This window comes from Cornus florida, unplaced genomic scaffold (assembly GCF_030987335.1).
Source record: "Cornus florida cultivar Cherokee Brave unplaced genomic scaffold, ASM3098733v1 CherokeeBrave_3.0.0_Hap2_Chr02, whole genome shotgun sequence".
Taxonomy (NCBI): domain Eukaryota; kingdom Viridiplantae; phylum Streptophyta; class Magnoliopsida; order Cornales; family Cornaceae; genus Cornus; species Cornus florida.
In genome coordinates, this window is record NW_026775572.1 from 97,172,971 (window position 1) to 97,317,149 (window position 144,179).

The 144,179-nt window shown below is 34.8% G+C and overlaps 11 non-coding genes and 18 pseudogenes across 11 annotated transcripts; all 29 read right to left on the minus strand.

The window, feature by feature from the left end:
- Positions 1-35,498: 35,498 nt before the first annotated feature.
- LOC132297464 (5S ribosomal RNA) lies at positions 35,499-35,617 on the minus strand (annotated as a pseudogene).
- A 147-nt stretch (positions 35,618-35,764) lies between these two features.
- On the minus strand, positions 35,765-35,883 carry LOC132297338 (5S ribosomal RNA). Its single transcript, XR_009479198.1, has one exon. It is a non-coding gene; the product is annotated as a 5S ribosomal RNA (ribosomal RNA).
- Positions 35,884-45,115: 9,232 nt separating this feature from the next.
- Positions 45,116-45,234, minus strand: LOC132297423 (5S ribosomal RNA; annotated as a pseudogene).
- A 147-nt stretch (positions 45,235-45,381) lies between these two features.
- On the minus strand, positions 45,382-45,500 carry LOC132297364 (5S ribosomal RNA). Its single transcript, XR_009479221.1, has one exon. It is a non-coding gene; the product is annotated as a 5S ribosomal RNA (ribosomal RNA).
- Positions 45,501-45,647: 147 nt separating this feature from the next.
- On the minus strand, positions 45,648-45,766 carry LOC132297339 (5S ribosomal RNA). Its single transcript, XR_009479199.1, has one exon. It is a non-coding gene; the product is annotated as a 5S ribosomal RNA (ribosomal RNA).
- Positions 45,767-45,917: 151 nt separating this feature from the next.
- LOC132297434 (5S ribosomal RNA) lies at positions 45,918-46,036 on the minus strand (annotated as a pseudogene).
- A 149-nt stretch (positions 46,037-46,185) lies between these two features.
- Positions 46,186-46,304, minus strand: LOC132297326 (5S ribosomal RNA). Its single transcript, XR_009479186.1, has one exon. It is a non-coding gene; the product is annotated as a 5S ribosomal RNA (ribosomal RNA).
- Positions 46,305-46,451: 147 nt separating this feature from the next.
- On the minus strand, positions 46,452-46,570 carry LOC132297311 (5S ribosomal RNA). The gene has a single exon (XR_009479172.1). It is a non-coding gene; the product is annotated as a 5S ribosomal RNA (ribosomal RNA).
- Positions 46,571-46,717: 147 nt separating this feature from the next.
- Positions 46,718-46,836, minus strand: LOC132297281 (5S ribosomal RNA). Its single transcript, XR_009479144.1, has one exon. It is a non-coding gene; the product is annotated as a 5S ribosomal RNA (ribosomal RNA).
- A 147-nt stretch (positions 46,837-46,983) lies between these two features.
- On the minus strand, positions 46,984-47,102 carry LOC132297375 (5S ribosomal RNA; annotated as a pseudogene).
- Positions 47,103-47,249: 147 nt separating this feature from the next.
- Positions 47,250-47,368, minus strand: LOC132297363 (5S ribosomal RNA). The gene has a single exon (XR_009479220.1). It is a non-coding gene; the product is annotated as a 5S ribosomal RNA (ribosomal RNA).
- Positions 47,369-47,515: 147 nt separating this feature from the next.
- On the minus strand, positions 47,516-47,634 carry LOC132297505 (5S ribosomal RNA; annotated as a pseudogene).
- Positions 47,635-47,781: 147 nt separating this feature from the next.
- On the minus strand, positions 47,782-47,900 carry LOC132297351 (5S ribosomal RNA). The gene has a single exon (XR_009479209.1). It is a non-coding gene; the product is annotated as a 5S ribosomal RNA (ribosomal RNA).
- Positions 47,901-48,047: 147 nt separating this feature from the next.
- Positions 48,048-48,166, minus strand: LOC132297504 (5S ribosomal RNA; annotated as a pseudogene).
- Positions 48,167-48,313: 147 nt separating this feature from the next.
- LOC132297398 (5S ribosomal RNA) lies at positions 48,314-48,432 on the minus strand (annotated as a pseudogene).
- Positions 48,433-48,578: 146 nt separating this feature from the next.
- On the minus strand, positions 48,579-48,697 carry LOC132297388 (5S ribosomal RNA; annotated as a pseudogene).
- A 146-nt stretch (positions 48,698-48,843) lies between these two features.
- LOC132297420 (5S ribosomal RNA) lies at positions 48,844-48,962 on the minus strand (annotated as a pseudogene).
- Positions 48,963-49,109: 147 nt separating this feature from the next.
- On the minus strand, positions 49,110-49,228 carry LOC132297390 (5S ribosomal RNA; annotated as a pseudogene).
- A 147-nt stretch (positions 49,229-49,375) lies between these two features.
- LOC132297396 (5S ribosomal RNA) lies at positions 49,376-49,494 on the minus strand (annotated as a pseudogene).
- A 147-nt stretch (positions 49,495-49,641) lies between these two features.
- LOC132297327 (5S ribosomal RNA) lies at positions 49,642-49,760 on the minus strand. Its single transcript, XR_009479187.1, has one exon. It is a non-coding gene; the product is annotated as a 5S ribosomal RNA (ribosomal RNA).
- Positions 49,761-49,907: 147 nt separating this feature from the next.
- Positions 49,908-50,026, minus strand: LOC132297501 (5S ribosomal RNA; annotated as a pseudogene).
- A 147-nt stretch (positions 50,027-50,173) lies between these two features.
- On the minus strand, positions 50,174-50,292 carry LOC132297466 (5S ribosomal RNA; annotated as a pseudogene).
- A 5,625-nt stretch (positions 50,293-55,917) lies between these two features.
- On the minus strand, positions 55,918-56,036 carry LOC132297419 (5S ribosomal RNA; annotated as a pseudogene).
- Positions 56,037-56,184: 148 nt separating this feature from the next.
- LOC132297374 (5S ribosomal RNA) lies at positions 56,185-56,303 on the minus strand (annotated as a pseudogene).
- A 147-nt stretch (positions 56,304-56,450) lies between these two features.
- LOC132297445 (5S ribosomal RNA) lies at positions 56,451-56,569 on the minus strand (annotated as a pseudogene).
- A 147-nt stretch (positions 56,570-56,716) lies between these two features.
- LOC132297289 (5S ribosomal RNA) lies at positions 56,717-56,835 on the minus strand. Its single transcript, XR_009479152.1, has one exon. It is a non-coding gene; the product is annotated as a 5S ribosomal RNA (ribosomal RNA).
- Positions 56,836-56,982: 147 nt separating this feature from the next.
- LOC132297372 (5S ribosomal RNA) lies at positions 56,983-57,101 on the minus strand (annotated as a pseudogene).
- A 147-nt stretch (positions 57,102-57,248) lies between these two features.
- Positions 57,249-57,367, minus strand: LOC132297345 (5S ribosomal RNA). The gene has a single exon (XR_009479204.1). It is a non-coding gene; the product is annotated as a 5S ribosomal RNA (ribosomal RNA).
- A 147-nt stretch (positions 57,368-57,514) lies between these two features.
- On the minus strand, positions 57,515-57,633 carry LOC132297402 (5S ribosomal RNA; annotated as a pseudogene).
- Positions 57,634-144,179: the final 86,546 nt, after the last annotated feature.

Sequence of the window (144,179 nt, forward strand, 5' to 3'; positions counted from 1 at the left end):
TGCTTGATATTCCTGCACCCTTTCACTCTCTTTCTTGGGCAACATCAAATGTATCTCTTTCTTGGGAGCTTGTATCTCCTCCCATTCCCTCACTTGAGTTATCTCAAGCTGTTGAGCCCAAACCGCCGGATAAGTGTGAGGAGGATGTTGAAAGTTTGAAGGATAATTTTTCGAGCATTCTCGTGCTCAATATGACCTTTCACAAGTCTTTCCTTAATGTGCCCTCACTTGATCCACCTTCCCATCATCCAAAACAGCCCCTAAATAATCCAAAGTTCTTCATTGAGGAAGAAGAGTAGGTTGAGGTCTTTTCGTTACCTCTTTTCAACTTTTGTCTTCCACCTCTTTTTCCTCCACTTTTAAAATAACTTTCTTATTTAGGGAAGTATAACTCTCTAGAGAGACTTGGTGTAGGGTAAACCCTACTTTGAGATTCATCTAGCTATCGACATTAAATTTAGCACTCTTGGGAAGCAATTCTTTCAATTTCCAAGCTTCCCTCCTTTAAGTTGCCTTGGCCAAGAATTTTTCAGAAATTAGCTAAGTATAACAAAAATGTGACCTTTTTCAGAATTTTCTTGATTTGCGTTCCAAAAGTGACATTCGATTTTCTTAGTCATTTTAAGATCTCGATACCCTTTTTGAAATTTCTCAAGGTTATTCCGATAATTTTCTCGGCATATCCAAAAATTATGGGAAATTCGGGCCTCTAAGATATCACTTTTTCCATTGAGCTCTGATTCTCATTTTGAAGGTTCTCCAAGGTGTCTCGGGTCTAAAAGAGCTTAAGTTTCCAATTTGAGAATTTTTTGACCCCGCTTCGGCCTTCGTTAGGCCAAAAATCACCTCAAAAAGAAGGTCTTTACCTAGAACTTGCGAGCGCCTGCCAATTCCTTACGGGCGCCAGCCCAAATGGGTAGTAAGTTTGGAATTTCGCGTGGCCCCGCCGCGCCTCACGGGCCCCAGCCATGAGTCTTCCTCTGCGCTGCAAGGGCGCCCGCCCCTCATTCGAGTTTATTAAAACCCACCCCCTTCTTAGCCCATTTCAAACATTTTAACTCTCCCTCCTCTCCCTCTTTCAACCCAACCTACCCATTTCCCCTATCTTCCTCACTTCAAACCTTCTACCATCTCTTCTTCTCCCATCACCATCATTTTTCTATCACACCTACCTCTCTCACCCTCATCACTCCATCCATCTTCCACCAATCAAGAGGAATTTTGTGGGTTTTTCCATCAAATTGGGTAAGCTTTATCTTCTCTCCTTTTCTTTCAATTTTTGGATCAATGAAGGATAGGATTGATCGAGTTGAAGTATAGTTTGTGTTTGGGGCTTGTATTTCTTGATTGCAGGGCAAAATTTTTTGAGATTTCTCATCTCTAATCATTATTTGGCCCTTTTCCTTTTTGTCTTGCACACCAGGTGTTTGACGAATTGCCTAAACCAGCTTCATCTCTCTAAATGGCACCACTTTTGGCATTATTTTGTTATCCGTTTTAAACTTGTGACTGAATTTCTTTTTATGTGTGCGGATTTGTGTTTTGTGTGGATTTTTATCTTTCAATAAAATTCATGTTTGTGTTATTAATTCTGTTTTAGTTTTTCTTAAGAGACCTATGCTTTTACAAATGTATATTAGTTGTGTTTTGATAGATCTTCATGTCCAAGTTTGGGGGAAACATTTGCACATTCACATAGCTGGCACTCTTTGCCTTTGTCACTCCACTTGGTATTATTATTCTTTTACCCTCTTTGTTCTTATTTTGATTTACTTGTCTTCACACATTGAGGACAATGCGACATTCAAGTTTAGGGGTATATTTTCGATATGCATTTTTTATTTTTTGCATTTTTGTTTGCTTGTGCTAATTGTTCATGTATTTCAATAAAAAAATAATAATAAATAATATTTTTGGGAAGCAATGATTCTATAATCTTGGAACTTGTTGGAGATTGAAGCATATATTTAATACTTTGTGTATAGAGGTAAATGATAGTTTTGAAAATAAAGAAAAATCTGAAATGATCATGTTGATTCAAATTGGTTTGTATAAATGCTTCAATTAGACTCTCGTCGGTTTTCATACTCTTCTGTGCTTCACATTTCATAGATGCACATTGGAAACTCAATTGTGAGGCATGTAACCCGATTTACCTTGACCATGACTTAGTTGATTTGAATTAATGACCCTAATGAATGGATATCTTTAGCATTGAATCAAAATAATAATAATAATAATAATAATAATAAAGATAATGACTAGTTTAAGTTCGTAGCCTTGCTAATTCGAGTTATTAAGCCTTTGGAGTATCCTTACACTTAGCACCCTAAAGACGTCCGGTTTGGGAGTTGCTGGCCCAACACTTGTTACATAGGTTAGTTAGAAAGCTCAAGGGACTTAGGCATTATACGGTCATTCATAAAAATAAAAAATTAATAAATATAGTTCGTTGGAGTTCGTAGCTTTGCCAACTTGAGTTATTAAGCCCTTAGAGTGTTTTTACACTTAGCACCCTAAAGCCGTCTGGTTTGGGAGTTGATGGCCTAACACTTGCTACATGGGTCGGTTAAAAAGCTTAAGGGACTTCAACATTGCACGACCATAATATGTATCATATATATAAATAAAATAAATAAATAAAAATGAGCAACAAAAGTTGTTTTCTGAATAAATTCATGCCTTAGAGACCGCATTCAAAAGGTAAATTCAATAATTTGAAGCTTGTGTTTTGAAATTGGAAAAAGAAGGTAAAAGCCACATATTGGGAATCTTGTTCACTTTCATTGAAGTTAGAGTTGATTTCTATTAAAGAGATGACAATTGAAGTATTTATATAGACTATGATGTTGATGCATGAGAATTGAAATGTGTTTAGCCATTGTGTTATATCAAGGTTTCATATACACAAGGTAGTCTTCATAATGATTCCATCTCCAATGTTCTCTATGTTCCAGGTTATCAAATGAGCTTTGTGCATCTTCATGCACCATGTTTGATGTTTGTGGCTAACATTTCTGCTAAACCCTCACGAGACTTCACTCATCCTCTAGAGATGCCTAGGGGTTTTAAAAGGCTTGTTGCATATGCAAAATGCAACCGTCACTCCCACGAAAGAGGAGATTTGTTGTCATTTCATTAAGTGTCTTCATTTTGGTTTTACTATGGGACTAGCAAAATGTAACTCTGAGGGTATGATAAGCGTCGAATATTGCATATTCAAGTGCCCTTATTTGTATTAGTTAAGTCCATTAGTTGATCATATTGTACATATTAGCTTCATTTACGTGTTTTTGTTTACTTTCAGGTTGGTTCCCCAAAGATAGTTAAAAGTGTGGCTTTATTGAGTTTGTGAAGAATCAAAGCATGCCGTTGTCGGGAACCTTCATTTTTGCCTAAGCCAGTGTCACATTAAACTCCTGGTTATCCCTACAAAAAGCGCTAGCCGCAATCAACGCGTCAACGGACTGAGCCAAAAGTAGCTTGGCAGCAGTGAAGTTTAACTTTGTTCTTCATTTTTGACCCACTACACTTGAGAATTGGACTCCTATTAAAACATCATGTACTTAGATCTTTGAGTTAGCTTTCCAAATTATCAAATGGTTTATCATTCGGAGTTCGGAGCAGAGAGTTATGGCCTTTTTACCAAAAGCAGCTTGGCAGCAGTGAATTTCATCTTTGTTCTTCATTTTCTACTCACCACACTTGAGAATTAGACTACCAATAAAACATAATGTACTTAGATCTTTAAGTTATCTTTCCAAATCATCAGACAGTTTGTCATTTGGAGTTTGGAGCAGAGAGTTATAGTCTTTTTACCAAAGGTGCGCAGAGTTGAGGACAACCTGTGAACCCCCACAAGAAAGCTGTGGGTGCCTGCCAAAATAGGCAGTGGGCTAGTGAAGTTGCGGGCGCCTACCAATTTATAGAGATCTACTCACCCACTCCATGATTTTGCTCAAAGTTGTCCTCTTTGACTGAGTGAATGGCTAGGCTTCCTTCTAGGGATTTTTGAGCCATGAATTGAGGGAGATAGATAAGATTTTTAGGATATATTTGGTGGCTTGTATCATGTATAAGGATATATCACATTTTTGTATGGTTCTAGAGAAAGAAATATTGTGAGCTTGAGGGTTTGTGTGTCTTGGAGCTCCTAGGTACGAAAATGGAGGTGAAGGCCACTTCTTCTCCTTCTTCCTTTGCATCCATGGGTAACTAACTCCCTTTCTAGGGAGGTGATGAAGCCCTTCTTTATAAGCATGCCTTAGTTTTGGTTTATTTTGGGTGAATGATATAAATATTTAGTCTTTCCATAATCTAAAGCTATACACATGTTGTAATGGATATTAATATTTATAAATGATCATTTTGAGTTTATTATCTTGTCTTAGATTGTTTTCTCTCATGATCATATGGCTTGCATTTTTATAGTGACAATGGAAATGAGATTGTGGAATGGTTTAATGGCATGTTGTTTAGGAAATTTGATAGTCCATAGCTTAGGCCTTCCTTTGATAGACTATACTTGGTTTTTAACTTCATGTGCTCTTATCTTTTGATTACAGGTTTGATAATCTCTAGCTTAGTAAGCATATCTAAGGCTACAACCTAGTTTAGGTAGTTCAAGCATGTACAACTTTGATAGGTTATTCTTGCCATTGATTTCATGAATTTCTTGAAGGTAATGTCACAATTTGGTGTTGTTGCATTCCATGGTCACATATATATATTGTTTCCCCAAGTCAATCATAATCTAGCATGTTTATAGGGTAGGTAGTGGATTCACTTCTCTAGTCCTCTCTACATTATTTTTATCCCCTTAATTTCCTTACAATTATTGTTTTGTGCAATCTTCAATTCTAGTTTCAAAGTGACAAACAAAACCAACTCTTATACCCCCTTTCATCAAACTAAAAGTGATTTTACAATCTTGGTTGCCATAAACTAGCAATCCCAGTGGTTCGACTTACACGTCCAATAGGCTTATTTTTCAATGATTTGTGCTATTGCAAAGGGTTAATTATTATTATGATAGTCGACGAGACCGATGATCGGTTGGTCAATTAAACATCAACCTTCGCAATAGCACGAATCATTGTAAAATAGGGCTATTGGTCGGGTAAGTCGAACCACTGGGACTGCGCTAATCTATGGCAACCTAAGTGTCTAGAGTCATTTTAGAGTGATAAGGGGTGTTCATAGAGGGTTTGTTTTGTTTGTCACTAAACTACAAATTCAGAATGCATAAAACAATAATTTGAAGGAGATTAAAAGAGAAGATTTAGAGAAGGAAGTCTAGGGAAGTGAGTCCACTCCAAACCTCTACACAAGCTAATTATATGATTGATTTGGGGAATTAATGTAGAAATGACCTTGATATATAATAATACATGACTACTATAATATCTTCAAGAAATTCAATTAATTAAAGAGTAAGAACAACCTATCAAAGCTTCACATGGTTGAGTTACCTAAACTAAGATGCAACCCTAGACATGCTCACTAAGCTAGAGATTGTCAAACAATTAATCAATTGGTGGAAGCACATGATATCAAGTCACAAGATTAACTTATCAAAAGAAATTCTTAAGCTATGGATTAACAAACTATTCAAAACCATGCCATTAAAACCGTTCCATAATCTTAGTTCCATTGTCACTATGAAACTATAAGCCATACAACTATGAGATTAAATAATCTAAGACAAGAGTATGTAAATCAACATAGTCATTCAAACATTCAAAATCTTCATTACAATTTGTAACCTGCTCTAGACCATGGAACTAGCCAAATATACATTTCATTCCCCAAAATAAATCAAAAACTAGACATGCTTACAAGGTAGAGCTTAATCACCTCCCTAAATGGAGGTTTAGTTACCCATTGATGCACTAGAGGAAGGAGGAAGCAAAGCCTTGACCTCCATTTTCGAGCTCCCCTCTTCTAGCTCCAAGAACACACCTTTCTTGCTCTCTTCTCTCTCCTCTATCTTGCAAAAATTCAAGCATCTGAAATGTGTGGCCTTTGGTTGCCTTTTGTCCTCCAACAAAACCCTCTTTCTCCTCCAAGGAACACCTCCAACCACTTCATAAAGAAGGAAGATGGCATTGAGGAAACCAATGTGCAAGTGGCTGAAATTGAGCCATTTCCGAGTGCAATCTGCCTGATTTTCGAGCACTCGAAGAGTGGTCTCGAGCACTCTAAATTAGTGTAATGTGCAACATGCTCTTCTTGCTCAGCACTGACCTACTTTGGTAAAACTGCTATAACTTTGTACCCTGAACTCCGAATGATGATCTGTTTGAAGATTTGGAGAGCTGATTCAGTGCTTTAAAAACATCATGTTTTGATGAAGATCCAATTGTCAAGTATGGTTGGTCGAAAATGGGGAGAAAGGCAGTACTTCAGTGCTGCCAGGCGGTTCTATGCACCTCTGTTAAGAAGATCATAACTCTCTACTCCGAACTCCGAATGACAAACCGCTTGAAGATTTGGAAAGCTGATTCAGAGCTATAAATCTTTCATGTTATGATGGAAGTCCAATTCTTGAGTTTGCTAGGTCGAAAATGGCGACAAAATTCAGGTTCTACTGCTGCCAGAAATTCAGAATTGGCACCCTTTTTGTTCAAAATTCCACAAGGCATCATTTTTGCTTCCTTCTTGCACTTTAACCTGAAAATGCACAAAAACATGCAAATGGAGTTAATCTACATAAAATAATCAATTAATGGACTTTGTTAATGTAATTTAGGGTGCTTGAATATACAGTATTCAGCGCTTATCACACCTCCAAACTTACATTTTGCTAGTCCCTTAGCAAAACCAAAATGCAAAGCTCAATGGAATGAAAAACATGGGAATGCTATTACAAAAATATCCACCATGGCAAAAATAAACCTAAACATAGCTCAAATACAACTTGAAACAGATGAAGAGCTGGAGACGGGATCATTGGGAAGACTACCTTGCATATATGAAGCATTGATACAAAAATTGGCAAAAACTATTTCAACATGCATGCATCAACATCATAGTCCATATAAATAATTCAATTGTCATCTCTTAAATGGAAATAACTCAAACTCCAGTGAAAGTGAATTGAATTCTCAACATGCGGCTTTTACTTTCTTTTCCAATTCCAAGGCACAGTGTTTTCAAATCAATGAATTCCCCTTGACATGAAGTCCCTAAGGCATGATTTTATTTTCAAGGGAACTTTTGTTGCTTGTTGACAATTTATTGTAACTCGTTAGCGAAACATAGAATGGTTGTGCAATGCTAAAGTCCATTAAGCTTTCTAACCAACCCATGTAGCAAGCGTTAGGCCAACAACTCCCAAACCAGATGGCTTTAGGGTGTTAAGTGTAGAGATACTCCAAAGGGCTTAATAGCTCAAGTTGGAAAGGCTACGAACTCTAGCGAACCATGTTTATTACAAATTTTTTTTGAATGACCGTGCAATGTTTAAGTCCTTTAAGCTTTCTAACCAACCCATGTAGCAAGCGTTAGGCCAACAATTCCCAAACCAGATGGCTTTAGGGTGTTAAGTGTAGAGACACTCCATAGGACTTAATAGCTCGAGTTGGAAAGGCTACGAACTTCAACTGGTCATTATATTCTCTTTTTTTTTTTTTTTTTTTTTTTTTTTTTAATCATGCCAAAGATATTCATCTATCAGGTTCATCAAATCAGATTAACTAAGCCAAGGTCAAGGTTGATCAAGTTGCATGCCTCACAGTTAAGTTTCCAATGTGCATCTGTGCATTTTGAAGCTTATAAGAGTGTAAATCCAACAAGAATCTAATTGGGGCATTTATACAGACTACATTGTATTTGCATGATCATTTCAAATTCAAATTTCTTTATTTTCAAAAATTTCTCAATTGCTTCTATACACAAGGTATTAAACATATGCTTTGTCTCCGACAAGTTCCAAGTTACACTGTCATTACTTAGCAAAAATGTGAAACCAAAAATGACCAAAAATGTCCTATTGCACCCCCAAACTTGAATGTCACATTGTCCTCAATGTGGGACATGGATGTAAGTTAGAGACAAAAATGACAAAGAGTATAAAAAGGAACAAAAATACCCAGGGGGAGGAAACAGCATGGTGAAACAAAAACACCCAAACTTGAATTGGACTGCGCAATATGGAGAGCATCATGAAGAACAAAAAGAAACAACCACAAACAGCATTAATAGCACAAGCATAAATACAGAAAAAGAATGTACCTAAAGTTAACAGAAAAGAAAGAATTTGCATTTCAAAAAGAGTTTACATGATTACAAAAAGAGCTGTACAGGGATCATGTCTACTAGAGCAACCTATACATAGGAAATTCTTACAGTTCAAAAGGAAAACAAAAGATACAAGAGAAATAGTTACATATGAAACAAAAAGATAAGGTTCAACACTCGCAATAAGCTACGGTCCAGAGGGTAAACGGGCGAGGATGGAATGGAGGAGAGATTGAGTCTTACGCCGTTCAGTGGAAGCCAAACAACGTTCCTCAGCTACGACACGGCGGTCTTCAGCAACAAGACGACGATCTTCTTCGGCACGTGAAGAAGTCTCACACAGAGTCCGAGTGTACGCGGACAAAGAATTCTCAAAACGATCCAGCCGCTCATGAATACCGGTAATGCTAGCCCGGATGAAAGCCTGGTCCTGGTGAGAGTCGACCGGAGGCTCTACCCTTGCAACGGCTGCTACGGTGGAAGCATCCTCAGAAGGAGGAGGAGGTGGAGCTTGGATCAACAGGGGGGCAGCAGGCTGAGGGGTACTAGAATGGCTAAGAACATTGATCCACCGGCGCTTGGTAAAAATTTTAATCTTTTCGCCTTTTGGTTCATGGGGAGGAACAACGAAACCCTTTTGCTGAAGGAGCCGAGTGATGAAAAACGGCAAAGGCAATTTCCGATTTTCAACTCGCGGAACCCGTGCATTATGACCGTCATGCCAAAACCTCATAAATGTGGTCCAAATGAGCTCTGGGATGGAGAACCATTGGCCTTGGTCCATGGCATATAAGGCTTGCAAAAGGAGGCCCCTACGCTCGGTGCTATGCACCAAAGGGCAGACACTGTGCTTGAAGACAGTGTCAATGAACCAGAGGCGTTCCGGAAGATTGGTTTTGTGGATAAAAGACCGGGGCCTGTTAGGATCGTCAATAGTGCAAATGGCAGTGGCAATCTGCTCCACAGTTAATGTATCCGGCTCCTCATATAAAGGGAGATTCTCACGATTCACAATGTCATCGGGGCACTCAATGGGGCAACCAGAAACCTGAATGATGTCAGTCATAGTGAAAGCATAGGTGGTGCCATCAATGGATGTAGTGAGAGAAATGGGTGGCTCTTCAAGGCATTGGAGATTCTGGTAGAAGAGGTGCACTACACGAGGGTAGGCAACCCTGGCAAGGGGCGCGCAAATGTGCTACAGACGCTGGTTAGTCAATTCAGCTACAGCCCACGAAGTTGTGGGTAGAATATCAAAGGCATCCATGAGCGGAAAAGAAAGCTCGTAGTTGAGTTGTTTGCGATCCCAAGGATCACGTGGTCGCTCACGATTGACAACACGGGCACCCGCAGAGGGTCTAGGAGGGCGAGAAGGACCGGCATGAGACATTTAGAGAGGTGGACTTGGTTGAGGAATTTCGACGAACACCTGGCGTGCACCACAAAAAGGAGAAGGTGAAAGTGAGTGGGGTGGATGATGAAGCCCAAAAATTTTGTGCACAAACAAGGCTCTAGCATAGAGCAACATCAACAACAAGCAACACAGAACCAAACTCCAACATTACAAGGCCATCCTCCTTGTAAAACACCATGAATGAACAAAGGAAAAGAAAAACAAATGACAAGGACACAGACCTGAATTTTAGTGTATCCGAAAGCAAGAAGGAAGGCAGGAAGAGGTTAAAGGCATGCATGGGTGTGCATGGGTTTATGGGTTTATAGGTTGCTTCATGGTGCATGGTTTATGTATTACATTGAGAGTGGGTTGATGGAGGGATGAAGAAGATGAGGGAAAGGTGTGAGATGGGTGTGTTGGAGCCGAGAAGGGTGAGTGAGAGAGGCTTGGTTTTAAAAGAGAGAAGAAAGCTTGGTTCGAGCACTCGAAGGGTGTCTCCGAGTGCTCGAAATTGGGGTAGTGGGCTCGGTTGTGAGGATGATGTATTGTGCTCCACACTTCGAGTGCTCGAAGTCTTGGCAGTGTGTGAGGGAAAGGTTGGAGGGGTGTAGATTGGTGATGGTGGGTTGTGGAATGAGAGAGAGTTGATGAGGGATGGTGGTGGCTTGCATGGTGTGAATGCATGGAGGAGGGAAATGAGGGTGGTATGGTGTTGGAGTTGGCTAGTGAGAGAGATAACTGAGATGGTTGATGGGGTTGAGGGATGATAGAGAGGGGTGTTGAGGTGAGAGATGAGATGGTTTGAGGTTGCATGCATGCATAGAGGTTGTGGGTTGAAACCGAAAGGTGGTAGTGTTGCATGGTGTTGGATGGTGGGTTTGTGGAGGCATGTATGGGCATGCATGGTGGCTGAGAGTGGAGGTGGTGATTGGGGTTGAAAGAAGGAGAAGGAAGGTTGGTGGAGGGAAGTTGGTATTGTGTGAGGTGGTTTAGGAAGTTGGTGGTTTTGAGGTGAGAGATGAGCTCGGTTGGATTGCATGGTTGGTGGCATAGAAGTGGGTTGATGAGGTTGAAGCCGAGAAAGAGAAGGTGAGGCTTGTGGGTAGGATGCAGGCAAGGCTGCATGGTGTGTGGGTGGGTTTTGGGTACATGTCGAGAGGTTCATGCATGGATTGCATGATGTGTGGGATGTGTGTGTGAGGTTGATGTGTGAGATGTGAGCCACCATGTGTGTGATGTTGATGTCGAGGGTGATGGTTTGATGGAGAGAGAGGCTGGTTTGGTTGGTGTTGCTGGAGAGTGCTCGAGCACTCTCCAGGTGGTTGCATGGGAAGGGTTTGATGCTGAAGTTGCATGCATGCATAGAGCTTGCATGCATGCATGCATAGGTGTTTGGAGTTGAGGATGGTGTGAAGAGTGGTGGTTTGTATGGTGGTGAAGCTTCGAGCATGGTGGTGTTGGGTTATGGGTTGAGGTGGAGGATGGTGTTGGGTTTGGTTGATGGGGCTTGAAGTTGCCGAGAGAGAGAGGTTTGGAGGTGGTTGAAGGTGCATGTAGGGTGGAGTTCGAGCACTCTAAATAGGCTCGGCGAGTGCTCGAACTGAGAGCAGTGAGTTGGGTGTTGGGTGTAAGCAATGTCGAGCACTCTAAATGGTATTACGAGTGCTCGAATTGAGAGCAGTAGGTTCAGTGGTTTAATGCATGGACCGCGAGCACTCCAAATTGGAGCTTAGATTGCTCGAAATGAAGCCAGAGAGGTCGAGAGAAAATGCAAGGAAGCTCGAGCACTCCAAATTGGAGTTTGAGTGCTCGAAAGTGGGTCAGTAGGCTAAGAATGTTGTGGTTTAAAAGAGGTTGTGCTTGAGCTTGATCTTGAAACCATGGAACCATCGATGAGCTTGCAGGGATGGAAGATGAATGCATGGAATGGCATGGCTGGTGCAATGCCTGTGAGTTGCAGCCAAATTGAATGCAAGGAACTTGCATGAGGATTTAAGCAACATTGACTGAGCTTGTGCACTCCAAAAATGAGGATTTAAGCAACATGGACATCTATGCATGCAATGCAGCAAGTTGTGAAGGCATGCAAGGATGCTGATGGATTGTGCCACGGTTTCAAAATGGTTCTATGCATGCAAATGTAGTGCCATACAATATTGAAGTTGGATCACGTGATGAAAGTTGAATGCATGAACTCATGAAAGAATGCATGAATGCAATACAGGCATGCATGCATGCAACATTGTAACCTATAGATTGATCATTCTTATACATGCATGATAAAATAAATAATTATAATAATAAATAAATAAATAAAATAAAATAAAATAAAATAAACATAAAAATAAAAATAATAACAAAATAAAGAAAGATAAAATAAAATTAAATTAAATACTTCAATGAATGAAACCCCCCACCCTTTTTTTTTTTTTTTTTTTTTTTTTTTTTTAACTTTGCAATTTCTAATGCATGGAAAAATTGTCAACTTTCAGAACATCACACAAAGCATGATTGAAATTTCCGAAGAAAATTTTAAACTTGCAAATTCATTCCATTCCAATGCATGGGAAATTTTGAAAGTTTTGTTTTGAAACCTTGCAATTTTTCAACTTTTTAATCATCTCAAATGCATGAAGAATTTTGAGAAAATTTTCAAACTTTTCATTAAAAATGAGAAACATGCACATGAGTCGCATTTGAAAAATCTAATGAAATTGCTAGAAAGCGATGGAGACTTCCGGGAATGAAAATTAGAGGTGAGAAGGTCTAAGAAAAATCAAACTTTTGGCTTTTCTAAACCGTTTCCCAGAAAATTTGCAAGGCACGAGCAATTTCAAAGAGAAGGAAGCTTGGAAATTAAAAGAATTGCTTCCCTTGAGTTGCTAAATTTAATGTCAATAGCTAGACAAAGCTAGAACAGGCACTAATCCTCATAAATTGGATCCGTCAAGAGGACTTCCTCAACTTTTTGGGTTAGGATTGTGTCGTCAATGCAAGGCTTAAGCCGTTGGCCATTTACCTTGAAGAGTGATCCGCTAGCAGGATCATGAAGTTCGATTGCTCCATGAGGAAAGACGGTAGTGACAATGTATGGACCATCCCATCTTGATCGGAGTTTACCGGGAAAGAGTTTCAAGCGGGAATTGAAAAGCCAAACCTTTTGTCCCGGGGCAAAAGACTTCTTGACGATGTGTTTGTCATGAAAAGCTTTAGTCTTTGCCTTGTAGATTTTTGCGCTTTCATACGCGTCATTACGCAATTCCTCAAGTTCATTTAATTGTAACGCACGATTAGAGCCGGCTTGTTTGAGATCAAAATTGAACCTTTTTATGGCCCAATAAGCACGGTGCTCTAATTCTACCGGGAGATGACATGCTTTGCCAAAGACAAGTTAATATGGTGACATGCCAATGGGTGTCTTATAAGCTGTCCGGTAAGCCCAAAGCGCATCGTTTAGCCTTAATGACCAATCTTTGCGGTCCGGTCTAACCGTTTTTTCCAAAATGTGCTTAATCTCCCGGTTAGAAATCTCTACTTGACCACTCGTTTGAGGGTGGTAAGGTGTAGCAACCTTATGAATGACTGAATACTTAGTAAGGACGGATTTGAGATAACGATTTCGGAAATGAGATCCGCCATCACTAATGATTGCTCGGGGCGTACCAAAACAGCTAAAGATGTAAGACTGAATGAAATGGATCACGACTTTATGATCATCGGTTTTGGTAGCCTCGGCTTCAACCCATTTAGACACATAATCCACCGCTACAAGGATGTACTCATAGCCATAAGAAGATGGAAATGGTCCCATGAAGTCAATCCCTCACACATCAAAAATTTCAACAATTAAAATGTTGGTGAGGGGCATCATGTCTCTTCGGGACATGGATCCAAGTTTTTGACATCGTTCACACGATTTGCAAAAATTGTATGCATCCCGAAACAAGGTAGGCCAAAAGAATCCGCTTTGAAGAACTTTGTTAGCGGTCTTTTTGGCACTAAAATGGCCTCCACAAGCAAGAGTATGGCAAAAATTTAGAATGCTTGTGGCCTCGGTTTCAGGAATGCATCGCCGGATGATTTGGTCCGGGCAATACTTGAATAGTCTGGATCTTCGCAAAAGAAATGCTTGACTTGGGAGAAAAACCGATCCCTCTCTTGTTTGGACCAATGAGCTGGAATTTTGCCAACCGCAAGATAATTGACAATATCCGCAAACCATGGAAGAGTAGAATGTGAAACTTGAAGAAGTTGCTCATCCGGAAAGGAATCACGGATGGCTGCGAATTCTGAAGATTTCTCAATAAGTAAGCGAGAGAGATGATCGGTGACAACATTGTCGGTCCCTTTTTTGTCCCGGATTTCAATGTCAAACTCTTGAAGTAAGAGGATCCATCGAATTAAACGGGGTTTTGTCTCTTTTTTCGCTAACAAATGCCTAAGAGCGGCATGATCCGAAAAGACGATGACCTTGGAGCCAAGAAGATAAGAGTGAGATTTATCCAAGGCGTGCACCACAGCTAGCAATTCTTTTTCAGTGGTGGTGTAGTTCAATTGGGCATCGCAGAGAGTTTTGCTAGCATAATAAATGACATGCAGAAGTTTATCCACACGTTGGCCCAAAACCGCCCCTAATGCATAGTCGGATGCATCACACATGATCTCAAAGGGAAAAGACCAATTAGGGGGTTTCATGATTGGGGCGGATGAGAGGAGAGTGCGAAGTTTGATGAAAGCTTCCATGCAAGCGTCATCAAAATTGAACGGAACATCCTTGGCTAAGAGATTACACAAGGGCCGTGAGATTTTGCTAAAATCTTTGATGAAGCGATGATAGAATCCGGCATGGCCAAGAAAAGAATGAATTTGACGGACTGAATTTGGAGGAGGAAGATTAGAGATTAACTCAACTTTCGCCTTGTCTACCTCGATTCCCCGCTTAGAAATGACATGTCCTAAAACAGTGCCTTCTTGGACCATGAAGTGGCTTTTCTCCCAACTTAGAATGAGATTCGTCTCTTTGCATCTTTGGAGCACAAGAGATAAATTTTTGAGACACGAGTCAAAGGAGGAGCCAAATACGGAAAAATCGTCCATGAAAGCTTCCAAGAACTTTTCAACCATATCGGAGAATATGGACATCATGCACCTTTGGAACGTTGCCGGTGCATTGCATAGACCAAAAGGCATGTGTCGATAGGCAAAAGTACCAAAGGGACATGTGAATGTTGTTTTATCTTGATCTTGGAGGGCGATTGCCACTTGGTTATAGCCGGAATAACCATCAAGAAAACAATAGAAGCTTTGGCTGGCTAACCTTTCTAGGATTTGATCAATAAATGGGAGTGGGAAATGATCCTTCCTAGTTGATGAATTGAGTTTCCGGTAGTCAATGCACACACGCCACCCGGTGGTGGTTCGTTGTGGCACGAGCTCACCAGCTGAATTTTCAACAATGGTGAGACCGGATTTCTTGGGGACAACTTGTGTGGGGCTCACCCACTTGCTATCAGAGATAGGGTAGATGATTCCCGCATCTAGCAATTTGATCACTTCTTTCATGACCACTTCCTTCATATTTGGATTTAACCGGCGCTGGACCTCTCTAGTAGGCTTTGCGTCATCCTCCATATGAATGCGGTGTATACAAATGGAGGGGTCAATTCCTTTCAAATCTGCCACTGTCCAACCAATAGCTTCTTTATGCTCTTGGAGCACCGCTAAAAGGTTGGTCTCTTGGTCTTTTTGAAGGTCCGAGGCAATAATGACCGGAAGGGTTTGCTTTGGACCAAGGAACACATACTTGAGATGGGCCGGGAGCAACTTAAGCTCAAGTAGTGGTGGAGATAACAATGATGGGACCGGAGGAGTGGTGGAAAGTTGGGGAAGTGGTTCTTTTGGAATTTTCCAAGGAGGTACATCCATGATAGCATTAATATCAAGCAAGGAATTAACTTCTTGAATGGCTTGATCAACATCAAAGTTTGAGAAGTCAAAATGGGACGTGCAAGTTTCAAGAGGATCTTTGCTTAGAATAAAGGGGAGAGATTCTTCGACCACTTCATCAATGACATCCACAAGAAAACAATCATTCTCATTGGAGGGATGTTGAGTTGCATGAAAGATGTGGAGTTTGACTTGCATGTTTCCAAAAGCAATGTTGATAAGCGCCGAATATTGCATATTCAAGCGCCCTTAATTGCATTATTTAAGTCCATTGTTTGTTTAATTATGTAGATTACCTTCATATGCACGTTTTTGCGTATTTTCAGGTTCATTGGCCAAAAAGAAGCAAGAAGGATGCTTTGTGGAGTTTTGAACATCAAAGGTCACAATGCTGAATTTCTGGCAGCAGTGGAACCTGGACTTTGCTCGCCATTTTGACCTTGAAAACTCGAGATCTGGACTTCTATTATAAACTGGCATATTTAGAGCTCTGAATTAGCTTTCTAAATATTCAAACGGTTTGTCATTCGGAGCTCGGAGCAGAGAGTTATGGCCTTTTTACCAGAGGTGCGCAGAACTGCCTGGCAGCAATGAAATTCTTCCTTGATCTTTATTTTCGACCAATCATCCTTGAGATTTGGATCTCCATCAAAACATGAAGTTTTTAGAGCTCTGAATCATCTTTCCAAATCTTCAAACGGTTCATCATTCGGAGTTCGGAGTACAAAGTTATGGCAATTTTACCAAAGTAGGTCCGGGCGGAGCAAAACAAGCATAGGGCATTCTGCCCAATTTTCGAGTGCTCGAGGCCCTATTTCGAGCACTCGAAATTAGGGCAGAATTCTACACGACTCAGCCCACTTGTGCTCAGATTTTACCTACTTTGGAAGCTCTCCTTTATGAGTTGGTTGGGGATGTTTCTTGGAGGAGAGAGAGGGCTTTTTGGGTGGATTTCTTATCTAGATAAAGAGGGGAGAGCCACACATTTTGAGGAAGCTTCATTTTTACAAGAGAGAGGAGAGAGAAGAGAGCAAGAAAGGTGTGTTCTTGGAGCTAGAAGAGGGGAGCTCGAAAATGGAGGTCAAGGCTTTGATTCCTCCTTCCTCTAGTGCATCAATGGGTAACTAAACCTCCATCTAGGGAGGTGATGAAGCTCTACCTTGTAAGCATGTCTAGTTTTTGATTTATTTTGGGGAATGAAATGTATATTTGGCTAGTTCCATGGTCTAGAGCATGTTACAAATTGTAATGAAGATTTTGAATGTTTGAATGACTATGTTGATTTACATACTCTTGTCTTAGATTATTTAATCTCATAGTTGTATGGCTTATAGTTTCATAGTGACAATGGAACTAAGATTATGGAACGGTTTTAATGGCATGGTTTTGAGTAGCTTGTTAATCCATAGCTTAAGAATTTCTTTTGATGAGTTAATCTTGTGACTTGATACCATGTGCTTCCACCAATTGATTAATTGTTTGACAATCTCTAGCTTAGTGAGCATGTCTAGGGTTGCATCTTAGTTTAGGTAACTCAACCATGTGAAGCTTTGATAGGTTGTTCTTACTCTTTAATTAATTGAATTTCTTGAAGATATTATAGTAGTCATGTATTATTATATATCAAGGTCATTTCTACATTAATTCCCCAAATTAATCATATAATTAGCTTGTGTAGAGGTTTGGAGTGGACTCACTTCCCTAGACTTCCTTCTCTAAATCTTCTCTTTTAATCCCCTTCAATTTATTGTTTTATGCACTTCAATTACTAGCTTAGTGACAAACCAATCAAACAAACCCTTATTACCCCTTATCATTCTAAGAACAATTCTAGACTCTTAGGTTGCCATAGACTAGCGCAGTCCCAGTGGTTCGACTTACCCGACCAATAGCCCTATTTTACAATGATTCGTGCTATTACGAAGGTTGATGTTAATTGACCAACTGATCAATTTTTGGCGCCGTTGCCGGGGACTGCAAACGGTTTAGCAACCGAAGTTTCTAGGGTTAAATTTAGTTTGATTGTGAATACTGTTTTTTGTGAATATTTCTTGTGTGGTTTAACCATTTTTGTGTTGTAAGTGAGATTCTAGGAACTCGAAGCTCGCCGTGGGGAATGCTAGCAAATTATAAGTCTAGAGGACCCCCGGTAAGTCTCTTGACCTTCTAGTTTCAAATTGTGAATATCGTGCATGTGTTAAGCTTAGAAATAGATAAATTGCAAGCCCTTGTCGAGGCTATTTCAATTGTGTATTTTCAATTCCAAGCATCGGTCCTTGTCGTGGCCATTTTAATTTTTGTCTTGATAATTGAGGAGAAAGGGAATATCATTGTATGTGGAGTTGATGATAAAGAATTGTTGTGTTGATTATGTTGTGTGTTGTTGATGTTTAACTCCTAGATGGAGAATAATTATCTCCCAACTCAATTCTACACACCACATGCATTTTGTGCTTTTTGCTCTAGTAATTCACATCATACAAGAGATTGTCTTCCAACGAGACAATTCTCGGATTTTTATCTAGAGCAACCAAATGCAAATTTCTCTGAACCGGGTAGTAATCCATACTTCAATGGTTATGACTCGGTTAGGGGAGACCACTAAAATTTCTTATGGCATGACATGGAAAATTCAGCCCCACAATCTCATGGGCAACCTTTTCAAGCCAATTTTCAACCCAATGATCATTATTTCCAGCCCTCTTCTCCTTTTCCACCGTCTCCATTGGATGAGCTAATTGTTTCTAACAAACAAATGATGGAGTCTATGCACAAGCAAATGATGGACTCCAACAATCAACTATTGGCCTCCCTTGCTAGCATGCAATCCACAGTAGAGTCTATCAATCAAGTGGTACCATATCACCAGTCCCAAGTTAGTGCAATGATAGATGACCAAATATCTCAAATTCAACAAAGGATTAATGCTAAAAATCATGAAGAGGAGGAAACATTTTCATTTGAATTTATGGCCAATCCAAAAGAAAATTCTATGAATGATGAGATTACTCCTAGTAACTTTCATCATGAGAATGATCAAGTGGTTATTACATGTGAAAATGATGAAATGGTGGTTGAAGATCAAATTGTTGCCCCACATCAAAATGAAGCAATTGTGGCTCAAAATGGGAAAAATAATGATGTAGAGATCGTCTACCCTACTCCAAAACAGCCCCTACAGAATCCTTTGCTTGATGCACCTCCTTTAATGGAGGATCCTCTAAAAGCTTGCTTAGCTCATTTCAATTATGAGGATTTTGATGTTGACAATTCTATTTTGGAGGTAAATTCTTTGTTTGATATTCTTCCACCTATTCTCTCTCTTCCTTGGGCAACATCAAATGTATCCCTCTCTTGGGAGCTTGCACTTCCTCCCATTCCGTCACTTGAGTTGTCTCAAGCTGTTGAGCCCGAACCGCCGAATAAGTGTGAGGAGGATGTTGAAAGTCTGAAGGATAACTTGTCGAGCATTCCCGTGCTCAATATGACACTTCATCAGTCTTTGCTTGGTGCACCCTCACCTAATCCATCTTCCCATAATCCAAATAAGCCCCATAATCCAAAGTTCTTCGTTGAGGATGAAGAGTGGGTTGAGGTCTTTCCGTTACCTTTTTTCCACTTTTGTCTTCAAGCTCTTCCTCCTCCGCTTTTAAAAGAATTATCCTATTTGGGGAAACTTGACTCTCTAGAGAGACATGGTATAGGGTGATAAGGACTAACCTGATCTCGGTGCGTCTAGCTATCGACGTTAAATTTAGCACCCATGGGGAGCAATTCTTTCTACTTCAATGCCTCCCTAATGTTCAATTGTCTGAGCCATGAAATTTTCTGGGAAATGGTTAAGAAATGCCAAAATTTAACTTTCTCTGGAACTATCTTAAGTTGTGTTCCACATTTTTAGACTGGCTTCTTAGACCTTCTCAACTCTGATTTTCATTTCCGGAAATTTCCATCGCTTCCTAGCAATTTCACCGGATCTTGGGAATGCTACTCATGTGCATAATGTCTCATTCGTAATACATTCTTGAAAATTTTCGCAAAATTATCCATGCATTGAAATTCTTGCACTGTTTAAAATTTTTCCATGCATTTGCAATGTTTGAAATTTTTTCAAAATTCCCCATGCATTGTCCCATGCAAAATTTCAATTTCTTTCCATGCATGCAAAGCTTCAAAAATCCATCCATGCATTAGATTGGAATAATGTGCAAAGTTTTAAAATTTTCCATGCATGGCTTGAATTGAAGCTGCTGCTTGCAATGATTTTTCAATGCATGGGAATGACATGAAAAATTTTCGATGCATGGAATGGCATGCAAAGTTTTCAAATATTTTTCCAACTGCCATGCAAAGCTTTAAAAATCTTTCCATGCATGGGAATGGCATGCAAAGTTTTCAAAATTTTCCTAAAAATCTATCCATGCATTGGATTGGAATAGCATGCAAAGTTGCCAATGATTTTCCAATACAAAGTCTCCATTTCTTCCCATGCATGCCAAGCTTGAAAATTTCATTTTTGAGAAATTCATCCATTTTGCATCATGTTGCAATGTATCAAGCTTGGAAAATTTTCCATTGGCATAATGTTGCAATTGTTCAAAAATCCTTCCCAGTGATTTCATCCGCCTAGCATGCTCACTGCCTCCAGTTCGAGGGCTCTAGCACCCATTCCGAGTGCTTAGCATTTCATCTCATAAGCATCTTCATTTTCCCGAGCTTACTGATCCAATTTCGAGCACTCGAATTGGCATTTCGAGTGCTCGACATCCCTCCACATCTTGGCCATTCTCTCTGCCCCAAGCTCGAGCACTCCAGCTTCCTCTTTGGAGTGCTCGAATTTTGCTCCATCCCATACTAACCTCTCTCAATCTCATTGCCCAATTTCCGAGCACCTCTAGCACCCATTTGGATTGCTCGACAATGCCCAACTCCAAACCTTCTCTCTCTCGGCAACAACCCACTTCCAGCAATCACCTTCCATCTGCAACCCTCCCCAAATGCATGAGCCACCATGCAAGAAACAACTCACCCTTCTTACCAACCTACACCAACTTCTCTCACACCATCTCTCGGCCACTATGCCATCAACATATCAATACACACCATGCACCATACCAACCCCCACATCCAAACCCACCATCTCTCTCTCTCTCTAAACGACCATGCAACCACCACACCAACTCACAACCTCCACAGCTTTGCACAGCATCTCAACCTTTACCCCACTTCGGCACTAACCAAACCAACTCCACGACCTGCTATCCAAAACCTCAACCCAAACCATCAACTTCCCTTCCCATGCAGCCCCTCCTGCATGCCCATCTTGCATGCAAACCCAACCCAACCCCTTGCATGCACTAATACACACCTCCTCTGCATCTCACAACCCACCCACTTCCTCACCTCATGCATGCCCATCAACCTTGCATGCCCATGCCTGCAACTCATCCACACTCCAAACCATCACCTACCCTCGGCACACCACCTTGCACACACTAAACTAACCCACCACCCAGCCACCACCCACAACTCCACATACCAACCCACCTTACAAACCATGCTCGAACTCCACCAACCTATACACCTCTCACTCTCGGCATCCACCCATAAACCATGCCAACCCAATCCTCACAGCAAACAATCCCCTCTCGGCATCTTTGCATACCACCACATCAACCAAACCAACTCCCAAGCCCCATGCATGCATGCCCCTCACCATGCACCAACCATATCAACCAAACCAACCTCACCTTCTCCATCTCCCTCACCTACAAACCACCAACTCAACCTCAACCCCACACACCACCCTCCTTCCTCTCGGCTAGCACCAACCTCACTTCACCACCCTCATCTCATCCCGCCATGCATGCAACCCACAACTCACCACCATCAACCCCCCAACCTTCCTCATCTCTCTCGGCAAACCTCAACCCATCAAACCCACCCTCACCACCCGAGCACTCAACCTCTCTCAACCACTCGGCATCTCTCCATCCAGGCCAACCCAAGCATGCAACCACCCTACATGCCAACTAACCACCACCCTGCCACCAACCTACCCACACCAAGCAACCCAACCCCATCACTCCTCTCGGTTTGCACCAATCAACCCAACCCCATGCAAACCCAACCACTATCAACACCAACTCCACGACCTGCATCACCCTCTCTCTCAACCTCACACCCCACCTCTACATTCAACCAACCCAACTCACAAACTCAACCTCATCTCCTTTAACCACAACCACCTCACCACCCCCTTGCATGCACACCACCCTCTCAACCAAACCAACCTCTCATGCGACTAACCCCTCATGCACATCTTTAAAAAAAAAAAAATATATATATATATATATATACATATATATTTATATATATATAGATATAATACTAATAATAATAATACTAAATAAATAAATAAATCAATTTTTTTGGCATTATTTTGTTTTTCATCTTGCACTAAACTTCAGGTTAGAGTTTTTATTTCTGTTTTGGTTTTTCTTATGAGCCCTATGCTTTTCCATGTATATTTTAGTTGTGTTTTGATAGGTCTTCATGTCCAAGTTTGGGGGACGCGTTTGCGCATTTACATCGATGGATATTTTTGCATTCGTCACTCTACTTGGTAATATTGTTCTTTTACCTTCTTTGCTCTTATTTTTGTTTCACTTATCTTCACATATTGAGGACAATGTGACATTCAAGTTTGGGGGTGCAATAGGACATTTTTGGTTTCACATTTTTGCTAAGCAATGATAGTATGATTTAAACTTGTTGGGGATGAAGCATATGTTTAATACCTTGTGTATAGAAGCAATTGACATTTTTGAAAATAAAGAAAAATTTGAGTTGAAATGATCATGTGGATTCAAATCAGTCTATATAAATGTCTCAATTAGATTCTCGCTGGATTTGACACTCTTTTAAGCTTCACAATGCACAGATGCACATTAGAAACTTAACTGTGAGGCATGCAACTTGATCGACCTTGACCTTGGCCTAGTTAATTTGATTTGATGAATCTGATAGATGAATATCTTTGGCATGATTTAAGTTGTCTAAAAAAAAAAAAAAACTGAGAAAGATAGAAAAAAATGACCAGTTGACGTTCGTAGCCTTTCCAACTCGAGCTATTAAGCCCTAGGAGTGTCTCTACACTTAGCACCCTAAAGCCGTCTGGTTTGGGAGTTGTTGGCCTAACGCTTGCTACAAGGGTTGGTTAGAAAGCTTAAAGGACTTAAATATTGCACGGTCATTCAAAAAAATTGTAATAAGCATGGTTCGCTGGAGTTCGGAACCTTTCCAACTCGAGCTATTAAGCCCTATGGAGTGTATCTACACTTAGCACCCTAAAGCCGTCTGGTTTGGGAGTTGTTGGCCTAACGCTTGCTACATGGGTTGGTTAGAAAGCTTAAGGGACTTCAGCATTGCACAACCATTCTATGTTTCCCTTATGAGTTACAATAAATTGTCAACAAGCAACAAAAGTTGTCTTGTAAATAAAATCATGCCTTAGGGACGTCATTTAAAGGGGAATTCAATGATTTGAAAACTTGTACCATGGAATTGGAAAAGAAAGTAAAAGCCGCATGTTGAGAATCCAATTCACTTTCACTGAAGTAAAGTTGATTTCCATTTAAGAGATGACAATTGAGTTATTTATATGGACGATGATGTTGATGCATGCATGTTGAAATGGTTTTTGTAAATTTTTGTATCAAAGCTTCATATATGCATGGTAGTTTTCCTAATGACCCCGTCTCCAGCTCTTTGTCTATTTCAAGTTGTATTTGAGCTATGTATATATTTATTTTTGCTATGGTTGATATTTTTGTTTTAGCATTCCCATGTTTTTCATTCCATCAAGTTTTTCATTTTGGTTTTGCTAAGGGACTAGCAAAATGTAAGTTTGGGGGTGTGATAAGCGCCGAATATTGCATATTCAAGCGCCCTTAATTGCATTATTTAAGTCCATTGTTTGTTTAATTATGTAGATTACCTTCATATGCACGTTTTTGCATATTTTCAGGTTCATTGGCCAAAAAGAAGCAAGAAGGATGCTTTGTGGAGTTTTGAACATCAAAGGTCACAATGCTGAATTTCTGGCAGCAGTGGAACCTGGACTTTGCTCGCCATTTTGACCTTGAAAACTCGAGATCTGGACTTCTATTATAAACTGGCATATTTAGAGCTCTGAATTAGCTTTCTAAATATTCAAACGGTTTGTCATTCGGAGCTCGGAGCAGAGAGTTATGGCCTTTTTACCAGAGGTGCGCAGAACTGCCTGGCAGCAATGAAATTCTTCCTTGATCTTTATTTTCGACCAATCATCCTTGAGATTTGGATCTCCATCAAAACATGAAGTTTTTAGAGCTCTGAATCATCTTTCCAAATCTTCAAACGGTTCATCATTCGGAGTTCGGAGTACAAAGTTATGGCAATTTTACCAAAGTAGGTCCGGGCGGAGCAAAACAAGCATAGGGCATTCTGCCCAATTTTCGAGTGCTCGAGGCCCTATTTTGAGCACTCGAAATTAGGGCAGAATTCTACACGACTCAGCCCACTTGTGCTCAGATTTTACCTACTTTGGAAGCTCTCCTTTATGAGTTGGTTGGGGATGTTTCTTGGAGGAGAGAGAGGGCTTTTTGGGTGGATTTCTTATCTAGATAAAGAGGGGAGAGCCACACATTTTGAGGAAGCTTCATTTTTACAAGAGAGAGGAGAGAGAAGAGAGCAAGAAAGGTGTGTTCTTGGAGCTAGAAGAGGGGAGCTCGAAAATGGAGGTCAAGGCTTTGATTCCTCCTTCCTCTAGTGCATCAATGGGTAACTAAACCTCCATCTAGGGAGGTGATGAAGCTCTACCTTGTAAGCATGTCTAGTTTTTGATTTATTTTGGGGAATGAAATGTATATTTGGCTAGTTCCATGGTCTAGAGCATGTTACAAATTGTAATGAAGATTTTGAATGTTTGAATGACTATGTTGATTTACATACTCTTGTCTTAGATTATTTAATCTCATAGTTGTATGGCTTATAGTTTCATAGTGACAATGGAACTAAGATTATGGAACGGTTTTAATGGCATGGTTTTGAGTAGCTTGTTAATCCATAGCTTAAGAATTTCTTTTGATGAGTTAATCTTGTGACTTGATACCATGTGCTTCCACCAATTGATTAATTGTTTGACAATCTCTAGCTTAGTGAGCATGTCTAGGGTTGCATCTTAGTTTAGGTAACTCAACCATGTGAAGCTTTGATAGGTTGTTCTTACTCTTTAATTAATTGAATTTCTTGAAGATATTATAGTAGTCATGTATTATTATATATCAAGGTCATTTCTACATTAATTCCCCAAATTAATCATATAATTAGCTTGTGTAGAGGTTTGGAGTGGACTCACTTCCCTAGACTTCCTTCTCTAAATCTTCTCTTTTAATCCCCTTCAATTTATTGTTTTATGCACTTCAATTACTAGCTTAGTGACAAACCAATCAAACAAACCCTTATTACCCCTTATCATTCTAAGAACAATTCTAGACTCTTAGGTTGCCATAGATTAGCGCAGTCCCAGTGGTTCGACTTACCCGACCAATAGCCCTATTTTACAATGATTCGTGCTATTGCGAAGGTTGATGTTAATTGACCAACCGATCAAATGTCCATCACCCCGGTTCGGCAATTAATTGATGCATTAGCCGTGGCTAAAAATGGCCTACCAAGGATCACGGGAATGTGCTTTTTTGGGTCATGGACCGGTTCCGTATCAAGAACCACAAAATCTACCGGGAAGTAGAATTTGTCCACTTTGATGATAACGTCCTCGAGAATACCTCGTGGATACTTGACCGATCTATCGGTAAGTTGCAAAACCACGGAAGTTGGCTTAAGATCTCCCAAACCAAGTTGTAGGTAGACTGAATATGGAATTAAATTTACACTAGCTCCTAAGTCAAGGAGGGCCCTCTCGATTTTACTGTCACCAATGACGCAAGAGATTGTGGGGGCACCCGGATCCTTATACTTCGGAGGAGTGCTGTGCTGAATGATAGCACTAACATTTTCAGTCAACCTCACTTTTTTTGGCAAATGATTTTTAGAAGTGCGCTTTTGAGTGCACAAATCTTTAAGAAATTTTGCATAGGGAGGGATTTGCTTGATAGCATCCAAGAGGGGCAAGTTAATCTTTACTTGCTTGAAAACTTCCCACATGTCTTGAATTTTACAATTCTTGTTCCCAAAATGTGTCGACTCTTGAAGACGTTGAGGAAACGGAGCTTTTGGCTCATAAGTAGTTTCCACATTTGGGGTGACATGTGTGGGATTTCCGTGAATGGTATTTGGACAAGAATTTGGATTAGAAGAGCTTGAATTTGGATTTGAAGAGCTTGGATTTGGATTTTTCAAAAAAGGGTTTTTCTCACTTATGTCTCCATCAACCTCGTTGTCAACCACTCTACCACTCCGAAGGGTGGTGATAGCTTGAACTTGTTCATGAGTCTGCCCACTCGGAGGAGGGGTTTCATCAATCACATGCATTCCTCTAGGATTTTCAAAAGGTTGAGAGGGAAGCTTGCCCTTGTCCTTTTGAAGTAATTGATTCACTGAGTTAGCTATTTGGCCCACTTGATTTTCGAGATTAGCTATGGATTGAGTATGAGAGTGAACCATTTGGAGTAGGCTGCAAGGATGTCAAGAGTTGCTTGTTGGCATCTATTATTTGCTTATTTAATGATTCCATCATTTGCTTGTTTGCAGCTACTATCTCGTCAGTTGGACACACAGGAGGTTGATTGGAGACATTTGGATTGTAAGGAGGACGGTAGCTTGAAGAGGCTTGGAAAGGTCTACCTTGATATTGAGAAGAGGGCTGATTTTGCCATCCTTGGTTTTAGAATTGGGAATTTTGTGGGGCTTGTTGCCGCCATGAGAAATTCGGATGATCTCGCCAACCCGGATTGTAGGTGTTGGAATATGGATTGTTCCCGGGCCGCGAGAACATGGCATTAGCTTGCTCTTGGTTGGGATTGGGAAATTGCTCCGGTGTGGGGCAATCTTCCGAGAGATGGAATGGAGTAGTACATGAAGTACAAACTAAACTTGCCGAATTTTGAGACAATGAAGGAGGAAGATGTGGTGCCATCAATTGGTAGAATTTATGAGCGATGGCATCCACTTGAGATGATTCCTCCCTTATTGATTTTGGTTGACAAGGGTTGGTGTTATTTGGAGTGGTTGAGGTCAGAGCCCTACGAGAATTGTGTTGAAGTGAATTTTCACTCAAATTCTCACGTAAGGTCCAAGCCTCATCCGCATTCTTGGACATGAACATCCCACCACACGAAGAGTCAACCATGAATCTATGGGTGTCGGTCAAGCCGGCATAGAAAGCTTGCACTAATTGCCATTTTGGGATCAAATGATGAGGACACTTCCGAAGAAGATCTTGTAACCTTTCCCAAGTCTCGTGGAGTTGTTCTCCATCAACTTGAGAAAAGCTTAGAATGGAACGCCTCATTTGGTTGGTTTTACTCACCGGATAGTACTTCTTAAGAAATTCTTGTTGCAATTGAGCCCAAGAAGTAATAGAGTTGGGAGCGAGGGAGTTCAACCAATATTTTGCCCTATCCTTTAGGGAGAATGGGAAAAGATGTAAGTGGAGTGCATTTTCAGGAAATCCTCTCAACCGGATGGTCGAACAGATTTCAAAGAACTCATCGAGATGCTTATATGGATCTTCATTATCAAAACCATGAAAAGATGGAAGCATTTGGATGGTGCTTAATTTGATCTCATATTGAGCTGCATCGATGTTTGGCATTACTATGCAAGTAGGAGAAGCATAGGTGGTAGGAATGAAATGATCTCTAAGAGTCATTGGTTTTACATTAGGAATTTCAGCCCTTTCATTCCCCGGATTTCCTACGTTATCCCCCATTGTATTGAATTCAGTTTCAAGATCCCTTGTAAGAGTGGGTTCCCTAAGGTTCCGTCTAAGAGTTCTTTCAAGTGAATTTATATCAATAGGCGAGTCAAGTATGGGTAAAGAGAGTGACCTACGGCCAAACATCAACAATTCATAACAACATCATCACAACAAATCTTTATCATCAACTCCACATACGATGTCCCTTTCTCCTCAATTATCAAGACAGAAAATAAATGGCCACGACAAGGACCGATGCTTGTACACGAAATTAAACAAGATAAAAGCCTTTGCAAGGGTTTCACAACTAAATTAACTACTTCTAAAATTAACACATGTACTGTATCTACAAGTTGAAACTAGAAGTCAAGAGACTTACCTGGGGTCCTCTAGACTTACAATTTGCTAGCGTTCCCACGGCGCTTCAAGTCTCTAGAATCTTACAACACTTAAAACACAAAGATAGTCAAAACACACAAGGAATATTCACAAGACACAATATTCACAATCAAACTAAAATTAACCCTAAACTTTGGTTGCTAAACCGTATGCGAATCCCCGGCAACGGCGCCAAAAATTGATCGGTTGGTTAATTAAACATCAACCTTCGCAATAGCATGAATCATTGTAAAATAGGGCTATTGGTCAGGTAAGTTGAACCACTGGGACTGCGCTAATCTATGGCAACCTAAGTGTCTAGAGTCATTTTAGAGTGATAAGGGGTGTTCATAGAGGGTTTGTTTTGTTTGTCACTAAACTACAAATTCAGAATGCATAAAACAATAATTTGAAGGAGATTAAAAGAGAAGATTTAGAGAAGGAAGTCTAGGGAAGTGAGTCCACTCCAAACCTCTACACAAGCTAATTATATGATTGATTTGGGGAATTAATGTAGAAATGACCTTGATATATAATAATACATGACTACTATAATATCTTCAAGAAATTCAATTAATTAAAGAGTAAGAACAACCTATCAAAGCTTCACATGGTTGAGTTACCTAAACTAAGATGCAACCCTAGACATGCTCACTAAGCTAGAGATTGTCAAACAATTAATCAATTGGTGGAAGCACATGATATCAAGTCACAAGACTAACTCATCAAAAGAAATTCTTAAGCTATGGATTAACAAACTACTCAAAACCATGCCATTAAAACCGTTCCATAATCTTAGTTCCATTGTCACTATGAAACTATAAGCCATACAACTATGAGATTAAATAATCTAGGACAAGAGTATGTAAATCAACATAGTCATTCAAACATTCAAAATCTTCATTACAATTTGTAACCTGCTCTAGACCATGGAACTAGCCAAATATACATTTCATTCCCCAAAATAAATCAAAAGCTAGACATGCTTACAAGGTAGAGCTTCATCACCTCCCTAGATGGAGGTTTAGTTACCCATTGATGCACTAGAGGAAAGAGGAAGCAAGGCCTTGACCTCCATTTTCGAGCTCCCCTCTTCTAGCTCCAAGAACACACCTTTCTTGCTCTCTTCTCTCTCCTCTATCTTGCAAAAATTCAAGCATCTGAAATGTGTGGCCTTTGGTTGCCTTTTGTCCTCCAACAAAACCCTCTCTCTCCTCCAAGGAACACCTCCAACAACTTCATAAAGAAGGAAGATGGCATTGAGGAAACCAATGTGCAAGTGGCTGAAATTGAGCCATTTCCGAGTGCAATCTGCCTGATTTTCGAGCACTCGAAGAGTGGTCTCGAGCACTCTAAATTAGTGTAATGTGCAACATGCTCTTCTTGCTTAGCACTGACCTACTTTGGTAAAACTACTATAACTTTGTGCCCCGAACTCCGAATGATAATCTGTTTGAATATTTGGAGAGCTGATTCAGCGCTTTAAAAACTTCATGTTTTGATGAAGACCCAATTCTCAAGTCTGGTTGGTCGAAAATGGGGAGAAAGGCAGTACTTCAGTGCTGCCAGGCAGTTCTGTGCACCTCTTTTAAGAAGATCATAACTCTCTGCTCCGAACTCCGAATGATGAACTGCTTGAAGATTTAGAAAGCTTATTCAGAGATCTAAATCTTTGATGTTATGATAGAAGTCCAGTTCTTGAGTTTTCTAGGTCAAAAATGGCGACAAAAGTCAGATTCTACTGCTGCCAGAAATTCAGAATTGGCACCCTTTTTGTTCAAAATTCCACAAGGCATCATTTTTGCTTCCTTCTTGCACTTTAACCTGAAAATGCACAAAAACATGCAAATGGAGTTAATCTACATAAAATAATCAATTAATGGACTTTGTTAATGTAATTTAGGGCGCTTGAATATACAGTATTTAGTGCTTATCAACCGATCAGCAGATTCCCGAAGGTTTCTTCTAAGAGTCCTTTCAAGCGAATTTATGTCAATGGGAGATTCAAGAGGCTGTAAAGATAATGACCTACAGCCAAACATCAACAACACATTTCTCAACCAACATAACAATTCATCACCGTAACCTCCACATACGATGTTCCCTTTCTTCTCAATTATCAATAAGACATAAAATAAATGGCCACGATAAGGACTGATGCTTTGCAAAACAATAAAACGGAAATAGCCTCGACAAGGGCTTCAGAAGCAAATATTCCTAATTTAACCACATGCAAGATATTCACAATTTTGAAACTAGAACTTCGAAAAGCTTACCTGAAGTCCTCTAGACTTATGATATTTTCAGTTTTCCACGGCAAGCCTTGAGTACCTAGAATCTCACTAGAATACTTAAAACACAACAATAGTCAAAATCAAACAAGAAAATATTCACAAGAAACAATATTAACAATCAACCAAAGTTAATCCTTCAACCTCAGTTACAAAACCATTTGCAATCCCCAGCAACGGTGCCAAAAATTGATCGGTCTTGTCGACTATCAATAATAATCAACCCTTTGCAATAGCACAAATCATTCTAAAATAGGGCTATTGGACAGGTAAGTCGAACCACTAGGATTGCTAGTTTATGGTAGCCAAGATTGTAAAATCACTTTTAGTTTGATGAAAGGGGGGTATAAGAGTTGGTTTTGTTTGTCACTTTAAAATAGGGATTAAAGAATGCATAAAACAATAATTGCAAGGAAATTAAAGGAGAAAAATTTAGGTAGAGAGAACTAGGGAAGTGAATCAATTACCTACCTTATTAATATGCTAGATGGTGATTAACATGAGGAAACAACATATATAATGGTCATGATATGTAGCAACACATGGTTGCTACATTATCTTCAACAAATTCGTTAAATCAAAAGGCAAGAGTAACCTATCAAAGTTTCACATGCTTGAACTACCTAAACTAGGGTGTAGCCTTAGACATGCTCACTAAGCTAGAGATTATCAAGCCCTTAACGAAATGATAAAAGCACATGAAGCTAGAAATCAAGCATAGACCATCAAAGGAAGGACCTAAGCCATGGATTATCAAGGTTCTCCAATAACATGCCATTAAAACCATTCCACAATCTCATTTTCATTGTCACTATGAAAATACAAGCAATATGATCAAGAGAGGAAACAATCTAAGACAAGAGAATCAACTCAAAATGATCATTTATAAACATTAAAATCCATTACAACAAGTAAGGTGCTCTAGATCATGAAACTACCATATATACATTCCATTCCCCAAATTAAAATCAAAACTACAGCATGCTTACGAAGTAGGGCTATATCACCTCTCTAGAAAGGGAGTTAGTTACCCATGGATGCAAAGGAAGAAGGAGAAGAGAGGATGAAGCCTTCTATTTTTGCACCTAAAGGTCAAGAACAACCTACACACTCAAGAACTCAATATTTCTCTCTCTAGAACCTTACAAAATGTGAGATCCTCCTATACAAAGCACAAGCCTTCTATTTAACACAAAATGACCTCTCAACCATTCCAAATTCGTGGCCCAAAATCCTTGAGAGAGTGCAGACCTATCCCCTCAAACAAAGGGATAACTTTGGGAGAAACAAATGAACCCATAAGCTATTGTCTATAGAACGGCGGGCGCCCGCAGGCGCAAGGCGGGTGCCCGCGCATATACAAACTTGCTGGCTATTTTGCCAGGTGCCCACGAGTTCTTGGCGGGTGCCAGCGGCTTCGCGAGGGCACTGCCCTTTTTGGCAGATGCCCGCGGGTTCTTAGCGTGCACCCACGGCTTGTTGCAGAGGCATGCGAGGCTTGGCTGGCGGCATTAGGCGGGGGCCCGCAATGATAGGTGGGCGCCCACACCTTTGCAGCTTTGCATCTTTACTTTGCTTCTTAGAATGATCTCTGTTTGGCCTGATGGCGTGACCATCATTCTTAGTGCTTTGCAAGGACAACCAAAAGTTCGTTGGGTTACTGGCTTGGCCAAAACAAAGGTTCCCGGCAACAGCATACTTTGATCTTCAAAAACTCATCAAAGCGTCACTTTTAACTCTCTTTGGGGAACCAACCTGAAAATAGACAAAAACATGCAAATAAAGCTAATATATACAGTATAATCAACTAATAGACTTGACTAATACAAATAGGGGCGCTTGAATATGCAATATTCGGCGCTTATCAGATAGCTGCCATGTAAGAGGAACTTAATCAATTTCACAAGAATGATACCTAGACACTCGTTCCAAGATCTAAAGACAAGAATGTGATAGGTTCAAAGTGGATTTATAGAAACAAGATGAATGAGAAGGGGTCAGTAATAAGAAATAAGGCAAGATTGGTGTGAAAGGCTATACTTAGCAAGCTGGAATTGATTATGATGAAAATTTTGCTCCAGTTGCTAGAATGGAATCCATTAGAATGCTTTTGTCCTTTGCTTGTCACAAATAAGTCAAAGTATATCAAATGGTTGTTAAGTCAACCTTCCTAAATGGAGACCTAAATGAAGAAGTTTACTTAGAACAGCTTGAAGGTTTCGAAGATTCAAAGTATCCCTCTCATATGTTTAAACTAAGTAAGGCCTTGTATGGTCTCAAACAAGCCCCTAGAGCCTGGCATGAGAAGCTGCATCAGTTCTTAGTTGAACAAGGATTTCACAGAGGTAAGGTTGATAATACTCTTTATGTAAAAACTCATCAAGAACAGTTTCTAACTCTGCAAATCTATGTTGATGATATCATGTTTTGTGGCTCGGACACCTCATTAGCTTCAGAATTTGCTAATCTCATGATGACAAAGTTTGAAATGTCACTCTTGGGGACTCTCAGATACTTTCTTGGCCTTCAAATTACACAAACATCCTCTGGAATCTTCATCTCTCAGTAAAAGTATGCCTCAGAGCTATTTAAAAAGTTAAAAATGGATAATTGTAAGTTGTCTCAACACCACTTTGTCCTAATACCAAACTCTCACTGGAGGGCACCACTGTAGCTATTCCTTCAACACTTTATAGGTCAATCATTGGTAGTTTGTTGTATCTTACTGCTTTAAGGCCTGATATAATATATTCAGTGGGTTTAGTGGCTAGATTTCAAAGTAATCCAAATGCTTCTCATCTTCAAGCTGCCAAAAGAATCCTGAGATATGTCAAGTGCACCATCTCCTATGGTCTATTCTATATTTACTCACCCTAAATGTCCATTACAGCCTTCTCATATGCTAATTGGGGTGGATCTTTACCAGACCGAAAAACTACCTCTGGTTATTGCTACATTCGTGGTTCAAATGTGGTTTCTTGGCTGAGCAAAAAGTAGGACACTGTCTCTCTTTTAACCTCTGAAGCTGAGTATATAGCTACCTCACAAGCTGGGTTACAATTACTTTGGATGAAGACTACTCTCTCAGATCTTGGCATGGACCTCCCAAGCTTTTCTGTGATAATCAAAGTGTTATTGCTATCAGTAAGAATCCCACACTGCATTAAAAGAGCAAACACATTGACATCAGGTATCACTTCCTCACAGATAAAGTTTAGCAAGGTCTGATTAATATTACTTATTTGCCTACTGAAGATCAACTTGCAAACATCATGACCAAACCTCTTCTTCCTCAGAGATTCTTAACCCTTCGAGCTTTTCTCAAGGTTGTTCCTCTTCCCTCCTGAACTTATATTGTTGGTCCTATTCACCTTTTGACCTTCAATGTCAAAAAGGGGGACAAATGGATTGAAAAAAGGATAGCTTCAAGCTATTCCTTCTGCATTTGGGTTATCTCAAGGTTATTTGGTTTTTGTCAATAAAGGCAAAAAGGGAAGATTGTTGGTCCTAAGTTGCCTTGAGGAATGTTTGCCTGTTAATCTCAAAAAGTATTACTTCAGCCTCAGCCTCGGACAGAGATGCTTTAGTAGCTACAGGTGCTCAGCCTCAGACAATGAAGGTTTAGCACTCCAGTTTTAGCTATAGCCTAGGCTCTGTCATAGTGCTGAGTAGAGGGCAGTATGGTCTTTTCTAGCTTTGCTCAAGAATGTGATGATGCATCTCAGTGGTCCTAAAGAAGAATGTGACACGTCTCAGTGGTCCTAGAGAAGAATATGACACGTATCAGGGGTCTTAGAGAGCTGGTTTATGCAAGAATATTCCATTCTTGGAGGCTAAGTTTGGACAGAAATGAAATTTAGTACTTAAACTTGTAACCTGCTGTAACTGGAAGAATAGTGATGAAATTAGCTGAGGTGGCAAACCTGCATTGGTCCATTTCTCTTAAAATATCTGAATTGTGCTCTCCCAATCATTAATGAAAGGTGACAGGTGTATATCCGTGGTGTGTGAGGCCTTGTGAAATTAAGAGTCTCTATAAATATGCTGCCATAATGCTCCTTGGGGTTTAAGCCTCTAAAATTTACATTGCACATTGAGCTGCTTGTAAGAACCCTCAAGTATACTATGTCAAGCAAGTTTTTCTCTGCTATTTGATGATGATCTATGCAAGAAAAACTCATTGAATCAACTCTGAGGCATGCTCTGTTTGCTAAGATGAGGCCGTTGTCAAATTTGTTGATGCAAGGGTTGTATTGAAGAGTGACTTGGTGTTTCAAGCTTCTGTGGTTGATTCTGAAGGTTGACACAGGTATAATTCATCTTCTCACACTTGTTCAGAGTGTGTTTGTGTTGAGATTATGCTGAAAATGAATTCAGATAGTGTAGTCAGTAATTAAGCTTGTTTTTCTGAAGAAATCTTGGATTCAAGTGCTATTTGATTATGCATAGCTATGTCATGATGATATATGTTGTTAGCTAGTATATTTCAATGAATTGAGATTGTCAAAGTTGAGTTAGTAGCAAAAATATGGTATGCTTTGTTTTGAGTATTTTGTGCTGAAGATATTCTATGCCAAGGCTATTTGTGCCGAAGTTTTTTGTGCCGAAGCTGTTATATTCTGAACCAAGGACTTTGATTAAACTTATGATATACTCATGTTGTGTTTGATTATACAAAGCTATGAACATGAGTACAACAGTGAAAGAAGACTGTATGAGGTGCTGGTGAATCAATCTCAAAAAGAATTTCCTATTTTACCCCTCGGACACTTAATGCAGCAGATTGTAGTTCTGAGGCAGTAAATTGGAATTCTGTGTTGTCCAGCTTATTTGAATTGTATTTGATGTGTTGACACTTATTGTAAATGGCAATGAGGCATGATCCCTCACCTCATTGTTGAGTAGTAGTGAGGCTTTACATCCTCACCCCATTATTGAGTGAGAGCTTATTGGGTCCAAGCGTGGTTGCTTCGGACAAGGGGAGTGCATGGATGCACTACGGTGTCTTAGTGTGTGTGTATTGGTTGTGAAAGCTAGTGTCTATTCTAGTGCATGGGTGTGTGCAGAGAGTGAGACAACTGAGTGTGTAACAAGATACATACAAGTAGAGATTGAATTGCTTATTGACCGAGGCCAAGAACCAAGGTTTTCCCTATTTAAGAGGGTTTCCTTATAAATCTAGTGTTATCTATTCTTTGAATGCTTGCTTAGTTGTGTGAGAAAGTTTTTGAGAACAAAGATTTAACTAAATCACCCCCCTATTGGTTCAACAAAAATATACACACACATTAATAAAATTAAAAATCCGAAACCGGACAAAAACGAGATGCAACACGAGGACTTCCCAAGGGGTCACCCATCCTATTACTACTCTCGCCCAAGCACGTTTGACTGCGGAGTTCTAATGGGATTCGATGCATTAGTGCTTTTATTATGGCACCTGACAAACTCTTGCCCCCATTTTCCTTTAAACCCATTCCCACCCCGTTCTATTGCCCTTGCCGACGCATTCGCTCACCATAATTAAATAAACTAATAAAAATATATACATACATTAATAAAATTAAAAATTTGAAACCGAACAAAAAAGGGGTTCAACACGAGGACTTCCCAAGGGGTCACCCATCCTAGTACTACTTTTGCCCAAGCACGCTTGACTTCAGAGTTCTAATAGGATCCGGTGCATTAGTGCTGGTATGATTGCACCCGACAAACTTTCGCCTCCATTTCCTTTTAAATCCATTCCCACCTCGTTCTATTGCCCTTGCCGATGCGTTCGCTCGCCATAAATAAGTAAACTAATATAAATATACACACACATTAATAAAATTAAAAATCTAAAACAAGACAAAAAAGGGGTGCAACATGAGGACTTCCCAGGGGGTCACCCATCCTAGTACTATGACAACCCTGGTTCTTTAAGCCAGTGCGTCCTGTGATGAACCGAAGATTGACTCGATAGCGGATGAAGCTGCGAAAGCAATAAACAAGACAATGATCTCCCAAGGTACAACACACCTCTAAGACACTTCGATGACCTTCCTTGAGGTCGTGGAACTCATTGAGAACTGACGCGGAAACAAAATATAGGAAAAATAACAATTTACCCCTAGGGGCAAAATAGTCATTTTACATAGAAATGACATCCCTACAATGTATATCATTCCCAAGATATATCCATAACTTCTTATGAAGTCACGGAACTCAAAAAAAGTAGCAGATTCAGAAAATAAGAAAAACTGAGTAAAATAGCCCCAAGGGCAAAATAGTTATTTTTAAAACTATGGATTCGGGTGCCACCGAGCACACTGCTGGAAAGACAACAAAAAACTAATCAAGATGGACTCAAGAATCGCATGATTCAGAGTCCAAACGAAGGAGAAACGAGTGAAAACAAAAGTCGACGTCACGACGTCGAGACGAGCACCCCACGAGCACCATGACATGCTAGAGGAAGAAAAGTTCCTGCCAGAACTGAGAGCCGAAACGAGGTCTGAAATGACTTTTTCTGGAAAAACATGTAGAAGAAACCCCCCCAAAAATCGAGTTTTCTACCCGACTACACAAAGGAAAATGAAAAAGCTCACTGTGAAATATCCAAAATGCCCCTACATCAGAAGAGGTCAAGAGGGTCAAAAAGCTGCTACGGGATCTATCCACAACTGAGAGCAAAAACGGGCCACCAAATGAATTTTTCTGGAACAACACGAAGGATAAACCCCCCCCCCCCCCAAATCAAGTTTTCTACCCCGCAACGTGGACGAAAACAAAGAAAATGCATTGTAAAATGCCTAAAATACCCCAAGAAAATCAGGTCAAGAAATTTAAAGTCTTTCCGAGCTGTTGCCAAAGGAAAGGAAATGGGGATTCGGGAGGTTTTAAATTGCCTAAATTAAAAATGTAATCTTTAAATACACCTACAAGACCCCCGGAAGTTTCGGATTAGTAGACACATTTTTCAAAAAAAAGTCGATGAATAGTACCAAGTACTAAAATCTCAAGTTTTAAAAACATATTTGTGAACTTTAGAATTATTGGCCCTTGCCCTCATGTTATACATACAAAATAAGTATCCAAAAAGTGTACTTAGGTACACATTACATATGTAGAATCAAGGACACAAGTTTTGATATATAAAACTACAAAACGACATTTCATACTAACATTTACATGAAATGTAAACTTAAAAGCAATAAGTCATCCAAGGAATGATGCGCACCTCGAACCAAGGTATCCATACCTGAAAATAACCCAGTAACTTCGGGGTGAGTAAACAAGTTTACTCGTAGGGCATGAGCATGCATCGACCTAGCATTTTACAAACTTATCACCTTAAGGTGAAACATGTCAAAGGGGCTCATGCCACCTAACGTCTATGTTAAAGTGGGACTCAGGGATCATCTTAAGCTACTTAAGCAATGGAAATGAACTACGGCATACAAGTATACATGCTCAAGCACCTTAAATCATGTTAAACAAGATAAGCAATATCTAACATACATACACAGGTATCCGATACATGTAGTGTACTCATAGATCAAGTATGCAAGTACAAGTATACTAAGCTAAACGAAATACACATAAGACAAGTATACACGGCACAAGTATACTAAGCTAAATGAAATACACATAAGACAAGTATACATGGCACAAGTATACTAAATGAAATTTAAACTCACGGAGTAAGTATACAAATTCAAGTATACTAATTAGGATTCAAATACCCAGAGTAAGCATCAATTCTTATGTTACAAGTAATAAATGATTAACAACTTGAAATTAAATACGAAATCAAATGGTGGAAAGACTAGGACATGCGGTCGCTAGACCAAGCAATTATTTTCGGGTAATTACGACCCACAAGGTACCACCTAGTGTGCACTTATGACTTAGAAGACTCTTGTCTCCGTACTAGAGCCAAACCCTAGCCATCACCTGTATTTTATCCTTACAAGTTTTCCAAAATCAATAAGTTCAAAACTTATACAAAAATCAAATGCAAGTTACCACATTCCATGCGCAAGTAAGGTTGAATCCACACAAACCATGTCCTAGAATTCAAGTCTAAATAGCATATGACATGTCATTTCCTCAATATGCAATTTATACACTAAGCAAGAATGTTTTACAACAATTGAGTCACATTTCCATTTTAAGCTACAAGTACCAAATAAGCTTCAATTTAGTAACTAGCTTTTTAGATAAACAATTATGATATTCTAACAAGCTATATACCTACGCAAGATATATTTAAACAAGTCATGCAAGACAATGATATCCTATATCATGCGAAGTCCAATTCCTAGATTTAAACATAGAAACAATTTCAAAGACATAGTTAAATCCATGGAATAAGTAGATAAAATTTAATTAACTAACATAATTAAATTCTCTAGATTTCAAATCAATCCCAGATAATCTCAAATTAATATATGTTAAGGGACATAGCATAGTCTTCACATATATCACATCAAATATAAAATCAAGGGATTAAAACACTTAAAATAAAATTAATTAAACTAATTAATTAATTTACTCTACATTTCCAAATTACTCCAAATGTCCTCAATTTTACATAAGTTGAAGAACATACCAAGGCCTATTTTAATATCACATTACAAGTTGATTTCATGCTTGTTACAACTATGTGAATTAATCTTTCACAAAAGATAAATATTAAATCAAATTTGCACTTCTTATTCAAATGCTCCCAATTTAATATATGTTGGTATACACACCAAGGCCTAATTTACTAGCATGCCACAATTTAATTCTAATGTACACACCTTCATGAGAATTAAATTTTAAACATAGAAAATAATTAAATTAAATTCTAAAACTTGAACAAAGGCATGCTTACAAGTTGTATATGCTTATATAAAAATCAATACAACATTAATATAAACCTAAGACATCCCTTACCTCAATTTGAGATGAAAATCTCAAAAGCCACCAAAATGAAATGGTTCCGAATCTGACAATACTTTGGGGTTTTGTCGAGGACAACACGGTGAACATTAAACTCCAAAGAGGACCTACCAAAATCCTAACTTGACCTCAAATCTGAAGTCAAAAATTGGCTAAAACCGGGTTCTAATAAGGGGAAAAGGTGCGCGTAATCAGGACAAACATAAAACGCAAAGGCACTATGACTTTTTAACAAAGGGAAGGAGGTTTAATTGAGAGAAGAAGGGTGGCATCCCCCTTAGCTTGCCATGGAAGCTGCTGGTCATGCATGAAGAGTGGAGAAGGTCAAAAATGAAATGTCTCACCCCCCTTTTATAGGAAAACTCTAAAAGTGCACCGAAAGGCCCCGCCGGGTCCAGAAAAGTGGAATTCGAGCAAACGCACTTAAATGACAAAACTCTATGGATGAAAGAGAACCAAAATGAGAAAATATGAACAAAAAAAAGAAATAGTATCAAAAATCGAGTTCCGAGCAGAGAGATATACCCCGAACAAGTTTGGCGGCAACCGGGGCCAGAAACCCTAAAACTGGGGGAAAACGACCAGAAGGCAATTCTAAGGGTACGTGACTTGACGAAAAGTGAAAATGAATCCCGTACGAGGATCCAGGCTCAAAATGAGTCATTTTTGCAATAACTTTCATTAATTGCACAATGGCCCCTAAAAAAAGTGAAAATTGCACTAATGACCCAGAATGAAAATATCTTCAAAAAATATTTTCTTAAAAACCCCTGAAATAAAATATCTCAAAAGATATTTACGAAAAACAACCCAAGAAACAAAAATATTTTTGAAGAACTTTGCATCCATGCCCGTATGGACACCAGGAGCAACTAGAGTATTTTCCTACAAAAGTAAATATACGTATTTTCGTGGAAACCACTTAGAATGAAGATACATGAAATCAAAAACTAACTCTGAAAACAAAAAGTGAGGTTATGCAAACAAAGTGACAAACGGGGAACAGACAAAATCGGGAAAAGGACGAAAAGTGAATAGTGTCGAAAAACGAAAAAATATGGAAATGACTCAATCCTTAAAGGAAGTTATCAATCCAAAGGAAAGAGTCTCAGAAACCATTTTCGAGCACTCGAGATGACACTAAATGATGAGAAATTGAAATCAAAAAAGAAATTTCAACGAAAAAAAAAAATCATTTGCAAAATTCTGAGGAAAAAAGAAAGGAAGGAAATGATTGGGTCATTACAACCTACCCTCCTTAAAAAGATTTCGTCTCCGAAATTAGGAACACTTCTAGAAGCAACATGGCAGCACGAATACTGACTAGAACCCACCCACAACGTACCCAAGGTGCTGTAACATCGACAGCATCAAACGCCCGCCCACACTTACATTACTAGCTAGGTAATGCAAAGTAGCATCGACAACAACTAGCACTCGCCAACCACACATAACTTGTACGGTACTATGACAGTATAAAGCCCTAATTCGTTACCCCCCCCCCCCCCAACAAGCTTACTCGTGAAACCTATCGATACAAATGACATCAATGTCAAACAATCATTACCAGAAGTACCACAGAAACTGTGAGAGTTGCGATATGGTCCAAAATATCCGGCCGGACCATTCTGGCCAATCCAAAACTCTGACAACAATGTCATAGGCACCACTATGCTTAAGGCCTTAAATCCTCAATACTGGAAAATCTGATGACCCATAGTCTCAAAACACCGTTGTCAACCACACCAATCACGAATCCAAAGCCTGGCAAGTCTATACCTTCAAGCCAATGGATCGGACCTTACAAAATCAAACAATATCACCATCGCCCTAGTCATAACGACTCCCAACAAGACGATGCACCCAAGAACCTCCACATCATCTTAAAGCTGACCTATTACAAGGCTATGCTTAGGAATCGAGACATTAGATTAATCTCACATACAATCCCCACAACCAAGGTTATACAACCCCCAATATAGTACAGGAATGATAAAAAGGAATGAACTAATAAGGCAATTAGTCATGAAACATATATACATATACAAGTATACATTCACAAGTATATTAAGGAATATCGAAACAGAAACGCAAAATTTGTATGTGTACAAGTATACATCCATAAGTATCCTAAGCAGCACTAAATCCACCGTAGACAAGTATACAGGCTCAAGTATACTAAACCAAAACGAATTGAAAAAAACAATGTGCAAGCATACTTGGTACAAGTATACTAAACGTAAACGAAAATCCATGCACCAAACAACTAAACACATAGTGTACAAAGACAATCAAATATGCTACTTATCATATAAAGGTCAAGCATCAGAGACACGCTACACATCACCTATGACGCTAGTATGATAAAAAAATATTGTAAATAAAAAACACCTCATCTATATCATCACATAGCTACCAAATAGTCATATCCCCTCTAAGGCATGCTCCAAACAACAAGGCTTATAAACATGTAGGAATGACTATGTAAATAAAAATCCCACAAAAACAAAAGCAATAAGGGATGAAATGCCTCTCAAAAGGACAACTCACCAAAAGTGAATCCCAAAAACCCGAATGAGTCCAATCCCTCACTGCGAGGAAATGAATTATCTCCTAGAGTGAACACTAAGGTTCCCGAAACAAATGGCCTACAAGTCTTTCCCAAGACTGACTCAAACCCAAGGTTAAGTCCTAACACAACATAAGACAAAACCACCACTTTAAGAAGAAAAGGCATAAGAACCTCACCATTGAGGCCTACAAAGACAAAACTCCCAATCCTCAAGGAAGGACTCGAGTTAATCTGACTTATCGTCCCATGACACTAGAAACAAGACCCCAATGACGTCATCACATCAAGGTCACCACGAAACCCCAAGTGACGATACCAACACCCCAGACACTCCCCGACCATGCTGTGAAGCCACAAAGGGAAAAGGAAATAAAATAGTGCCTCCTTGGCCCATGTCTCATTCCACCAGACAAGGACTACGACTCTGTGCTCACATGACCCTTACTCGCATCAACCGCTAGACTAAAGTCTCGGAACACCCAAACCATCAAAACAGACAAGAAGGTTCCCCGACATGGGGTCCTTACAGAATGAGTTTCTCCTACCCAAGGAGGAAACTTCACAAGACATTGATGTATCCAAGAGATACGGCGAACTCCAAGAGATAATGCCCTAGCATCAATCTCAACCAACCATGCTGGGATAACCCACAATGCCTAAACAAGACACAAAATAAGCAGTTAACACGTAACACAGCAATGGACTACGTACTCACACAAGTAGTAAAGGATCACATAGGGCATGTCAATGTATGTATTATACTATCATGCTAAGAATAACAAACACATGTAATATGCCAAAGCAAATAAGCATAACCCACATGCTAAGTAGACAAGCGTAAATCAACATGCTAAAATGGACAAGCATATATAATGGAAGCATATACTACATGCTAAGACAAGCAAACACATACAATACGTTAATGCAAATAGACATATACAATGTACTCCGACAGACAAGCATATACAACATGCTAAGACCCACAAGTATAAACAATGTACAAAGTAAACAAGTACATATATCATGCTGAAGCAGTTAAAGTAAACTTCTAAACATACGTCCACATAAGCACGTAAACATTTTATCAAGAAGCAATTAAACACATAGAGTATAGCAACACAAGCATGATATGCACCCAAAACCCGTCGTCCTAAGGTTTTCGAACCTAGGAGCTCTGATACCACCTGTGACGACCTTGGTTCTTCATAGTATAATCTCAAATTAATATATGTTAAGGGAGATAGCATAGTCTTCACATATATCACATCAAATATCGAATCATGGGATTAAAACACTTAAAATAAAATTAATTAAACTCATTAATTAATTTTCTCTAGATTTCCAAATAACTCCAAATGTCCTCAATTTTACATAGGTTGAAGAACATACCAAGGCCTATTTTAATGTTACATTACAAGTTGATTTCATGCTTGTACAACTATGCGAATTAATCTTTCACAAACGATAAATATTAAATAAAATTCGCATTTTTGATTCAAATGCTCCCAATTTAATATATGTTGATATACATACCAAGGCCTAATTTACTAGCATGCCATAATTTAATTCTAAGGTACACACCTTCATGAGAATTAAATCTTAAACATAGAAGATAATTAAATTAAATTCTAAAACTTGAACAAAGGCATGCTTAAAAGTTGTATATGCTTATATAACAATCAATACAACATTAATATAAACCTAAGACATCCCCTACCTCAATTTAAGATGAAAATCTTAAAAGCCACCAAAATGAAACGGTTCTGAATCTGACAATACTTCAGGGTTCTGTTAGGGACAACACGGTGAACATTAAACTCCAAAGAGGACCTACCAAAATCTTAACTTGACCTCAAATCCGAACTCAAAATTTGGCCAAAAATAGGTTCTAATAAGGGAGAAAGATGCGCGTCATCAAGACAAACATAAAACACAAAGGCACTATGACTTTTTAACAAAGGGAAGGATGTTTAATTGAGAGAAGAAGGGTGGCAGCCCCCCTTGGGTTGCCATGGTAGCTGCTGGTCATGCGTGGAAAGAGGAGAAGGTCAAAAATGAAATGTCTCACGCCCCTTTTATAGGAAAACTCTAAAAGTGTCCTGTAAGGGTCCCGCTGGGTCTGAAAAAGTGAAATTTGAGAAGAAGCGCACAAATGACAAATTTCTGTGAACAAAAAAGAACCAAAATTAGAAAATATGAACAACAAAAGAAATGATGTCAAAAATTGAATCTCGAGCAGAGAGATATGCCTCGAACTAGTTTGGTGGCAACTAGGGCCAGAAACCCTGAAACTGGGGGAAAACGACCAGAAGGCAATTCTAAGAGTACACGACTCGACAAAAAGTGAAAATGAATTCCGTACAAGGATCCAGGCTCAAAACGAGGTATTTTTGCAATAACTTTCATTAATTGCACAATGGCCCCTCCAAAAAGTGAAAACTACACAAATGACCCAGAATGAAAATATCTTCCAAAAATATTTTCTTAAAAACTCCTAAAATAAAATCTCTCCAAAAGATAATTATGAAAAACACCACAAGAAACAAAAATGTTTTTGAAGAACTTTGCATCCATGGCCCTATGGACACCGGGAGCAACCAGAGTACTTTCCTCCAAAAGTAAAGATACGTATTTCGTGCAAACCACTTAGAATGAAGATACATGAAGTCAAAAACCAACTCTGAATACAAAAAGTGAGGCTATGCCAACAAAGTGACAAACAGGTAAAAAACAAAATAGGGAAAAGGACGAAAAGTGAATAGTGTCGAAAAATGAAAAATGTGGGAATGACTCGATCCTTAAAGGAAGTTATCAATCCAAAGGAAAGAGTCTCAGAAACCATTTTTGAGCACTCGATACGACACTAAATGATGAGAAACCGAACTCAGAAAAGAAATTTCAACGAAAAAAAAAAACAATCCGCAAAATTATGAGGAAAAAGAAAACAGAGAAAATAGCCGGGTCATTACAAGTACTACTCTCACCCAAGTACGTTTCACAGTGGAATTCTGATGGGATCCGGTGCATTAGTGCTGGTATGATCGCACCCGACAAACTCTCGCCTTTATTTCCCTTTAAACCCATTTCCACCCCGTTCTATTGCCCATACCGATGCGTTCGCTCGCCATAAATAAATAAACTAATAAAATATACAAACACATTAATAAAATTAAACATCCGAAATTGGACAAAAAAGGGGTGCAACATGAGCACTTCCCAGGGGGTCACCCATCCTAGTTCTACATTCGCGTTCTGATGGGATCCAGTGCATGAGTGCGGGCATGATCGCACCCGAAAAACTCTTGCCTCCATTTCCCTTTAAACCCATTCCTACCCCATTCTATTGCCCTTGCCGACGCGTTCGCTCGCCATAAATAAATATACTATTAAATATAAACACACACATTAATAAAATTAAAAATCTAAAACCAGACAAAATAGGGGTGCTACACGAGGACTTCCCAGGGGTTCACCCATCCTAGTACTACTCTAGCCCAGGCATGCTTAACTGTAGAATTTTGATGGGATCCAGTGCATTAGTGCTGGTATGATCGCACTCGACAAACTCTCGCCTTAATTTCCCTTTAAACCCATTCCCACTTTGTTCCATTGACCTTACCGACTCGTTCGCTCGCCATAAATAAATAAACTAATAAAAATATACTTACACATTAACAAAATTAAAAATCCGAAACCGGACAAAGAATGGGTGCAACACGAGGACTTTCCCGGGGGTCACCCATCCTAGTACTACTCTCGCCCAAGCATGCTTAACTGCGGAGTTCTGATGGGATTGGGTGCATTAGTACTGGTCTGATCGCACCCGACAAACTCGCGCCTCCATTTGCCTTTAAACCCATTCCCACCCCGTTATATTGCCCATGCCGAAGCGTTCGGTCGCCATAAATAAATAAACAAATAAAAATATACACACACAATAATGAAATTAAAAATTAAAAACTGGACAAAAAAGGACTGCAACACGAGGACTTCCTAGGGGGTCACCAATCCTAGTACTACTCTCGCCCAAACACACTTAACTGCAGAGTTCTGATGGGATTTGGTGCATTAGTGCTGGTATGATCGCACCCGATAAACTCTCGCCTCCATTTCCCTTTAAATCCATTCCTACCCTGTTTTATTGCCCTTGCCGACGTGTTCGCTTGCCATAAATAAATAAACTAATAAAAATATACACACACACACATTAATGAAATTAAATATCTGAAATCGGACAAAAAAAGGGTGCAAGGCGAGGACTTCCCAGGGGGTCACCCATCCAAGTACTTCTCTTGCCCAAACACACATAACTGCAGAGTTCTGATGGGATTCGGTGCATTAGTACTAGTATGATCGCACTCGACAAACACTCGCCTCCATTTCTCTTTAAACCCATTCTCACCACGTTCTATTGCCCTTGCCGAAGCGTTCACTCACCATAAATAAATAAACTAATAAAAATATACACACACACATTAGTGAAATTAAAAATCTGAAACCGGACAAAAAAGGGGTGTAGCGCGAGGACTTCCCAGGGGGTCACCCATCCTAGTACTACTCTCGCCCAAGCACACTTAACTGCGGAGTTCTGATGGGATCCGATGCATTAGTACTGGTAAGATCGCACTCGACAAACTTTTGCCTCCATTTGCCTTTAAACCCATTGCCACCCCGTTCTATTGTCCTTGCCGATGCGTTCTCTCGCCATAAATAAATAAACTAATAAAAATATTGACATACATTAACGAATTTAAAAATCTGAAACCGGACAAAAAAGAGATGCAATACGGGGACTTCCCAGGGGGTCACCCATCCTAGTACAACTCTCGCCCAAGCACGCTTAACTGCGGAGTTGTAATGGGATCCGGTGCATTAGTGCTAGTATGATCGCACCGGACAAACTCTTACCTCCATTTCCCTTTAAAGCGATTCCCACCCTATTCTATTGCCCTCGCCGACACGTACGCTCGCCATAAATAAATAAACTAATAAAAATAAACACACATATTATTGAAATTAAAAATCCGAAAACAGACAAAAAAGGGGTGCAACACGAGGACTTCCTAGGTGGTCAACCGTCCAAGTTCTATTCTCGCCCAAGCACGCTTAACTGCGGAGTTCTAATGGGATCCGGTGCATTAGTGCTGGTATGGTCGCACCCAACAAACACACACCTGCATTTCCCTTTAAAACCATTCCCACACCGTTCTATTGCACTTGCCGATGCTTTTGCACGCCATAAATAAATAAACTAATAAAAATATATGCGCACATTAATGAAATTTAAAATCCAAACCCGGACAAAAAAGGGGTGCAACACGAGGACTTCCCAGGGAGACATCCATCATACTACTACTCTCGCCCACGCACGCTTAACTACAGAGTTTTGATGGGATTTGGTGCATTAGTACTGGTATGATCGCACCCGACAAACGCTTGCCTCCATTTTCCTTTAAACCCATTCCCACCCCATTCTATTGCCATTGCTGAAGCGTTCGCTCGCTATAAATAAATAAACTAATAAAAATATATACACACATTAATGAAATTAAAAATCCGAAACCGAACAAAAAAGGGGAGCAACATGAGGACTTCCCAGGGGGTCACCCATCCTAGTACTACTCTCACCCAAGCATGCTTAACTGTGGAGTTCTGATGGGATCTGGTGCACTAGTGTTGGTATGATCGAACCCGACAAAATCTTGCCTCCATTTCCCTTTAAACCAGTTCCCACCCCATTCTGTTGCCCTTGCTAACACGTTCACTCTCCATAAATAAATAAACTTATAAAAATATACACACACATTATAAAAATTAAAAATCAAAAACCGGACAAAAAAGAGGTGCAACGCAAGGACTTCCAAGGTGGTCACCCATCCAATTTCTACTCTCGTCCAAGCGTGCTTAACTGCGGAGTTCTAATGCAATCTAGTGCATTAGTGCTGGTATGATCGCACTCGAAAAACTCTCGCCTCCATTTCCCTTTAAACCCATTCCTACCCCGTTCTATTACCCTTGCCGTCGCGTTCGCTCGCCATAAATAAAAAAACTAATAAAAATATACACACACATTAATAAAATTAAAAATCCAAAATCGGACAAAAAAGGGGTGCAACACGTGAACTTTCTAAGGAGCCACCCATCCTAGTACTACTCTCGCCCAAGCACACTTAACTACGGAATTCTAATGGGATCCAATGCATTAGTGCTAGTATGATCGCACCCAACAAACTCTCGCCTCCATTTCGCTTTAAACTCACTCCCACCCCATTCTATTGTCCTTGCCGACACGTTCACTCGCCACAAATAAATAAACTTATAAAAATATACACACACATTAATGAAATTAAAAATCCAAAACCGGATAAAAAAGGTGTGCAACACGTAGACTTCCTTGGGGTTCACGTATCCTAGTACTACTCTTGCCCAAGCAGGTTTAACTGTGTAGTTCTAATGGGATCCGGTGCATTAGTGCTGGTGTGATCGCACCCGACAAACACTCAACTCCATTTCCCTTTAAACCCATTACCACCTCATTCTATTGCCCTTGCCGACGCGTTCGCTCGCCATAAATAAATAAACTAATAAAAATATACACACACCTTAATGAAATTAAAAATCTGAAACCGGACGAAAAAGGGGTGCAACACAAAGACTTCCCAAGGGGTCACCTATCCCGATACTACTCTCGCCCAAGTGCGCTTAACTGCAGAGTTATGATGTGATCTGGTGCATTAGCGCTGGTATGATTGCTCCCGACAAACGTTCACTTTCATTTCCCTTTAACCTATTCCCACCCCGTTCTATTGCCCTTACCGACGCATTCTTTTGCTATAAATAAATAAACTTATAAAAATATACACACACATTAATGAAATTAAAAATCCGAAATCGGATTAAAAAGGGGTGCAACACGAGGACTTCCCAGGGGGTCACCCATCCCGATACTACTTTCGCACAAGTGCGCTTAACTGCGGAGTTATGATGGGATCCGGTGCATTAGTGCTGGTATGATCGCTCCCGACAAATGCTCTCCTCCATTTTCCTTTAACCCATTCCCACCTCGTTCTATTACCCTTGCTGACGCGTTCTCTTGCCATAAATAAATAAACTTATAAAAATATACACACACATTACTGAAATTAAAAATCCGAAACTGGACAAAAAAGGGGTGCAACACGAGGACTTCCCAGGGGGTCACCCATCTTGGTACTACACTCCCCCAAGTGCGCTTAACTGCGGAGTTATGATAGGATCCGGTGCATTAGTGCTGGTATGATCGCTTCCGACAAACGCTTACCTCCATTTCCCTTTAACCCATTCCCACCCCGTTCTATTACCCTTCCCAACGCATTCTCTTGGCATAAATAAATAAACTTACAAAAATATACACACACATTAATGAAATTAAAAATCCGAAACCTGGACAAAAAAGGGGTATAACACGAGGACTTCCAAGGGAGTCACCCATCCCAGTGCTACTCTCGCCCAAGCACGCTTTACTGTAGAGTTCTGATGGGATCCGGTGCATAAGTGCTGGTATGATCGCACTCGATAAACTCTCGCCTCCATTTCCCTTTAATTCCATTCCCACCCCGTTCTATTGCCATTTCCGACGCGTTCGCTCGACATAAATAAATAAACTAAAAAATATATACACACACATTAATGAAATTAATAATCCGAAGCCGAAATAAAAAGGGGTGCCATATGAGGACTTCCCAGGGGGTTACACATCCTAGTACTACTCTCACCCAAGTACGCTTAACTGTAGAGTTCTGATGCGATCCGGTGTATTACTGCTGGTATGATTGCACCCGACAAACTCTTTCCTCCATTTCCCTTTAAACCCATTCCCACCTCGTTCTATTGCCCTTGCCGACGTGTTCGCTCACCATAAATAAATAAACTAATAAAAATACACATACACATTAATGAAATTAGAAATCCGAAACCAAACACAAAAAGGGTGTAACACGAGGACTTCCCAATGGGTCACCCATCCTAGTACTACTCTCGCCCAAGCACGCTTCACTATGGAGTTCTGAAGGGATCCGGTGCATTAGTGCTGGTATGATCGCCCTCGACAAACTCTCTCCTCCATTTCCCTTTAAACCCATTCCCACCCCGTTCTATTGCCCTTGCCGATGCGTTCGCTGGCCATAAATAAATAAACTAATAAAAAAACACACACACATTAACGAAATTAAAAATCCGTAACTGGATAAAAAAAGGGTGCAACACGAGGACTTCGCAGGGGGTCACCCATCCTACTACTACTCTCACCCAAGCACGCTTCACTACGAAGTTTTGATAAGATCCGTTGCATTAGTGTTGGTATGATCGTACCTGACAAACTCTCGCCTCTATTTCCCTTTACACCCAATCCCACCCTATTCTATTGCCCTTGCCGATGCATTCGCTCGCTATAAGTAAATAAACTAGTAAAAATATACACACACTTTAATGAAATTAAAAATCCAAAATCAGACTAAAAAGGTGTGCAACACGAGGACTTACGAGGAGGTCATGCATCCTAGTACTACTCTTGCCCAAACAGGCTAAACTGTGGAGTTCTGATGGGATCCGGTGCATTAGTGCTGGTATGATCGCACCCGACAAACTCTCACTTCCATTTCTCTTTAAATTCATTGCCGCCCCATTCTATTGCCCTGACCGACGCGTTATGTGACGACCTTGGTTTTTAGGCCAGCGTATCCTGTGATGAACCGAAGGTTGACCCGATAATGGATCCGATAAGCGAAAGCGAACATAGAAAACAAGACTCTAAGAAGTCAAAGTGATCTTCCATGAGGTCGTGGAACTCAATCAGAACTGATGCGGAAGCAAAAGGTCAAAAATATGACAAATAAGCCCCCAGGGGCAAAATAGTTATTTTTGAAAAATGTGGATTCGGGTGCCACCGAGCACACCGCTAGAAAGACAGCAAAAAATTAACAAATCTAGACTCAAGAATCACCTGATTCAGAGTCCGGATGAAGAAGATATAAAACTCCAAAGTTTCATAAAAACCAACTTTCGGGTTTCAAAACAGTGTGGCAAGGGTAATTGACAAGGGGTAAAATGGTCTTTTTAGACAAAATTGGATGCAACTGAGCATACCGATAGATAGACTAGAAAAAACTAATAAACTTAGACTCAAAAATCACTTGATTTGGAGTCGGGACGAAGAAGATATGAAGCCTCAAAGTTTCAAAAAATTAGACTTATTTTCCGGGTAAGAAATCTGGGCAGGAATAGTGTTTTAATAGCAAGCACCAATTAAATTTTTTTTTTCCAGAACCGAGGCTAAAAACGGACCCTTAAACGAGTTTTTCTGGAAAAATACGAAAAAGAAACCCCCCTTAAAATCACGTTTTCTACCCAACTATGCCCCTTGAACAGCCCTAAAATACGATGTAAAAAAAATACGATGTAAAGTCCCTAAAATGCCCCTTGAACAGCCTAGGTCAAAATGGACCCAAAAAGCTGCTATAAGCATTTTTTTCCATAAATAGCCAGAACAGAGAGTAAAAACGGGATAGTAGATGAATTTTTCTGGAAAAACACAAAGAAGAAAACCCCCTCAAAATTGAATTTTCTACGTGACTCGTAAGAGAAATAAAATAAAACACAATGTAGAATTCCCGAAATGCCCCTTCATGAAATATGGTCATGGAGGTCCAAAAAGCTGCTAAAAAAAAAATAGAAAGCTGAATTTTACGATCGATTTCCGGCACCAAGACGACATTTTTTGGAAAAACACGAAAAATAAACCCCCCCCTAAAATCACGTTTTCTATTCAACCATGTTGAAAGAAGGAAATAAAACTGAATTAAAAAGTCTAGAATGACCCTAGGTCAGAATATGCAACAAAAACGCAAAATGAATTCGTAGGAGGCTCAAAACACAAACGATGAGGTTTTGCCCAGAAACGACTATGCACGCAAATATAACTTACCTATTTAGACACGCTACAATGGTCCATGGCTTAAAAATACCACCGATACAAAATCCGACCCCACAACGGGCAAAAAGGCAAAAATGGAACTTGGAATGAAACCTCGGAATCCAAAAATACAAAGCGAGATCAAATGACCGTTTGGCCCTTGGCCACACTTCAAACATGATTAATAAGACCCTATGAAAGAATGAGAATAGAATTCCCACACCCGATGAAACCATGGAGAAGCATTGACTTGCGATTTTTCATGGTTTTCATAACATTTCATGAAGTTAAAAAGTTACAAAGAATACAATAGACATGTCATTGGCCTCCGGCCTCATCTCATACATATCAAATACATTGAAAGGAATGTACTTAAGTACACATTACATACATGGAATCAAATATACATATTTTGACATATAAGTCTACAAAATGACATTTCATGCTAACATTTTTATGAAATGGAAACTTGAAAGCTACACGACATCCAAGGAATGCTAGGCTTCACGAACCAAGTCTTCGTACCTGAAATATGCCCCAGTATCGTAGGGGTGAGTAACATAAAGCTACTCGTAGGAGATGAGCATGCATCGACCTAGCATTTTACAAATTTATCACCTTAAGGTGAAACATGTTAAAGGGGTTCATGCCACCTAACGTCTATATCGAAATGAGACTCAGGGATCATCCTACGCTATCTTAGAGTGTTTCTAGCATAAATCACATCATCTATGCCATTTAAACAATATGGAAGCACGTTATACAAAGCAACAATATATAGGTTCTTAAAGGTATTAACTTGCAATCTCGAATACAGAAATAACTAAAGTGATCATGTCACCTAACGTCTATGTTCTAAATAAGTCTAAGGAATCAACCTAGGCCATACTGAACAGTCAAAATGCAAATTACAACTTCAATGCAGTCTAACCACATAAAAACATATTATACAAGGCAACAAAATACAATTTCTTAAAGCTATCAGCTTGGAATCTAAAGCACGAAAACAACAGAAGTGGGTCATGCCACCTAACGTCTATGTTATAAATGAATGAATAGGATCAATCCTAAGGTTTATTAGAACGTCAAAACATGATTTTCAATATCGATGCACTTCAACCAACATTGGAACTTCCAATACAATGCATAAAGCACAATTTCGCAAAGTTAACATCCTGTAACTTAAAATGGAACGACAAATAAGAAACAACAAGTTACAACATCATCTAGTTATCAACTTGAAAATGAAATGCGAAATCAAACAAAGTGGATACTCGGACGTCACGCCGGATTAGACTGACAACATAGTTACTTTAGGATTACTAGCTTATGGGTAACCTCCCTATGTGCGCGCTAGACCATATAGAGGGACTATCCCCCGTACTAGAACCATGTCCTAGCCATAGTCAAACAACGACATCCCCAAGTTTCCAAAATCAACAAGTTGTGCAACAACGCATATATCAACAGGAATATGTAAGATAATCAACTATCTACTAAGCACAACCAAATTCGGAAACCTATACAATACATGCTCTAAATGCACAACTAATATGATATGATGAATGTGGAATCTTCAGTGTGCGATTCGTTACACGCTATGCGTGGAAGATGTTAAACACGAAGTGTGCAAATCATTACACAAGGCAACAATATATTCAATAAGGAAAACATATTCTCATGAATACAAACATAGCAACTATGTTATCCAATGTTCAAAACATAACCAAATGAATATACAACAAGTCTAAGTCCATGATTTGAATATAGAAACCACTTCTAAAACACAACTAGATCATGGAGCAAATTGATAGAATTTAAATAGATAAACACAATTAAATTCTCTAGATTTCTGATTCAATTTCAATTAACCTCAATTTAATACATGTTAAAGGGCATGGCAAGGTCATCATCTATATCCATTCTAAAGCTCAATTAGGTTGTTAGAACAACAAAGTAGAACTTTAATTAAATCATGCTAATTTAAATCCCAAGGTTCTAAAACAACTTCAAATAGTCCCAAATTAATATATACTAGTAAACAAGTCATGGCCAATACAAATATCAAGTTAAAACCTTAATTAAGCTAATGGGACTACAAAATAGATTTTAATTAATTCTTTTAATTAAACCTACTAGATTTTCAAACTTAACCAAATGCTCTCAATTTAACATATCTTAGAGAACATGCTAAGGACTAATGTAATATCACATTATAAGTTTATTTCATTCAATTTAAGACCATGTGAATTAAACTTTCACTAAAATATAAATTAAAAGTTACAATTCTCATGCAATTAATCCCAATTTAATATACGTGAACAACTATACCTAAGCTTAATTTTCTAGTATGCTACAATATAATTCCAAGTTGTATATCACCATGAGGATTAAATCTTAAACATGGAATTTAATTAAATAAAAGGTTTCAAAACCTAACCGAATATTCTAAATCAAATATATGTGAAGCTATATGGCATGTAAATCAAGAATATTAAGTCTGAATTCAAATGGAGTGAATAGTGCACTCGGGCCAAATTAATTAATCAAATTAATTAAAAATTACTAATTTTCAAAACACCTCAAATTACTTTCAAATTCAACTATGTTGGAGAGAATGTTAAGGCCTAATTTAATATGCTAACACATATTGATTTTGAGCTAGTTAAGGCCACATGATTTAATATTTTATTCAAAATAAATATTAAATAAAATCTTTATTACTTGTTCAAATTTCCTCAATTTAATATATGTCAATGACCATATTATAGAGTATTATATTACCATGCTACATTTTTAAAACAAGTCATAAGCAACCGGGAAAATCAAATCCAATACAAGAAAATTAAATAATAAAATCTCTAGATTTCATATTTAAGCATGCAATCAAGTTGTATAAGCATCAATAGCATGTTATATAACAAGAATTAAACCTATAGCACCTCCTACCTCAATTTGAGATGAAAATCCCAAATCCCCATTGAATTGAAACGACTCCGAATCCGACGAAACTCCTAGGTTTTGTCGGGGACAACACGATCTATATGAATCCCCAAGAAGCCCCATGAGAATCCAAACTTGACCTCAATCCCAAACTTGAAATTTGGTCAGAAATGGTTTCTAATAAGGGGTAATGGTAGAGCACGATGAGGCGAACAACAAATGCTAAGGCCGAAGGATTTCTACCAAGGAAATCAAGTGGAGGAAAAGAAAGAGTGAAGGCAGTGCCTTGGGCTCCCATGGCTGCCAGCCAAGAGGAGGAAGAAGGTTTGAAAATCTGATTTTAAAAATTAGGGCAACCTATTTATAGAAATCTCAAAAAGTGCCCCGTAAGGGCCCCGCCCGGTCCGGAAAAGTTGATTTTGAACAAACGTGCTCAAACGGAAAAACTCCATGAACAAAAAAGATTTCAAATAAGAAAATATGAACAACAGAAGAAATGGCATAAAAAACCGAGTCTCGAGCAGAAAGTTATGCCCCAAACAAGTTCGGTGGCAACCGGGTCCAGAAACTCTAAACCTGGAGAAAAATGACCAGAAGGAAATTCTATGAATTTATGAGTCAACAAAAAGTAAAAATGAATCCCGTATGAGGATCCAGGCTCCAAACGAGACATTTCTACAATAACTTTTGTTAATTGCATAATGGCCCCTACAAAAAGGGTTAACTGCGAAATTGCCCTAGAATGAAAATATCTTCCAAAAGATATTTTCTTAGATGCCCCTGAAATAAAATATCTTCAAAAGATATTTATGAAAAACACCCCAAGAAATGAAATTAATTCCAAAGATTTATGCATCCATGCCCATATGGGCACCGGGAGCAACCAGAGTACTTTCTTGCAAAAGTAAAGATACGTATTTCGTGGAAACCACTCATGATAAGGATACGTGAAGTCAAAAACCAACTCCAAGCTTGAAAAGTGAGGTTGTCCCAAAAACTGGCAAACGGAGATAGGATGAAATAAGGAAAATGACAGAATAGGAAAAAGACGAAATAGCGCATAGTGTCCAAAAACGAAAAATGCGAAATGACTCGATCCTCAAAGGAAGTTGCCAATTCACATGAAAGAGTCTTGGAAACCAATTCCGAGCACTCGAGATGACACTAAGCAACACAAAACAGAGCTCAGAAAGGAAAATTAAACGAAAAAAATTCATTCGTAAAATTTCAGGAAAAAGCAAAGGAAGGCAAATGACCGGGTCGTTACATATTCGCTCGCCATCAATAAATAAACTAATAAAAATATACACACACCTTAATGAAAATAAAAATACAGAACCGGACGAAAAAGGGGTGTAACACGAGGACTTCCCAGCAGGTCACCCATCCCGGTATTGCTCTCACCTAAGAAAGCTTAACTGCCGAGTTCTGATGGGATCCGGTGCATTAGTGCTAGTATGATCGCTCCCGACAAACTCTCGCCCCCCGTTTCCCTTTAAACCCATTCCCACCACGTTCTATTGCCCTTGCCGACGCGTTCGCTCGCCATAAATAAATAAACGTATAAAAATATACAAACACGTTAATGAAATTAAAAATCCGAAACCGGGCAAAAAAGGGGTGCAACACATGGACTACCCAGGGGGTCACCCATCCTAGTACTACTCTCGCCTAAGCATGTTTTGCTGCGGAGTTTAGATAGGATCCGGTGCGTTAGTGCTGGTATGATCGCACCCTACTAACTCTCGCCTCTATTTCCCTTTAAACCCATTCCCATCCTGTTCTATTGTCCTTGCCGACGCGTTCGCTCGCCATAAATAAATAAACTAATAAAAATATACACACACATTAATGAAATTAAAAATTCAAAATAGGACAAAAATGGGGTACAACACGAGGACTTCCCAAGGGGTCACCTATCCTAGTACTACTCTCGCCCAAGCACGCTTCACTGCAAAGTTTTAATGGGATTCGGTCTATTAGTACTGGTTTGATCGCAGTCGACAAACTCTCGCCTCCATTTCCCTTTAAACCCATTCCCACCCCGTTCTATTGCCCTAGCCGACGCGTTCGCTCGCCATAAATAAATAAACTAATTAAAATATACACACACATTAATGAAATTAAAAATCTGAAACCGGACAAAAAGGGGGTGTAACACGAGAACTTCCCAGGGGGTCACCCATCCTAGTACTACTCTCGCCCAAGCACGCTTACCTTTGGAGTTCTGATGCGATCCGTTGCATTAGTGCTGGTATTATCGCACCCGACAAACTCTCGCCTCCATTTCCCTTTAAACCCATTCTTACCCCGTTCTATTGCCCTTACCAACACGTTCGTTCGCCATAAATAAATAAACTAATAAAAATATACTCACATATTAATGAAATTAAAAATCCTAAACTAGACCAAAAAGGGGTGCCACACGAGGACTTCCTAGGTGGTAACCCATCCTAGTACTACTCTCGCCCAAACACGTTTCACTGCGGAGTTCTGATGGGATCCATTGCATTAATGCTGGTATTATCGCCCCCGATGAACCCTCTCCTCCATTTCCCTTTAAACCTATTCCCACCCCGTTCTATTGCCCTTGCCGACGAGTTCGCTCGCCCTAGATAAATAAACTAATTAAAATATACACACAAATTAGTGAAATTAAAAATCCATAACCGGACAAAAAAGCGGTGCAACACGAGGACTTCCCAAGGGGTCACCCATCCTTGTACTACTCTCACCCAAGCACGCTTCACTATGGAGTTCTAATAGGATCCGGTGTATTAGTGCTGGTATGATCACACCCGACAAACTGTCACCTCTATTTCCTTTTAAACCCATTCCCACCCTATTTTATTGTCCTTGCCGACGCTTTCGCTCGACTTATATAAATAAATTAATAAAAATATACACACATATTAATGAAATTAAAAATCCGGAACCGGACAAAAAAGGGGTGCAACATGAGGACTTCCCAGGGGGTCACCCATCCTAGTACTATTCTGGCCCAAGCACGCTTAGATGCGGAGTTCTGAAGGTATCCGGTGCATTAGTGCTGGTATGATCGTACCCGACAAACACTCGCCTCCATTTCCCTTAATACCTCAATCAAGGCACCTGTTAAGTCACTAGACATTTTTAGCGTATAAATATTGAATCTTGGAATAAAAATAAGAGTCGAGTTCCCTTTGACGTCACACAAAGTGTTTGAATGAGTAAAGAGTGAATCTTTGTGTGAAAATACCTCAATCAAGGTACCTGTTATGCCACTTGACCTTTTTGACGCGTAATGATTGTATCTTTGAAAGAAAATCAGAGTTTTGAGTTTCAGTTATTCGACTTCCCTTCGGCGTCACAAAGAGTGTTTCAATGAGTAAAGATTGAATCTTTGAATGAAAGTACCTCAATCAAGGTACCTGTTATGTCACTTGACCTATTTAATGCATAAAGATTCAATCTTTGAAAGAAAATGAGAGTTTTGAGTTAAACATATTCGAGTTCGCTTTGGAGTCACAAAGAGTGTTTTAATGAGTAAAGGTTGAATCTTTGAATGAAAATAGCTCACTCAAGGTGCCTGTTGTGTCACTTGACCTTTTCAATGTATAAAGATTGAATCTTTGAAAGAAAATAAGAGTTTTGAGTTAAACTTATTCGAGTTCCCTTAGACGTCACAAAGAGTGTTTTAATGAGTAAAGATTGAATCTTTTAATGAAAATAGCTCAATCAGGGTAGCTGTTATGTCACTTGACCTTTTTGACGCATAAAGATTGAATCTTTGAAAGAAAATGAGAGTTTTGAGTTACAGTTATTCGAGTTCCCTTTGACGTCACAAAGAGTGTTTTAATGAGTAAGGATTGAATATTTGAATGAAAATACCTCAATCAAGGTACCTGTTATGTCACTTGACCTTTTTAATGCGGAAAGATTGAATCACTGAAAGAAAATGAGAGTTTTGAGTCAAGCTTATTCGAGTTCCGTTTGACGTCAGAAAGAGTGTTTTAATGAGTAGAGATTGAATCTTTGAATGAAAATACCTCAATTAGGGTACCTATTATGTCACTAGACTTTTTAAATGTATAAGAATTAAATATTTGAAAGAAATTTAGAGTTTTGAGCTAAACTTATTCGAGTTCCCTTTAACGTCACAAATAGTGTAATAATGAGTAAAGATTGAATGTTTGAAAGAAAATACCTCAATCAAGGTACCTGTTATGTCAGTAGACCTTTTTAATGTATAAAGACTGAATCTTTGAAAGAATATGAGAGTTTTGAGTTAAATTTATTCGAGTTACCTTTGACGTCACAAAGAGTGTTTTAATGAGTAAAGATATAATCTTTTAATGAAAATGCCTCAATCAAGGTACCTGTCTTGTCACGTGACCTTTTTAATGTATAAAGATTGAATCATTGAAAGAAAATGAGAGGTTTGAGTTAAATTTATTCGAGTTCCCTTTAACATCACAAAGAGTGTTTGAATAAGTAAAGATCGAATTCTTGAATGAAAATACCTCAATCAGGGTACCTGTTATGTCACTAGAACTTTTTAACGTATAAAGATTGAATCTTTGACAGAAATTGAGAGTTTTGAGTTAAACTTATTCGGTTTCCCTTTGACGTCCCAAAGAGTATTTTAATGAGTAAAGATTGAATCTTTGAATGAAAATACCTCAATCAACTTACCTGTTATGTCACTTGACCTTTTTAATGCGGAAAGATTGAATCATTGAAAGAAAATGAGGGTTTTGAGTTAAACTTATTCGAGTTCCGTTTGACGTCACAAAGAATGTTTTAATGAGTAGAGATTGAATCTTTGAATGAAAATGCCTCGATTGGGGTACCTATTATGTCACTAGGCTTTTTAAATGTATAAGAATTAAATATTTAAAAGAAATTTAGAGTTTTGAGCTAAACTTATTCGAGTTCCCTTTGACGTCACAAAGAGTGTAATAATGAGTAAAGATTAAATCTTTGAAAGAAAATACCTCAATCAAGATACCTGCTATGCCAGTAGACCTTTTTAATGTATAAAGACTGAATCCTTGAAAGAAAATGAGAGTTTTGAGTTAAATTTATTTGAGTTCCCTTCGACGTCACAAAGAGTGTTTTAATGAGTAAAGATATAATCTTTGAATGAAAATACCTCAATCAAGGTACCTGTCATGTCACGTGACCTTTTTAATGTATAAAGATTGAATCATTGAAGGAAAATGAGAGGTTTGAGTTAAACTTATGCGAGTTCCCTATGACGTCACAAAGAGTGTTTGAATAAGTAAAGATTGAATTCTTGAATGAAAATACCACAATCAGGGTACCTGTTATGTCACTTGAACTTTTTAATGTATAAAGATTGAATCTTTGATAGAAATCGAGAGTTTTGAGTTAAACTTATTCGGTTTCCCTTTGACGTCCCAAAGAGTGTTTTAATGAGCAAAGATTGAATCTTTGAATGAAAATACCTCAATCAACTTACCTGTTATGTCACCTGACCTTTTTAATGCATAAAGATTGAATCTTTGAAAGAAAGTGAGAGTTTTGAGTTAAACTTATTCGAGTTCCATTTCATATCACAAAGAGTGTTTTAATGAGTAGCGATTGAATCTTTGAATGAAAATACCTTAATTATGGTAACTATTATGTCACTCGACTTTTTTAAGGTATAAGGATTGAATCTTCGAAAGAAATTGAGAGTTTTGAGCTAAACTTATTCGAATTCCCTTTGACGTCACAAAGAGTGTTTTAATGAGTAAAGATTGAATCTTTGAATGAAAATACCTCAATCAAGGCACCTGTTAAGTCACTAGACATTTTTAGTGTATAAATATTGAATCTTGGAATAAAAATAAGAGTCGAGTTCCCTTTGACGTCACACAAAGTGTTTGAATGAGTAAAGAGTGAATCTTTGTGTGAAAATACCTCAATCAAGGTACCTGTTATGCCACTTGACCTTTTTGATGCGTAATGATTGAATCTTTGAAAGAAAATCAGAGTTTTGAGTTTCAGTTATTCGACTTCCCTTCGGCGTCACAAAGAGTGTTTCAATGAGTAAAGATTAAATCTTTGAATGAAAGTACCTCAATCAAGGTACCTGTTATGTCACTTGACCTATTTAATGCATAAAGATTGAATCTTTGAAAGAAAATGAGAGTTTTGAGTTAAACATATTCGAGTTCGCTTTGGAGTCACAAAGAGTGTTTTAATGAGTAAAGGTTGAATCTTTGAATGAAAATAGCTCACTCAAGGTGCCTGTTGTGTCACTTGACCTTTTCAATGTATAAAGATTGAATCTTTGAAAGAAAATAAGAGTTTTGAGTTAAACTTATTCGAGTTCCCTTAGACGTCACAAAGAGTGTTTTAATGAGTAAAGATTGAATCTTTTAATGAAAATAGCTCAATCAGGGTAGCTGTTATGTCACTTGACCTTTTTGACGCATAAAGATTGAATCTTTGAAAGAAAATGAGAGTTTTGAGTTACAGTTATTCGAGTTCCCTTTGACGTCACAAAGAGTGTTTTAATGAGTAAGGATTGAATATTTGAATGAAAATACCTCAATCAAGGTACCTGTTATGTCACTTGACCTTTTTAATGCGGAAAGATTGAATCACTGAAAGAAAATGAGAGTTTTGAGTCAAGCTTATTCGAGTTCCGTTTGACGTCACAAAGAGTGTTTTAATGAGTAGAGATTGAATCTTTGAATGAAAATACCTCAATTAGGGTACCTATTATGTCACTAGACTTTTTAAATGTATAAGAATTAAATATTTGAAAGAAATTTAGAGTTTTGAGCTAAACTTATTCGAGTTCCCTTTGACGTCACAAATAGTGTAATAATGAGTAAAGATTGAATGTTTGAAAGAAAATACCTCAATCAAGGTACCTGTTATGTCAGTAGACCTTTTTAATGTATAAAGACTGAATCTTTGAAAGAATATGAGAGTTTTGAGTTAAATTTATTCGAGTTACCTTTGACGTCACAAAGAGTGTTTTAATGAGTAAAGATATAATCTTTTAATGAAAATGCCTCAATCAAGGTACCTGTCTTGTCACGTGACCTTTTTAATGTATAAAGATTGAATCATTGAAAGAAAATGTGAGGTTTGAGTTAAATTTATTCGAGTTCCCTTTAACATCACAAAGAGTGTTTGAATAAGTAAAGATTGAATTCTTGAATGAAAATACCTCAATCAGGGTACCTGTTATGTCACTAGAACTTTTTAACGTATAAAGATTGAATCTTTGACAGAAATTGAGAGTTTTGAGTTAAACTTATTCGGTTTCCCTTTGACGTCCCAAAGAGTGTTTTAATGAGTAAAGATTGAATCTTTGAATGAAAATACCTCAATCAACTTACCTGTTATGTCACTTGACCTTTTTAATGCGGAAAGATTAAATCATTGAAAGAAAATGAGGGTTTTGAGTTAAACTTATTCGAGTTCCGTTTGACGTCACAAAGAATGTTTTAATGAGTAGAGATTGAATCTTTGAATGAAAATGCCTCGATTGGGGTACCTATTATGTCACTAGGCTTTTTAAATGTATAAGAATTAAATATTTAAAAGAAATTTAGAGTTTTGAGCTAAACATATTCGAGTTCCCTTTAACGTCACAAAGAGTGTAATAATGAGTAAAGATTAAATCTTTGAAAGAAAATACCTCAATCAAGATACCTGCTATGCCAGTAGACCTTTTTAATGTATAAAGACTGAATCCTTGAAAGAAAATGAGAGTTTTGAGTAAAATTTATTTGAGTTCCCTTCGACGTCACAAAGAGTGTTTTAATGAGTAAAGATATAATCTTTGAATGAAAATACCTCAATCAAGGTACCTGTCATGTCACGTGACCTTTTTAATGTATAAAGATTGAATCATTGAAGGAAAATGAGAGGTTTGAGTTAAACTTATGCGAGTTCCCTATGACGTCACAAAGAGTGTTTGAATAAGTAAAGATTGAATTCTTGAATGAAAATACCACAATCAGGGTACCTGTTATGTCACTTGAACTTTTTAATATATAAAGATTGAATCTTTGATAGAAATCGAGAGTTTTGAGTTAAACTTATTCAGTTTCCCTTTGACGTCCCAAAGAGTGTTTTAATGAGCAAAGATTGAATCTTTGAATGAAAATACCTCAATCAACTTACCTGTTATGTCACCTGACCTTTTTAATGCATAAAGATTGAATCTTTGAAAGAAAGTGAGAGTTTTGAGTTAAACTTATTTGAGTTCCATTTCATATCACAAAGAGTGTTTTAATGAGTAGCGATTGAATCTTTGAATGAAAATACCCTAATTATGGTAACTATTATGTCACTCGACTTTTTTAAGGTATAAGGATTGAATCTTCGAAAGAAATTGAGAGTTTTGAGCTAAACTTATTCGAATTCCCTTTGACGTCACAAAGAGTGTTTTAATGAGTAAAGATTGAATCTTTGAATGAAAATACCTCAATCAAGGCACCTGTTAAGTCACTAGACATTTTTAGTGTATAAATATTGAATCTTGGAATAAAAATAAGAGTCGAGTTCCCTTTGACGTCACACAAAGTGTTTGAATGAGTAAAGAGTGAATCTTTGTGTGAAAGTACCTCAATCAAGGTACCTGTTATGCCACTTGACCTTTTTGACGCGTAATGATTGAATCTTTGAAAGAAAATCAGAGTTTTGAGTTTCAGTTATTCGACTTCCCTTCGACGTCACAAAGAGTGTTTCAATGAGTAAAGATTGAATCTTTGAATGAAAGTACCTCAATCAAGGTACCTGTTATGTCACTTGACCTATTTAATGCATAAAGATTGAATCTTTGAAAGAAAATGAGAGTTTTGAGTTAAACATATTCGAGTTCGCTTTGGAGTCACAAAGAGTGTTTTAATGAGTAAAGGTTGAATCTTTGAATGAAAATAGCTCACTCAAGGTGCCTGTTGTGTCACTTGACCTTTTCAATGTATAAAGATTGAATCTTTGAAAGAAAATAAGAGTTTTGAGTTAAACTTATTCGAGTTCCCTTAGACGTCACAAAGAGTGTTTTAATGAGTAAAGATTGAATCTTTTAATGAAAATAGCTCAATCAGGGTAGCTGTTATGTCACTTGACCTTTTTGACGCATAAAGATTGAATCTTTGAAAGAAAATGAGAGTTTTGAGTTACAGTTATTCGAGTTCCCTTTGACGTCACAAAGAGTGTTTTAATGAGTAAGGATTGAATATTTGAATGAAAATACCTCAATCAAGGTACCAGTTATGTCACTTGACCTTTTTAATGCGGAAAGATTGAATCATTGAAAGAAAATGAGAGTTTTGAGTCAAGCTTATTCGAGTTCCGTTTGACGTCACAAAGAGTGTTTTAATGAGTAGAGATTGAATCTTTGAATGAAAATACCTCAATTAGGGTACCTATTATGTCACTAGACTTTTTAAATGTGTAAGAATTAAATATTTGAAAGAAATTTAGAATTTTGAGCTAAACTTATTCGAGTTCCCTTTGACGTCACAAAGAGTGTAAAAATGAGTAAAGATTGAATGTTTGAAAGAAAATACCTCAATCAAGGTACCTGTTATGTCAGTAGACCTTTTTAATGTATAAAGACTGAATCTTTGAAAGAATATGAGAGTTTTGAGTTAAATTTATTCGAGTTACCTTTGACGTCACAAAGAGTGTTTTAATGAGTAAAGATATAATCTTTTAATGAAAATGCCTCAATCAAGGTACCTGTCTTGTCACGTGACCTTTTTAATGTATAAAGATTGAATCATTGAAAGAAAATGAGAGGTTTGAGTTAAATTTATTCGAGTTCCCTTTAACATCACAAAGAGTGTTTGAATAAGTAAAGATTGAATTCTTGAATGAAAATACCTCAATCAGGGTACCTGTTATGTCACTAGAACTTTTTAACGTATAAAGATTGAATCTTTGACAGAAATTGAGAGTTTTGAGTTAAACTTATTCGGTTTCCCTTTGACGTCCCAAAGAGTGTTTTAATGAGTAAAGATTGAATCTTTGAATGAAAATACCTCAATCAACTTACCTGTTATGTCACTTGACCTTTTTAATGCGGAAAGATTGAATCATTGAAAGAAAATGAGGGTTTTGAGTTAAACTTATTCGAGTTCCGTTTGACGTCACAAAGAATGTTTTAATGAGTAGAGATTGAATCTTTGAATGAAAATGCCTCGATTGGGGTACCTATTATGTCACTAGGCTTTTTAAATGTATAAGAATTAAATATTTAAAAGAAATTTAGAGTTTTGAGCTAAACTTATTCGAGTTCCCTTTGACGTCACAAAGAGTGTAATAATGAGTAAAGATTAAATCTTTGAAAGAAAATACCTCAATCAAGATACCTGCTATGCCAGTAGACCTTTTTAATGTATAAAGACTGAATCCTTGAAAGAAAATGAGAGTTTTAAGTTAAATTTATTTGAGTTCCCTTCGACGTCACAAAGAGTGTTTTAATGAGTAAAGATATAATCTTTGAATGAAAATACCTCAATCAAGGTACCTGTCATGTCACGTGACCTTTTTAATGTATAAAGATTGAATCATTGAAGGAAAATGAGAGGTTTGAGTTAAACTTATGCGAGTTCCCTATGACGTCACAAAGAGTGTTTGAATAAGTAAAGATTGAATTCTTGAATGAAAATACCACAACCAGGGTACCTGTTATGTCACTTGAACTTTTTAATGTATAAAGATTGAATCTTTGATAGAAATCGAGAGTTTTGAGTTAAACTTATTCGGTTTCCCTTTGACGTCCCAAAGAGTGTTTTAATGAGCAAAGATTGAATCTTTGAATGAAAATACCTCAATCAACTTACCTGTTATGTCACCTGACCTTTTTAATGCATAAAGATTGAATCTTTGAAAGAAAGTGAGAGTTTTGAGTTAAACTTATTCGAATTCCATTTCATATCACAAAGAGTGTTTTAATGAGTAGCGATTGAATCTTTGAATGAAAATACCCTAATTATGGTAACTATTATGTCACTCGACTTTTTTAAGGTATAAGGATTGAATCTTCGAAAGAAATTGAGAGTTTTGAGCTAAACTTATTCGAATTCCCTTTGACGTCACAAAGAGTGTTTTAATGAGTAAAGATTGAATCTTTGAATGAAAATACCTCAATCAAGGCACCTGTTAAGTCACTAGACATTTTTAGTGTATAAATATTGAATCTTGGAATAAAAATAAGAGTCGAGTTCCCTTTGACGTCACACAAAGTGTTTGAATGAGTAAAGAGTGAATCTTTGTGTGAAAATACCTCAATCAAGGTACCTGTTATGCCACTTGACCTTTTTGATGCGTAATGATTGAATCTTTGAAAGAAAATCAGAGTTTTGAGTTTCAGTTATTCGACTTCCCTTCGGCGTCACAAAGAGTGTTTCAATGAGTAAAGATTAAATCTTTGAATGAAAGTACCTCAATCAAGGTACCTGTTATGTCACTTGACCTATTTAATGCATAAAGATTGAATCTTTGAAAGAAAATGAGAGTTTTGAGTTAAACATATTCGAGTTCGCTTTGGAGTCACAAAGAGTGTTTTAATGAGTAAAGGTTGAATCTTTGAATGAAAATAGCTCACTCAAGGTGCCTGTTGTGTCACTTGACCTTTTCAATGTATAAAGATTGAATCTTTGAAAGAAAATAAGAGTTTTGAGTTAAACTTATTCGAGTTCCCTTAGACGTCACAAAGAGTGTTTTAATGAGTAAAGATTGAATCTTTTAATGAAAATAGCTCAATCAGGGTAGCTGTTATGTCACTTGACCTTTTTGACGCATAAAGATTGAATCTTTGAAAGAAAATGAGAGTTTTGAGTTACAGTTATTCGAGTTCCCTTTGACGTCACAAAGAGTGTTTTAATGAGTAAGGATTGAATATTTGAATGAAAATACCTCAATCAAGGTACCTGTTATGTCACTTGACCTTTTTAATGCGGAAAGATTGAATCACCGAAAGAAAATGAGAGTTTTGAGTCAAGCTTATTCGAGTTCCGTTTGACGTCACAAAGAGTGTTTTAATGAGTAGAGATTGAATCTTTGAATGAAAATACCTCAATTAGGGTACCTATTATGTCACTAGACTTTTTAAATGTATAAGAATTAAATATTTGAAAGAAATTTAGAGTTTTGAGCTAAACTTATTCGAGTTCCCTTTGACGTCACAAATAGTGTAATAATGAGTAAAGATTGAATGTTTGAAAGAAAATACCTCAATCAAGGTACCTGTTATGTCAGTAGACCTTTTTAATGTATAAAGACTGAATCTTTGAAAGAATATGAGAGTTTTGAGTTAAAATTATTCGAGTTACCTTTGACGTCACAAAGAGTGTTTTAATGAGTAAAGATATAATCTTTTAATGAAAATGCCTCAATCAAGGTACCTGTCTTGTCACGTGACCTTTTTAATGTATAAAGATTGAATCATTGAAAGAAAATGTGAGGTTTGAGTTAAATTTATTCGAGTTCCCTTTAACATCACAAAGAGTGTTTGAATAAGTAAAGATTGAATTCTTGAATAAAAATACCTCAATCAGGGTACCTGTTATGTCACTAGAACTTTTTAACGTATAAAGATTGAATCTTTGACAGAAATTGAGAGTTTTGAGTTAAACTTATTCGGTTTCCCTTTGACGTCCCAAAGAGTGTTTTAATGAGTAAAGATTGAATCTTTGAATGAAAATACCTCAATCAACTTACCTGTTATGTCACTTGACCTTTTTAATGCGGAAAGATTAAATCATTGAAAGAAAATGAGGGTTTTGAGTTAAACTTATTCGAGTTCCGTTTGACGTCACAAAGAATGTTTTAATGAGTAGAGATTGAATCTTTGAATGAAAATGCCTCGATTGGGGTACCTATTATGTCACTAGGCTTTTTAAATGTATAAGAATTAAATATTTAAAAGAAATTTAGAGTTTTGAGCTAAACTTATTCGAGTTCCCTTTGACGTCACAAAGAGTGTAATAATGAGTAAAGATTAAATCTTTGAAAGAAAATACCTCAATCAAGATACCTGCTATGCCAGTAGACCTTTTTAATGTATAAAGACTGAATCCTTGAAAGAAAATGAGAGTTTTGAGTTAAATTTATTTGAGTTCCCTTCGACGTCACAAAGAGTGTTTTAATGAGTAAAGATATAATCTTTGAATGAAAATACCTCAATCAAGGTACCTGTCATGTCACGTGACCTTTTTAATGTATAAAGATTGAATCATTGAAGGAAAATGAGAGGTTTGAGTTAAACTTATGCGAGTTCCCTATGACGTCACAAAGAGTGTTTGAATAAGTAAAGATTGAATTCTTGAATGAAAATACCACAATCAGGGTACCTGTTATGTCACTTGAACTTTTTAATGTATAAAGATTGAATCTTTGATAGAAATCGAGAGTTTTGAGTTAAACTTATTCGGTTTCCCTTTGACGTCCCAAAGAGTGTTTTAATGAGCAAAGATTGAATCTTTGAATGAAAATACCTCAATCAACTTACCTGTTATGTCACCTGACCTTTTTAATGCATAAAGATTGAATCTTTGAAAGAAAGTGAGAGTTTTGAGTTAAACTTATTCGAGTTCCATTTCATATCACAAAGAGTGTTTTAATGAGTAGCGATTGAATCTTAGAATGAAAATACCCTAATTATGGTAACTATTATGTCACTCGACTTTTTTAAGGTATAAGGATTGAATCTTCGAAAGAAATTGAGAGTTTTGAGCTAAACTTATTCGAATTCCCTTTGACGTCACAAAGAGTGTTTTAATGAGTAAAGATTGAATCTTTGAATGAAAATACTTCAATCAAGGCACCTGTTAAGTCACTAGACATTTTTAGTGTATAAATATTGAATCTTGGAATAAAAATAAGAGTCGAGTTCCCTTTGACGTCACACAAAGTGTTTGAATGAGTAAAGAGTGAATCTTTGTGTGAAAATACCTCAATCAGGGTACCTGTTATGCCACTTGACCTTTTTAATGCGTAATGATTGAATCTTTCAAAGAAAATCAGAGTTTTGAGTTTCAGTTATTCGACTTCCCTTCGACGTCACAAAGAGTGTTTCAATGAGTAATGATTGAATCTTTGAATGAAAGTACCTCAATCAAGGTACCTGTTATGTCACTTTACCTATTTAATGCATAAAGATTGAATCTTTGAAAGAAAATGAGAGTTTTGAGTTAAACATATTCGAGTTCGCTTTGGAGTCACAAAGAGTGTTTTAATGAGTAAAGGTTGAATCTTTGAATGAAAATAGCTCACTCAAGGTGCCTGTTGTGTCACTTGACCTTTTCAATGTATAAAGATTGAATCTTTGAAAGAAAATAAGAGTTTTGAGTTAAACTTATTCGAGTTCCCTTAGACGTCACAAAGAGTGTTTTAATGAGTAAAGATTGAATCTTTTAATGAAAATAGCTCAATCAGGGTAGCTGTTATGTCACTTGACCTTTTTGACGCATAAAGATTGAATCTTTGAAAGAAAATGAGAGTTTTGAGTTACAGTTATTCGAGTTCCCTTTGACGTCACAAAGAGTGTTTTAATGAGTAAGGATTGAATATTTGAATTAAAATACCTCAATCAAGGTACCTGTTATGTCACTTGACCTTTTTAATGCGGAAAGATTGAATCATTGAAAGAAAATGAGAGTTTTGAGTCAAGCTTATTCGAGTTCCGTTTGACATCACAAAGAGTGTTTTAATGAGTAGAGATTAAATCTTTGAATGAAAATACCTCAATTAGGGTACCTATTATGTCACTAGACTTTTTAAATGTGTAAGAATTAAATATTTGAAAGAAATTTAGAGTTTTGAGCTAAACTTATTCGAGTTCCCTTTGACGTCACAAATAGTGTAATAATGAGTAAAGATTGAATGTTTGAAAGAAAATACCTCAATCAAGGTACCTGTTATGTCAGTAGACCTTTTTAATGTATAAAGACTGAATCTTTGAAAGAATATGAGAGTTTTGAGTTAAATTTATTCGAGTTACCTTTGACGTCACAAAGAGTGTTTTAATGAGTAAAGATATAATCTTTTAATGAAAATGCCTCAATCAAGGTACCTGTCTTGTCACGTGACCTTTTTAATGTATAAAGATTGAATCATTGAAAGAAAATGTGAGGTTTGAGTTAAATTTATTCGAGTTCCCTTTAACATCACAAAGAGTGTTTGAATAAGTAAAGATTGAATTCTTGAATGAAAATACCTCAATCAGGGTACCTGTTATGTCACTGGAACTTTTTAACGTATAAAGATTGAATCTTTGACAGAAATTGAGAGTTTTGAGTTAAACTTATTCGGTTTCCCTTTGACGTCCCAAAGAGTGTTTTAATGAGTAAAGATTGAATCTTTGAATGAAAATACCTCAATCAACTTACCTGTTATGTCACTTGACCTTTTTAATGCGGAAAGATTAAATCATTGAAAGAAAATGAGGGTTTTGAGTTAAACTTATTCGAGTTCCGTTTGACGTCACAAAGAATGTTTTAATGAGTAGAGATTGAATCTTTGAATGAAAATGCCTCGATTGGGGTACCTATTATGTCACTAGGCTTTTTAAATGTATAAGAATTAAATATTTAAAAGAAATTTAGAGTTTTGAGCTAAACTTATTCGAGTTCCCTTTGACGTCACAAAGAGTGTAATAATGAGTAAAGATTAAATCTTTGAAAGAAAATACCTCAATCAAGATACCTGCTATGCCAGTAGACCTTTTTAATGTATAAAGACTGAATCCTTGAAAGAAAATGAGAGTTTTGAGTTAAATTTATTTGAGTTCCCTTCGACGTCACAAAGAGTGTTTTAATGAGTAAAGATATAATCTTTGAATGAAAATACCTCAATCAAGGTACCTGTCATGTCACGTGACCTTTTTAATGTATAAAGATTGAATCATTGAAGGAAAATGAGAGGTTTGAGTTAAACTTATGCGAGTTCCCTATGACGTCACAAAGAGTGTTTGAATAAGTAAAGATTGAATTCTTGAATGAAAATACCACAATCAGGGTACCTGTTATGTCACTTGAACTTTTTAATGTATAAAGATTGAATCTTTGATAGAAATCGAGAGTTTTGAGTTAAACTTATTCGGTTTCCCTTTGACGTCCCAAAGAGTGTTTTAATGAGCAAAGATTGAATCTTTGAATGAAAATACCTCAATCAACTTACCTGTTATGTCACCTGACCTTTTTAATGCATAAAGATTGAATCTTTGAAAGAAAGTGAGAGTTTTGAGTTAAACTTATTCGAGTTCCATTTCATATCACAAAGAGTGTTTTAATGAGTAGCGATTGAATCTTTGAATGAAAATACCCTAATTATGGTAACTATTATGTCACTTGACTTTTTTAAGGTATAAGGATTGAATCTTCGAAAGAAATTGAGAGTTTTGAGCTAAACTTATTCGAATTCCCTTTGGCGTCACAAAGAGTGTTTTAATGAGTAAAGATTGAATCTTTGAATGAAAATACCTCAATCAAGGCACCTGTTAAGTCACTAGACATTTTTAGTGTATAAATATTGAATCTTGGAATAAAAATAAGAGTCGAGTTCCCTTTGACGTCACACAAAGTGTTTGAATGAGTAAAGAGTGAATCTTTGTGTGAAAATACCTCAATCAGGGTACCTGTTATGCCACTTGACCTTTTTGATGCGTAATGATTGAATCTTTGAAAGAAAATCAGAGTTTTGAGTTTCAGTTATTCGACTTCCCTTCGACGTCACAAAGAGTGTTTCAATGAGTAATGATTGAATCTTTGAATGAAAGTACCTCAATCAAGGTACCTGTTATGTCACTTTACCTATTTAATGCATAAAGATTGAATCTTTGAAAGAAAATGAGAGTTTTGAGTTAAACATATTCGAGTTCGCTTTGGAGTCACAAAGAGTGTTTTAATGAGTAAAGGTTGAATCTTTGAATGAAAATAGCTCACTCAAGGTGCCTGTTGTGTCACTTGACCTTTTCAATGTATAAAGATTGAATCTTTGAAAGAAAATAAGAGTTTTGAGTTAAACTTATTCGAGTTCCCTTAGACGTCACAAAGAGTGTTTTAATGAGTAAAGATTGAATCTTTTAATGAAAATAGCTCAATCAGGGTAGCTGTTATGTCACTTGACCTTTTTGACGCATAAAGATTGAATCTTTGAAAGAAAATGAGAGTTTTGAGTTACAGTTATTCGAGTTCCCTTTGACGTCACAAAGAGTGTTTTAATGAGTAAGGATTGAATATTTGAATTAAAATACCTCAATCAAGGTACCTGTTATGTCACTTGACCTTTTTAATGCGGAAAGATTGAATCACTGAAAGAAAATGAGAGTTTTGAGTCAAGCTTATTCGAGTTCCGTTTGACATCACAAAGAGTGTTTTAATGAGTAGAGATTAAATCTTTGAATGAAAATACCTCAATTAGGGTACCTATTATGTCACTAGACTTTTTAAATGTGTAAGAATTAAATATTTGAAAGAAATTTAGAGTTTTGAGCTAAACTTATTCGAGTTCCCTTTGACGACACAAATAGTGTAATAATGAGTAAAGATTGAATGTTTGAAAGAAAATACCTCAATCAAGGTACCTGTTATGTCAGTAGACCTTTTTAATGTATAAAGACTGAATCTTTGAAAGAATATGAGAGTTTTGAGTTAAATTTATTCGAGTTACCTTTGACGTCACAAAGAGTGTTTTAATGAGTAAAGATATAATCTTTTAATGAAAATGCCTCAATCAAGGTACCTGTCTTGTCACGTGACCTTTTTAATGTATAAAGATTGAATCATTGAAAGAAAATGAGAGGTTTGAGTTAAATTTATTCGAGTTCCCTTTAACATCGCAAAGAGTGTTTGAATAAGTAAAGATTGAATTCTTGAATGAAAATACCTCAATCAGGGTACCTGTTATGTCACTAGAACTTTTTAACGTATAAAGATTGAATCTTTGACAGAAATTGAGAGTTTTGAGTTAAACTTATTCGGTTTCCCTTTGACGTCCCAAAGAGTGTTTTAATGAGTAAAGATTGAATCTTTGAATGAAAATACCTCAATCAACTTACCTGTTATGTCACTTGACCTTTTTAATGCGGAAAGATTGAATCATTGAAAGAAAATGAGGGTTTTGAGTTAAACTTATTCGAGTTCCGTTTGACGTCACAAAGAATGTTTTAATGAGTAGAGATTGAATCTTTGAAAGAAAATGCCTCGATTGGGGTACCTATTATGTCACTAGGCTTTTTAAATGTATAAGAATTAAATATTTAAAAGAAATTTAGAGTTTTGAGCTAAACTTATTCGAGTTCCCTTTGACGTCACAAAGAGTGTAATAATGAGTAAAGATTAAATCTTTGAAAGAAAATACCTCAATCAAGATACCTGCTATGCCAGTAGACCTTTTTAATGTATAAAGACTGAATCCTTGAAAGAAAATGAGAGTTTTGAGTTAAATTTATTTGAGTTCCCTTCGACGTCACAAAGAGTGTTTTAATGAGTAAAGATATAATCTTTGAATGAAAATACCTCAATCAAGGTACCTGTCATGTCACGTGACCTTTTTAATGTATAAAGATTGAATCATTGAAGGAAAATGAGAGGTTTGAGTTAAACTTATGCGAGTTCCCTATGACGTCACAAAGAGTGTTTGAATAAGTAAAGATTGAATTCTTGAATGAAAATACCACAATCAGGGTACCTGTTATGTCACTTGAACTTTTTAATGTATAAAGATTGAATCTTTGATAGAAATCGAGAGTTTTGAGTTAAACTTATTCGGTTTCCCTTTGACGTCCCAAAGAGTGTTTTAATGAGCAAAGATTGAATCTTTGAATGAAAATACCTCAATCAACTTACCTGTTATGTCACCTGACCTTTTTAATGCATAAAGATTGAATCTTTGAAAGAAAGTGAGAGTTTTGAGTTAAACTTATTCGAGTTCCATTTCATGTCACAAAGAGTGTTTTAATGAGTAGCGATTGAATCTTTGAATGAAAATACCCTAATTATGGTAAAAATTATGTCACTCGACTTTTTTAAGGTATAAGGATTGAATCTTCGAAAGAAATTGAGAGTTTTGAGCTAAACTTATTCGAATTCCCTTTGACGTCACAAAGAGTGTTTTAATGAGTAAAGATTGAATCTTTGAATGAAAATACCTCAATCAAGGCACCTGTTAAGTCACTAGACATTTTTAGTGTATAAATATTGAATCTTGGAATAAAAATAAGAGTCGAGTTCCCTTTGACGTCACACAAAGTGTTTGAATGAGTAAAGAGTGAATCTTTGTGTGAAAATACCTCAATCAGGGTACCTGTTATGCCACTTGACCTTTTTGACGCGTAATGATTGAATCTTTGAAAGAAAATCAGAGTTTTGAGTTTCAGTCATTCGACTTCCCTTCGACGTCACAAAGAGTGTTTCAATGAGTAAAGATTGAATCTTTGAATGAAAGTACCTCAATCAAGGTACCTGTTATGTCACTTTACCTATTTAATGCATAAAGATTGAATCTTTGAAAGAAAATGAGAGTTTTGAGTTAAACATATTCGAGTTCGCTTTGGAGTCACAAAGAGTGTTTTAATGAGTAAAGGTTGAATCTTTGAATGAAAATAGCTCACTCAAGGTGCATGTTGTGTCACTTGACCTTTTCAATGTATAAAGATTGAATCTTTGAAAGAAAATAAGAGTTTTGAGTTAAACTTATTCGAGTTCCCTTAGACGTCACAAAGAGTGTTTTAATGAGTAAAGATTGAATCTTTTAATGAAAATAGCTCAATCAGGGTAGCTGTTATGTCACTTGACCTTTTTGACGCATAAAGATTGAATCTTTGAAAGAAAATGAGAGTTTTGAGTTACAGTTATTCGAGTTCCCTTTGACGTCACAAAGGATTGAATATTTGAATGAAAATACCTCAATCAAGGTACCTGTTATGTCACTTGACCTTTTTAATGCGGAAAGATTGAATCATTGAAAGAAAATGAGAGTTTTGAGTCAAGCTTATTCGAGTTCCGTTTGACATCACAAAGAGTGTTTTAATGAGTAGAGATTGAATCTTTGAATGAAAATACCTCAATTAGGGTACCTATTATGTCACTAGACTTTTTAAATGTGTAAGAATTAAATATTTGAAAGAAATTTAGAGTTTTGAGCTAAACTTATTCGAGTTCCCTTTGACGTCACAAATAGTGTAATAATGAGTAAAGATTGAATGTTTGAAAGAAAATACCTCAATCAAGGTACCTGTTATGTCAGTAGACCTTTTTAATGTATAAAGACTGAATCTTTGAAAGAATATGAGAGTTTTGAGTTAAATTTATTCGAGTTACCTTTGACGTCACAAAGAGTGTTTTAATGAGTAAAGATATAATCTTTTAATGAAAATGCCTCAATCAAGGTACCTGTCTTGTCACGTGATCTTTTTAATGTATAAAGATTGAATCATTGAAAGAAAATGAGAGGTTTGAGTTAAATTTATTCGAGTTCCCTTTAACATCACAAAGAGTGTTTGAATAAGTAAAGATTGAATTCTTGAATGAAAATACCTCAATCAGGGTACCTGTTATGTCACTAGAACTTTTTAACGTATAAAGATTGAATCTTTGACAGAAATTGAGAGTTTTGAGTTAAACTTATTCGGTTTCCCTTTGACGTCCCAAAGAGTGTTTTAATGAGTAAAGATTGAATCTTTGAATGAAAATACCTCAATCAACTTACCTGTTATGTCACTTGACCTTTTTAATGCGGAAAGATTGAATCATTGAAAGAAAATGAGGGTTTTGAGTTAAACTTATTCGAGTTCCGTTTGACGTCACAAAGAATGTTTTAATGAGTAGAGATTGAATCTTTGAATGAAAATGCCTCGATTGGGGTACCTATTATGTCACTAGGCTTTTTAAATGTATAAGAATTAAATATTTAAAAGAAATTTAGAGTTTTGAGCTAAACTTATTCGAGTTCCCTTTGACGTCACAAAGAGTGTAATAATGAGTAAAGATTAAATCTTTGAAAGAAAATACCTCAATCAAGATACCTGCTATGCCAGTAGACCTTTTTAATGTATAAAGACTGAATCCTTGAAAGAAAATGAGAGTTTTGAGTTAAATTTATTTGAGTTCCCTTCGACGTCACAAAGAGTGTTTTAATGAGTAAAGATATAATCTTTGAATGAAAATACCTCAATCAAGGTACCTGTCATGTCATGTGACCTTTTTAATGTATAAAGATTGAATCATTGAAGGAAAATGAGAGGTTTGAGTTAAACTTATGCGAGTTCCCTATGACGTCACAAAGAGTGTTTGAATAAGTAAAGATTGAATTCTTGAATGAAAATACCACAATCAGGGTACCTGTTATGTCACTTGAACTTTTTAATGTATAAAGATTGAATCATTGATAGAAATCGAGAGTTTTGAGTTAAACTTATTCGGTTTCCCTTTGACGTCCCAAAGAGTGTTTTAATGAGCAAAGATTGAATCTTTGAATGAAAATACCTCAATCAACTTACCTGTTATGTCACCTGACCTTTTTAATGCATAAAGATTGAATCTTTGAAAGAAAGTGAGAGTTTTGAGTTAAACTTATTCGAGTTCCATTTCATATCACAAAGAGTGTTTTAATGAGTAGCGATTGAATCTTTGAATGAAAATACCCTAATTATGGTAACTATTATGTCACTCGACTTTTTTAAGGTATAAGGATTGAATCTTCGAAAGAAATTGAGAGTTTTGAGCTAAACTTATTCGAATTCCCTTTGACGTCACAAAGAGTGTTTTAATGAGTAAAGATTGAATCTTTGAATGAAAATACCTCAATCAAGGCACCTGTTAAGTCACTAGATATTTTTAGTGTATAAATATTGAATCTTGGAATAAAAATAAGAGTCGAGTTCCCTTTGACGTCACACAAAGTGTTTGAATGAGTAAAGAGTGAATCTTTGTGTGAAAATACCTCAATCAGGGTACCTGTTATGCCACTTGACCTTTTTGACGCGTAATGATTGAATCTTTGAAAGAAAATCAGAGTTTTGAGTTTCAGTTATTCGACTTCCCTTCGACGTCACAAAGAGTGTTTCAATGAGTAAAGATTGAATCTTTGAATGAAAGTACCTCAATCAAGGTACCTGTTATGTCACTTTACCTATTTAATGCATAAAGATTGAATCTTTAAAAGAAAATGAGAGTTTTGAGTTAAACATATCCGAGTTCGCTTTGGAGTCCCAAAGAGTGTTTTAATGAGTAAAGGTTGAATCTTTGAATGAAAATAGCTCACTCAAGGTGCCTGTTGTGTCACTTGACCTTTTCAATGTATAAAGATTGAATCTTTGAAAGAAAATAAGAGTTTTGAGTTAAACTTATTCGAGTTCCCTTAGACGTCACAAAGAGTGTTTTTATGAGTAAAGATTGAATCTTTTAATGAAAATAGCTCAATCAGGGTAGCTGTTATGTCACTTGACCTTTTTGACGCATAAAGATTGAATCTTTGAAAGAAAATGAGAGTTTTGGGTTACAGTTATTCGAGTTCCCTTTGACGTCACAAAGAGTGTTTTAATGAGTAAGGATTGAATATTTGAATGAAAATACCTCAATCAAGGTACCTGTTATGTCACTTGACCTTTTTAATGCGGAAAGATTGAATCATTGAAAGAAAATGAGAGTTTTGAGTCAAGCTTATTCGAGTTCCGTTTGACGTCACAAAGAGTGTTTTAATGAGTAGAGATTGAATCTTTGAATGAAAATACCTCAATTAGGGTACCTATTATGTCACTAGACTTTTTAAATGTGTAAAAATTAAATATTTGAAAGAAATTTAGAGTTTTGAGCTAAACTTATTCGAGTTCCCTTTGACGTCACAAAGAGTGTAATAATGAGTAAAGATTGAATGTTTGAAAGAAAATACCTCAATCAAGGTACCTGTTATGTCAGTAGACCTTTTTAATGTATAAAGACTGAATCTTTGAAAGAATATGAGAGTTTTGAGTTAAATTTATTCGAGTTACCTTTGACGTCACAAAGAGTGTTTTAATGAGTAAAGATATAATCTTTTAATGAAAATGCCTCAATCAAGGTACCTGTCTTGTCACGTGACCTTTTTAATGTATAAAGATTGAATCATTGAAAGAAAATGAGAGGTTTGAGTTAAATTTATTCGAGTTCCCTTTAACATCACAAAGAGTGTTTGAATAAGTAAAGATTGAATTCTTGAATGAAAATACCTCAATCAGGGTACCTGTTATGTCACTAGAACTTTTTAACGTATAAAGATTGAATCTTTGACAGAAATTGAGAGTTTTGAGTTAAACTTATTCGGTTTCCGTTTGACGTCCCAAAGAGTGTTTTAATGAGTAAAGATTGAATCTTTGAATGAAAATACCTCAATCAACTTACCTGTTATGTCTCTTGACCTTTTTAATGCGGAAAGATTGAATCATTGAAAGAAAATGAGGGTTTTGAGTTAAACTTATTCGAGTTCCGTTTGACGTCACAAAGAATGTTTTAATGAGTAGAGATTGAATCTTTGAATGAAAATGCCTCGATTGGGGTACCTATTATGTTACTAGGCTTTTTAAATGTATAAGAATTAAATATTTAAAAGAAATTTAGAGTTTTGAGCTAAACTTATTCGAGTTCCCTTTGACGTCACAAAGAGTGTAATAATGAGTAAAGATTAAATCTTTGAAAGAAAATACCTCAATCAAGATACCTGCTATGCCAGTAGACCTTTTTAATGTATAAAGACTGAATCCTTGAAAGAAAACGAGAGTTTTGAGTTAAATTTATTTGAGTTCCCTTCGACATCACAAAGAGTGTTTTAATGAGTAAAGATATAATCTTTGAATGAAAATACCTCAATCAAGGTACCTGTCATGTCACGTGACCTTTTTAATGTATAAAGATTGAATCATTGAAGGAAAATGAGAGGTTTGAGTTAAACTTATGCGAGTTCCCTATGACGTCACAAAGAGTGTTTGAATAAGTAAAGATTGAATTCTTGAATGAAAATACCACAATCAGGGTACCTGTTATGTCACTTGAACTTTTTAATGTATAAAGATTGAATCTTTGATAGAAATCGAGAGTTTTGAGTTAAACTTATTCGGTTTCCCTTTGACGTCCCAAAGAGTGTTTTAATGAGCAAAGATTGAATCTTTGAATGAAAATACCTCAATCAACTTACCTGTTATGTCACCTGACCTTTTTAATGCATAAAGATTGAATCTTTGAAAGAAAGTGAGAGTTTTGAGTTAAACTTATTCGAGTTCCATTTCATGTCACAAAGAGTGTTTTAATGAGTAGCGATTGAATCTTTGAATGAAAATACCCTAATTATGGTAACAATTATGTCACTCGACTTTTTTAAGGTATAAGGATTGAATCTTCGAAAGAAATTGAGAGTTTTGAGCTAAACTTATTCGAATTCCCTTTGACGTCACAAAGAGTGTTTTAATGAGTAAAGATTGAATCTTTGAATGAAAATACCTCAATCAAGGCACCTGTTAAGTCACTAGACATTTTTAGTGTATAAATATTGAATCTTGGGATAAAAATAAGAGTCGAGTTCCCTTTGACGTCACACAAAGTGTTTGAATGAGTAAAGAGTGAATCTTTGTGTGAAAATACCTCAATCAGGGTACCTGTTATGCCACTTGACCTTTTTGACGCGTAATGATTGAATCTTTGAAAGAAAATCAGAGTTTTGAGTTTCAGTTATTCGACTTCCCTTCGACGTCACAAAGAGTGTTTCAATGAGTAAAGATTGAATCTTTGAATGAAAGTACCTCAATCAAGGTACCTGTTATGTCACTTTACCTATTTAATGCATAAAGATTGAATCTTTGAAAGAAAATGAGAGTTTTGAGTTAAACATATTCGAGTTCGCTTTGGAGTCACAAAGAGTGTTTTAATGAGTAAAGGTTGAATCTTTGAATGAAAATAGCTCACTCAAGGTGCCTGTTGTGTCACTTGACCTTTTCAATGTATAAAGATTGAATCTTTGAAAGAAAATAAGAGTTTTGAGTTAAACTTATTCGAGTTCCCTTAGACGTCACAAAGAGTGTTTTAATGAGTAAAGATTGAATCTTTTAATGAAAATAGCTCAATCAGGGTAGCTGTTATGTCACTTGACCTTTTTGACGCATAAAGATTGAATCTTTGAAAGAAAATGAGAGTTTTGAGTTACAGTTATTCGAGTTCCCTTTGACGTCACAAAGAGTGTTTTAATGAGTAAGGATTGAATATTTGAATGAAAATAGCTCAATCAAGGTACCTGTTATGTCACTTGACCTTTTTAATGCGGAAAGATTGAATCATTGAAAGAAAATGAGAGTTTTGAGTCAAGCTTATTCGAGTTCTGTTTGACGTCACAAAGAGTGTTTTAATGAGTAGAGATTGAATCTTTGAATGAAAATACCTCAATTAGGGTACCTATTATGTCACTAGACTTTTTAAATGTGTAAAAATTAAATATTTGAAAGAAATTTAGAGTTTTGAGCTAAACTTATTCGAGTTCCCTTTGACGTCACAAAGAGTGTAATAATGAGTAAAGATTGAATGTTTGAAAGAAAATATCTCAATCAAGGTACCTGTTATGTCAGTAGACCTTTTTAATGTATAAAGACTGAATCTTTGAAAGAATATGAGAGTTTTGAGTTAAATTTATTCGAGTTACCTTTGACGTCACAAAGAGTGTTTTAATGAGTAAAGATATAATCTTTTAATGAAAATGCCTCAATCAAGGTACCTGTCTTGTCACGTGACCTTTTTAATGTATAAAGATTGAATCATTGATAGAAAATGAGAGGGTTGAGTTAAATTTATTCGAGTTCCCTTTAACATCACAAAGAGTGTTTGAAAAAGTAAAGATTGAATTCTTGAATGAAAATACCTCAATCAGGGTACCTGTTATGTCACTAGAACTTTTTAACTTATAAAGATTGAATCTTTGACAGAAATTGAGAGTTTTGAGTAAAACTTATTCGGTTTCCCTTTGACGTCCCAAAGAGGGTTTTAATGAGTAAAGATTGAATCTTTGAATGAAAATACCTTAATCAACTTACCTGTTATGTCACTTGACCTTTTTAATGCGGAAAGATTGAATCATTGAAAGAAAATGAGGGTTTTGAGTTAAACTTATTCAAGTTCCGTTTGACGTCACAAAGAATGTTTTAATGAGTAGAGATTGAATCTTTGAATGAAAATGCCTCGATTGGGGTACCTATTATGTCACTAGGCTTTTTAAATGTATAAGAATTAAATATTTAAAAGAAATTTAGAGTTTTGAGCTAAACTTATTCGAATTCCCTTTGACGTCACAAAGAGTGTAATAATGAGTAAAGATTAAATCTTTGAAAGAAAATACCTCAATCAAGATACCTGCTATGCCAGTAGACCTTTTTAATGTATAAAGACTGAATCCTTGAAAGAAAATGAGAGTTTTGAGTTAAATTTATTTGAGTTCCCTTCGACGTCACAAAGAGTGTTTTAATGAGTAAATATATAATCTTTGAATGAAAATACCTCAATCAAGGTACCTGTCATGTCACGTGACCTTTTTAATGTTTAAAGATTGAATCATTGAAGGAAAATGAGAGGTTTGAGTTAAACTTATGCGAGTTCCCTATGACGTCACAAAGAGTGTTTGAATAAGTAAAGATTGAATTCTTGAATGAAAATACCACAATCAGGGTACCTGTTATGTCACTTGAACTTTTTAATGTATAAAGATTGAATCTTTGATAGAAATTGAGAGTTTTGAGTTAAACTTATTCGGTTTCCCTTTGACGTCCCAAAGAGTGTTTTAATGAGCAAAGATTGAATCTTTGCATGAAAATACCTCAATCAACTTACCTGTTATGTCACCAGACCTTTTTAATGCATAAAGATTGAATCTTTGAAAGAAAGTGAGAGTTTTGAGTTAAACTTATTCGAGTTCCATTTCAGGTCACAAAGAGTGTTTTAATGAGTAGCGATTGAATCTTTGAATGAAAATACCCTAATTATGGTAACTATTATGTCACTCGACTTTTTTAAGGTATAAGGATTGAATCTTCGAAAGAAATTGAGAGTTTTGAGCTAAACTTATTCGAATTCCCTTTGACGTCACAAAGAGTGTTTTAATGAGTAAAGATTGAATCTCTGAATGAAAATACCTCAATCAAGGCACCTGTTAAGTCACTAGACATTTTTAGTGTATAAATATTGAATCTTGGAATAAAAATAAGAGTCGAGTTCCCTTTGACGTCACACAAAGTGTTTGAATGAGTAAAGAGTGAATCTTTGTGTGAAAATACCTCAATCAAGGTACCTGTTATGCCACTTGACCTTTTTGACGCGTAATGATTGAATCTTTGAAAGAAAATAAGAGTTTTGAGTTTCAGTTATTCGACTTCCCTTCGACGTCACAAAGAGTGTTTCAATGAGTAAAGATTGAATCTTTGAATGAAAGTACCTCAATCAAGGTACCTGTTATGTCACTTTACCTATTTAATGCATAAAGATTGAATCTTTGAAAGAAAATGAGAGTTTTGAGTTAAACATATTCGAGTTCGCTTTGGAGTCACAAAGAGTGTTTTAATGAGTAAAGGTTGAATCTTTGAATGAAAATAGCTCACTCAAGGTGCCTGTTGTGTCACTTGACCTTTTCAATGTATAAAGATTGAATCTTTGAAAGAAAATAAGAGTTTTGAGTTCAACTTATTCGAGTTCCCTTAGACGTCACAAAGAGTGTTTTAATGAGTAAAGATTGAATCTTTTAATGAAAATAGCTCAATCAGGGTAGCTGTTATGTCACTTGACCTTTTTGACGCATAAAGATTGAATCTTTGAAAGAAAATGAGAGTTTTGAGTTACAGTTATTCGAGTTCCCTTTGACGTCACAAAGAGTGTTTTAATGAGTAAGGATTGAATATTTGAATGAAAATACCTCAATCAAGGTACTTGTTATGTCACTTGACCTTTTTAATGCGGAAAGATTGAATCATTGAAAGAAAATGAGAGTTTTGAGTCAAGCTTATTCGAGTTCCGTTTGACGTCACAAAGAGTGTTTTAATGGGTAGAGATTGAATCTTTGAAAGAAAATGCCTCGATTGGGGTACCTATTATGTCACTAGGCTTTTTAAATGTATAAGAATTAAATATTTAAAAGAAATTTAGAGTTTTGAGCTAAACTTATTCGAGTTCCCTTTGACGTCACAAAGAGTGTAATAATGAGTAAAGATTAAATCTTTGAAAGAAAATACCTCAATCAAGATACCTGCTATGCCAGTAGACCTTTTTAATGTATAAAGACTGAATCCTTGAAAGAAAACGAGAGTTTTGAGTTAAATTTATTTGAGTTCCATTCGACGTCACAAAGAGTGTTTTAATGAGTAAAGATATAATCTTTGAATGAAAATACCTCAATCAAGGTACCTGTCATGTCACGTGACCTTTTTAATGTATAAAGATTGAATCATTGAAGGAAAATGAGAGGTTTGAGTTAAACTTATGCGAGTTCCCTATGACGTCACAAAGAGTGTTTGAATAAGTAAAGATTGAATTCTTGAATGAAAATACCACAATCAGGGTACCTGTTATGTCACTTGAACTTTTTAATGTATAAAGATTGAATCTTTGATAGAAATCGAGAGTTTTGAGTTAAACTTATTCGGTTTCCCTTTGACGTCCCAAAGAGTGTTTTAATGAGCAAAGATTGAATCTTTGAATGAAAATACCTCGATCAACTTACCTGTTATGTCACCTGACCTTTTTAATGCATAAAGATTGAATCTTTGAAAGAAAGTGAGAGTTTTGAGTTAAACTTATTCGAGTTCCATTTCATGTCACAAAGCGTGTTTTAATGAGTAGCGATTGAATCTTTGAATGAAAATACCCTAATTATGGTAACTATTATGTCACTCGACTTTTTTAAGCTATAAGGATTGAATCTTCGAAAGAAATTGAGAGTTTTGAGCTAAACTTATTCGAATTCCCTTTGACGTCACAAAGACTGTTTTAATGAGTAAAGATTGAATCTTTGAATGAAAATACCTCAATCAAGGCACCTGTTAAGTCACTAGACATTTTTAGTGTATAAATATTGAATCTTGGAATAAAAATAAGAGTCGAGTTCCCTTTGACGTCACACAAAGTGTTTGAATGAGTAAAGAGTGAATCTTTGTGTGAAAATACCTCAATCAAGGTACCTGTTATGCCACTTGACCTTTTTGACGCGTAATGATTGAATCTTTGAAAGAAAATCAGAGTTTTGAGTTTCAGTTATTCGACTTCCCTTCGACGTCACAAAGAGTGTTTCAATGAGTAAAGATTGAATCTTTGAATGAAAGTACCTCAATCAAGGTACCTGTTATGTCACTTGACCTATTTAATGCATAAAGATTGAATCTTTGAAAGAAAATGAGAGTTTTGAGTTAAACATATTTGAGTTCGCTTTGGAGTCACAAAGAGTGTTTTAATGAGTAAAGGTTGAATCTTTGAATGAAAATAGCTCACTCAAGGTGCCTGTTGTGTCACTTGACCTTTTCAATGTATAAAGATTGAATCTTTGAAAGAAAATAAGAGTTTTGAGTTAAACTTATTCGAGTTCCCTTAGACGTCACAAAGAGTGTTTTAATGAGTAAAGATTGAATCTTTTAATGAAAATAGCTCAGTCAGGGTAGCTGTTATGTCACTTGACCTTTTTGACGCATAAAGATTGAATCTTTGAAAGAAAATGAGAGTTTTGGGTTACAGTTATTCGAGTTCCTTTTGACGTCACAAAGAGTGTTTTAATGAGTAAGGATTGAATATTTGAATGAAAATACCTCAATCAAGGTACCTGTTATGTCACTTGACCTTTTTAATGCGGAAAGATTGAATCATTGAAAGAAAATGAGAGTTTTGAGTCAAGCTTATTCGAGTTCCGTTTGACGTCACAAAGAGTGTTTTAATGAGTAGAGATTGAATCTTTGAATGAAAATACCTCAATTAGGGTACCTATTATGTCACTAGACTTTTTAAATGTGTAAAAATTAAATATTTGAAAGAAATTTAGAGTTTTGAGCTAAACTTATTCGAGTTCCCTTTGACGTCACAAAGAGTGTAATAATGAGTAAAGATTGAATGTTTGAAAGAAAATACCTCAATCAAGGTACCTGTTATGTCGGTAGACCTTTTTAATGTATAAAGACTGAATCTTTGAAAGAATATGAGAGTTTTGAGTTAAATTTATTCGAGTTACCTTTGACGTCACAAAGAGTGTTTTAATGAGTAAAGATATAATCTTTTAATGAAAATGCCTCAATCAAGGTACCTGTCTTGTCACGTGACCTTTTTAATGTATAAAGATTGAATCATTGAAAGAAAATGAGAGGTTTGAGTTAAATTTATTCGAGTTCCCTTTAACATCACAAAGAGTGTTTGAATAAGTAAAGATTGAATTCTTGAATGAAAATACCTCAATCAGGGTACCTGTTATGTCACTAGAACTTTTTAACGTATAAAGATTGAATCTTTGACAGAAATTGAGAGTTTTGAGTTAAACTTATTCGGTTTCCCTTTGACGTCCCAAAGAGTGTTTTAATGAGTAAAGATTGAATCTTTGAATGAAAATACCTCAATCAACTTACCTGTTATGTCACTTGACCTTTTTAATGCGGAAAGATTGAATCATTGAAAGAAAATGAGGGTTTTGAGTTAAACTTATTCGAGTTCCGTTTGACGTCACAAAGAATGTTTTAATGAGTAGAGATTGAATCTTTGAATGAAAATGCCTCGATTGGGGTACCTATTATGTCACTAGGCTTTTTAAATGTATAAGAATTAAATATTTAAAAGAAATTTAGAGTTTTGAGCTAAACTTATTCGAGTTCCCTTTGACGTCACAAAGAGTGTAATAATGAGTAAAGATTAAATCTTTCAAAGAAAATACCTCAATCAAGATACCTGCTATGCCAGTAGTCCTTTTTAATGTATAAAGACTGAATTCTTGAAAGAAAATGAGAGTTTTGAGTTAAATTTATTTGAGTTCCCTTCGACGTCACAAAGAGTGTTTTAATGAGTAAATATATAATCTTTGAATGAAAATACCTCAATCAAGGTACCTGTCATGTCACGTGACCTTTTTAATGTATAAAGATTGAATCATTGAAGGAAAATGAGAGGTTTGAGTTAAACTTATGCGAGTTCCCTATGACGTCACAAAGAGTGTTTGAATAAGTAAAGATTGAATTCTTGAATGAAAATACCACAATCAGGGTACCTGTTATGTCACTTGAACTTTTTAATGTATAAAGATTGAATCTTTGATAAAAATCGAGAGTTTTGAGTTAAACTTATTCGGTTTCCCTTTGACGTCCCAAAGAGTGTTTTAATGAGCAAAGATTGAATCTTTGCATGAAAATACCTCAATCAACTTACCTGTTATGTCACCTGACCTTTTTAATGCATAAAGATTGAATCTTTGAAAGAAAGTGAGAGTTTTGAGTTAAACTTATTCGAGTTCCATTTCATGTCACAAAGAGTGTTTTAATGAGTAGCGATTGATTCTTTGAATGAAAATACCCTAATTATGGTAACTATTATGTCACTCGACTTTTTTAAGGTATAAGGATTGAATCTTCGAAAGAAATTGAGAGTTTTGAGCTAAACTTATTCGAATTCCCTTTGACGTCACAAAGAGTGTTTTAATGAGTAAAGATTGAATCTTTGAATGAAAATACCTCAATCAAGGCACCTGTTAAGTCACTAGACATTTTTAGTGTATAAATATTGAATCTTGGAATAAAAATAAGAGTCGAGTTCCCTTTGACGTCACACAAAGTGTTTGAATGAGTAAAGAGTGAATCTTTGTGTGAAAATACCTCAATCAAGGTACCTGTTATGCCACTTGACCTTTTTGACGCTTAATGATTGAATCTTTGAAAGAAAATCAGAGTTTTGAGTTTCAGTTATTCGACTTCCCTTCGACGTCACAAAGAGTGTTTCAATGAGTAAAGATTGAATCTTTGAATGAAAGTACCTCAATCAAGGTACCTGTTATGTCACTTGACCTATTTAATGCATAAAGATTGAATCTTTGAAAGAAAATGAGAGTTTTGAGTTAAACATATTCGAGTTCGCTTTGGAGTCACAAAGAGTGTTTTAATGAGTAAAGGTTGAATCTTTGAATGAAAATAGCTCACTCAAGGTGCCTGTTGTGTCACTTGACCTTTTCAATGTATAAAGATTGAATCTTTGAAAGAAAATAAGAGTTTTGAGTTAAACTTATTTGAGTTCCCTTAGACGTCACAAAGAGTGTTTTAATGAGTAAAGATTGAATCTTTTAATGAAAATAGCTCAATCAGGGTAGCTGTTATGTCACTTGACCTTTTTGACGCATAAAGATTGAATCTTTGAAAGAAAATGAGAGTTTTGAGTTACAGTTATTCGAGTTCCCTTTGACGTCACAAAGGATTGAATATTTGAATGAAAATACCTCAATCAAGGTACCTGTTATGTCACTTGACCTTTTTAATGCGGAAAGATTGAATCATTGAAAGAAAATGAGAGTTTTGAGTCAAGCTTATTCGAGTTCCGTTTGACATCACAAAGAGTGTTTTAATGAGTAGAGATTGAATCTTTGAATGAAAATACCTCAATTAGGGTACCTATTATGTCACTAGACTTTTTAAATGTGTAAGAATTAAATATTTGAAAGAAATTTAGAGTTTTGAGCTAAACTTATTCGAGTTCCCTTTGACGTCACAAATAGTGTAATAATGAGTAAAGATTGAATGTTTGAAAGAAAATACCTCAATCAAGGTACCTGTTATGTCAGTAGACCTTTTTAATGTATAAAGACTGAATCTTTGAAAGAATATGAGAGTTTTGAGTTAAATTTATTCGAGTTACCTTTGACGTCACAAAGAGTGTTTTAATGAGGAAAGATATAATCTTTTAATGAAAATGCCTCAATGAAGGTACCTGTCCTGTCACGTGACCTTTTTAATGTATAAAGATTGAATCATTGAAAGAAAATGAGAGGTTTGAGTTAAATTTATTCGAGTTCCCTTTAACATCACAAAGAGTGTTTGAATAAGTAAAGATTGAATTCTTGAATGAAAATACCTCAATCAGGGTACCTGTTATGTCACTAGAACTTTTTAACGTATAAAGATTGAATCTTTGACAGAAATTGAGAGTTTTGAGTTAAACTTATTCGGTTTCCCTTTGACGTCCCAAAGAGTGTTTTAATGAGTAAAGATTGAATCTTTGAATGAAAATACCTCAATCAACTTACCTGTTATGTCACTTGACCTTTTTAATGCGGAAAGATTGAATCATTGAAAGAAAATGAGGGTTTTGAGTTAAACTTATTCGAGTTCCGTTTGACGTCACAAAGAATGTTTTAATGAGTAGAGATTGAATCTTTGAATGAAAATGCCTCGATTGGGGTACCTATTATGTCACTAGGCTTTTTAAATGTATAAGAATTAAATATTTAAAAGAAATTTAGAGTTTTGAGCTAAACTTATTCGAGTTCCCTTTGACGTCACAAAGAGTGTAATAATGAGTAAAGATTAAATCTTTGAAAGAAAATACCTCAATCAAGATACCTGCTATGCCAGTAGACCTTTTTAATGTATAAAGACTGAATCCTTGAAAGAAAATGAGAGTTTTGAGTTAAATTTATTTGAGTTCCCTTCGACGTCACAAAGAGTGTTTTAATGAGTAAAGATATAATCTTTGAATGAAAATACCTCAATCAAGGTACCTGTCATGTCACGTGACCTTTTTAATGTATAAAGATTGAATCATTGAAGGAAAATGAGAGGTTTGAGTTAAACTTATGCGAGTTCCCTATGACGTCACAAAGAGTGTTTGAATAAGTAAAGATTGAATTCTTGAATGAAAATACCACAATCAGGGTACCTGTTATGTCACTTGAACTTTTTAATGTATAAAGATTGAATCTTTGATAGAAATCGAGAGTTTTGAGTTAAACTTATTCGGTTTCCCTTTGACGTCCCAAAGAGTGTTTTAATGAGCAAAGATTGAATCTTTGAATGAAAATACCTCAATCAACTTACCTGTTATGTCACCTGACCTTTTTAATGCATAAAGATTGAATCTTTGAAAGAAAGTGAGAGTTTTGAGTTAAACTTATTCGAGTTCCATTTCATATCACAAAGAGTGTTTTAATGAGTAGCGATTGAATCTTTGAATGAAAATACCCTAATTATGGTAACTATTATGTCACTCGACTTTTTTAAGGTATAAGGATTGAATCTTCGAAAGAAATTGAGAGTTTTGAGCTAAACTTATTCGAATTCCCTTTGACGTCACAAAGAGTGTTTTAATGAGTAAAGATTGAATCTTTGAATGAAAATACCTCAATCAAGGCACCTGTTAAGTCACTAGACATTTTTAGTGTATAAATATTGAATCTTGGAATAAAAATAAGAGTCGAGTTCCCTTTGACGTCACACAAAGTGTTTGAATGAGTAAAGAGTGAATCTTTGTGTGAAAATACCTCTATCAGGGTACCTGTTATGCCACTTGACCTTTTTGACGCGTAATGATTGAATCTTTGAAAGAAAATCAGAGTTTTGAGTTTCAGTTATTCGACTTCCCTTCGACGTCACAAAGAGTGTTTCAATGAGTAAAGATTGAATCTTTGAATGAAAGTACCTCAATCAAGGTACCTGTTATGTCACTTTACCTATTTAATGCATAAAGATTGAATCTTTGAAAGAAAATGAGAGTTTTGAGTTAAACATATTCGAGTTCGCTTTGGAGTCACAAAGAGTGTTTTAATGAGTAAAGGTTGAATCTTTGAATGAAAATAGCTCACTCAAGGTGCCTGTTGTGTCACTTGACCTTTTCAATGTATAAAGATTGAATCTTTGAAAGAAAATAAGAGTTTTGAGTTAAACTTATTCGAGTTCCCTTAGACGTCACAAAGAGTGTTTTAATGAGTAAAGATTGAATCTTTTAATGAAATTAGCTCAATCAGGGTAGCTGTTATGTCACTTGACCTTTTTGACGCATAAAGATTGAATCTTTGAAAGAAAATGAGAGTTTTGAGTTACAGTTATTCGAGTTCCCTTTGACGTCACAAAGAGTGTTTTAATGAGTAAGGATTGAATATTTGAATGAAAATACCTCAATCAAGGTACCTGTTATGTCACTTGACCTTTTTAATGCGGAAAGATTGAATCATTGAAAGAAAATGAGAGTTTTGAGTCAAGCTTATTCGAGTTCCGTTTGACGTCACAAAGAGTGTTTTAATGAGTAGAGATTGAATCTTTGAATGAAAATACCTCAATTAGGGTACCTATTATGTCACTAGACTTTTTAAATGTGTAAGAATTAAATATTTGAAAGAAATTTAGAGTTTTGAGCTAAACTTATTCGAGTTCCCTTTGACGTCACAAAGAGTGTAATAATGAGTAAAGATTGAATGTTTGAAAGAAAATACCTCAATCAAGGTACCTGTTATGTCAGTAGACCTTTTTAATGTATAAAGACTGAATCTTTGAAAGAATATGAGAGTTTTGAGTTAAATTTATTCGAGTTACCTTTGACGTCACAAAGAGTGTTTTAATGAGTAAAGATATAATCTTTTAATGAAAATGCCTCAATCAAGGTACCTGTCTTGTCACGTGATCTTTTTAATGTATAAAGATTGAATCATTGAAAGAAAATGAGAGGTTTGAGTTAAATTTATTCGAGTTCCCTTTAACATCACAAAGAGTGTTTGAATAAGTAAAGATTGAATTCTTGAATGAAAATACCTCAATCAGGGTACCTGTTATGTCACTAGAACTTTTTAACGTATAAAGATTGAATCTTTGACAGAAATTGAGAGTTTTGAGTTAAACTTATTCGGTTTCCCTTTGACGTCCCAAAGAGTGTTTTAATGAGTAAAGATTGAATCTTTGAATGAAAATACCTCAATCAACTTACCTGTTATGTCACTTGACCTTTTTAATGCGGAAAGATTGAATCATTGAAAGAAAATGAGGGTTTTGAGTTAAACTTATTCGAGTTCCGTTTGACGTCACAAAGAATGTTTTAATGAGTAGAGATTGAATCTTTGAATGAAAATGCCTCGATTGGGGTACCTATTATGTCACTAGGCTTTTTAAATGTATAAGAATTAAATATTTAAAAGAAATTTAGAGTTTTGAGCTAAACTTATTCGAGTTCCCTTTGACGTCACAAAGAGTGTAATAATGAGTAAAGATTAAATCTTTGAAAGAAAATACCTCAATCAAGATACCTGCTATGCCAGTAGACCTTTTTAATGTATAAAGACTGAATCCTTGAAAGAAAATGAGAGTTTTGAGTTAAATTTATTTGAGTTCCCTTCGACGTCACAAAGAGTGTTTTAATGAGTAAAGATATAATCTTTGAATGAAAATACCTCAATCAAGGTACCTGTCATGTCACGTGACCTTTTTAATGTATAAAGATTGAATCATTGAAGGAAAATGAGAGGTTTGAGTTAAACTTATGCGAGTTCCCTATGACGTCACAAAGAGTGTTTGAATAAGTAAAGATTGAATTCTTGAATGAAAATACCACAATCAGGGTACCTGTTATGTCACTTGAACTTTTTAACGTATAAAGATTGAATCTTTGATAGAAATCGAGAGTTTTGAGTTAAACTTATTCGGTTTCCCTTTGACGTCCCAAAGAGTGTTTTAATGAGCAAAGATTGAATCTTTGAATGAAAATACCTCAATCAACTTACCTGTTATGTCACCTGACCTTTTTAATGCATAAAGATTGAATCTTTGAAAGAAAGTGAGAGTTTTGAGTTAAACTTATTCGAGTTCCATTTCATATCACAAAGAGTGTTTTAATGAGTAGCGATTGAATCTTTGAATGAAAATACCCTAATTATGGTAACTATTATGTCACTCGACTTTTTTAAGGTATAAGGATTGAATCTTCGAAAGAAATTGAGAGTTTTGAGCTAAACTTATTCGAATTCCCTTTGACGTCACAAAGAGTGTTTTAATGAGTAAAGATTGAATCTTTGAATGAAAATACCTCAATCAAGGCACCTGTTAAGTCACTAGACATTTTTAGTGTATAAATATTGAATCTTGGAATAAAAATAAGAGTCGAGTTCCCTTTGACGTCACACAAAGTGTTTGAATGAGTAAAGAGTGAATCTTTGTGTGAAAATACCTCTATCAGGGTACCTGTTATGCCACTTGACCTTTTTGACGCGTAATGATTGAATCTTTGAAAGAAAATAAGAGTTTTGAGTTTCAGTTATTCGACTTCCCTTCGACGTCACAAAGAGTGTTTCAATGAGTAAAGATTGAATCTTTGAATGAAAGTACCTCAATCAAGGTACCTGTTATGTCACTTTACCTATTTAATGCATAAAGATTGAATCTTTGAAAGAAAATGAGAGTTTTGAGTTAAACATATTCGAGTTCGCTTTGGAGTCACAAAGAGTGTTTTAATGAGTAAAGCTTGAATCTTTGAATGAAAATAGCTCACTCAAGGTGCCTGTTGTGTCACTTGACCTTTTCAATGTATAAAGATTGAATCTTTGAAAGAAAATAAGAGTTTTGAGTTAAACTTATTCGAGTTCCCTTAGACGTCACAAAGAGTGTTTTAATGAGTAAAGATTGAATCTTTTAATGAAAATAGCTCAATCAGGGTAGCTGTTATGTCACTTGACCTTTTTGACGCATAAAGATTGAATCTTTGAAAGAAAATGAGAGTTTTGAGTTACAGTTATTCGAGTTCCCTTTGACGTCACAAAGAGTGTTTTAATGAGTAAGGATTGAATATTTGAATGAAAATACCTCAATCAAGGTACCTGTTATGTCACTTGACCTTTTTAATGCGGAAAGATTGAATCATTGAAAGAAAATGAGAGTTTTGAGTCAAGCTTATTCGAGTTCCGTTTGACGTCACAAAGAGTGTTTTAATGAGTAGAGATTGAATCTTTGAATGAAAATACCTCAATTAGGGTACCTATTATGTCACTAGACTTTTTAAATGTGTAAGAATTAAATATTTGAAAGAAATTTAGAGTTTTGAGCTAAACTTATTCGAGTTCCCTTTGACGTCACAAAGAGTGTAATAATGAGTAAAGATTGAATGTTTGAAAGAAAATACCTCAATCAAGGTACCTGTTATGTCAGTAGACCTTTTTAATGTATAAAGACTGAATCTTTGAAAGAATATGAGAGTTTTGAGTTAAATTTATTCGAGTTACCTTTGACGTCACAAAGAGTGTTTTAATGAGTAAAGATATAATCTTTTAATGAAAATGCCTCAATCAAGGTACCTGTCTTGTCACGTGATCTTTTTAATGTATAAAGATTGAATCATTGAAAGAAAATGAGAGGTTTGAGTTAAATTTATTCGAGTTCCCTTTAACATCACAAAGAGTGTTTGAATAAGTAAAGATTGAATTCTTGAATGAAAATACCTCAATCAGGGTACCTGTTATGTCACTAGAACTTTTTAACGTATAAAGATTGAATCTTTGACAGAAATTGAGAGTTTTGAGTTAAACTTATTCGGTTTCCCTTTGACGTCCCAAAGAGTGTTTTAATGAGTAAAGATTGAATCTTTGAATGAAAATACCTCAATCAACTTACCTGTTATGTCACTTGACCTTTTTAATGCGGAAAGATTGAATCATTGAAAGAAAATGAGGGTTTTGAGTTAAACTTATTCGAGTTCCGTTTGACGTCACAAAGAATGTTTTAATGAGTAGAGATTGAATCTTTGAATGAAAATGCCTCGATTGGGGTACCTATTATGTCACTAGGCTTTTTAAATGTATAAGAATTAAATATTTAAAAGAAATTTAGAGTTTTGAGCTAAACTTATTCGAGTTCCCTTTGACGTCACAAAGAGTGTAATAATGAGTAAAGATTAAATCTTTGAAAGAAAATACCTCAATCAAGATACCTGCTATGCCAGTAGACCTTTTTAATGTATAAAGACTGAATCCTTGAAAGAAAATGAGAGTTTTGAGTTAAATTTATTTGAGTTCCCTTCGACGTCACAAAGAGTGTTTTAATGAGTAAAGATATAATCTTTGAATGAAAATACCTCAATCAAGGTACCTGTCATGTCACGTGACCTTTTTAATGTATAAAGATTGAATCATTGAAGGAAAATGAGAGGTTTGAGTTAAACTTATGCGAGTTCCCTATGACGTCACAAAGAGTGTTTGAATAAGTAAAGATTGAATTCTTGAATGAAAATACCACAATCAGGGTACCTGTTATGTCACTTGAACTTTTTAACGTATAAAGATTGAATCTTTGATAGAAATCGAGAGTTTTGAGTTAAACTTATTCGGTTTCCCTTTGACGTCCCAAAGAGTGTTTTAATGAGCAAAGATTGAATCTTTGAATGAAAATACCTCAATCAACTTACCTGTTATGTCACCTGACCTTTTTAATGCATAAAGATTGAATCTTTGAAAGAAAGTGAGAGTTTTGAGTTAAACTTATTCGAGTTCCATTTCATATCACAAAGAGTGTTTTAATGAGTAGCGATTAAATCTTTGAATGAAAATACCCTAATTATGGTAACTATTATGTCACTCGACTTTTTTAAGGTATAAGGATTGAATCTTCGAAAGAAATTGAGAGTTTTGAGCTAAACTTATTCGAATTCCCTTTGACGTCACAAAGAGTGTTTTAATGAGTAAAGATTGAATCTTTGAATGAAAATACCTCAATCAAGGCACCTGTTAAGTCACTAGACATTTTTAGTGTATAAATATTGAATCTTGGAATAAAAATAAGAGTCGAGTTCCCTTTGACGTCACACAAAGTGTTTGAATGAGTAAAGAGTGAATCTTTGTGTGAAAATACCTCTATCAGGGTACCTGTTATGCCACTTGACCTTTTTGACGCGTAATGATTGAATCTTTGAAAGAAAATAAGAGTTTTGAGTTTCAGTTATTCGACTTCCCTTCGACGTCACAAAGAGTGTTTCAATGAGTAAAGATTGAATCTTTGAATGAAAGTACCTCAATCAAGGTACCTGTTATGTCACTTTACCTATTTAATGCATAAAGATTGAATCTTTGAAAGAAAATGAGAGTTTTGAGTTAAACATATTCGAGTTCGCTTTGGAGTCACAAAGAGTGTTTTAATGAGTAAAGCTTGAATCTTTGAATGAAAATAGCTCACTCAAGGTGCCTGTTGTGTCACTTGACCTTTTCAATGTATAAAGATTGAATCTTTGAAAGAAAATAAGAGTTTTGAGTTAAACTTATTCGAGTTCCCTTAGACGTCACAAAGAGTGTTTTAATGAGTAAAGATTGAATCTTTTAATGAAAATAGCTCAATCAGGGTAGCTGTTATGTCACTTGACCTTTTTGACGCATAAAGATTGAATCTTTGAAAGAAAATGAGAGTTTTGAGTTACAGTTATTCGAGTTCCCTTTGACGTCACAAAGAGTGTTTTAATGAGTAAGGATTGAATATTTGAATGAAAATACCTCAATCAAGGTACCTGTTATGTCACTTGACCTTTTTAATGCGGAAAGATTGAATCATTGAAAGAAAATGAGAGTTTTGAGTCAAGCTTATTCGAGTTCCGTTTGACGTCACAAAGAGTGTTTTAATGAGTAGAGATTGAATCTTTGAATGAAAATACCTCAATTAGGGTACCTATTATGTCACTAGACTTTTTAAATGTGTAAGAATTAAATATTTGAAAGAAATTTAGAGTTTTGAGCTAAACTTATTCGAGTTCCCTTTGACGTCACAAAGAGTGTAATAATGAGTAAAGATTGAATGTTTGAAAGAAAATACCTCAATCAAGGTACCTGTTATGTCAGTAGACCTTTTTAATGTATAAAGACTGAATCTTTGAAAGAATATGAGAGTTTTGAGTTAAATTTATTCGAGTTACCTTTGACGTCACAAAGAGTGTTTTAATGAGTAAAGATATAATCTTTTAATGAAAATGCCTCAATCAAGGTACCTGTCTTGTCACGTGATCTTTTTAATGTATAAAGATTGAATCATTGAAAGAAAATGAGAGGTTTGAGTTAAATTTATTCGAGTTCCCTTTAACATCACAAAGAGTGTTTGAATAAGTAAAGATTGAATTCTTGAATGAAAATACCTCAATCAGGGTACCTGTTATGTCACTAGAACTTTTTAACGTATAAAGATTGAATCTTTGACAGAAATTGAGAGTTGTGAGTTAAACTTATTCGGTTTCCCTTTGACGTCCCAAAGAGTGTTTTAATGAGTAAAGATTGAATCTTTGAATGAAAATACCTCAATCAACTTACCTGTTATGTCACTTGACCTTTTTAATGCGGAAAGATTGAATCATTGAAAGAAAATGAGGGTTTTGAGTTAAACTTATTCGAGTTCCGTTTGACGTCACAAAGAATGTTTTAATGAGTAGAGATTGAATCTTTGAATGAAAATGCCTCGATTGGGGTACCTATTATGTCACTAGGCTTTTTAAATGTATAAGAATTAAATATTTAAAAGAAATTTAGAGTTTTGAGCTAAACTTATTCGAGTTCCCTTTGACGTCACAAAGAGTGTAATAATGAGTAAAGATTAAATCTTTGAAAGAAAATACCTCAATCAAGATACCTGCTATGCCAGTAGACCTTTTTAATGTATAAAGACTGAATCCTTGAAAGAAAATGAGAGTTTTGAGTTAAATTTATTTGAGTTCCCTTCGACGTCACAAAGAGTGTTTTAATGAGTAAAGATATAATCTTTGAATGAAAATACCTCAATCAAGGTACCTGTCATGTCACGTGACCTTTTTAATGTATAAAGATTGAATCATTGAAGGAAAATGAGAGGTTTGAGTTAAACTTATGCGAGTTCCCTATGACGTCACAAAGAGTGTTTGAATAAGTAAAGATTGAATTCTTGAATGAAAATACCACAATCAGGGTACCTGTTATGTCACTTGAACTTTTTAATGTATAAAGATTGAATCTTTGATAGAAATCGAGAGTTTTGAGTTAAACTTATTCGGTTTCCCTTTGACGTCCCAAAGAGTGTTTTAATGAGCAAAGATTGAATCTTTGAATGAAAATACCTCAATCAACTTACCTGTTATGTCACCTGACCTTTTTAATGCATAAAGATTGAATCTTTGAAAGAAAGTGAGAGTTTTGAGTTAAACTTATTCGAGTTCCATTTCATATCACAAAGAGTGTTTTAATGAGTAGCGATTGAATCTTTGAATGAAAATACCCTAATTATTGTAACTATTATGTCACTCGACTTTTTTAAGGTATAAGGATTGAATCTTCGAAAGAAATTGAGAGTTTTGAGCTAAACTTATTCGAATTCCCTTTGACGTCACAAAGAGTGTTTTAATGAGTAAAGATTGAATCTTTGAATGAAAATTCCTCAATCAAGGCACCTGTTAAGTCACTAGACATTTTTAGTGTATAAATATTGAATCTTGGAATAAAAATAAGAGTCGAGTTCCCTTTGACGTCACACAAAGTGTTTGAATGAGTAAAGAGTGAATCTTTGTGTGAAAATACCTCTATCAGGGTACCTGTTATGCCACTTGACCTTTTTGACGCGTAATGATTGAATCTTTGAAAGAAAATAAGAGTTTTGAGTTTCAGTTATTCGACTTCCCTTCGACGTCACAAAGAGTGTTTCAATAAGTAAAGATTGAATCTTTGAATGAAAGTACCTCAATCAAGGTACCTGTTATGTCACTTTACCTATTTAATGCATAAAGATTGAATCTTTGAAAGAAAATGAGAGTTTTGAGTTAAACATATTCGAGTTCGCTTTGGAGTCACAAAGAGTGTTTTAATGAGTAAAGCTTGAATCTTTGAATGAAAATAGCTCACTCAAGGTGCCTGTTGTGTCACTTGACCTTTTCAATGTATAAAGATTGAATCTTTGAAAGAAAATAAGAGTTTTGAGTTAAACTTATTCGAGTTCCCTTAGACGTCACAAAGAGTGTTTTAATGAGTAAAGATTGAATCTTTTAATGAAAATAGCTCAATCAGGGTAGCTGTTATGTCACTTGACCTTTTTGACGCATAAAGATTGAATCTTTGAAAGAAAATGAGAGTTTTGAGTTACAGTTATTCGAGTTCCCTTTGACGTCACAAAGAGTGTTTTAATGAGTAAGGATTGAATATTTGAATGAAAATACCTCAATCAAGGTACCTGTTATGTCACTTGACCTTTTTAATGCGGAAAGATTGAATCATTGAAAGAAAATGAGAGTTTTGAGTCAAGCTTATTCGAGTTCCGTTTGACGTCACAAAGAGTGTTTTAATGAGTAGAGATTGAATCTTTGAATGAAAATACCTCAATTAGGGTACCTATTATGTCACTAGACTTTTTAAATGTGTAAGAATTAAATATTTGAAAGAAATTTAGAGTTTTGAGCTAAACTTATTCGAGTTCCCTTTGACGTCACAAAGAGTGTAATAATGAGTAAAGATTGAATGTTTGAAAGAAAATACCTCAATCAAGGTACCTGTTATGTCAGTAGACCTTTTTAATGTATAAAGACTGAATGTTTGAAAGAATATGAGAGTTTTGAGTTAAATTTATTCGAGTTACCTTTGACGTCACAAAGAGTGTTTTAATGAGTAAAGATATAATCTTTTAATGAAAATGCCTCAATCAAGGTACCTGTCTTGTCACGTGATCTTTTTAATGTATAAAGATTGAATCATTGAAAGAAAATGAGAGGTTTGAGTTAAATTTATTCGAGTTCCCTTTAACATCACAAAGAGTGTTTGAATAAGTAAAGATTGAATTCTTGAATGAAAATACCTCAATCAGGGTACCTGTTATGTCACTAGAACTTTTTAACGTATAAAGATTGAATCTTTGACAGAAATTGAGAGTTTTGAGTTAAACTTATTCGGTTTCCCTTTGACGTCCCAAAGAGTGTTTTAATGAGTAAAGATTGAATCTTTGAATGAAAATACCTCAATCAACTTACCTGTTATGTCACTTGACCTTTTTAATGCGGAAAGATTGAATCATTGAAAGAAAATGAGGGTTTTGAGTTAAACTTATTCGAGTTCCGTTTGACGTCACAAAGAATGTTTTAATGAGTAGAGATTGAATCTTTGAATGAAAATGCCTCGATTGGGGTACCTATTATGTCACTAGGCTTTTTAAATGTATAAGAATTAAATATTTAAAAGAAATTTAGAGTTTTGAGCTAAACTTATTCGAGTTCCCTTTGACGTCACAAAGAGTGTAATAATGAGTAAAGATTAAATCTTTGAAAGAAAATACCTCAATCAAGATACCTGCTATGCCAGTAGACCTTTTTAATGTATAAAGACTGAATCCTTGAAAGAAAATGAGAGTTTTGAGTTAAATTTATTTGAGTTCCCTTCGACGTCACAAAGAGTGTTTTAATGAGTAAAGATATAATCTTTGAATGAAAATACCTCAATCAAGGTACCTGTCATGTCATGTGACCTTTTTAATGTATAAAGATTGAATCATTGAAGGAAAATGAGAGGTTTGAGTTAAACTTATGCGAGTTCCCTATGACGTCACAAAGAGTGTTTGAATAAGTAAAGATTGAATTCTTGAATGAAAATACCACAATCAGGGTACCTGTTATGTCACTTGAACTTTTTAATGTATAAAGATTGAATCATTGATAGAAATCGAGAGTTTTGAGTTAAACTTATTCGGTTTCCCTTTGACGTCCCAAAGAGTGTTTTAATGAGCAAAGATTGAATCTTTGAATGAAAATACCTCAATCAACTTACCTGTTATGTCACCTGACCTTTTTAATGCATAAAGATTGAATCTTTGAAAGAAAGTGAGAGTTTTGAGTTAAACTTATTCGAGTTCCATTTCATATCACAAAGAGTGTTTTAATGAGTAGCGATTGAATCTTTGAATGAAAATACCCTAATTATGGTAACTATTATGTCACTCGACTTTTTTAAGGTATAAGGATTGAATCTTCGAAAGAAATTGAGAGTTTTGAGCTAAACTTATTCGAATTCCCTTTGACGTCACAAAGAGTGTTTTAATGAGTAAAGATTGAATCTTTGAATGAAAATACCTCAATCAAGGCACCTGTTAAGTCACTAGACATTTTTAGTGTATAAATATTGAATCTTGGAATAAAAATAAGAGTCGAGTTCCCTTTGACGTCACACAAAGTGTTTGAATGAGTAAAGAGTGAATCTTTGTGTGAAAATACCTCTATCAGGGTACCTGTTATGCCACTTGACCTTTTTGACGCGTAATGATTGAATCTTTGAAAGAAAATCAGAGTTTTGAGTTTCAGTTATTCGACTTCCCTTCGACGTCACAAAGAGTGTTTCAATGAGTAAAGATTGAATCTTTGAATGAAAGTACCTCAATCAAGGTACCTGTTATGTCACTTTACCTATTTAATGCATAAAGATTGAATCTTTAAAAGAAAATGAGAGTTTTGAGTTAAACATATCCGAGTTCGCTTTGGAGTCACAAAGAGTGTTTTAATGAGTAAAGGTTGAATCTTTGAATGAAAATAGCTCACTCAAGGTGCCTGTTGTGTCACTTGACCTTTTCAATGTATAAAGATTGAATCTTTGAAAGAAAATAAGAGTTTTGAGTTAAACTTATTCGAGTTCCCTTAGACGTCACAAAGAGTGTTTTTATGAGTAAAGATTGAATCTTTTAATGAAAATAGCTCAATCAGGGTAGCTGTTATGTCACTTGACCTTTTTGACGCATAAAGATTGAATCTTTGAAAGAAAATGAGAATTTTGGGTTACAGTTATTCGAGTTCCCTTTGACGTCACAAAAAGTGTTTTAATGAGTAAGGATTGAATATTTGAATGAAAATACCTCAATCAAGGTACCTGTTATGTCACTTGACCTTTTTAATGCGGAAAGATTGAATCATTGAAAGAAAATGAGAGTTTTGAGTCAAGCTTATTCGAGTTCCGTTTGACGTCACAAAGAGTGTTTTAATGAGTAGAGATTGAATCTTTGAATGAAAATACCTCAATTAGGGTACCTATTATGTCACTAGACTTTTTAAATGTGTAAAAATTAAATATTTGAAAGAAATTTAGAGTTTTGAGCTAAACTTATTCGAGTTCCCTTTGACGTCACAAAGAGTGTAATAATGAGTAAAGATTGAATGTTTGAAAGAAAATACCTCAATCAAGGTACCTGTTATGTCAGTAGACCTTTTTAATGTATAAAGACTGAATCTTTGAAAGAATATGAGAGTTTTGAGTTAAATTTATTCGAGTTACCTTTGACGTCACAAAGAGTGTTTTAATGAGTAAAGATATAATCTTTTAATGAAAATGCCTCAATCAAGGTACCTGTCTTGTCACGTGACCTTTTTAATGTATAAAGATTGAATCATTGAAAGAAAATGAGAGGTTTGAGTTAAATTTATTCGAGTTCCCTTTAACATCACAAAGAGTGTTTGAATAAGTAAAGATTGAATTCTTGAATGAAAATACCTCAATCAGGGTACCTGTTATGTCACTAGAACTTTTTAACGTATAAAGATTGAATCTTTGACAGAAATTGAGAGTTTTGAGTTAAACTTATTCGGTTTCCCTTTGACGTCCCAAAGAGTGTTTTAATGAGTAAAGATTGAATCTTTGAATGAAAATACCTCAATCAACTTACCTGTTATGTCACTTGACCTTTTTAATGCGGAAAGATTGAATCATTGAAAGAAAATGAGGGTTTTGAGTTAAACTTATTCGAGTTCCGTTTGACGTCACAAAGAATGTTTTAATGAGTAGAGATTGAATCTTTGAATGAAAATGCCTCGATTGGGGTACCTATTATGTCACTAGGCTTTTTAAATGTATAAGAATTAAATATTTAAAAGAAATTTAGAGTTTTGAGCTAAACTTATTCGAGTTCCCTTTGACGTCACAAAGAGTGCAATAATGAGTAAAGATTAAATCTTTGAAAGAAAATACCTCAATCAAGATACCTGCTATGCCAGTAGACCTTTTTAATGTATAAAGACTGAATCCTTGAAAGAAAACGAGAGTTTTGAGTTAAATTTATTTGAGTTCCCTTCGACGTCACAAAGAGTGTTTTAATGAGTAAAGATATAATCTTTGAATGAAAATACCTCAATCAAGGTACCTGTCATGTCACGTGACCTTTTTAATGTATAAAGATTGAATCATTGAAGGAAAATGAGAGGTTTGAGTTAAACTTATGCGAGTTCCCTATGACGTCACAAAGAGTGTTTGAATAAGTAAAGATTGAATTCTTGAATGAAAATACCACAATCAGGGTACCTGTTATGTCACTTGAACTTTTTAATGTATAAAGATTGAATCTTTGATAGAAATCGAGAGTTTTGAGTTAAACTTATTCGGTTTCCCTTTGACGTCCCAAAGAGTGTTTTAATGAGCAAAGATTGAATCTTTGAATGAAAATACCTCAATCAACTTACCTGTTATGTCACCTGACCTTTTTAATGCATAAAGATTGAATCTTTGAAAGAAAGTGAGAGTTTTGAGTTAAACTTATTCGAGTTCCATTTCATGTCACAAAGAGTGTTTTAATGAGTAGCGATTGAATCTTTGAATGAAAATACCCTAATTATGGTAACAATTATGTCACTCGACTTTTTTAAGGTATAAGGATTGAATCTTCGAAAGAAATTGAGAGTTTTGAGCTAAACTTATTCGAATTCCCTTTGACGTCACAAAGAGTGTTTTAATGAGTAAAGATTGAATCTTTGAATGAAAATACCTCAATCAAGGCACCTGTTAAGTCACTAGACATTTTTAGTGTATAAATATTGAATCTTGGGATAAAAATAAGAGTCGAGTTCCCTTTGACGTCACACAAAGTGTTTGAATGTGTAAAGAGTGAATCTTTGTGTGAAAATACCTCAATCAAGGTACCTGTTATGCCACTTGACCTTTTTGACGCGTAATGATTGAATCTTTGAAAGAAAATCAGAGTTTTGAGTTTCAGTTATTCGACTTCCCTTCGACGTCACAAAGAGTGTTTCAATGAGTAAAGATTGAATCTTTGAATGAAAGTACCTCAATCAAGGTACCTGTTATGTCACTTTACCTATTTAATGCATAAAGATTGAATCTTTGAAAGAAAATGAGAGTTTTGAGTTAAACATATTCGAGTTCGCTTTGGAGTCACAAAGAGTGTTTTAATGAGTAAAGGTTGAATCTTTGAATGAAAATAGCTCACTCAAGGTGCCTGTTGTGTCACTTGACCTTTTCAATGTATAAAGATTGAATCTTTGAAAGAAAATAAGAGTTTTGAGTTAAACTTATTCGAGTTCCCTTAGACGTCACAAAGAGTGTTTTAATGAGTAAAGATTGAATCTTTTAATGAAAATAGCTCAATCAGGGTAGCTGTTATGTCACTTGACCTTTTTGACGCATAAAGATTGAATCTTTGAAAGAAAATGAGAGTTTTGAGTTACAGTTATTCGAGTTCCCTTTGACGTCACAAAGAGTGTTTTAATGAGTAAGGATTGAATATTTGAATGAAAATAGCTCAATCAAGGTACCTGTTATGTCACTTGACCTTTTTAATGCGGAAAGATTGAATCATTGAAAGAAAATGAGAGTTTTGAGTCAAGCTTATTCGAGTTCCGTTTGACGTCACAAAGAGTGTTTTAATGAGTAGAGATTGAATCTTTGAATGAAAATACCTCAATTAGGGTACCTATTATGTCACTAGACTTTTTAAATGTGTAAAAATTAAATATTTGAAAGAAATTTAGAGTTTTGAGCTAAACTTATTCGAGTTCCCTTTGACGTCACAAAGAGTGTAATAATGAGTAAAGATTGAATGTTTGAAAGAAAATATCTCAATCAAGGTACCTGTTATGTCAGTAGACCTTTTTAATGTATAAAGACTGAATCTTTGAAAGAATATGAGAGTTTTGAGTTAAATTTATTCGAGTTACCTTTGACGTCACAAAGAGTGTTTTAATGAGTAAAGATATAATCTTTTAATGAAAATGCCTCAATCAAGGTACCTGTCTTGTCACGTGACCTTTTTAATGTATAAAGATTGAATCATTGAAAGAAAATGAGAGGGTTGAGTTAAATTTATTCGAGTTCCCTTTAACATCACAAAGAGTGTTTGAATAAGTAAAGATTGAATTCTTGAATGAAAATACCTCAATCAGGGTACCTGTTATGTCACTAGAACTTTTTAACTTATAAAGATTGAATCTTTGACAGAAATTGAGAGTTTTGAGTTAAACTTATTCGGTTTCCCTTTGACGTCCCAAAGAGGGTTTTAATGAGTAAAGATTGAATCTTTGAATGAAAATACCTCAATCAACTTACCTGTTATGTCACTTGACCTTTTTAATGCGGAAAGATTGAATCATTGAAAGAAAATGAGGGTTTTGAGTTAAACTTATTCAAGTTCCGTTTGACGTCACAAAGAATGTTTTAATGAGTAGAGATTGAATCTTTGAATGAAAATGCCTCGATTGGGGTACCTATTATGTCACTAGGCTTTTTAAATGTATAAGAATTAAATATTTAAAAGAAATTTAGAGTTTTGAGCTAAACTTATTCGAGTTCCCTTTGACGTCACAAAGAGTGTAATAATGAGTAAAGATTAAATCTTTGAAAGAAAATACCTCAATCAAGATACCTGCTATGCCAGTAGACCTTTTTAATGTATAAAGACTGAATCCTTGAAAGAAAATGAGAGTTTTGAGTTAAATTTATTTGAGTTCCCTTCGACGTCACAAAGAGTGTTTTAATAAGTAAATATATAATCTTTGAATGAAAATACCTCAATCAAGGTACCTGTCATGTCACGTGACCTTTTTAATGTTTAAAGATTGAATCATTGAAGGAAAATGAGAGGTTTGAGTTAAACTTATGCGAGTTCCCTATGACGTCACAAAGAGTGTTTGAATAAGTAAAGATTGAATTCTTGAATGAAAATACCACAATCAGGGTACCTGTTATGTCACTTGAACTTTTTAATGTATAAAGATTGAATCTTTGATAGAAATTGAGAGTTTTGAGTTAAACTTATTCGGTTACCCTTTGACGTCCCAAAGAGTGTTTTAATGAGCAAAGATTGAATCTTTGCATGAAAATACCTCAATCAACTTACCTGTTATGTCACCTGACCTTTTTAATGCATAAAGATTGAATCTTTGAAAGAAAGTGAGAGTTTTGAGTTAAACTTATTCGAGTTCCATTTCAGGTCACAAAGAGTGTTTTAATGAGTAGCGATTGAATCTTTGAATGAAAATACCCTAATTATGGTAACTATTATGTTACTCGACTTTTTTAAGGTATAAGGATTGAATCTTCGAAAGAAATTGAGAGTTTTGAGCTAAACTTATTCGAATTCCCTTTGACGTCACAAAGAGTGTTTTAATGAGTAAAAATTGAATCTCTGAATGAAAATACCTCAATCAAGGCACCTGTTAAGTCACTAGACATTTTTAGTGTATAAATATTGAATCTTGGAATAAAAATAAGAGTCGAGTTCCCTTTGACGTCACACAAAGTGTTTGAATGAGTAAAGAGTGAATCTTTGTGTGAAAATACCTCAATCAAGGTACCTGTTATGCCACTTGACCTTTTTGACGCGTAATGATTGAATCTTTGAAAGAAAATAAGAGTTTTGAGTTTCAGTTATTCGACTTCCCTTCGACGTCACAAAGAGTGTTTCAATGAGTAAAGATTGAATCTTTGAATGAAAGTACCTCAATCAAGGTACCTGTTATGTCACTTTACCTATTTAATGCATAAAGATTGAATCTTTAAAAGAAAATGAGAGTTTTGAGTTAAACATATTCGAGTTCGCTTTGGAGTCACAAAGAGTGTTTTAATGAGTAAAGGTTGAATCTTTGAATGAAAATAGCTCACTCAAGGTGCCTGTTGTGTCACTTGACCTTTTCAATGTATAAAGATTGAATCTTTGAAAGAAAATAAGAGTTTTGAGTTAAACTTATTCGAGTTCCCATAGACGTCACAAAGAGTGTTTTAATGAGTAAAGATTGAATCTTTTAATGAAAATAGCTCAATCAGGGTAGCTGTTATGTCACTTGACCTTTTTGACGCATAAAGATTGAATCTTTGAAAGAAAATGAGAGTTTTGGATTACAGTTATTCGAGTTCCCTTTGACGTCACAAAGAGTGTTTTAATGAGTAAGGATTGAATATTTGAATGAAAATACCTCAATCAAGGTACCTGTTATGTCACTTGACCTTTTTAATGCGGAAAGATTGAATCATTGAAAGAAAATGAGAGTTTTGAGTCAAGCTTATTCGAGTTCCGTTTGACGTCACAAAGAGTGTTTTAATGGGTAGAGATTGAATCTTTGAAAGAAAATGCCTCGATTGGGGTACCTATTATGTCACTAGGCTTTTTAAATGTATAAGAATTAAATATTTAAAAGAAATTTAGAGTTTTGAGCTAAACTTATTCGAGTTCCCTTTGACGTCACAAAGAGTGTAATAATGAGTAAAGATTAAATCTTTGAAAGAAAATACCTCAATCAAGATACCTGCTATGCCAGTAGACCTTTTTAATGTATAAAGACTGAATCCTTGAAAGAAAACGAGAGTTTTGAGTTAAATTTATTTGAGTTCCCTTCGACGTCACAAAGAGTGTTTTAATGAGTAAAGATATAATCTTTGAATGAAAATACCTCAATCAAGGTACCTGTCATGTCACGTGACCTTTTTAATGTATAAAGATTGAATCATTGAAGGAAAATGAGAGGTTTGAGTTAAACTTATGCGAGTTCCCTATGACGTCACAAAGAGTGTTTGAATAAGTAAAGATTGAATTCTTGAATGAAAATACCACAATCAGGGTACCTGTTATGTCACTTGAACTTTTTAATGTATAAAGATTGAATCTTTGATAGAAATCGAGAGTTTTGAGTTAAACTTATTCGGTTTCCCTTTGACGTCCCAAAGAGTGTTTTAATGAGCAAAGATTGAATCTTTGAATGAAAATACCTCGATCAACTTACCTGTTATGTCACCTGACCTTTTTAATGCATAAAGATTGAATCTTTGAAAGAAAGTGAGAGTTTTGAGTTAAACTTATTCGAGTTCCATTTCATGTCACAAAGCGTGTTTTAATGAGTAGCGATTGAATCTTTGAATGAAAATACCCTAATTATGGTAACTATTATGTCACTCGACTTTTTTAAGCTATAAGGATTGAATCTTCGAAAGAAATTGAGAGTTTTGAGCTAAACTTATTCGAATTCCCTTTGACGTCACAAAGAGTGTTTTAATGAGTAAAGATTGAATCTTTGAATGAAAATACCTCAATCAAGGCACCTGTTAAGTCACTAGACATTTTTAGTGTATAAATATTGAATCTTGGAATAAAAATAAGAGTCGAGTTCCCTTTGACGTCACACAAAGTGTTTGAATGAGTAAAGAGTGAATCTTTGTGTGAAAATACCTCAATCAAGGTACCTGTTATGCCACTTGACCTTTTTGACGCGTAATGATTGAATCTTTGAAAGAAAATCAGAGTTTTGAGTTTCAGTTATTCGACTTCCCTTCGACGTCACAAAGAGTGTTTCAATGAGTAAAGATTGAATCTTTGAATGAAAGTACCTCAATCAAGGTACCTGTTATGTCACTTGACCTATTTAATGCATAAAGATTGAATCTTTGAAAGAAAATGAGAGTTTTGAGTTAAACATATTCGAGTTCGCTTTGGAGTCACAAAGAGTGTTTTAATGAGTAAAGGTTGAATCTTTGAATGAAAATAGCTCACTCAAGGTGCCTGTTGTGTCACTTGACCTTTTCAATGTATAAAGATTGAATCTTTGAAAGAAAATAAGAGTTTTGAGTTAAACTTATTCGAGTTCCCTTAGACGTCACAAAGAGTGTTTTAATGAGTAAAGATTGAATCTTTTAATGAAAATAGCTCAATCAGGGTAGCTGTTATGTCACTTGACCTTTTTGACGCATAAAGATTGAATCTTTGAAAGAAAATGAGAGTTTTGGGTTACAGTTATTCGAGTTCCTTTTGACGTCACAAAGAGTGTTTTAATGAGTAAGGATTGAATATTTGAATGAAAATACCTCAATCAAGGTACCTGTTATGTCACTTGACCTTTTTAATGCGGAAAGATTGAATCATTGAAAGAAAATGAGAGTTTTGAGTCAAGCTTATTCGAGTTCCGTTTGACGTCACAAAGAGTGTTTTAATGAGTAGAGATTGAATCCTTGAATGAAAATACCTCAATTAGGGTACCTATTATGTCACTAGACTTTTTAAATGTGTAAAAATTAAATATTTGAAAGAAATTTAGAGTTCTGAGCTAAACTTATTCGAGTTCCCTTTGACGTCACAAAGAGTGTAATAATGAGTAAAGATTGAATGTTTGAAAGAAAATATCTCAATCAAGGTACCTGTTATGTCGGTAGACCTTTTTAATGTATAAAGACTGAATCTTTGAAAGAATATGAGAGTTTTGAGTTAAATTTATTCGAGTTACCTTTGACGTCACAAAGAGTGTTTTAATGAGTAAAGATATAATCTTTTAATGAAAATGCCTCAATCAAGGTACCTGTCTTGTCACGTGACCTTTTTAATGTATAAAGATTGAATCATTGAAAGAAAATGAGAGGTTTGAGTTAAATTTATTCGAGTTCCCTTTAACATCACAAAGAGTGTTTGAATAAGTAAAGATTGAATTCTTGAATGAAAATACCTCAATCAGGGTACCTGTTATGTCACTAGAACTTTTTAACGTATAAAGATTGAATCTTTGACAGAAATTGAGAGTTTTGAGTTAAACTTATTCGGTTTCCCTTTGACGTCCCAAAGAGTGTTTTAATGAGTAAAGATTGAATCGTTGAATGACAATACCTCAATCAACTTACCTGTTATGTCACTTGACCTTTTTAATGCGGAAAGATTGAATCATTGAAAGAAAATGAGGGTTTTGAGTTAAACTTATTCGAGTTCCGTTTGACGTCACAAAGAATGTTTTAATGAGTAGAGATTGAATCTTTGAATGAAAATGCCTCGATTGGGGTACCTATTATGTCACTAGGCTTTTTAAATGTATAAGAATTAAATATTTAAAAGAAATTTAGAGTTTTGAGCTAAACTTATTCGAGTTCCCTTTGACGTCACAAAGAGTGTAATAATGAGTAAAGATTAAATCTTTCAAAGAAAATACCTCAATCAAGATACCTGCTATGCCAGTAGTCCTTTTTAATGTATAAAGACTGAATTCTTGAAAGAAAATGAGAGTTTTGAGTTAAATTTATTTGAGTTCCCTTCGACGTCACAAAGAGTGTTTTAATGAGTAAATATATAATCTTTGAATGAAAATACCTCAATCAAGGTACCTGTCATGTCACGTGACCTTTTTAATGTATAAAGATTGAATCATTGAAGGAAAATGAGAGGTTTGAGTTAAACTTATGCGAGTTCCCTATGACGTCACAAAGAGTGTTTGAATAAGTAAAGATTGAATTCTTGAATGAAAATACCACAATCAGGGTACCTGTTATGTCACTTGAACTTTTTAATGTATAAAGATTGAATCTTTGATAAAAATCGAGAGTTTTGAGTTAAACTTATTCGGTTTCCCTTTGACGTCCCAAAGAGTGTTTTAATGAGCAAAGATTGAATCTTTGCATGAAAATACCTCAATCAACTTACCTGTTATGTCACCTGACCTTTTTAATGCATAAAGATTGAATCTTTGAAAGAAAGTGAGAGTTTTGAGTTAAACTTATTCGAGTTCCATTTCATGTCACAAAGAGTGTTTTAATGAGTAGCGATTGAATCTTTGAATGAAAATACCCTAATTATGGTAACTATTATGTCACTCGACTTTTTTAAGGTATAAGGATTGAATCTTCGAAAGAAATTGAGAGTTTTGAGCTAAACTTATTCGAATTCCCTTTGACGTCACAAAGAGTGTTTTAATGAGTAAAGATTGAATCTTTGAATGAAAATACCTCAATCAAGGCACCTGTTAAGTCACTAGACATTTTTAGTGTATAAATATTGAATCTTGGAATAAAAATAAGAGTCGAGTTCCCTTTGACGTCACACAAAGTGTTTGAATGAGTAAAGAGTGAATCTTTGTGTGAAAATACCTCAATCAAGGTACCTGTTATGCCACTTGACCTTTTTGACGCGTAATGATTGAATCTTTGAAAGAAAATCAGAGTTTTGAGTTTCAGTTATTCGACTTCCCTTCGACGTCACAAAGAGTGTTTCAATGAGTAAAGATTGAATCTTTGAATGAAAGTACCTCAATCAAGGTACCTGTTATGTCACTTGACCTATTTAATGCATAAAGATTGAATCTTTGAAAGAAAATGAGAGTTTTGAGTTAAACATATTCGAGTTCGCTTTGGAATCACAAAGAGTGTTTTAATGAGTAAAGGTTGAATCTTTGAATGAAAATAGCTCACTCAAGGTGCCTGTTGTGTCACTTGACCTTTTCAATGTATAAAGATTGAATCTTTGAAAGAAAATAAGAGTTTTGAGTTAAACTTATTCGAGTTCCCTTAGACGTCACAAAGAGTGTTTTAATGAGTAAAGATTGAATCTTTTAATGAAAATAGCTCAATCAGGGTAGCTGTTATGTCACTTGACCTTTTTGACGCATAAAGATTGAATCTTTAAAAGAAAATGAGAGTTTTGGGTTACAGTTATTCGAGTTCCCTTTGACGTCACAAAGAGTGTTTTAATGAGTAAGGATTGAATATTTGAATGAAAATACCTCAATCAAGGTACCTGTTATGTCACTTGACCTTTTTAATGTGGAAAGATTGAATCATTGAAAGAAAATGAGAGTTTTGAGTCAAGCTTATTCGAGTTCCGTTTGACGTCACAAAGAGTGTTTTAATGAGTAGAGATTGAATCTTTGAATGAAAATACCTCAATTAGGGTACCTATTATGTCACTAGACTTTTTAAATGTGTAAAAATTAAATATTTGAAAGAAATTTAGAGTTTTGATCTAAACTTATTCGAGTTCCCTTTGACGTCACAAAGAGTGTAATAATGAGTAAAGATTGAATGTTTGAAAGAAAATACCTCAATCAAGGTACCTGTTATGTCAGTAGACCTTTTTAATGTATAAAGACTGAATCTTTGAAAGAATATGAGAGTTTTGAGTTAAATTTATTCGAGTTACCTTTGACGTCATAAAGAGTGTTTTAATGAGTAAAGATATAATCTTTTAATGAAAATGCCTCAATCAAGGTACCTGTCTTGTCACGTGACCTTTTTAATGTATAAAGATTGAATCATTGAAAGAAAATGAGAGGTTTGAGTTAAATTTATTCGAGTTCCCTTTAACATCACAAAGAGTGTTTGAATAAGTAAAGATTGAATTCTTGAACGAAAATACCTCAATCAGGGTACCTGTTATGTCACTAGAACTTTTTAACGTATAAAGATTGAATCTTTGACAGAAATTGAGAGTTTTGAGTTAAACTTATTCGGTTTCCCTTTGACGTCCCAAAGAGTGTTTTAATGAGTAAAGATTGAATCTTTGAATGAAAATACCTCAATCAACTTACCTGTTATGTCACTTGACCTTTTTAATGCGGAAAGATTGAATCATTGAAAGAAAATGAGGGTTTTGAGTTAAACTTATTCGAGTTCCGTTTGACGTCACAAAGAATGTTTTAATGAGTAGAGATTGAATCTTTGAATGAAAATGCCTCGATTGGGGTACCTATTATGTCGCTAGGCTTTTTAAATGTATAAGAATTAAATATTTAAAAGAAATTTAGAGTTTTGAGCTAAAGTTATTCGAGTTCACTTTGACGTCACAAAGAGTGTAATAATGAGTAAAGATTAAATCTTTGAAAGAAAATACCTCAATCAAGATACCTGCTATGCCAGTAGACCTTTTTAATGTATAAAGACTGAATCCTTGAAAGAAAATGAGAGTTTTGAGTTAAATTTATTTGAGTTCACTTCGACGTCACAAAGAGTGTTTTAATGAGTAAATATATAATCTTTGAATGAAAATACCTCAATCAAGGTACCTGTCATGTCACGTGACCTTTTTAATGTATAAAGATTGAATCATTGAAGGAAAATGAGAGGTTTGAGTTAAACTTATGCGAGTTCCCTATGACGTCACAAAGAGTGTTTGAATAAGTAAAGATTGAATTCTTGAATGAAAATACCACAATCAGGGTACCTGTTATGTCACTTGAACTTTTTAATGTATAAAGATTGAATCTTTGATAGAAATTGAGAGTTTTGAGTTAAACTTATTCGGTTTCCTTTGACGTCCCAAAGAGTGTTTTAATGAGCAAAGATTGAATCTTTGCATGAAAATACCTCAATCAACTTACCTGTTATGTCACCTGACCTTTTTAATGCATAAAGATTGAATCTTTGAAAGAAAGTGAGAGTTTTGAGTTAAACTTATTCGAGTTCCATTTCGTGTCACAAAGAGTGTGTTAATGAGTAGCGATTGAATCTTTGAATGAAAATACCCTAATTATGGTAACTATTATGTCACTCGACTTTTTTAAGGTATAAGGATTGAATCTTCGAAAGAAATTGAGAGTTTTGAGCTAAACTTATTCGAATTCCCTTTGACGTCACAAAGAGTGTTTTAATGAGTAAAGATTGAATCTTTGAATGAAAATACCTCAATCAAGGCACCTGTTAAGTCACTAGACATTTTTAGTGTATAAATATTGAATCTTGGAATAAAAATAAGAGTCGAGTTCCCTTTGACGTCACACAAAGTGTTTGAATGAGTAAAGAGTGAATCTTTGTGTGAAAATACCTCAATCAAGGTACCTGTTATGCCACTTGACCTTTTTGACGCGTAATGATTGAATCTTTGAAAGAAAATCAGAGTTTTGAGTTTCAGTTATTCGACTTCCCTTCGACGTCACAAAGAGTGTTTCAATGAGTAAAGATTGAATCTTTGAATGAAAGTACCTCAATCAAGGTACCTGTTATGTCACTTGACCTATTTAATGCATAAAGATTGAATTTTTGAAAGAAAATGAGAGTTTTGAGTTAAACATATTCGAGTTCGCTTTGGAGTCACAAAGAGTGTTTTAATGAGTAAAGGTTGAATCTTTGAATGAAAATAGCTCACTCAAGGTGCCTGTTGTGTCACTTGACCTTTTCAATGTATAAAGATTGAATCTTTGAAAGAAAATAAGAGTTTTGAGTTAAACTTATTCGAGTTCCCTTAGACGTCACAAAGAGTGTTTTAAAGAGTAAAGATTGAATCTTTTAATGAAAATAGCTGAATCAGGGTAGCTGTTATGTCACTTGACCTTTTTGACGCATAAAGATTGAATCTTTGAAAGAAAATGAGAGTTTTGAGTTACAGTTATTCGAGTTCCCTTTGACGTCACAAAGAGTGTTTTAATGAGTAAGGATTGAATATTTGAATGAAAATACCTCAATCAAGGTACCTGTTATGTCACTTGACCTTTTTAATGCGGAAAGATTGAATCATTGAAAGAAAATGAGAGTTTTGAGTCAAGCTTATTCGAGTTCCGTTTGACGTCACTAAGAGTGTTTTAATGAGTAGAGATTGAATCTTTGAATGAAAATACCTCAATTAGGGTACCTATTAACTCACTAGACTTTTTAAATGTATAAGAATTAAATATTTGAAAGAAATTTAGAGTTTTGAGCTAAACTTATTCGAGTTCCCTTTGACGTCACAAAGAGTGTAATAATGAGTAAAGATTGAATGTTTGAAAGAAAATACCTCAATCAAGGTACCTGTTATGTCAGTAGACCTTTTTAATGTATAAAGACTGAATCTGTGAAAGAATATGAGAGTTTTGAGTTAAATTTATTCAAGTTACCTTTGACGTCACAAAGAGTGTTTTAATGAGTAAAGATATAATCTTTTAATGAAAATGCCTCAATCATGGTACCTGTCTTGTCACGTGACCTTTTTAATGTATAAAGATTGAATCATTGAAAGAAAATGAGAGGTTTGAGTTAAATTTATTCGAGTTCCCTTTAACATCACAAAGAGTGTTTGAATAAGTAAAGATTGAATTCTTGAATGAAAATACCTCAATCAGGGTACCTGTTATGTCACTAGAACTTTTTAACGTATAAAGATTGAATCTTTGACAGAAATTGAGAGTTTTGAGTTAAACTTATTCGGTTTCCCTTTGACGTCCCAAAGAGTGTTTTAATGAGTAAAGATTGAATCTTTGAATGAAAATACCTCAATCAACTTACCTGTTATGTCACTTGACCTTTTTAATGCGGAAAGATTGAATCATTGAAAGAAAATGAGGGTTTTGAGTTAAACTTATTCGAGTCCCGTTTGACGTCACAAAGAATGTTTTAATGAGATTGAATCTTTGAATGAAAATGCCTCGATTGGGGTACCTATTATGTCACTAGGCTTTTTAAATGTATAAGAATTAAATATTTAAAAGAAATTTAGAGTTTTGAGCTAAACTTATTCGAGTTCCCTTTGACGTCACAAAGAGTGTAATAATGAGTAAAGATTAAATCTTTGAAAGAAAATACCTCAATCAAGATACCTGCTATGCCAGTAGACCTTTTTAATGTATAAAGACTGAATCCTTGAAAGAAAATGAGAGTTTTGAGTTAAATTTATTTGAGTTCCCTTCGACGTCACAAAGAGTGTTTTAATGAGTAAAGATATAATCTTTGAATGAAAATACCTCAATCAAGGTACCTGTCATGTCACGTGACCTTTTTAATGTATAAAGATTGAATCATTGAAGGAAAATGAGAGGTTTGAGTTAAACTTATGCGAGTTCCCTATGACGTCACAAAGAGTGTTTGAATAAGTAAAGATTGAATTCTTGAATGAAAATACCACAATCAGGGTACCTGTTATGTCACTTGAACTTTTTAATGTATAAAGATTGAATCTTTGATAGAAATTGAGAGTTTTGAGTTAAACTTATTCGGTTTCCCTTTGACGTCCCAAAGAGTGTTTTAATGAGCAAAGATTGAATCTTTGAATGAAAATACCTCAATCAACTTACCTGTTATGTCACTTGACCTTTTTAATGCATAAAGATTGAATCTTTGAAAGAAAGTGAGAGTTTTGAGTTAAACTTATTCGAGTTCCATTTAATATCACAAAGAGTGTTTTAATGAGTAGCGATTGAATCTTTGAAAGAAAATACCCTAATTATGGTAACTATTATGTCACTCGACTTTTTTAAGGTATAAGGATTGAATCTTCGAAAGAAATTGAGAGTTTTGAGCTAAACTTATTCGAATTCCCTTGGACGTCACAAAGAGTGTTTTAATGAGTAAAGATGGAATCTTTGAATGAAAATACCTCAATCAAGGCACCTGTTAAGTCACTAGACATTTTTAGTGTATAAATATTGAATCTTGGAATAAAAATAAGAGTCGAGTTCCCTTTGACGTTACACAAAGTGTTTGAATGAGTAAAGAGTGAATCTTTGTGTGAAAATACCTCAATCAAGGTACCTGTTATGCCACTTGACCTTTTTGACGCGTAATGATTGAATCTTTGAAAGAAAATCAGAGTTTTGAGTTTCAGTTATTCGACTTCCCTTCGACGTCACAAAGAGTGTTTCAATGAGTAAAGATTGAATCTTTGAATGAAAGTATCTCAATCAAGGTACCTGTTATGTCACTTGACCTATTTAATGCCTAAAGATTGAATCTTTGAAAGAAAATGAGAGTTTTGAGTTAAACATATTCGGGTTCGCTTTGGAGTCACAAAGAGTGTTTTAATGAGTAAAGGTTGAATCTTTGAATGAAAATAGCTCACTCAAGGTGCCTGTTGTGTCACTTGACCTTTTCAATGTATAAAGATTGAATCTTTGAAAGAAAATAAGAGTTTTGAGTTAAACTTATTCGAGTTCCCTTAGACGTCACAAAGAGTGTTTTAATGAGTAAAGATTGAATCTTTTAATGAAAATAGCTCAATCAGGGTAGCTGTTATGTCACTTGACCTTTTTGACGCATAAAGATTGAATCTTTGAAAGAAAATGAGAGTTTTGAGTTACAGTTATTCGAGTTCCTTTTGACGTCACAAAGAGTGTTTTAATGAGTATGGATTGAATATTTGAATGAAAATACCTCAATCAAGGTACCTGTTATGTCACTTGACCTTTTTAATGCGGAAAGATTGAATCATTGAAAGAAAATGAGAGTTTTGAGTCAAGCTTATTCGAGTTCCGTTTGACGTCACAAAGAGTGTTTTCATGAGTAGAGATTGAATCTTTGAATGAAAATACCTCAATTAGGGTACCTATTATGTCACTAGACTTTTTAAATGTATAAGAATTAAATATTTGAAAGAAATTTAGAGTTTTGAGCTAAACTTATTCGAGTTCCCTTTGACGTCACAAAGAGTGTAATAATGAGTAAAGATTGAATATTTGAAAGAAAATACCTCAATCAAGGTACCTGTTATGTCAGTAGACCTTTTTAATGTATAAAGACTGAATCTTTGAAAGAATATGAGAGTTTTGAGTTAAATTTATTCGGGTTACCTTTGACGTCACAAAGAGTGTTTTAATGAGTAAAGATATAATCTTTTAATGAAAATGCCTCAATCAAGATACCTGTCTTGTCACGTGACCTTTTTAATGTATAAAGATTGAATCATTGAAAGAAAATGAGAGGTTTGAGTTAAATTTATTCGAGTTCCCTTTAACATCACAAAGAGTGTTTGAATAAGTAAAGATTGAATTCTTGAATGAAAATACCTCAATCAGGGTACCTGTTATGTCACTAGAACTTTTTAACGTATAAAGATTGAATCTTTGACAGAAATTGAGAGTTTTGAGTTAAACTTATTCGGTTTCCCTTTGACGTCCCAAAGAGTGTTTTAATGAGTAAAGATTGAATCTTTGAATGAAAATACCTCAATCAACTTACCTGTAATGTCACTTGACCTTTTTAAAGCGGAAAGATTGAATTATTGAAAGAAAATGAGGGTTTTGAGTTAAACTTATTCGAGTTCCGTTTGACGTCACAAAGAATGTTTTAATGAGTAGAGATTGAATCTTTGAATGAAAATGCCTCGATTGGGGTACCTATTATGTCACTAGGCTTTTTAAATGTATAAGAATTAAATATTTAAAAGAAATTTAGAGTTTTGAGCTAAACTTATTCGAGTTCCCTTTGACGTCACAAAGAGTGTAATAATGAGTAAAGATTAAATCTTTGAAAGAAAATACCTCAATCAAGATACCTGCTATGCCAGTAGACCTTTTTAATGTATAAAGACTGAATCCTTGAAAGAAAATGAGAGTTTTGAGTTAAATTTATTTGAGTTCCCTTCGACGTCACAAAGAGTGTTTTAATGAGTAAAGATATAATCTTTGAATGAAAATACCTCAATCAAGGTACCTGTCATGTCACGTGACCTTTTTAATGTATAAAGATTGAATCATTGAAGGAAAATGAGAGGTTTGAGTTAAACTTATGCGAGTTCCCTATGACGTCACAAAGAGTGTTTGAATAAGTAAAGATTGAATTCTTGAATGAAAATACCACAATCAGGGTACCTGTTATGTCACTTGAACTTTTTAATGTATAAAGATTGAATCTTTGATAGAAATTGAGAGTTTTGAGTTAAACTTATTCGGTTTCCCTTTGACGTCCCAAAGAGTGTTTTAATGAGCAAAGATTGAATCTTTGAATGAAAATACCTCAATCAACTAACCTGTTATGTCACCTGACCTTTTTAGTGCATAAAGATTGAATCTTTGAAAGAAAGTGAGAGTTTTGAGTTAAACTTATTCGAGTTCCATTTCATATCACAAAGAGTGTTTTAATGAGTAGCGATTGAATCTTTGAATGAAAATACCCTAATTATGGTAACTATTATGTCACTCGACTTTTTTAAGGTATAAGGATTGAATCTTCGAAAGAAATTGAGAGTTTTGAGCTAAACTTATTCGAATTCCCTTTGACGTCACAAAGAGTGTTTTAATGAGTAAAGATTGAATCTTTGAATGAAAATACCTCAATCAAGGCACCTGTTAAGTCACTAGACATTTTTAGTGTATAAATATTGAATCTTGGAATAAAAATAAGAGTCGAGTTCCCTTTGACGTCACACAAAGTGTTTGAATGAGTAAAGAGTGAATCTTTGTGTGAAAATACCTCAATCAAGGTACCTGTTATGCCACTTGACCTTTTTGACGCGTAATGATTGAATCTTTGAAAGAAAATCAGAGTTTTGAGTTTCAGTTATTCGACTTCCCTTCGACGTCACAAAGAGTATTTCAATGAGTAAAGATTGAATCTTTGAATGAAAGTACCTCAATCAAGGTACCTTTTATGTCACTTGACCAATTTAATGCATAAAGATTGAATTTTGAAAGAAAATGAGAGTTTTGAGTTAAACATATTCGAGTTCGCTTTGGAGTCACAAAGAGTGTTTTAATGAGTAAATGTTGAATCTTTGAATGAAAATAGCTCACTCAAGGTGCCTGTTGTGTCACTTGACCTTTTCAATGTATAAATATTGAATCTTTGAAAGAAAATAAGAGTTTTGAGTTAAACTTATTCGAGTTCCCTTAGACGTCACAAAGAGTGTTTTAATGAGTAAAGATTGAATCTTTTAATGAAAATAGCTCAATCAGGGTAGCTGTTATGTCACTTGACCTTTTTGACGCATAAAGATTGAATCTTTGAAAGAAAATGAGAGTTTTGAGTTACAGTTATTCGAGTTCCTTTTGACGTCACAAAGAGTGTTTTAATGAGTATGGATTGAATATTTGAATGAAAATACCTCAATCAAGGTACCTGTTATGTCACTTGACCTTTTTAATGCGGAAAGATTGAATCATTGAAAGAAAATGAGAGTTTTGAGTCAAGCTTATTCGAGTTCCGTTTGACGTCACAAAGAGTGTTTTAATGAGTAGAGATTGAATCTTTGAATGAAAATACCTCAATTAGGGTACCTATTATGTCACTAGACTTTTTAAATGTATAAGAATTAAATATTTGAAAGAAATTTAGAGTTTTGAGCTAAACTTATTCGAGTTCCCTTTGACGTCACAAAGAGTGTAATAATGAGTAAAGATTGAATATTTGAAAGAAAATACCTCAATCAAGGTACCTGTTATGTCAGTAGACCTTTTTAATGTATAAAGACTGAATCTTTGAAAGAATATGAGAGTTTTGAGTTAAATTTATTCGGGTTACCTTTGACGTCACAAAGAGTGTTTTAATGAGTAAAGATATAATCTTTTAATGAAAATGCCTCAATCAAGATACCTGTCTTGTCACGTGACCTTTTTAATGTATAAAGATTGAATCATTGAAAGAAAATGAGAGGTTTGAGTTAAATTTATTCGAGTTCCCTTTAACATCACAAAGAGTGTTTGAATAAGTAAAGATTGAATTCTTGAATGAAAATACCTCAATCAGGGTACCTGTTATGTCACTAGAACTTTTTAACGTATAAAGATTGAATCTTTGACAGAAATTGAGAGTTTTGAGTTAAACTTATTCGGTTTCCCTTTGACGTCCCAAAGAGTGTTTTAATGAGTAAAGATTGAATCTTTGAATGAAAATACCTCAATCAACTTACCTGTAATGTCACTTGACCTTTTTAAAGCGGAAAGATTGAATCATTGAAAGAAAATGAGGGTTTTGAGTTAAACTTATTCGAGTTCCGTTTGACGTCACAAAGAATGTTTTAATGAGTAGAGATTGAATCTTTGAATGAAAATGCCTCGATTGGGGTACCTATTATGTCACTAGGCTTTTTAAATGTATAAGAATTAAATATTTAAAAGAAATTTAGAGTTTTGAGCTAAACTTATTCGAGTTCCCTTTGACGTCACAAAGAGTGTAATAATGAGTAAAGATTAAATCTTTGAAAGAAAATACCTCAATCAAGATACCTGCTATGCCAGTAGACCTTTTTAATGTATAAAGACTGAATCCTTGAAAGAAAATGAGAGTTTTGAGTTAAATTTATTTGAGTTCCCTTCGACGTCACAAAGAGTGTTTTAATGAGTAAAGATATAATCTTTGAATGAAAATACCTCAATCAAGGTACCTGTCATGTCACGTGACCTTTTTAATGTATAAAGATTGAATCATTGAAGGAAAATGAGAGGTTTGAGTTAAACTTATGCGAGTTCCCTATGACGTCACAAAGAGTGTTTGAATAAGTAAAGATTGAATTCTTGAATGAAAATACCACAATCAGGGTACCTGTTATGTCACTTGAACTTTTTAATGTATAAAGATTGAATCTTTGATAGAAATTGAGAGTTTTGAGTTAAACTTATTCGGTTTCCCTTTGACGTCCCAAAGAGTGTTTTAATGAGCAAAGATTGAATCTTTGAATGAAAATACCTCAATCAACTAACCTGTTATGTCACCTGACCTTTTTAGTGTATAAAGATTGAATCTTTGAAAGAAAGTGAGAGTTTTGAGTTAAACTTATTCGAGTTCCATTTCATATCACAAAGAGTGTTTTAATGAGTAGCGATTGAATCTTTGAATGAAAATACCCTAATTATGGTAACTATTATGTCACTCGACTTTTTTAAGGTATAAGGATTGAATCTTCGAAAGAAATTGAGAGTTTTGAGCTAAACTTATTCGAATTCCCTTTGACGTCACAAAGAGTGTTTTAATGAGTAAAGATTGAATTTTTGAATGAAAATACCTCAATCAAGGTACCTGTTAAGTCACTAGACATTTTTAGTGTATAAATATTGAATCTTGGAATAAAAATAAGAGTCGAGTTCCCTTTGACGTCACACAAAGTGTTTGAATGAGTAAAGAGTGAATCTTTGTGTGAAAATACCTCAATCAAGGTACCTGTTATGCCACTTGACCTTTTTGACGCGTAATGATTGAATCTTTGAAAGAAAATCAGAGTTTTGAGTTTCAGTTATTCGACTTCCCTTCGACGTCACAAAGAGTATTTCAATGAGTAAAGATTGAATCTTTGAATGAAAGTACCTCAATCAAGGTACCTGTTATGTCACTTGACCAATTTAATGCATAAAGATTGAATTTTGAAAGAAAATGAGAGTTTTGAGTTAAACATATTCGAGTTCGCTTTGGAGTCACAAAGAGTGTTTTAATGAGTAAATGTTGAATCTTTGAATGAAAATAGCTCACTCAAGGTGCCTGTTGTGTCACTTGACCTTTTCAATGTATAAATATTGAATCTTTGAAAGAAAATAAGAGTTTTGAGTTAAACTTATTCGAGTTCCCTTAGACGTCACAAAGAGTGTTTTAATGAGTAAAGATTGAATCTTTTAATGAAAATAGCTCAATCAGGGTAGCTGTTATGTCACTTGACCTTTTTGACGCATAAAGATTGAATCTTTGAAAGAAAATGAGAGTTTTGAGTTACAGTTATTTGAGTTCCTTTTGACGTCACAAAGAGTGTTTTAATGAGTAAGGATTGAATATTTGAATGAAAATACCTCAATCAAGGTACCTGTTATGTCACTTGACCTTTTTAATGCGGAAAGATTGAATCATTGAAAGAAAATGAGAGTTTTGAGTCAAGCTTATTCGAGTTCCGTTTGACGTCACAAAGAGTGTTTTAATGAATAGAGATTGAATCTTTGAATGAAAATACCTCAATTAGGGTACCTATTATGTCACTAGGACTTTTTAAATGTATAAGAATTAAATATTTGAAAGAAATTTAGAGTTTTGAGCTAAACTTATTCGAGTTCCCTTTGACGTCACAAAGAGTGTAATAATGAGTAAAGATTGAATGTTTGAAAGAAAATACCTCAATCAAGGTACCTGTTATGTCAGTAGACCTTTTTAATGTATAAAGACTGAATCTTTGAAAGAATATGAGAGTTTTGAGTTAAATTTATTCGAGTTACCTTTGACGTCACAAAGAGTGCTTTAATGAGTAAAGATATAATCTTTTAATGAAAATGCCTCAATCAAGATACCTGTCTTGTCACGTGACCTTTTTAATGTATAAAGATTGAATCATTGAAAGAAAATGAGAGGTTTGAGTTAAATTTTTTCGAGTTCTCTTTAACATCACAAAGAGTGTTTGAATAAGTAAAGATTGAATTCTTCAATGAAAATACCTCAATCAGGGTACCTGTTATGTCACTAGAACTTTTTATCGTATAAAGATTGAATCTTTGACAGAAATTGAGAGTTTTGAGTTAAACTTATTCGGTTTCCCTTTGACGTCCCAAAGAGTGTTTTAATGAGTAAAGATTGAATCTTTGAATTAAAATACCTCAGTCAACTTACCTGTTATGTCACTTGACCTTTTTAATGCGGAAAGATTGAATCATTGAAAGAAAATGAGGGTTTTGAGTTAAACTTATTCGAGTTCCGTTTGACGTCACAAAGAATGTTTTAATAAGTAGAGATTGAATCTTTGAATGAAAATGCCTCGATTGGGGTACCTATTATGTCACTAGGCTTTTTAAATGTATAAGAATTAAATATTTAAAAGAAATTTAGAGTTTTGAGCTAAACTTATTCGAGTTCCCTTTGACGTCACAAAGAGTGTAATAATGAGTAAAGATTAAATCTTTGAAAGAAAATACCTCAATCAAGATACCTGCTATGCCAGTAGACCTTTTTAATGTATAAAGACTGAATCCTTGAAAGAAAATGAGAGTTTTGAGTTAAATTTATTTGAGTTCCCTTCGACGTCACAAAGAGTGTTTTAATGAGTAAAGATATAATCTTTGAATGAAAATACCTCAATCAAGGTACCTGTCGTGTCACGTGACCTTTTTAATGTATAAAGATTGAATCATTGAAGGAAAATGAGAGGTTTGAGTTAAACTTATGCGAGTTCCCTATGACGTCACAAAGAGTGTTTGAATAAGTAAAGATTGAATTCTTGAATGAAAATACCACAATCAGGGTACCCGTTATGTCACTTGAACTTTTTAATGTATAAAGATTGAATCTGTGATAGAAATTGAGAGTTTTGAGTTAAACTTATTCGGTTTCCCTTTGACGTCCCAAAGAGTGTTTTAATGAGCAAAGATTGAATCTTTGAATGAAAATACCTCAATCAACTTACCTGTTATGTCACCTGACCTTTTTAATGCATAAAGATTGAATCTTTGAAAGAAAGTGAGAGTTTTGAGTTAAACTTATTCGAGTTCCATTTCATATCACAAAGAGTGTTTTAATGAGTAGCGATTGAATCTTTGAATGAAAATACCCTAATTATGGTAACTATTATGTCACTCGACTTTTTTAAGGTATAAGGATTGAATCTTCGAAAGAAATTGAGAGTTTTGAGCTAAACTTATTCGAATTCCCTTTGACGTCACAAAGAGTGTTTTAATGAGTAAAGATGGAATCTTTGAATGAAAATACCTCAATCAAGGCACCTGTTAAGTCACTAGACATTTTTAGTGTATAAATATGGAATCTTGGAATAAAAATAAGAGTCGAGTTCCCTTTGACGTCACACAAAGTGTTTGAATGAGTAAAGAGTGAATCTTTGTGTGAAAATACCTCAATCAAGGTACCTGTTATGCCACTTGACCTTTTTGACGCGTAATGATTGAATCTTTCAAAGAAAATCAGAGTTTTGAGTTTCAGTTATTCGACTTCCCTTCGACGTCACAAAGAGTGTTTCAATGAGTAAAGATTGAATCTTTGAATGAAAGTACCTCAATCAAGGTACCTGTTATGTCACTTGACCTATTTAATGCATAAAGATTGAATCTTTGAAAGAAAATGAGAGTTTTGAGTTAAACATATTCGGGTTCACTTTGGAGTCACAAAGAGTGTTTTAATGAGTAAAGGTTGAATCTTTGAATGAAAATAGCTCACTCAAGGTGCCTGTTGTGTCACTTGACATTTTCAATGTATTAAGATTGAATCTTTGAAAGAAAATAAGAGTTTTGAGTTAAACTTATTCGAGTTCCCTTAGACGTCACAAAGAGTGTTTTAATGAGTAAAGATTGAATCTTTTAATGAAAATAGCTCAATCAGGGTAGCTGTTATGTCACTTGACCTTTTTGACGCATAAAGATTGAATCTTTGAAAGAAAATGAGAGTTTTGAGTTACAGTTATTCGAGTTCCCTTTGACGTCACAAAGAGTGTTTTAATGAGTAAGGATTGAATATTTGAATGAAAATACCTCAATCAAGGTACCTGTTATGTCACTTGACCTTTTTAATGCGGAAAGATTGGATCATTGAAAGAAAATGAGAGTTTTGAGTCAAGCTTATTCGAGTTCCGTTTGACGTCACAAAGAGTGTTTTAATGAGTAGAGATTGAAACTTTGAATGAAAATACCTCAATTAGGGTACCTATTATGTCACTAGACTTTTTAAATTTATAAGAATTAAATATTTGAAAGAAATTTAGAGTTTTGAGCTAAACTTATTCAAGTTCCCTTTGACGTCACAAAGAGTGTAATAATGAGTAAAGATTGAATGTTTGAAAGAAAATACCTCAATCAAGGTACCTGTTATGTCAGTAGACCTTTTTAATGTATAAAGACTGAATCTTTGAAAGAATATGAGAGTTTTGAGTTAAATTTATTCGAGTTACCTTTGACGTCGCAAAGAGTGTTTTAATGAGTAAAGATATAATCTTTTAATGAAAATGCCTCAATCAAGGTACCTGTCTTTTCACGTGACCTTTTTAATGTATAAAGATTGAATCATTGAAAGAAAATGAGAGGTTTGAGTTAAATTTATTCGAGTTCCCTTTAACATCACAAAGAGTGTTTGTATAAGTAAAGATTGAATTCTTGAATGAAAATACCTCAATCAGGGTACCTGTTATGTCACTAGAACTTTTTAACATATAAAGATTGAATCTTTAACAGAAATTGAGAGTTTTGAGTTAAACTTATTCGGTTTCCCTTTGACGTCCCGAAGAGTGTTTTAATGAGTAAAGATTGAATCTTTGAATGAAAATACCTCAATCAACTTACCTGTTATGTCACTTGACCTTTTTAAAGCGGAAAGATTGAATCATTGAAAGAAAATGAGGGTTTTGAGTTAAACTTATTCGAGTTCCGTTTGACGTCACAAAGAATGTTTTAATGAGTAGAGATTGAATCTTTGAATGAAAATGCCTCGATTGAGGTACCTATTATGTCACTAGGCTTTTTAAATGTATAAGAATTAAATATTTAAAAGAAATTTATAGTTTTGAGCTAAACTTATTCGAGTTCCCTTTGACGTCACAAAGAGTGTAATAATGAGTAAAGATTAAATCTTTGAAAGAAAATACCTCAATCAAGATACCTGCTATGCCAGTAGACCTTTTTAATGTATAAAGACTGAATCCTTGAAAGAAAATGAGAGTTTTGAGTTAAATTTATTTGAGTTCCCTTCGACGTCACAAAGAGTGTTTTAATGAGTAAAGATATAATCTTTGAATGAAAATACCTCAATCAAGGTACCTGTCGTGTCACGTGACCTTTTTAATGTATAAAGATTGAATCATTGAAGGAAAATGAGAGGTTTGAGTTAAACTTATGCGAGTTCCCTATGACGTCACAAAGAGTGTTTGAATAAGTAAAGATTGAATTCTTGAATGAAAATACCACAATCAGGGTACCTGTTATGTCACTTGAACTTTTTAATGTATAAAGATTGAATCTTTGATAGAAATTGAGAGTTTTGAGTTAAACTTATTCGGTTTCCCTTTGACGTCCCGAAGAGTGTTTTAATGAGCAAAGATTGAATCTTTGAATGAAAATACCTCAATCAACTAACCTTTTATGTCACCTGACCTTTTTAGTGCATAAAGATTGAATCATTGAAAGAAAGTGAGTGTTTTGAGTTAAACTTATTCGAGTTCCATTTCATATCACAAAGAGTGTTTTAATGAGTAGCGATTGAATCTTTGAATGAAAATACTCTAATTATGGTAACTATTATGTCACTCGACTTTTTTAAGGTATAAGGATTGAATCTTCGAAAGAAATTGAGAGTTTTGAGCTAAACTTATTCGAATTCCCTTTGAGGTCACAAAGAGTGTTTTAATGAGTAAAGATTGAATCTTTGAATGAAAATACCTCAATCAAGGCACCTGTTAAGTCACTAGACATTTTTAGTGTATAAATATTGAATCTTGGAATAAAAATAAGAGTCGAGTTCCCTTTGACGTCACACAAAGTGTTTGAATGAGTAAAGAGTGAATCTTTGTGTGAAAATACCTCAATCAAGGTACCTATTATGCCACTTGACCTTTTTGACGCGTAATGATTGAATCTTTGAAAGAAAATCAGAGTTTTGAGTTTCAGTTATTCGACTTCCCTTCGACGTCACAAAGAGTGTTTCAATGAGTAAAGATTGAATCTTTGAATGAAAGTACCTCAATCAAGGTACCTGTTATGTCACTTGACCTATTTAATGCATAAAGATTGAATCTTTGAAAGAAAATGAGAGTTTTGAGTTAAACATATTCGCGTTCGCTTTGGAGTCACAAAGAGTGTTTTAATGAGTAAAGGTTGAATCTTTGAATGAAAATAGCTCACTCAAGGTGCCTGTTGTGTCACTTGACCTTTTCAATGTATAAAGATTGAATCTTTGAAAGAAAATAAGAGTTTTGAGTTAAACTTATTCGAGTTCCCTTAGACGTCACAAAGAGTATTTTAATGAGTAAAGATTGAATCTTTTAATGAAAATAGCTCAATCAGGGTAGCTGTTATGTCACTTGACCTTTTTGACGCATAAAGATTGAATCTTTGAAAGAAAATGAGAGTTTTGAGTTACAGTTATTCGAGTTCCCTTTGACGTCACAAAGAGTGTTTTAATGAGTAAGGATTGAATATTTGAATGAAAATACCTCAATCAAGGTACCTGTTATGTCACTTGACCTTTTTAATGCGGAAAGATTGGATCATTGAAAGAAAATGAGAGTTTTGAGTCAAGCTTATTCGAGTTCCGTTTGACGTCACAAAGAGTGTTTTAATGAGTAGAGATTGAATCTTTAAATGAAAATACCTCAATTAGGGTACCTATTATGTCACTAGACTTTTTAAATGTATATGAATTAAATATTTGAAAGAAATTTAGAGTTTTGAGCTAAACTTATTCGAGTTCCCTTTGACGTCACAAAGAGTGTAATAATGAGTAAAGATTGAATGTTTGAAAGAAAATACCTCAATCAAGGTACCTGTTATGTCAGTAGACCTTTTTTATGTATAAAGACTGAATCTTTGAAAGAATATGAGAGTTTTGAGTTAAATTTATTCGAGTTACCTTTGACGTCACAAAGAGTGTTTTAATGAGTAAAGATATAATCTTTTAATGAAAATGCCTCAATCAAGGTACCTGTCTTTACACGTGACCTTTTTAATGTATAAACATTGAATCATTGAAAGAAAATGAGAGGTTTGAGTTAAATTTATTCGAGTTCCCTTTAACATCACAAAGAGTGTTTGAATAAGTAAAGAATGAATTCTTGAAAGAAAATACCTCAATCAGGGTACCTGTTATGTCACTAGAACTTTTTAACGTATAAAGATTGAATCTTTGGCAGAAATTGAGAGTTTTGAGTTAAACTTATTCGGTTTCCCTTTGACGTCCGAAAGAGTGTTTTAATGAGTAAAGATTGAATCTTTGAATGAAAATACCTCAATCAACTTACCTGTTATGTCACTTGACCTTTTTAATGCGGAAAGATTGAATCATTGAAAGAAAATGAGGGTTTTGAGTTAAACTTATTCGAGTTCCGTTTGACGTCACAAAGAATGTTTTAATGAGTAGAGATTGAATCTTTGAATGAAAATGCCTCGATTGGGGTACCAATTATGTCACTAGGCTTTTTAAATGTATAAGAATTAAATATTTAAAAGAAATTTAGAGTTTTGAGCTAAACTTATTCGAGTTCCCTTTGACGTCACAAAGAGTGTAATAATGAGTAAAGATTAAATCTTTGAAAGAAAATACCTCAATCAAGATACCTGCTACGCCAGTAGACCTTTTTAATGTATAAAGACTGAATCCTTGAAAGAAAATGAGAGTTTTGAGTTAAATTTATTTGAGTTCCCTTCGATGTCACAAAGAGTGTTTTAATGAGTAAAGATATAATCTTTGAATGAAAATACCTCAATCAAGGTACCTGTCATGTCACGTGACCTTTTTAATGTATAAAGATTGAATCATTGAAGGAAAATGAGAGGTTTGAGTTAAACTTATGCGAGTTCCCTATGACGTCACAAAGAGTGTTTGAATAAGTAAAGATTGAATTCTTGAATGAAAATACCACAATCAGGGTACCTGTTATGTCACTTGAACTTTTTAATGTATAAAGATTGAATCTTTGATAGAAATTGAGAGTTTTGAGTTAAACTTATTCGGTTTCCCTTTGACGTCCCGAAGAGTGTTTTATTGAGCAAAGATTGAATCTTTGAATGAAAATACCTCAATCAACTAACCTTTTATGTCACCTGACCTTTTTAATGCATAAAGATTGAATCATTGAAAGAAAGTGAGTGTTTTGAGTTAAACTTATTCGAGTTCCATTTCATATCACAAAGAGTGTTTTAATGAGTAGCGATTGAATCTTTGAATGAAAATACTCTAATTATGGTAACTATTATGTCACTCGACTTTTTTAAGGTATAAGGATTGAATCTTCGAAAGAAATTGAGAGTTTTGAGCTAAACTTATTCGAATTCCCTTTGAGGTCACAAAGAGTGTTTTAATGAGTAAAGATTGAATCTTTGAATGAAAATACCTCAATCAAGGCACCTGTTAAGTCACTAGACATTTTTAGTGTATAAATATTGAATCTTGGAATAAAAATAAGAGTCGAGTTCCCTTTGACGTCACACAAAGTGTTTGAATGAGTAAAGAGTGAATCTTTGTGTGAAAATACCTCAATCAAGGTACCTATTATGCCACTTGACCTTTTTGACGCGTAATGATTGAATCTTTGAAAGAAAATCAGAGTTTTGAGTTTCAGTTATTCGACTTCCCTTCGACGTCACAAAGAGTGTTTCAATGAGTAAAGATTGAATCTTTGAATGAAAGTACCTCAATCAAGGTACCTGTTATGTCACTTGACCTATTTAATGCATAAAGATTGAATCTTTGAAAGAAAATGAGAGTTTTGAGTTAAACATATTCGAGTTCGCTTTGGAGTCACAAAGAGTGTTTTAATGAGTAAAGGTTGAATCTTTGAATGAAAATAGCTCACTCAAGGTGCCTGTTGTGTCACTTGACCTTTTCAATGTATAAAGATTGAATCTTTGAAAGAAAATAAGAGTTTTGAGTTAAACTTATTTGAGTTCCCTCAGACGTCACAAAGAGTGTTTTAATGAGAAAAGATTGAATCTTTTAATGAAAATAGCTCAATCAGGGTAGCTGTTATGTCACTTGACCTTTTTGACGCATAAAGATTGAATCTTTGAAAGAAAATGAGAGTTTTGAGTTACAGTTATTCGAGTTCCCTTTGACGTCACAAAGAGTGTTTTAATGAGTAAGGATTGAATATTTGAATGAAAATACCTCAATCAAGGTACCTGTTATGTCACTTGACCTTTTTAATGCGGAAAGATTGAATCATTGAAAGAAAATGAGAGTTTTGAGTCAAGCTTATTCGAGTTCCGTTTGACGTCACAAAGAGTGTTTTAATGAGTAGAGATTAAATCTTTGAATGAAAATACCTCAATTAGGGTACCTATTATGTCACTAGGACTTTTTAAATGTATAAGAATTAAATATTTGAAAGAAATTTAGAGTTTTGAGCTAAACTTATTCGAGTTCCCTTTGACGTCACAAAGAGTGTAATAATGAGTAAAGATTGAATGTTTGAAACAAAATACCTCAATCAAGGTACATGTTATGTCAGTAGACCTTTTTAATGTATAAAGACTGAATCTTTGAAAGAATATGAGAGTTTTGAGTTAAATTTATTCGAGTTACCTTTGACGTCACAAAGAATGTTTTAATGAGTAAAGATATAATCTTTTAATGAAAATGCCTCAATCAAGATACCTGTCTTGTCACGTGACCTTTTTAATGTATAAAGATTGAATCATTGAAAGAAAATGAGAGGTTTGAGTTAAATTTATTCGAGTTCCCTTTAACATCACAAAGAGTGTTTGAATAAGTAAAGAATGAATTCTTGAAAGAAAATACCTCAATCAGGGTACCTGTTATGTCACTAGAACTTTTTAACGTATAAAGATTGAATCTTTGGCAGAAATTGAGAGTTTTGAGTTAAACTTATTCGGTTTCCCTTTGACGTCCCAAAGAGTGTTTTAATGAGTAAAGATTGAATCTTTGAATGAAAATACCTCAATCAACTTACCTGTTATGTCACTTGACCTTTTTAATGCGGAAAGATTGAATCATTGAAAGAAAATGAGGGTTTTGAGTTAAACTTATTCGAGTTCCGTTTGACGTCACAAAGAATGTTTTAATGAGTAGAGATTGAATCTTTGAATGAAAATGCCTCGATTGGGGTACCAATTATGTCACTAGGCTTTTTAAATGTATAAGAATTAAATATTTAAAAGAAATTTAGAGTTTTGAGCTAAACTTATTCGAGTTCCCTTTGACGTCACAAAGAGTGTAATAATGAGTAAAGATTAAATCTTTGAAAGAAAATACCTCAATCAAGATACCAGCTATGCCAGTAGACCTTTTTAATGTATAAAGACTGAATCCTTGAAAGAAAATGAGAGTTTTGAGTTAAATTTATTTGAGTTCCCTTCGACGTCACAAAGAGTGTTTTAATGAGTAAAGATACAATTTTTGAATGAAAATACCTCAATCAAGGTACCTGTCGTGTCATGTGACCTTTTTAATGTATAAACATTGAATCATTGAAGGAAACTGAGAGGTTTGAGTTAAACTTATGCGAGTTCCCTATGACGTCACAAAGAGTGTTTGAATAAGTAAAGTTTGAATTCTTGAATGAAAATACCACAATCAGGGTACCTGTTATGTCACTTGAACTTTTTAATGTATAAAGATTGAATCTTTGATAGAAATTGAGAGTTTTGAGTTAAACTTATTCGGTTTCCCTTTGACGTCCCAAAGAGTGTTTTAATGAGCAAAGATTGAATCTTTGAATGAAAATACCTCAATCAACTAACCTGTTATGTCACCTGACCTTTTTAATGCATAAAGATTGAATCTTTGAAAGAAAGTTAGAGTTTTGAGTTAAACTTATTCGAGTTCCATTTCATATCACAAAGAGTGTTTTAATGAGTAGCGATTGAATCTTTGAATGAAAATACCCTAATTATGGTAACTATTATGTCACTCGACTTTTTTAAGGTATTAGGATTGAATCTTCGAAAGAAATTGAGAGTTTTGAGCTAAACTTATTCGAATTCCCTTTGACGTCACAAAGAGTGTTTTAATGAGTAAAGATTGAATCTTTGAATGAAAATACCTCAATCAAGGCACCTGTTAAGTCACTAGACATTTTTAGTGTATAAATATTGAATCTTGGAATAAAAATAAGAGTCGAGTTCCCTTTGACGTCACACAAAGTGTTTGAATGAGTAAAGAGTGAATCTTTGTGTGAAAATACCTCAATCAAGGTACCTGTTATGCCACTTGACCTTTTTGACGCGTAATGATTGAATCTTTGAAAGAAAATCAGAGTTTTGAGTTTCAGTTATTCGACTTCCCTTCGACGTCACAAAGAGTGTTTCAATGAGTAAAGATTGAATCTTTGAATGAAAGTACCTCAATCAACGTACCTGTTATGTCACTTGACCTATTTAATGCATTAAGATTGAATCTTTGAAAGAAAATGAGAGTTTTGAGTTAAACATATTCGAGTTCGCTTTGGAGTCACAAAGAGTGTTTTAATGAGTAAAGGTTGAATCTTTGAATGAAAATAGCTCACTCAAGGTGCCTGTTGTGTCACTTGACCTTTTCAATGTATAAAGATTGAATCTTTGAAAGAAAATAAGAGTTTTGAGTTAAACTTATTCGAGTTCCCTTAGACGTCACAAAGAGTGTTTTAATGAGTAAAGATTGAATCTTTTAATGAAAATAGCTCAATCAGGGTAGCTGTTATGTCACTTGACCTTTTTGACGCATAAAGATTGAATCTTTGAAAGAAAATGAGAGTTTTGAGTTACAGTTATTCGAGTCCCTTTGATGTCACAAAGAGTGTTTTAATGAGTAAGGATTGAATATTTGAATGAAAATATCTCAATCAAGGTACCTGTTATGTCACTTGACCTTTTTAATGCGGAAAGATTGAATCATTGAAAGAAAATGAGAGTTTTGAGTCAAGCTTATTTGAGTTCCGTTTGACGTCACAAAGAGTGTTTTAATGAGTAGAGATTGAATCTTTGAATGAAAATACCTCAATTAGGGTACCTATTATGTCAGTAGACTTTTTAAATGTATAAGAATTAAATATTTGAAAGAAATTTAGAGTTTTGAGCTAAACTTATTCGAGTTCCCTTTGACGTCACAAAGAGTGTAATAATGAGTAAAGATTGAATGTTTGAAAGAAAATACCTCAATCAAGGTACCTGTTATGTCAGTAGACCTTTTTAATGTATAAAGACTGAATCTTTGAAAGAATATGAGAGTTTTGAGTTAAATTTATTCGAGTTACCTTTGACGTCACAAAGAGTGTTTTAATGAGTAAAGATATAATCTTTTAATGAAAATACCTCAATCAAGGTACCTGTTATGTCACTTGACCTTTTTAATGCGGAAAGATTGAATCATTGAAAGAAAATGAGAGTTTTGAGTCAAGCTTATTCGAGTTCCGTTTGACGTCACAAAGAGTGTTTTAATGAGTAGAGATTGAATCTTTGAATGAAAATACCTCAATTAGGGTACCTATTATGTCACTAGACTTTTTAAATGTATAAGAATTAAATATTTGAAAGAAATTTAGAGTTTTGAGCTAAACTTATTCGAGTTCCCTTTGACGTCACAAAGAGTGTAATAATGAGTAAAGATTGAATGTTTGAAAGAAAATACCTCAATCAAGGTACCTATTATGTCAGTAGACCTTTTTAATGTATAACGACTGAATCTTTGAAAGAATATGAGAGTTTTGAGTTAAATTTATTCGAGTTACCTTTGACTTCACAAAGAGTGTTTTAATGAGTAAAGATATAATCTTTTAATGAAAATGCCTCAATCAAGGTACCTGTCTTGTCACGTGACCTTTTTAATGTATAAAGATTGAATCATTGAAAGAAAATGAGAGGTTTGAGTTAAATTTATTCGAGTTCCCTTTAACATCACAAAGAGTGTTTGAATAAGTAAAGATTGAATTCTTGAATGAAAATACCTCAATCAGGGTACCTGTTATGTCACTAGAACTTTTTAACGTATAAAGATTGAATCTTTGACAGAAATTGAGAGTTTTGAGTTAAACTTATTCGGTTTCCCTTTGACGTCCCAAAGAGTGTTTTAATGAGTAAAGATTGAATCTTTGAATGAAAATACCTCAATCAACTTACCTGTTATGTCACTTGACCTTTTTAATGCGGAAAGATTGAATCATTGAAAGAAAATGAGGGTTTTGAGTTAAACTTATTCGAGTTCCGTTTGACGTCACAAAGAATGTTTTAATGAGTAGAGATTGAATCTTTGAATGAAAATGCCTCGATTGGGGTACCTATTATGTCACTAGGCTTTTTAAATGTATAAGAATTAAATATTTAAAAGAAATTTAGAGTTTTGAGCTAAACTTATTCGAGTTCCCTTTGACGTCACAAAGAGTGTAATAATGAGTAAAGATTAAATCTTTGAAAGAAAATACCTCAATCAAGATACCTGCTATGCCAGTAGACCTTTTTAATGTATAAAGACTGAATCCTTGAAAGAAAATGAGAGTTTTGAGTTAAATTTATTTGAGTTCCCTTCGACGTCACAAAGAGTGTTTTAATGAGTAAAGATATAATCTTTGAATGAAAATACCTCAATCAAGGTACCTGTCGTGTCACGTGACCTTTTTAATGTATAAAGATTGAATCATTGAAGGAAACTGAGAGGTTTGAGTTAAACTTATGCGAGTTCCCTATGACGTCACAAAGAGTGTTTGAATAAGTAAAGATTGAATTCTTGAATGAAAATACCACAATCAGGGTACCTGTTATGTCACTTGAACTTTTTAATGTATAAAGATTGAATCTTTGATAGAAATTGAGAGTTTTGAGTTAAACTTATTTGGTTTCCCTTTGACGTCCCAAAGAGTGTTTTAATGAGCAAAGATTGAATCTTTGAATGAAAATACCTCAATCAACTTACCTGTTATGTCACCTGACCTTTTTAATGCATAAAGATTGAATCTTTTAAAGAAAGTGAGAGTTTTGAGTTAAACTTATTCGAGTTCCATTTCATATCACAAAGAGTGTTTTAATGAGTAGCGATTGAATCTTTGAATGAAAATACCCTAATTATGGTAACTATTATGTCACTCGACTTTTTTAAGGTATAAGGATTGAATCTTCGAAAGAAATTGAGAGTTTTGAGCTAAACTTATTCGAATTCCCTTTGACGTCACAAAGAGTGTTTTAATGAGTAAAGATTGAATCTTTGAATGAAAATACCTCAATCAAGGCACCTGTTAAGTCACTAGACCTTTTTAGTGTATAAATATTGAATCTTGGAATAAAAATAAGAGTCGAGTTCCCTTTGACGTCACACAAAGTGTTTGAATGAGTAAAGAGTGAATCTTTGTGTGAAAATACCTCAATCAAGGTACCTGTTATGCCACTTGACCTTTTTGACGCGTAATGATTGAATCTTTGAAAGAAAATCAGAGTTTTGAGTTTCAGTTATTCGACTTCCCTTCGACGTCACAAAGAGTGTTTCAATGAGTAAAGATTGAATCTTTGAATGAAAGTACCTCAATCAAGGTACCTGTTATGTCACTTGACCTATTTAATGCATTAAGATTGAATCTTTGAAAGAAAATGAGAGTTTTGAGTTAAACATATTCGAGTTCGCTTTGGAGTCACAAAGAGTGTTTTAATGAGTAAAGGTTGAATCTTTGAATGAAAATAGCTCACTCAAGGTGCCTGTTGTGTCACTTGACCTTTTCAATGTATAAAGATTGAATCTTTGAAAGAAAATAAGAGTTTTGAGTTAAACTTATTCGAGTTCCCTTAGACGTCACAAAGAGTGTTTTAATGAGTAAAGATTGAATCTTTTAATGAAAATAGCTCAATCAGGGTAGCTGTTATGTCACTTGACCTTTTTGACGCATAAAGATTGAATCTTTGAAAGAAAATGAGAGTTTTGAGTTACAGTTATTCGAGTTCCCTTTGACGTCACAAAGAGTGTTTTAATGAGTAAGGATTGAATATTTGAATGAAAATACCTCAATTAAGGTACCAGTTATGTCACTTGACCTTTTTAATGCGGAAAGATTGAATCATTGAAAGAAAATGAGAGTTTTGAGTCAAGCTTATTCGAGTTCCGTTTGACGTCACAAAGAGTGTTTTAATGAGTAGAGATTGAATCTTTGAATGAAAATACCTCAATTAGGGTACCTATTATGTCAGTAGACTTTTTAAATGTATAAGAATTAAATATTTGAAAGAAATTTAGAGTTTTGAGCTAAACTTATTCGAGTTCCCTTTGACGTCACAAAGAGTATAATGAATAAAGATTGAATGTTTGAAATCTGTTATGTCAGTAGACCTTTTTAATGTATAAAGACTGAATCTTTGAAAGAATATGAGAGTTTTGAGTTAAATTTATTCGAGTTACCTTTGACGTCACAAAGAGTGTTTTACTGAGTAAAGATATAATCTTTTAATGAAAATACCTCAATCAAGGTACCTGTTATGTCACTTGACCTTTTTAATGCGGAAAGATTGAATCATTGAAAGAAAATGAGAGTTTTGAGTCAAGCTTATTCGAGTTCCGTTTGACGTCACAAAGAGTGTTTAAATGAGTAGAGATTGAATCTTTGAATGAAAATACCTCAATTAGGGTACCTATTATGTCACTAGACTTTTTAAATGTATAAGAATTAAATATTTGAAAGAAATTTAGAGTTTTGAGCTAAAGTTATTCGAGTTCCCTTTGACGTCACAAAGAGTGTAATAATGAGTAAAGATTGAATGTTTGAAAGAAAATACCTCAATCAAGGTACCTATTATGTCAGTAGACCTTTTTAATGTATAAAGACTGAATCTTTGAAAGAATATGAGAGTTTTGAGTTAAATTTATTCGAGTTACCTTTGACGTCACAAAGAGTGTTTTAATGAGTAAAGATATAATCTTTTAATGAAAATGCCTCAATCAAGGTACCTGTCTTGTCACGTGACCTTTTTAATGTATAAAGATTGAATCATTGAAAGAAAATGAGAGGTTTGAGTTAAATTTATTCGAGTTCCCTTTAACATCACAAAGAGTGTTTGAATAACTAAAGATTGAATTCTTGAATGAAAATACCTCAATCAGGGTACCTGTTATGTCACTAGAACTTTTTAACGTATAAAGATTGAATCTTTGACAGAAATTGAAAGTTTTGAGTTAAACTTATTCGGTTTCCCTTTGACGTCCCAAAGAGTGTTTTAATGAGTAAAGATTGAATCTTTGAATGAAAATACCTCAATCAACTTACCTGTTATGTCACTTGACCTTTTTAATGCGGAAAGATTGAATCATTGAAAGAAAATGAGGGTTTTGAGTTAAACTTATTCGAGTTCCGTTTGACGTCACAAAGAATGTTTTAATGAGTAGAGATTAATCTTTGAATGAAAATGCCTCGATTGGGGTACCTATTATGTCACTAGGCTTTTTAAATGTATAAGAATTAAATATTTAAAAGAAATTTAGAGTTTTGAGCTAAACTTATTCGAGTTCCCTTTGACGTCACAAAGAGTGTAATAATGAGTAAAGATTAAATCTTTGAAAGAAAATACCTCAATCAAGATACCTGCTATGCCAGTAGACCTTTTTAATGTATAAAGACTGAATCCTTGAAAGAAAATGAGAGTTTTGAGTTAAATTTATTTGAGTTCCCTTCGACGTCACAAAGAGTGTTTTAATGAGTAAAGATATAATCTTTGAATGAAAATACCTCAATCAAGGTACCTGTCGTGTCACGTGACCTTTTTAATGTATAAAGATTGAATCATTGAAGGAAACTGACAGGTTTGAGTTAAACTTATGCGAGTTCCCTATGACGTCACAAAGAGTGTTTGAATAAGTAAAGATTGAATTCTTGAATGAAAATACCACAATCAGGGTACCTGTTATGTCACTTGAACTTTTTAATGTATAAAGATTGAATCTTTGATAGAAATTGAGAGTTTTGAGTTAAACTTATTCGGTTTCCCTTTGACGTCCCAAAGAGTGTTTTAATGAGCAAAGATTGAATCTTTGAATGAAAATACCTCAATCAACTTACCTGTTATGTCACCTGACCTTTTTAATGCATAAAGATTGAATCTTTGAAAGAAAGTGAGAGTTTTGAGTTAAACTTATTCGAGTTCCATTTCATATCACAAAGAGTGTTTTAATGAGTAGCGATTGAATCTTTGAATGAAAATACCCTAATTATGGTAAATATTATGTCACTCGACTTTTTTAAGGTATAAGGATTGAATCTTCGAAAGAAATTGAGAGTTTTGAGCTAAACTTATTCGAATTCCCTTTGACGTCACAAAGAGTGTTTTAATGAGTAAAGATTGAATCTTTGAATGAAAATACCTCAATCAAGGCACCTGTTAAGTCACTAGACCTTTTTAGTGTATAAATATTGAATCTTGGAATAAAAATAAGAGTCGAGTTCCCTTTGACGTCACACAAAGTGTTTGAATGAGTAAAGAGTGAATCTTTGTGTGAAAATACCTCAATCAAGGTACCTGTTATGCCACTTGACCTTTTTGACGCGAAATGATTGAATCTTTGAAAGAAAATCAGAGTTTTGAGTTTCAGTTATTCGACTTCCCTTCGACGTCACAAAGAGTGTTTCAATGAGTAAAGATTGAATCTTTGAAAGAAAGTACCTCAATCAACGTACCTGTTATGTCACTTGACCTATTTAATGCATTAAGATTGAATCTTTGAAAGAAAATGAGAGTTTTAAGTTAAACATATTCGAGTTCGCTTTGGTGTCACAAAGAGTGTTTTAATGAGTAAAGGTTGAATCTTTGAATGAAAATAGCTCACTCAAGGTGCCTGTTGTGTCACTTGACCTTTTCAATGTATAAAGATTGAATCTTTGAAAGAAAATAAGAGTTTTGAGTTAAACTTATTCGAGTTCCCTTAGACGTCACAAAGAGTGTTTTAATGAGTAAAGATTAAATCTTTTAATGAAAATAGCTCAATCAGGGTAGCTGTTATGTCACTTGACCTTTTTGACGCATAAAGATTGAATCTTTGAAAGAAAATGAGAGTTTTGAGTTACAGTTATTCGAGTTCCCTTTGACGTCACAAAGAGTGTTTTAATGAGTATGGATTGAATATTTGAATGAAAATACCTCAATCAAGGTACCTGTTATGTCACTTGACCTTTTTAATGCGGAAAGATTGAATCATTGAAAGAAAATGAGAGTTTTGAGTCAAACTTATTCGAGTTCCGTTTGACGTCACAAAGAGTGTTTTAATGAGTAGAGATTGAATCTTTGAATGAAAATACCTCAATTAGGGTACCTATTATGTCAGTAGACTTTTTAAATGTATAAGAATTAAATATTTGAAAGAAATTTAGAGTTTTGAGCTAAACTTATTCGAGTTCCCTTTGACGTCACAAAGAGTGTAATAATGAGTAAAGATTGAATGTTTGAAAGAAAATACCTCAATCAAGGTACCTGTTATGTCAGTAGACCTTTTTAATGTATAAAGACTGAATCTTTGAAAGAATATGAGAGTTTTGAGTTAAATTTATTCGAGTTACCTTTGACGTCACAAAGAGTGTTTTAATGAGTAAAGTTATAATCTTTTAATGAAAATGCCTCAATCAAGGTACCTGTCTTGTCACGTGACCTTTTTAATGTATAAAGATTGAATCATTGAAAGAAAATGAGAGGTTTGACTTAAATTTATTCGAGTTCCCTTTAACATCACAAAGAGTGTTTGAATAAGTAAAGATTGAATTCTTGAATGAAAATACCTCAATCAGGGTACCTGTTATGTCACTAGAACTTTTTAACGTATAAAGATTGAATCTTTGACAGAAATTGAGAGTTTTGAGTTAAACTTATTCGGTTTCCCTTTGACGTCCCAAAGAGTGTTTTAATGAGTAAAGATTGAATCTTTGAATGAAAATACCTCAATCAACTTACCTGTTATGTCACTTGACCTTTTTAATGCGGAAAGATTGAATCATTGAAAGAAAATGAGGGTTTTGAGTTAAACTTATTCGAGTTCCGTTTGACGTCACAAAGAATGTTTTAATGAGTAGAGATTGAATCTTTGAATGAAAATGCCTCGATTGGGGTACCTATTATGTCACTAGGCTTTTTAAATGTATAAGAATTAAATATTTAAAAGAAATTTAGAGTTTTGAGCTAAACTTATTCGAGTTCCCTTTGACGTCACAAAGAGTGTAATAATGAGTAAAGATTAAATCTTTGAAAGAAAATACCTCAATCAAGATACCTGCTATGCCAGTAGACCTTTTTAATGTATAAAGACTGAATCCTTGAAAGAAAATGAGAGTTTTGAGTTAAATTTATTTGAGTTCCCTTCGACGTCACAAAGAGTGTTTTAATGAGTAAAGATATAATCTTTGAATGAAAATACCTCAATCAAGGTACCCGTCGTGTCACGTGACCTTTTTAGTGTATAAAGATTGAATCATTGAAGGAAACTGAGAGGTTTGAGTTAAACTTATGCGAGTTCCCTATGACGTCACAAAGAGTGTTTGAATAAGTAAAGATTGAATTCTTGAATGAAAATACCACAATCAGGGTACCTGTTATGTCACTTGAACTTTTTAATGTATAAAGATTGAATCTTTGATAGAAATTAAGAGTTTTGAGTTAAACTTATTCGGTTTCCCTTTGACGTCCCAAAGAGTGTTTTAATGAGCAAAGATTGAATCTTTGAATGAAAATACCTCAATCAACTTACCTGTTATGTCACCTGACCTTTTTAATGCATAAAGATTGAATCTTTGAAAGAAAGTGAGAGTTTTGAGTTAAACTTATTCGAGTTCCATTTCATATCACAAAGAGTGTTTTAATGAGTAGCGATTGAATCTTTGAATGAAAATACCCTAATTATGGTAACTATTATGTCACTCGACTTTTTTAAGGTATATGGATTGAATCTTCGAAAGAAATTGAGAGTTTTGAGCTAAACTTATTCGAATTCCCTTTGACGTCACAAAGAGTGTTTTAATGAGTAAAGATTGAATCTTTGAATGAAAATACCTCAATCAAGGCACCTGTTAAGTCACTAGACCTTTTTAGTGTATAAATATTGAATCTTGGAATAAAAATAAGAGTCGAGTTCCCTTTGACGTCACACAAAGTGTTTGAATGAGTAAAGAGTGAATCTTTGTGTGAAAATACCTCAATCAAGGTACCTGTTATGCCACTTGACCTTTTTGACGCGTAATGATTGAATCTTTGAAAGAAAATCAGAGTTTTGAGTTTCAGTTATTCGACTTCCCTTCGACGTCACAAAGAGTGTTTCAATGAGTAAAGATTGAATCTTTGAATGAAAGTACCTCAATCAAGGTACCTGTTATGTCACTTGACCTATTTAATGCATTAAGATTGAATCTTTGAAAGAAAATGAGAGTTTTGAGTTAAACATATTCGAGTTCGCTTTGGAGTCACAAAGAGTGTTTTAATGAGTAAAGGTTGAATCTTTGAATGAAAATAGCTCACTCAAGGTGCCTGTTGTGTCACTTGACCTTTTCAATGTATAAAGATTGAATCTTTGAAAGAAAATAAGAGTTTTGAGTTAAACTTATTCGAGTTCCCTTAGACGTCACAAAGAGTGTTTTAATGAGTAAAGATTGAATCTTTTAATGAAAATAGCTCAATCAGGGTAGCTGTTATGTCACTTGACCTTTTTGACGCATAAAGATTGAATCTTTGAAAGAAAATGAGAGTTTTGAGTTACAGTTATTCGAGTTCCCTTTGACGTCACAAAGAGTGTTTTAATGAGTAAGGATAGAATATTTGAATGAAAATACCTCAATTAAGGTACCTGTTATGTCACTTGACCTTTTTAATGCGGAAAGATTGAATCATTGAAAGAAAATGAGAGTTTTGAGTCAAGCTTATTCGAGTTCCGTTTGACGTCACAAAGAGTGTTTTAATGAGTAGAGATTGAATCTTTGAATGAAAATACCTCAATTAGGGTACCTATTATGTCAGTAGACTTTTTAAATGTATAAGAATTAAATATTTGAAAGAAATTTAGAGTTTTGAGCTAAACTTATTCGAGTTCCCTTTGACGTCACAAAGAGTATAATGAATAAAGATTGAATGTTTGAAAGAAAATACCTCAATCAAGGTACCTGTTATGTCAGTAGACCTTTTTAATGTATAAAGACTGAATCTTTGAAAGAATATGAGAGTTTTGAGTTAAATTTATTCGAGTTACCTTTGACGTCACAAAGAGTGTTTTAATGAGTAAAGATATAATCTTTTAATGAAAATACCTCAATCAAGGTACCTGTTATGTCACTTGACCTTTTTAATGCGGAAAGATTGAATCATTGAAAGAAAATGAGAGTTTTGAGTCAAGCTTATTCGAGTTCCGTTTGACGTCACAAAGAGTGTTTTAATGAGTAGAGATTGAATCTTTGAATGAAAATACCTCAATTAGGGTACCTATTATGTCACTAGACTTTTTAAATGTATAAGAATTAAATATTTGAAAGAAATTTAGAGTTTTGAGCTAAACTTATTCGAGTTCCCTTTGACGTCACAAAGAGTGTAATAATGAGTAAAGATTGAATGTTTGAAAGAAAATACCTCAATCAAGGTACCTATTATGTCAGTAGACCTTTTTAATGTATAAAGACTGAATCTTTGAAAGAATATGAGAGTTTTGAGTTAAATTTATTCGAGTTACCTTTGACGTCACAAAGAGTGTTTTAATGAGTAAAGATATAATCTTTTAATGAAAATGCCTCAATCAAGGTACCTGTCTTGTCACGTGACCTTTTTAATGTATAAAGATTGAATCATTGAAAGAAAATGAGAGGTTTGAGTTAAATTTATTCGAGTTCCCTTTAACATCACAAAGAGTGTTTGAATAAGTAAAGATTGAATTCTTGAATGAAAATACCTCAATCAGGGTACCTGTTATGTCACTAGAACTTTTTAACGTATAAAGATTGAATCTTTGACAGAAATTGAGAGTTTTGAGTTAAACTTATTCGGTTTCCCTTTGACGTCCCAAAGAGTGTTTTAATGAGTAAAGATTGAATCTTTGAATGAAAATACCTCAATCAACTTACCTGTTATGTCACTTGACCTTTTTAATGCGGAAAGATTGAATCATTGAAAGAAAATGAGGGTTTTGAGTTAAACTTATTCGAGTTCCGTTTGACGTCACAAAGAATGTTTTAATGAGTAGAGATTGAATCTTTGAATGAAAATGCCTCGATTGGGGTACCTATTATGTCACTAGGCTTTTTAAATGTATAAGAATTAAATATTTAAAAGAAATTTAGAGTTTTGAGCTAAACTTATTCGAGTTCCCTTTGACGTCACAAAGAGTGTAATAATGAGTAAAGATAAAATCTTTGAAAGAAAATACCTCAATCAAGATACCTGCTATGCCAGTAGACCTTTTTAATGTATAAAGACTGAATCCTTGAAAGAAAATGAGAGTTTTGAGTTAAATTTATTTGAGTTCCCTTCTACGTCACAAAGAGTGTTTTAATGAGTAAAGATATAATCTTTGAATGAAAATACCTCAATCAAGGTACCTGTCGTGTCACGTGACCTTTTTAATGTATAAAGATTGAATCATTGAAGGAAACTGAGAGGTTTGAGTTAAACTTATGCGAGTTCCCTATGACGTCACAAAGAGTGTTTGAATAAGTAAAGATTGAATTCTTGAATGAAAATACCACAATCAGGGTACCTGTTATGTCACTTGAACTTTTTAATGTATAAAGATTGAATCTTTGATAGAAATTGAGAGTTTTGAGTTAAACTTATTCGGTTTCCCTTTGACGTCCCAAAGAGTGTTTTAATGAGCAAAGATTGAATCTTTGAATGAAAATACCTCAATCAACTTACCTGTTATGTCACCTGACCTTTTTAATGCATAAAGATTGAATCTTTGAAAGAAAGTGAGAGTTTTGAGTTAAACTTATTCGAGTTCCATTTCATATCACAAAGAGTGTTTTAATGAGTAGCGATTAAATCTTTGAATGAAAATACCCTAATTATGGTAACTATTATGTCACTCGACTTTTTTAAGGTATAAGGATTGAATCTTCGAAAGAAATTGAGAGTTTTGAGCTAAACTTATTCGAATTCCCTTTGACGTCACAAAGAGTGTTTTAATGAGTAAAGATTGAATCTTTGAATGAAAATACCTCAATCAAGGCACCTGTTAAGTCACTAGACCTTTTTAGTGTATAAATATTGAATCTTGGAATAAAAATAAGAGTCGAGTTCCCTTTGACGTCACACAAAGTGTTTGAATGAGTAAAGAGTGAATCTTTGTGTGAAAATACCTCAATCAAGGTACCTGTTATGCCACTTGACCTTTTTGACGCGTAATGATTGAATCTTTGAAAGAAAATCAGAGTTTTGAGTTTCAGTTATTCGACGTCACAAAGAGTGTTTCAATGAGTAAAGATTGAATCTTTGAATGAAAGTACCTCAATCAACGTACCTGTTATGTCACTTGACCTATTTAATGCATTAAGATTGAATCTTTGAAAGAAAATGAGAGTTTTGAGTTAAACATATTCGAGTTCGCTTTGGAGTCACAAAGAGTGTTTTAATGAGTAAAGGTTGAATCTTTGAATGAAAATAGCTCACTCAAGGTGCCTGTTGTGTCACTTGACCTTTTCAATGTATAAAGATTGAATCTTTGAAAGAAAATAAGAGTTTTGAGTTAAACTTATTCGAGTTCCCTTAGACGTCACAAAGAGTGTTTTAATGAGTAAAGATTAAATCTTTTAATGAAAATAGCTCAATCAGGGTAGTTATTATGTCACTTGACCTTTTTGACGCATAAAGATTGAATCTTTGAAAGAAAATGAGAGTTTTGAGTTACAGTTATTCGAGTTCCCTTTGACGTCACAAAGAGTGTTTTAATGAGTATGGATTGAATATTTGAATGAAAATACCTCAATCAAGGTACCTGTTATGTCACTTGACCTTTTTAATGCGGAAAGATTGAATCATTGAAAGAAAATGAGAGTTTTGAGTCAAGCTTATTCGAGTTCCGTTTGACGTCACAAAGAGTGTTTTAATGAGTAGAGATTGAATCTTTGAATGAAAATACCTCAATTAGGGTACCTATTATGTCAGTAGACTTTTTAAATGTATAAGAATTAAATATTTGAAAGAAATTTAGAGTTTTGAGCTAAACTTATTCGAGTTCCCTTTGACGTCACAAAGAGTGTAATAATGAGTAAAGATTGAATGTTTGAAAGAAAATACCTCAATCAAGGTACCTATTATGTCAGTAGACCTTTTTAATGTATAACGACTGAATCTTTGAAAGAATATGAGAGTTTTGAGTTAAATTTATTCGAGTTACCTTTGACTTCACAAAGAGTGTTTTAATGAGTAAAGATATAATCTTTTAATGAAAATGCCTCAATCAAGGTACCTGTCTTGTCACGTGACCTTTTTAATGTATAAAGATTGAATCATTGAAAGAAAATGAGAGGTTTGAGTTAAATTTATTCGAGTTCC